Genomic DNA, 144,179 nt, shown 5'->3' on the forward strand with positions numbered 1-144,179 from the left:
AACGGGCTCCTGTGCTTTGTTCCGCAGCCTCGTTCCTTGGTGTTGTCTTTATCAGTACGGGAGCAAAGGCCACCCAGCTTTCTTGGTGCCGAGAAGGCGAGCCGTACAGCATGGCGGCTGGCAACTTCCTTCAAATACGGCTTCTGTACGGTTCGCCTTCTCGGCTCCCCTTCTGTACGGCTCGCAGCATCGTTCCGTAGGAATGAGGCTGCGGAACAAAGCACAGGAGCCAGTTCGTGAAATGTGCTGAAGGGGTTGTCTACGAAATCCCCCTGTCTTGCGGGCACTCCTACATAGGTCAGGCAGGCAGGTGCCTAATGAGTGAACGAGGGAACATGAGAGAAATGTAGAACAGAAAAAGGAAGGCACACATCTAACTAAACACATTAGTAAGTGCCCGTCCCGCAATTGTGAGCCATGCTTCACTGATGTGCGCATTCTGGGCAAAAGCAAAGAACGGGAAAGGCTAGGGAATTGATAGAAGCGTTTTTTATCAAAAAGAAAGGCGACATGTGCGTAAGCGACACATCAGTTGTATTGTTTAACTGTGAGAAGAAATTCTTGGAGCTCGCCTTATCAAGTCGTGCTTGATCTTTAGGCGACCGTCCTGCGTATGTGACGACAAGCTTTATAAGTACGTTTCAGGCATGCAATAAAATCAGTTGGAAGTTGGCGCTTCGTCCTGTTACCTACCTATGTGTCTGTCTGTTTTTTGCGCCTAAAACCTATTCAAATGTGAAGAGTAACACTTATTGGCGTTTTAGCGGTGAAAGCCACGGCGGTGACGGAGGATTTTAGGACGCCGACGTCGTGGTGCGGGACGTAAGTACGCATTTGAAATCACTCTGTTGTCTAAGTACTGCCTCCGTCTCGGTTTTATGCTCGGCGTCAACGGAAACTTTCCAATTGTTCAGTGTCTTCTTTCAACCAGCCATTTGTAGACTGCACAGCATAGAGGAACACAATACCGCAAAATTTTCTCTCAGTTACGTACTGAAATTACTTGTCCTTCATGGTAACATGACTAAAATTAATTTTGTAGTTTGTATTCTTTTTTTACAGAGGCATATGGCGTATACGTGCGAGAGCAATCAGCGATTATCGTCCTGATGGGGAGCGGCTCAAGGCCGTGAACAAACTTCGCGCATCGCATCGATGCTGCGGAATGTGCCGTAAATAAAGCGGGATGACCACACAAGCATTGGAACCGTCCGAGCAACCTCTCTACAAAACACCATTGTTACAAAACAGGAAAAACAGTAGTGCCGAAGAAAAACACACACACAGCTGAAGAACGACGTAGGCCAAGCGCAAGATTTACATATCTCGAGTACCATGAACCATCTAGCCCCAATATAAGTTCTTCTAAACGCTATGACACTGATTTGCAAAACGTTATTAGTGCAACTACGAAAGGGGTGAGGTGATTTCACTGTACTTAGCATTGCCAAGTGTCATGAGACGCCTGGCTTGTCCGTGCCTTCTCTTTGATCCTGTAGTCTTTTGTGCGCATTCTCACTTTTTAAGTAAAGTCGTGTACAACATCGGCTGCATGAGGTTTTCGGTAGTGTATTCTCCTCGTTTTCCTCTTTTTTTCCTTTTCTTATTTCTTAGCGATTGCCAATCCACCATCACATTACCGATCATTATCGTCGATTACAATCCCAATTACTGATTACCAATTATCAGTCTCTATCTAGCCTACAGTGCACAGCATACTGCGCCACTTCTACACATACACACCATTTGTTTCAGTACATAAATCCTCGTTTTCATTGCGTCATGCCAGGATGGTTCTGCTTTTCAGAAGAAATTTTCTGCGGGAGAAACTTAGCCTCCACCTTAAGTGTATGACGGGATGGGGCTAATGGGTTATTTTACTGCCTATATATTCGAAATTGGTCATTCTGTACTTGATATCTCTAATAGATTACTGGGGTCGTCATGCCATTCCTGCCACATTGATGCAGCGGGTAAACGATGCGCCACTGCCACGCGATGGCAGGTGCTACCACAGCTTGCTTTTCCCGAGAAATCTCTAGCAAAGAAAAGTTAGATTAACGGTCACTTGCAACTGTGGGTAGTTAGCTCACATGTGACCAAAGTGGCCTACCTGCCTCTATGTTGCGGCTCTGAGGATTTTTCGTGAATTTTTCGCTCGCGACCAACGACGCCAATGCCGGCTTTTCTGCGAAATGGTGGGCTTAACTTTATCGCTTTCAAACATTAACCCTTTATTTACTTCGTTAAACTGAAGTGAACGCTGGTGAGCTAACACAGTATATGAAGCCCTGCATAAAGGACTTATGAGGGGTTTACAGACAATGTATGCGGCAGGTACGGCGTCCCGGTTTGTGCGTTTGCAAATGGCGGCAGCTGCCGCTAAACCAGTTTTTTTCCTTCATCGCGACGCCTCCAGGCACAAGGAAACATTAGGCTTTTTCGGTAGTAGCCTACCTTGTGCTAGGGGACGAGAAGGAAAATGCAATTTCGCTCTTTCTGCTTTTTACACCATCCACCCATCGCCTGTCACCCTGTGTTCGTCTTCCCTTCCTTCCTACTTGCATTTCCCTGCCACCTGCCAATCGTGGCAGGGGGATGCTTCACCAGTACAGAAAACGGTTTTTTCTCAGTGACCCACCTTATGCTAGAGGCAGTTCCACTGCCAACTGTGGCAGCGGACAGCTGGCAGATTGAGGCTTCAACTGCAGAAAGGACAACTTTTCACTGTCGCAGCGTGTAGTGCTAGTGGACTAAAAAACGGAAATATTGCATTAGTCAGTACACTGGATTGAACGAATCTCCTACTACATGCAGCCAGATACACCTCAGCTACAGAATCCGTTGATTGTGTGCCGTTGAACGCCTCAGCTGTTTCACAGCACCCTGTCGTAATGTTTCCACCCCTAGAAGTTAATCTTGTCAGCATTACCGCATATTCCCATATCCAACTTTTTCGACCTACACACCCCGCCAATTCAGAGCGCTCGCTGCAGACAAAGATCGATGCAAACAGCTGGAGAGAAAGTTTTATGCAGAAAAATTTTGGGGCTGATTTGGCCGCAGATTTTTGGCAGCGTATGACATCGTAATATTGCGGGATTTTACATTCGAAATCTCGACGTCATCGATGACTTACTCCGTAATGAATTGCTTTTGGCACCCGAAGATTCACAAACTCCACCGACATCACACAGCGCGTGATGTCCATCAAAACGAAGTTGCAGCGACTGGAGATCTAACCTATAATCTTGGGCTTTTCACCCGAACGCAATAGCATCATGTCACCGTGTAGGGGTAACGCTGAATTTTTCCGCTAGAGTCACTGCAGTCGGTGCAGCTCTGCAGCGAGAAAGCAAAAAAAGATTCCTTGAATATATACAACAGCTTCAACAGAAAAAATGTCGTTGCAGGCATTTAGAGCTTGCATACCTCAAAAAGATGCAAATCTCTTCACCCAGTAATACACAGGAGTTGAAAGCACCAGAGGTGCGAATCTCGTCGATTAGCCCAGTCCAAGTAACGCTGCAGAAAATGCTTATGCTGACCTACGATGATCAGTTCACTCCCGAGTGCAGCTCTCGAACTATATAGGGAAACGCGCCACGTGGTCGCGGAAGTCAGAAAGCAAACTTTTTCTCGAAAAAACGAGGAAAACGATGTTATGCAGACCGCCTGTACCTTCTCGGACTCTTTCGAGTCATTAATCTTCTGACGCTGTTTTTTTATTAGTTCACGACACCAGGTTTACTTGAGCACATATCATCGCAAAGCTGCCGCCTGCTGCTTCACCAGGTGAACACACATGTTATTTATTCAAGTGTGGAAGGAACGACAATGCACGCGGAAAGCAGGTGCAGAGATCATACTTTTATTAACATCAGGGGCATATGAGCTCAGCCAAATGTGCATGTATGTGGAATAAAATCACCGTCACTACACCGGAACCTCTGATCCTACGTCTCCTGCTCACACTAAAGAAATGATATATTTGCGCGTCATGTGTGCTTCGATTATACTTTTTCTTTGGCTGTATTCGCTGTTCTGTGTTCTCTAATATGCGCGAAATAAGAGCAGATGCACCTCACATCGCATTTTCTCTTTTTGCCCATGTGACTCTGTAACCTCTGATGCTAATGCTACTTGTGTTTGTGGAAGTGCAATGAGTGCCTACTATTCTGCCTGTGTTGCCTCTACTGCAGGGAAACATTGGCTGCACGATCCTTCCGGAATTGCGCACACTATTGACATGTGGCTAGAAAAAAAAAACTTGGAGTCAGACTGCGGGTATTCCTTTCAATGTTTACTCTCCCTAAGAACGGCAGGGGCGCGATAGAGCCTTATTTGCCTCAAAAAGCGCCCACTACATCCTTCTACCCCTGTCTATCGCGTGGCTACAAAGGGTGCAAAGACAACACCAAGGAACTCTGGCTTCCTCCACTCTTGCATGCCACTGTTGTCCTTCCACGTCACCATCACTTCTCCACGCCGTCTCTTGCTCCAAAAGGTAAGTGTTCTGAAGAAATCGAGAGTCAGAAGGAATAACTGCTCCGGGAAGGGGAGAAGTTTAGCTGCATTCGAACGACCAGGCAAGGAGGGTTCTATAAGCAGAGTGCAGTGTTGTGACACGTGTCGGTGTCACAGGCTGGCACTTGGAAAGATGCTCATCATCATCATCATCATCAGCCTATGCCCACTGCAAGGCAAAGGCCTCGTCCATGTCTCTCCAATTAACCCTGTCCTTCGCCAGCTGCGGCCACCGTATTCCCGCAAATTTCTTAATCTCATCCGCCCACCTAACTTTCTGCCGCCTCCTCACTAACGTTCTCGCCGCCCAGCTTACCAATGCTGCGCAGGCCGGTTTGGCCTCTCTATCGACTGTAATTACCCCTCTTCTGGCCCGTTCTACACTATCTGAAACATCCCAGCCCCAGGAACAAACTACTGCCCCATCACTGCACTTGCTTCGGGTACTTCCAGTGACGCTGGAATTATCTATGATTCTGAGATGATTGGAGTCTGATGCGCAGGTTCTCAAGCGCAGCGGGTCCCTGGTGTCAAATTCATCTGCTTCTCCGCGTCCGCTTGCCAAATCAAAGAAGCACCAGCTTGGCACTTAGCCGAAGGACACCAGTTTAGAGCAGGCAGTTGCTACTGCTGTGCTTTCGAAACCATAGCGTCGTTGCGAGTTCTGCAGTGAAACTGTCGCTCTATTCTTACAGCTTCAACAGATTTACACTGTATTTCTTCTCAGCCTAATACGGATGTCATAATTCTTCAAGGAACATGGCTTTCAGCCGACAAACATTTTCATTTTAAAAGTTATCGTTCATTTCGTCTAGATCGCCAGTCACGAGGAGGGGGTTTGCTAACTTTAGTTTCTTCAAAACTTTGCCACAGGGCTAAGTTATCTTTTCAGGAAATGTCCTCGGACTGTGAGATTTTGGCATTAGACTTTGTTTTTCTGGGTGCTCTCCATTCTCCTTAGTAAATGTTTATTTCCCCTATGGAGCCCAGGATACTAGACCGCTACATTCGCTTCTCGCTAGCTGTAGAAACCCGGTTCTCATGGCTGGCAATTTCAATTGACACCATGTGTCGTGGGGCTATCGTACAAATCTATGTGGGAAGCGCCTATGGGACTGCGTTTCCGATAACAGCTTTATGTGTTCCAATTCTGGATCGGCCCCTTACCTTCGCTTCTTACTTTCAGTTTAAATCTGTTTTAGATCTTACATTCCCCAGTCCTGGAATTGGCGTAATGAATTGGTCGACTGTTGATTGCGGCTCCTTGAGTGACCATATACCTATTCGTTTTGATATCATATGTCGTGTAACACCTGCGTCTTGTCCGTTACGGTCGCATGCAAATTACGAAACATATATGACGATGTTTCGCTCTGCCTTTGCGTCAGTTTCTAACATCGCCGAGGACCACCAGTCAACAAGCATGTGTCTGGCTATAGAGCAATGCCGTAAAAAGTCGGAGTTCCGGGTGCGGTCCTCACAAGAGAATTCCTCTAATTATTGGTGGAACGCGGACTGTACGAGAGATTACAGGCGTAGGAAGACAGCATGGAAAAAGCTTCTTTACAACCAATGCCCAAATAACGGGAAAGATTATAAATTCTTAGCAGCCACCTTTGAACGCACAGTTTCTCGTGCGAAAGAGAAATATGACTCAGAACATTTCGATTATCTTTCAAAGTCGGGCAACCGACGTGCACTATTTGGTTTCTTACGGTCTAGAAAACAGGTCCTGCCATTTAGTAATTTACAATCATTAATTATGTCACCTAAGGAAGCCATCGAGGTGGTTGAAGTAATTACCGCGGGCTTGCATAAGTGGTTCTCGTCTGTGTTACCTTTACGTCCCATGATGTTTGCGCCAGTGACGCCAAATAATTATTGCGCTAAAGTTAATTTATCGGAACTTTCCCAACTTGTTCACAAGCTAACACCTTCTGCTCTCGGTCCTGATGGTGTCACTTCAAACATGCTCAAGATGCTATTTGAGGCGTCTTCCGACTGCTTGTTACACCTGGTCAACTATTCCATCAAACACGCTTGGATCCCTTCTGAGTGGAAGCTGGCCAAGGTGATTCCTTTACTTAAAAACCAGGGTGGTGGCGATGAATTCCAAAATATTGGTCCTGTTTCTTTAAAATCAAACGTGGTAAAATTAATAGAAAGGGTGTTACTAATTCGGGTTTCTCTCTTCGTGGACCACAGGACTATTCTCAGCCCGTGTCAACTAGGCTTCCGGCCACAATGTTCGATATGGAATGCACATGTAGATCATGAGAGTCGTATTCTGCTGTATGCTGCTTCGTACACGTCTGTATGCTGCTTTGGTTACGCTCGACGTCTCTAAAGCTTACGACATTGTAGAGCATTCCATCCTAATACATAGGTTACAGTCCTTCCAGTTTCCAGAATATTTCGTTGCTTCGATATCTGCATTTCTCTATAACAGGGAATTCTTCTGCCTCCATAATGGTGTACAATCTAAGAGGTACAAACAGACGAGAGGTGTTCCGCAAGGAGCTGTCCTTTCACATGTGCTGTTTAATATTCTGCTGAGCTCCATTCCTCTACACCTCCATGTTCGCACTTACGTCTATGCGGGCGACATGGCATTTTGGTGCTACTGCGCCGGATGTACATTTCCTCTGTGATCAATGCAATTATATTAGATTTCTATTGAGCTCTGGTTGAGCAGTTTACACATTAGGTTAAATGTAAACGAGTGCGCCGTCTTTGTTCTACCTCTGCAGGATCCTGTTATGGTCTCTCTTACATGTAAATTTCAACCGTTACCTCAGGTTCAATCCCTAAAATACCTAGGCGTTATTTATGACGACAAACTCACCTAGCGGCCTCACATTGACCATGTTGCTGTGAGAGGGGCTCGTGCCGCAGGCATGCTACGCAGGTTATGCAGTCACAGGTACGGTGTGCGCAGGGATACGCTCCTAATGATTTACATAATGTATGTCAGGCGAATTTTATCATTTGGCTCTGTGTGGTTTTCAGGCTCGGCTTCATACAAACTTTCGTCCTCTCATCCTTTTGGAGAAGGAGGTGCTTCGGTTGTGCCTTGGCGTCCCCATTTGTGGCTACCAATGTGCTGTACCTTGAAGCCCGCATTTCTCCTCTCTTATCCTGATTTAACTTTCTAACTATGCAGACTTTCCTTAAAATCTATGAATCTTATTTTGACCGTTCGCAAAGCATTTTCTGTTGCCATCCGACTCCCTTTTTTGGTGTCCACTAGCCTCGTTTTCACACCCCACAAGGTGTGTTCGTGCAAAGACTAATTGAGCCTTTAAACGTGCAAATTTACAACATCCTTCCAGCTCTAGGCAGTGGGTCCTTTGTCCACAATGTTTTTGACAACATGTTCCCTCAAAGCGCGAAACTTTTAAAATGCCGTATTCTAAATGGGGTATTAGAAGATCATTTAAGGTCCCTACCTACAAAAATTGCAATAGCAACTGACGCCTCTCAATGCAACGAAAAGGCAGGTGTGACAATTTTCTGTCCGAGTTTAGACTGGTCCTTTTCGCTGCGCCTTCCGGATTTCACCCCTATTTTTCAAGCAGAGTTTCTGGCAGTAGTACTTGCTCTACGCAAGCTTGAGCCTTCTATTACTGCAGTGGCAGTCATTACGGATTCTTTATCTTTGTGTTCGTCCCTCGCATCGCATTTTGACTGTCTCACTTTAAGCACTTTTTTATCGCTCTTCCCTTCCCATTTGAGCCTTCTTCATTCAACATGGGTACCCGGACACAGCAGCGTGACAGCAAATGAGATCGCGGATAACCTCGCAGAGGCTTCCCTAGGCGGCTCCGTGTTTCCCATCATCCCTGCTACAGCGTATATCACATCATCTATGTTCCGGCGACGAGCGTTATTAAGCGCGCAAGACAGTATGTTTAACATCGGCAGAATATCAGCATGTGCATTATTCCTGGAGCAGGAAAATTTGTCAAGCTTGGCAGCTAGAAGTATCTCTGACGAGGTTGCGCTGCCATATCCCCCTCTAAATTTCTATCTGCACAGGTCTGGTTTGGCGTTATCTCCCCTCTGTGCATTTTGCCGCCAGCCTGAATCCATCGATCATTTTTGGTTCCATTGTTGTCGTTTCACCTCTTTGAGAAGACGACTGCTGGAGTTGCCCTTACAGCATTTTGGCCTTAGTTTGAGCAGCCCACTCTTGCTATCATTTGGCGCCACCACGCTTGGGTTCAGCCACAGGTCTGTTTGTGACGCTATTCAAAATTTCTCGCTGGAATCTCATCGACTGCCTTGCTAAAGCTTACAGTATTTTCTTTTCTATGCTTTATTATATTTCGAATTACTCTTTTTCTCCCTCTTTCTCTTTCTCTCTCTCTCTCTCCAATCCAAACTCCTACATTTTTCCACTCCCTGCTCTCCTTGTGGTACACTGTAAAAAATTTCACACCTTTAAAGGGAACATACTGACTAACACACCCTCGCACACGACAAAATAGGAGTTTCTGTTACTCGTGCATCTGTCCTGCACCCGTCCTACAGCCTAGCATTTTAGGTGCGGGTGCATATGGTCAAAATGTCGCTCGTGTGTTTTACGGGACAAAATATGTCGGCGTGGTTCCTGTGACAACAACCCGTGCACGTGTGAAGCAGTAACATGCTTTTTCGGCATTTTATCCACGTTTCACTGATGCATCGACGCGATTGTTAAGGCAACATTCCACATGGCGATTCCAACTTAACTAATTTTGAAGGCAGTACAAACGCTCTGACGGGGGCGATAGTATCCGCTTTTGAGGATTGCACTTTGAGGCATGGTTCACATCTTTCGCACCCGAGAACATACATGCAGCGGCGAGAAAAATATTGGTTCACTGGCACCTGAAAAAAAAAGAGTTAATGATTTTATTACAAATGCCAATAAAAATTGCTGGAATAGTACCTATGCCACGAGTGTGGGTGCTCATTGCTTGTTTTGATAATAACGTGCTCCTATACTGAATCCATATCAACGTGAAGCAGTTACGACTGCATCGCAGTGAATAGAGAAATAATTACGTTAAAGTCTTGCGATAATACGGTGTGTTTCACGTAACTTGAACCAAGTATTTAGAAAACGCGGTCAACTGCAGCCCGCTGAAACCAACAATGCATTGTTCACCATCATGGGGCGCTCCTCAGAATGTTTTTTATTGCGCTTAATTAGTTAATTAACTAAGAATAATTATGCAAATTTTCAAATATTCATTTTAGTGCCATGATTCTTACGTTAGGTTGTAGAGCAGGTTTATAAACAACCAAACCAGTTTATCGTAGCATGGTATCTGATACGGGGTCCTTTTTTCCGGCGTCTAAAGAGAGCCCGCGAAATATGAAAAAATACCACGTGACTACGCTCGTGCGCTACCAGATTGTAGCTGTCTCAACGGCGCTTTGAGCAAAGGGAGCGTGCCCGCTGACCATGACGGTTGGCAATCGTTGCGTATGCTGTTTCGATGCTGCAAATCCATTCTAGGTGCCATATGCACTGCAAAAAGCCCAATAAACTGAATTCAAAACCGAAAGTGAAACTACATTTCCGCCGCTAGGCCGCCATCGGTACCGTCGGGCCTTTGTTGATTTTTTCCCGCCTGTTGTGTGTGGTGTGGCGTCGTGGTGTGCGGATTTCAGCGGTTGACGTGAACTGCGTGTTCGACCGCGTTTTTCGAGGTACCGCGTTGAACTGAAGTGTTTTTTGTGCATATATAACTGGAGTAGTGCGTAGGTTCGTTCACTGCTGTCCAAGTACTCGTATCTCACGTATCGGAACAGAAGCAGCCTTTGGAGGCTCTGCCGAATGCGTTTCTTTGTTGTAGATTGGCAGAAAGGCCGGCGCTCGCTCCCGTTTTAACGGTTTGATATCAGAAATCACGGGCGAAGTTATAATGTGCGCGTGTTTATGCACCAGAATGTATTTTGTAATGTAGAAACGTCCTTAAGTCGGCGTTATTGAAAAACGAGCGTTGCCGTGATTTGGAGACGTACTTCATCAGCTCGGCAGGACTACGCACCTGCCTCGAATGGTAAGCAATACCATGTCTTCATGCATGCTGGTTTGCATTATTCAAAGCATATTTTATGGAAGAGCGGCCTCAAAGCTTGCCGCTTCTAGTACCGAAGTGCCAACATCTGCAGACCGGCAGCTCTTTCAATGTATCCAGGAAGAGAAGCAGCACTGAACAGAGTTCGCCGAGAATGATTCTACTCAGAGCTGTTTTTGTTTTGACGAAACGAATGTTGCAGAGTACTGCCTCATGCTACTTAAGAGCTCTAGTATGTGTGTTCTGTCAAATTTAAAGCCGTTTAACGCTATTTCGTCAAATTCCTTGTCCTACGGTTTATCGGCACGTGGTAATTTTTCCTCCTGTGCGTAAGGTCTATTCCGTACCTCTGCGTAAAATGCGTTGCGTCAGCGTGACGTCTGAGATAAGATTTCAATTTTGTGTGCTGCAGGCGCTGACCGCTGGTCGTTTTTGCATCAGGCCAGGTTTTTGCATAAATTTGTTGACGCTGCTATCTATTTTGGTTTTTAATTGTTTTTAGAACGGCATCCAGATTAACAAATCCTGTGCTGTGCCAGCTAGGTATATTTAGCTTGCTTTTTCAAGTTTTTAAAAGCTTCATTGTTTGCCTATAGTGACCTAATTTCTGAATTTTGGCGGTCTGTAATCGTGATGGTATTAAATGGATGTTTGCACGGGAAACATCTGCATCCACATGGGAGTCCGCAGCTTGCCCCTTGTTGCCACTGGGAAATAATCACGAGCAGTATGGAAGCAAAGGTGTGTTTTAGTTCTTGCTGTAAGCTTCTTTTTATGTTGTATGCTAGGTTCTTTTTTGGGCCATTTTCCCTTCTTTCCTTCATCAGGCTGCTTCATGAAACAGGGTAAATAGCCTAACCATGCCCTCATTTATTTGTACATGCTTGCTAGTTCGTTGTCAGCATGGGGTTCTTGCAAACCAGTTTGAGTGTCGTTGCACGTAGTTTTCTCATCATCATCATCATCCTGATTACACCCACTGCAGGGCAAAGGCAGTCCTTTGGCAGCTGCGGCTACCATATCCCTGCGAACTTGGTACCAGCATTTGGCGATAAAAAGTGCGCCACCGCATAATGTCTTAATCTCCTCCTCTCAAAAAGGATGTGTTCACAAGCAGGAGAAGTACACAGTACTGTGTACTGTGTACTTCTGCTTGTGAACGAATCCTTTCCACGAGTGTCTCACAACTTGAAAAGAATAGGAGCTAGGGCTGGTGTGCGAGTAGTATTCTCTGCTCCAAGCAAATTGCAACGTCTCTGCCAGAGTGTCAACCGCCACCAAGGGTTGCCACCTGCAGAATGCGAAAAGAACCCTGAATTCTCTTATGTACAAGTGCCCCAAAAATGCGGCGCACAGAAGTGAGCTATCCCGCGGAACGTGCTCTATCAGTCAAACAGGACATGCCTAAACGACTGTCTGAGCGAACACAAGAGCCCCTTAAAACCACCTCCTGAAAGCAATATGGTCATATATTGGCTGTCGTGTGAAAACTGCACCTGTGCTTTCAGCCGTACAACCATACTGTACACACATAAGGACCAGCACACGCGGGAGATTGTTGTTGATGCGTTTTATCCGTCAGGAGCAAGACAAATGCATCACCAAACATTCTGTTGTGCTCACATGCAAAGAACTAGGCTACCTCGGCAGCTTAGACGGCAGGTTAACAGTTTTTTCTACATTTTTAAACATTTTTTTGTTTTATTCGCCAGCATTTTTGCCTTTCGCAGTCAATCTTTAATGCAGTGCCACATGTTTTGCAAGCGGGCAAACTGTCGCGAAAAAAAATGTTGGTTGTGCTCTTTCTTCACCTGTTTATTGTGTGGCAGCAATTAAGATCGTCAGTCTTGAGTAAGCGCCGAGTCTGTCTAGTTCTTTCATCCCATTACAGTCATGCTGTACCCTTCATGCTGACAAACATGTACCGACTAGCTCAAGAAAGTAACCTTTTACAGTGTGGAGCCATTTTACCCATTGCATTCGCATGGTTTGAATGAATGACCATTCAGGTTGCTATTGCATATTTTTGGAACCGAACAAGCTTAAATTTTGCAAGCTTACCAAACTCTTAGGATACTTATGTTTGTTATTACCAGCATTAAATCTCCTTTGCTGCTCACGTCTACAGAGGGCAAAATGCTCGACTCATTATGATATTGCGGTGACTATACTTGGTAGACTGGCAGGAACAATGCCACCATCCGAGTGCGCAGGGGAGTGGGAGTTCTCAGTGTCACGGTTATACATCTGTACATTGTAAAGATTCAGATTGGTGTCCTCTTTGTGACTTGTAATTGTAATTTTTCTAGTGTTACAGAAGCCTCTTACAGTCCAGCCAATATATTGACCTATAGGGAAGCTGCTATATGCCTGGTGATAAGTAGGCTGTGTATTTTGTTGCTGTGCAATACTGAATAAGTTGTATTCAGCCACGTTATCCAGACTTTTGCTCTCGACTGCACTTGATTTCCTACAGAAACAAAAAAAAATCATGGCTTATTTTATTACCATGACAAAGGTTTTTAAAGCATGTTCTTGGCAGAAAAAAGAAGTTTCGTGTCGTGGCCACAGTCTTATGTTTACAAGCAATAGCAAAGCTAAGTCTTACAAAAAACTTGTTAATATAAACGCTTTATGCATGACTGAAACTTTTTCATATAAATAAAGGACGTGCTTGTATATCCAATAAATTGGACTCATGTATAAAACATGAAAGAAGGTACAAAAATATTGGAAATTGATATTTTTTATTTAATTTATGTTCTCATAACAGTCAATTCAACTATTTTTCTGGGTTATCCAAAAGGCAAAGAATGTGGTAAAAGTGTTTCAGAGATGAAAAAACGCAAGGCATGTCAGTCAGCTAAAAAAAATATTTTTGAAACGTATTCAGCCACCAGTGGCACGGAGAGGTTGGCCTCATTTATTTTCTAATGGCTGTGACATTTCTAAAATTTTAATTGGAGCAATTTTCGTTTTAGGCGTGAAAATAATTTTGCAATTTGAGTCTCTACCTTCAACCCCAGCATTGCTCGCTGCTTGCTCGGCATTGCGGTGCACGCTAGAGCCGGCATCTAGGAGACACAAAGCTTCACTGCACGGTGCTCCATGTGGATGCTCCTCAAATTTTGGTTTTGACATGTCTGCTGGCATGTCCGCTCACATTTTGTCAGTTTAAACTCGAGCATGACTTAAGTCCAGCGTGCACCATTGAGAGAGATAAAAGAGGCTTGATGTGGTGAAAAATGCGCATTCCTTTTAATGGTAGCACTCTTGTAAACCGCCTAGTGAGTTCACATTTGTTTTCTTGAATCATTTGTTGGAGCACCCAGAGGGCTACGGCACTCTTAATGGTTTTCTTCGCCCGTGTAAGCAGCTTATAGAGGATCAGTATTTGACCTTTCTATGGCCTCAGAATGTATTCTGTCGCTGCAGGGGGCCTCACACTTCCACCAATGCCGTCACAAGCACTTCTCCCATGTGATGGGGTGAAAAAGTCTATTCCACTGAAAAGTTTAAGTAATTTTAATGGTAGTAGAGGTTTTAACTCTGATTGGTCAGACCACTAACAGTGCTTCCCTGTGTCGAGGAACGACAGCCGTTCTGCCATGTGGCCACTTCATTTTTACTTTTTGTAAATCTATCCTTCAGCAGATTTCTTTATTGCCGAAGCTGGTGGCATCGAAGACCAGCACACCATTTCATTCGTGCAGCGGAGTGCTGGTTTTGTGTAATTTACAGCTGGTGGCAAATTGTGCTGCAGTGAAAAGGAAGCACTGAGCACGTCGATGTTGAACGCAGGGACTCAACCTGTAAGATTGTTTTCTCGCTTAAAACAAAAAAAGAGCTCCAAATAAACTAGAAATAAATGCCATTAAATGGTACTGTTTAACTTTCTATCTTTCATAATTTAATTAAGATCACCTCATTATGTAGTAGACTACTGAATATGTGACAAAAAGCAAATTTTCTTGGCTTTAGAATCCTTTCGCTGACTTGCCTTACGTGTTTTGCTCTCTGAAACATTTTTATCGCCTTTGCCTTCTCGACAGCTTAGAAAATAGAATAACTACTGTGAGAACATAAAATTTGATAAACAATTCGAAATTTTTATATTTTGTACTTATTACATGTTTTATTTAAAACAAAATAAGTGAAGTTTACTGCATTGAATATGGAATACCTTTAATTTATATAACAGAAACTTCATAGTCCTGCGTAATTATGTTTCTTTTCACAAATTTTTTTGCAAGGTTAGGTTTGGCTATCACTTTCAAACATGAGATGGCGGCCACGACGGGAAAAGATTACTCCGCCTAAAACAAGCTGGGATAATGTTTCCTAAGTAATGCAGTAAGCCATGAATTTTTTTTTAAGAAATCGAAGATTCAGTGCTAAGCCTGGAACAGTTCGCATGGAATAACCCATTGGCATATAAATGCCAACTGTGCGCTGATTTGAAGAAGCCTTTATAATATTTTTGTAGCTCGATTAATATTGCAATGTAGGTTGAATGCAATTTTGTCTGCTTGCATAATTGGAATGGTTCCATATCACGCCGTTTATTTCGCATCTTGTATGCAAATTTGTATTGCATGCCAATATTTTTTGCTGGTAGCATTCACCCCATATGGATATTGCTGCTCCTGAGCAGCATACTCTACTGATCCACTGGAATGGTATCACTGTGTGTACCTTTGGTAAATTTCTGGGAAAAATTTACTGATTCACCTGGCTGCTTGATAGTTTCATGTTTCATGTGTAATGACAGATGAAATGCAAATCTGTCCTAAGGATGAATGTGGCCATTTGTTAACACCATTTTACAGTAGTGATATTTGCAAGATGATCAATTCTATTTATCTACTTTGTACTTTTGTTCACTACATGGTGCATGTATGCCTCTAAGAAAGGGAACGCGAACCAGAAAGGAAACAGCTTGGAACCCCTTGTGGTCTTTTTCGAGATGTAGACTTCATCTCTTAATGTGTGATAGTATATTAGTCTAGGCAAAGCAGCGTGCAGGGTAACAGCGCACTGACAGGAAGACACAGGTACTGCGCTGACTAACAATTGAGGAATTTATTGCTTTGCTCACTATAAATACAGGAAATATCACCCAAAACACAAAAGAAGGAAACTCATGGAATCATCAGTTGGTCACATCTGTAGGGATTATTTATCCAGATAGTAAATTTCTTTTTCGTTGGCGTTAGTGATGATGTGCTTCCATAGGTTGAACAATTCTTATGTGTCATGCACGTCTCATATATCTCGGCATGAGCTGTTAATTATATTTCCTAAGAATTTCACATCATAGAAAGCGTGAGGTGCACTCACAGTTCGACACATGTCTTGCTAGTTTGCTACTATATCCTGTCCCAGTATTGCCGACTTGTTCTATTATACAAATGTTGACACGCTGACCTTATTTCCCAACATACGACGCTCCGCATGAGAGAGGGATCTCGTAAACTAAGCCACAGCCATATGATGTGAATTTGTTTCGGTGCTTCATCTTGTGTTGTTGCTGCTTTTGAAGCACCTTTGCTGGGCGCGTTGCGTACTGCGGTCAGCTACTTTCTGCAAAAAGCAAATGAATCCATCGCAAAGAACTTCCGCAAGGTGCAAAAGAAGGTCAAGCGACAAACAGTGAAGAACGAAACCTAAAAACTTGTGTCAAGCCAACAACTTGTCCAAATTAGTGCTGGCTATGAAGAAAATTGATGGCCTATGTCTGAATGCCTTCGCTATTGCAAACACACGCCACAATAACTGACCTTTCAGAGTAATTGTCGCTGAACAAGGATCAAGGCAGCAACCCTTAGGGCAGTATCTGCAAGAATTGCTCTCCTTGTTCACCGTGGGAGACCTCTTCCTGGAAAAGAAGCCAGAAGTGTCCGCATTCCTCTCGAACAGCTGTACAGAAGAATTCTCATCTCATTCTGATCAAGGACTTAATTGCACGCTGCTAAATGCAGCCTTGTTTGAGGCGATAAGAGAAGGCATTTATTCAATAGGAGCAGTACAATTCCAGAAACTGTGCAGAAATAATACGGATAGATTCCTCGAGTTGCTAACCATCTACTTCCGTTCTACCTATGTAAAGTTTAATGATGTGTGCATACAGTGGCAGGGAGTATGCACCAGTTCCATTGTTGCCCTAATTCTCATTGTGCTGCTAGCCTGTCAAAATAGCTAATTATTAAAAAGGTGTGCATGACACCAGTTTGATAACGACCTTCTGATTTGTGGACGACTTCTTAGTAATCCACAAGCTTCATTACCAAGGGTAACACAAAGTCATTGTTGTCATCTTCAAGACCTTCTCCGAAGTTCTTGCTAACTTTGAGCTGACCAAAGAAATGCCACTGGAGCTACAGCTTCCCGATCTACGGCTGTATTTTGTAGTGACCCATATATGCTGGCGTTACTTCCCAAGGTCGAAAAAAAGGCTGTTGCGACTGGCCCACTGAAAAATATTCTAAATAGCTCGTGTATTGACCGTCAACAAGAATGTCTTGAGGCCCACCTGACATGGCTACCTGAAGGTGATTTCCCAGATGATTTCATCTTCAGCCTTGGCTTCAGGATAAAGAAATTTGCCTATCTACCTCTAAAAGGCTTCAGAAAGAACGGAACGTAGCTGTCATAGCATATTATTATGGGGTCTAGCTCACCAGCAGGCGCGACAGGTTGCACTCAGAAGGCACCCCAAACCAAGTCACCCCGAGCGCTAGCTGCAGCGTCCCTGTTGTCGTCAACTGCCCAGTGTCAAAACAACGTCCTCTTCGCCTTGCAACTTGCACTGTAGCACTACCCCCCCCCCCCCCGCCTCGCGGAAGGAAGCACAGCCCCTGGGCGCCCTAAGGTGGTGTGAATGGTAGGCCTTAAGACAGGTGACGTGCACGAGCTTTGTGGAGGGTGCCGGGGGAAGAGTGCGGGAGTGCAGGGAGGTGATTTCATAGGTCACATTGCTAAGTTGCCTGAAGAGAAGACGCGGTAAGGACCCACGCAACGAGGCAGCAGCTTCTCACCCAGGCCCACATGGTGCACAGGGAGCCAGAGGAGTACGTAGAAGCCGGGAGCGTAGCGGGCAACACGGTGATTAGGGTCATAGATGCATGGTATCAGCCACGCACTAAAGAAAGTGGTCAGGCAGGCTGGTGGGAACTTAGTATGCAACACGCCCAGCTAGGGTGCTTCAAAGACAGCCTGGTATAAAAGAAGGCTGTCAAATCCACAGCATGCGACAGTGACTTAGGCACCTTGTTTACTAAGTGCACACCAGCTCGCCTGACCACTTTCTCTTGCGCGTGGCTGATACCATGCACATATGCCGTCAGAGCTAACTTCCATTCTTCTTTCTGAAGCCTCGTTGGGGTGGATCAGCAAATTTCTTTCATTATCTTCAAGCCAAGGCTGCAGACGAGGTCGTCCAGGAAACCAGCTTCAGGTAACTATGTTAGTGTGGCCTCAACGCTTTCCTGCTGACAGTCAATACACATTCTGTTTGAGACATTTTTTAGTGTGCCAGTAGCAACAGTCTCTTTTTCGACTGTGGGACATAACACCAGCACATATGGGCCTCTCTGATCGGCAGCCATAGATCGAGAAGCTGTACCTCCAGCAAGGACTTCGGAGAAGGTCTTGAAAATGCGAACAATGCCGTTGTGTTGCCCTTGTTTATGAAGCTTATGGATTACTAGGAAGGCGTCCAAAAATCGGGAGGTCATTATCAAATTGGTGGCATGCAAAGCTTTTAATAGTTCCCTATATTGACAGGCTAGCAGGACAAGGAGAATTAGTGCAACGCAGGAACTGGTGCCTACTACTTGCCACTATATGTGCAGATCATTAAACTAAAATAATAGATGGTTAGCAACTCGAGGAATCTATCAGCATTAATTCTGCATTGGTTCTGGAATCATGCTGCTCCCATTGAATCAATGCCTTCTCTTACCGTCTCAAACAAGGTGGTATATGGCAGCGTGTAATGTTAGTCCTTGATGACAATGAGAAGACACTCCTTCTGAACAGCTGTTCAAGAGGAATGCGGACACTTCTGGCTTCTTTACCAGGAAAAGGTCTTCCATGGTAAGCTAGGAGAGCAATACTTGCATATACTGCCCTAAGGGATGCTGCCACGATCCTTGTTCAGAGACAATTACTCTGAAAGGCCAGTTATCGTTCCGTGTTTTTGCCATAAAGAAGGCATTCAAGCATTGGCCCTCACTCTTCTTCGCAACCAGCCCTAGTTTGGTCAAGTTGTTGGCTTGACCTTGTTTTGCAGCTTGTGGAATTTCTTTGCAGTGGCTTCATTTTGCTTTTTCACAGAAAGTAGCTGAATGTAGTATGCAATGCTCCTGGCAAAGGTGCTTCAAAAACAGCCCAGAGTAAGACGAAGCGCAGAGACAAATTCACGGCATGCGACAGTGGCTTAGTTTACAAGATCCCTCCGCCACGCGGAGCGTCCTGTGTTGGGAAATAAGGTCAGCGTGTTAACATTTATCTAATGCAACATGTCGCCAATACTGAAAAAGGATATGGTAGCAAGCTACCAAGACACATATCGGACTGTGAGTGTATATCACACTTTCGACAATGTAAAATTCTGAGGAAATGTAAGAGATGTGTATGGTAAATAAGAATTGTTCAACCTGTTTAATCACATCATCACTAATTCTAACGAAAAAGAAATTGACTACCTGGATAAATAATCACGACAGATTTGACAAAATGACGATTCCATGACTTTACTTCTTTGTAATTTGGATGATGCTTTCTGTATTCATTGCAAACTAAACAATAAATTCCTCAGTTATCACTGCACCTGTCTTGTCTCTGTCCTGTTATCCTGCGTGGTTTTGCAAAGATTCATGCACCAACTGGCCCAGCTCCTTTTCTTGTAGTAGTTTAGTGGCCTTGTGCAAATTTTTCTTGATGGATTTCTGAGTTTACCGGCTGCAGACATGGAAGATAGGTTAACTTAGCACTGTTGCCTGCCTTTCAAGATGCCACTTGCTTGACATAATAATGAATGCATGCTTTCCATTAGTTGCAGCCGACCACTCTCATGGAAAGGGTTGTGTTGCTGACTTTGATCAGATACTGTGCTTTCTTTTGTTGCAGTGAATTTTGCACATTACTTGTAGTTCGGTTTATTATAAAGAATTTTGAAGTGCGCTATTTTCGTCTTTCTTGTCATGGTGTTTTGTGCCTTTTATAGTCAGTTTACCCGCCAGACAGACCAGTGGTTTACACTAGCTTGTAGCAGTTCGTGCAGAATTAATTGCATGACCTGAGCACCTTCGTTCCATTTCATAACATCTAGCTTTTTAGCTAAAACATTGCTTGTATGATGCCATTTAGAGCTATTTTTTCTAAACCACAGTGGCCTCTTTGGAATGTTTAAAAAACTAATAGCTGGCGCTTGCTCGCCACATGGGCATTTTCTTCTTTCTTTTAGGGTTAGCATGCATAATAAAACACTTTGTTAATGAGCAATATGTTGGAATTTATAAGCAACATTGAACAGTAATAAGGGAGTAATTACTCATTGACGTCCACCTGAGCGCAGCCATACGGCCACAAAACTTCGTAGTTAAAAAAAAAATCGTCCTGGTCCGGGGTTCGAACCCGGGACCACCGCTACACCGGAGCAGTCGCTCTACCAATTGAGCTAACCGGGACGGCAAGCTTATGGTAGGGCGAGAGCGAATTGATCTATAACTCGAAGTGGGAACAGTAGCTTTCCTAGAATAGAAGTAGAATAGCTTTCCTTTGTGGCCGTATGGCTGCGCTCAGGTGGGCGTCAATGAGTAATTACTCCCTTCTGACAAATCTACTCCACCTTGGGGGATTCCCCTAAATATTTGGTCAACATTGAACAGTGTAAACTGGTATGAAATATTTTACTGTTTTTGTCTAAAATGCAGACTCGCACCATGTATGCTGTTCACCGAAGACAATCCTGAGGTGGCTGAGAACCTGTTCGTCGAGGGAGGATGGCTATTTACCACTGCGGCTCACTCCACAACTGCCATAATGTCAGGAATATGGGTGTTCAGCATCAGTTGCCTTAAGTTTGCTTTTTGCTTATTCCTGGGAGTTAGCGTCACAATCTAAGCCTTCTTCAGGCTGGTATATAAGGCTGCGCAAGCATGAATTTTTCATTCTGTTTGCTCTGAAAAAAATTGGGAGGTAGAATAAGTGCTTTGGAACCTTATTCTTGCAGCACCATAAACCCAATAAAAGCAGGTATGGAGATGTTGTACCTTAAAATTTTTAGTTCTTTGGATGGCAGTAAGGAATTCATTGGAGAAGCTTCTTGTGCCTTGTTTTATGGATGTGTTTTGTTCTAATAAAAATTTTCCACATTTCTGCAGTTTTGTGATTTGTTTGTCAATAAATGTTTTTCTTAGGTCCACACAGCCTGTTTACTGCTATGAAGAGCTCCAGTAATACAGGTATATTGCATTACTTGGGCATTTTAATGGTAAATTTAAAGAACTCTTAAGAAAAGTAGTAAAAGTGGGAACAAATTATGAACCCATTGCATGCTTTTTTCCTGAAGGCTGTAGGGGTGTAAGAAGCGCAAAACGCCCGTGGCTCGGTGGTAAAGTGTGTGATACACCTCAACACCTTTAGGTCAAGTTTTATCATTTTCGGGTTGGTTGTTTCCTGAAACACCCCACGTTAAAGATGTATTGAAGTCACAAAACTCCTTTCTGGGCCGGGTGCAAGGGTGCGACTTATAGACACCTGGAAACTCCTTTAAAAGTGTTTTATTTTTTACAGTGTAGACTCCCTCGGTGTTGCTCTCGCGTGTGCTTTTCTTCTGCCTTTAGTGTGTACAGGTGAATAGCAACGTTTACCTCCCGATCCTTGGGCGATCCTCTAGTGTGGGTATGTGCCATCTTATTAAAAGCTAACAACAACAACAAAACAAAATGTCACTTTTAAGGAAGCACAACAGCACGCGACGAACACTTTCAACTTAGCAAAAAGAAGCTTCGCTGAGGTGGCAAGCAGGGGCGGTCAACCTCAGAGAACTTGGGACCTGTCCAGACCAACTTCGCCGAGCCTAAGGTAGGGCCATCGACACCCCTGGCAGCCTGGTGAGGCCTTGAACCTACGCAGCCGCTGCTTCTGCGTGGTTCTTCAGCGCCTCTAGTGAGGTGACGGATGTGAATCCCAGTCCGCCCGTTTTCCAGAGGCGGAACAGCTCTCTTGTGCAGAAAAAAGACAGAGCCCTAATAACGGGCCCAGAAAAAAAGTAATGCCTTCCAATCACACCAAAAAACATACAAATATGATTTTTTTCTTCAATAGAACTGTACAAGGCTGGTGAGGAATTGCAGCGATTTAACACATATTCTAGGGTCAAAGTTTCCTATACTTTTATGTTTCAGGGAACCTATCTTGGTGCAGAACATGTGAACATTCTGAGACATTTCAAACCTATTCGACGCGAGAGATGTATCACAAAATGATTCGAAAGTGTGAATTTTCTTACCCCAATCCCGGCGACTTTTAGACATACATCAATGTTGATTTTGAAAAACATGTTAAGCTAATTATCACTTCGTTTTCCTAGAAAGCACCATACCGAAGGCAGTCATCCGATGGCAGCATTCTATCGGGGTTTGCTTCGACCTGGAGAAGTCCTATGATACCATGTGCAGATTCGGCGTCCTCCTTCATCTACTAAACCAGATATCTGCGGCAGGATGCTGAACTGCTTCAGTGACTTCCTAGCTAACCACACATTCCGCGGCCGCCTTGCGTACCCCGGGAATGTATTCTAAGCACAATACTCTTTATAGTAAAAATGAATGCATTAACTGAAATATTCCCCAAGTCGATAAGGTATTTGATTTATATTGATGATCTGCAAATAGCATGCACGCCTCCAGGATATCTGTCTTTCAGAGAAAGATACAAATGACACTAAATAAACTGGCTACGTTAGCGGCCAGAAAGCGACTTTAGTTTTCCCCTCAAAAACCAGCAGCTGTCATTTTCTGATTGAGACGGCACTACAAGTCCACCCTAATCTATACCTGAACGAGAACATAAATTTTTAGACGTCACTTTTGAAAAGAAACTCGCAATTCTACCGCAGAACAAACAACCTGAAAAAGAAAGGTTCTCAAGCCCGTAATGTCGTAAAAGTGCTTTCAAGAAAACGGTGGCGCCTGATAGAGCCTTCCTTTTGCAAACCTATCACTCTCTGGTGCGCTCTAAGCTATATTACAGGCGCCTAGTTTTTGAATCAGCAAACTCAACCCATTTGAAACGATTAGACCCTGTTTATGATATTCGCCCGCGCCTATCATTTGGAGCGTACAGAACACCTCCGGTTACCAGCCTTTACGTTCAAGCTAATGAACCTGCCGTAAGAATCAGAACTGCACTTACATTCACATGCGTTCTAAAAATTCGTTCCATTCTGTGCACATCTCTGTCATGCCATTTCATCAGGCGCTTAGTGCTGCACTTTGAAGACAAATGCGATGTTAGCTGTACTAGATGTTCTACCCAACATGCACAAATACATGAATATTTGCCGCCGTAGTACAGCCTCCTTGCAGTATTTCACTTCCCATTCACACGTTTACACAAAAAGCAAACTCCAAAGGAGCAGCTACTGCAAGAATTCTGCGCACTGCAAGAAAAATATGCCACCTATACTGAATTTTACACTCATGGCTCCAAAACAGAAATGCATTGGAAGAACGGTTATTGAAGGCAAAAGTGAAAAAAATGACGCTATCTTTGTGGCTGCACCTCATCTAGTCAAATAGAACTAGACAACAGTATCATTTCTGCGGTTCCCTGTAACCCTTAATAGGAAACATCATACACATATAATTTAAGCCCCACACAAAAATATAACATTAAATTGTGCTCGGTCTCTAGCTATGTCGGAACTGTCGGAAGGAAAAGGCAGATACTTGCGCTGCACAAGCACTATTTGGTCAAATACAACACGTGAACACATCGCAAAGGGATTTCTTGTAGCCGATGTATAGTAAACTCAGAAATAAGTGGAAGGCTGCATCGGATGACAAGGTACACAGCAAACGGCATTCTTTAAGGCCCATTTTAGAGGAGCTGAAGTCATGTAGACATCAAGAACGTTTTACTGAAGTTGTTTATGTCGTCTACGCAGTGGACACACACACCTTTCAAAGAAATGTTTTACTAATACAACAAGAGAAACCTCTCTGTGGAATTAGTGGCGGTGGACTAATTTTAAACCACAATGTAATTTCGTGGATTAAACAAAAATCACGAACAAAAGACATTTTACATAGAATCCATCCTATTACACCTCACGTTGCTTCAAGGTGATGAATCAATTGTTCACTTGTCATGTATTTCCATGTTTCTTCCTTAGACCCGTGTTTAGACAAACTGCAAGCATCATAAGCTTAACCTTTAACACGAAACACTGTAACCCTGTCTGGCGCATCATAGTCTTAGTTGCTTTTCCTCCCTTAAACGCAATACAAAAAACTAGGAAACTTGAGCACTTAATCTTAGCTAATTAACTAAATAAGTAGAACTGAAATTTCTCTGAGGTGCATCGCAGGACAGAAAAAAATACCGTTGGTGGCACCAAGCTCTGGTGCGCCATGATTTTTTTTAAATCCTTCGTTCAAAAAAAGAGACGATGGCAAAAAAGCGAGATTTACGTTTGATTGGAAACCAACAAGTGAAGACGTGATCACTTGCTGTACATTTGGTGCATTAAAAGGCAGGTAACGAGAAACAAAGGAGGAATATAGCTCACATTAAAAAAAAATAAACGGAAAAACATCTGCCTTTTTGAGCAGCGAAGGCAAGGTTGCTAGCTTTTCTTATTGCTCTAAATTGTTCTGCATTTTACTGTGTTTGTGAGTATATATAAGCAAAGCTCTTCCACATGTTTTCGCATATAAACACAACCTTTATTTAATAAACGCCTCGAAAGTGGCGTTGAATAGCAATTCTACTTGTTTCTTTTTGCTTTTGCTTTTTTTGCGCGAAGCTGTATTTATAACCATCCGGGATTGATGCTTTGCTTAGAAGCGCATCGCATCATGTCGAGCTAGTCCAGACATGCACTCGCGGGGCACATGACCGCGGCTCAGGCCTACCTCTATACCTTGTTGTGAACACAAAGTGCCGGATTCGTCGCTTACCAAGTAATCTTTGTTGATGATTGGTGTTGGTTGCGCGTGCGTTACTATGCTTTCGTTGCCACATGTACGATATATAAAACACTTGAAGAGCACGCGTTGTGCATGCTGATTTTAGATATAGTTTCTTATATTTACTAGTTTCATAGTACCGTTGCTATCCCAGCTCGAACCAAAGAAATTACAGTACACGACCGCAAAGAATACTCAAGTGTTTGGCGCCGTTTTATTGAAATCGATGACAATGGTCACGTTTGGCGCTTCAAAGGTTTCTGGCGACGGACACGAGGCTCGCTTTTCGATCTTGATTTTCCTCTTGCACCGAGACAATAGTTGGACGCCTTCAAGTCTTCGTTTCCTTGCCTTATATAGCGTTCAGAACTGCCTATGACGCATTCTACTAGCATTCCGGAATCCTGTGACTCGTTTCACCCCTCCTGCTGTCTCTTGTATTCCTGTAGCAGCGTTATTTTCTGGCCGAGCCCTTTTCTGGAAAGCGCGCTGACGCCCACCGCACTAGGCGTTGTTTTTTATTTGTTATTTTACGTACTCACCTTCTCCAATCTCTTTTCCCCACGTACCCATTTCGGCGCAGCACCCCTTACCCGTCTCGCTGAATTTCTTCCTGTCCATTTTTCAGCTTCTCCTCCTCTCGTTACAACAACAGATACAAAATTATAATAAACCTATCCCGTCGGCCTCTACTCGTTTCTCCGACACTCGCTTAGGCTTAGTGCGGTGTACATGGTGCAGCCTCAAGGCGCTACGTGGGGCCTGTTAGCGAACTGAGCAAAGATGAACGCTCAAGCTGGCGCCATTTTGTACTCTGGCGCATTTTGTACTCTGAGAGCTCCGATGTAAGTCAGTAGCCTGACCGGCAAGATCCTATCACTATGTACCACCGTTCTTTAATCTTGAAATGCATTCGGAAATTAATGGGGTTCCGTATGTGATTGCTGCCGTGACTGTGCGCAACCTTATTTTTCTCTGGCAGGAAAAGAGAAAACGACAAAGCACTGGGACAACTTCTGTATGGCAAGTGTGATAGCGAGATATGTAGCTTGACATCGTGCGCAAAGGAACGCAGCCAGAGTGGTCAGATCATTCTTCATCTTTTGTTAAATGGATTCGTCGAATGTTGACCATCTTTTTAAAGCGGGGTGGACGGTCGTGTAGCCCGACATATGTTGTGTTCATGAAGACATTGGTTGTTTGTCATTCGTGGAAGACAGAAATCAGAAACGCCTACTGTGCAACTGCAGTAGGCTAGTCAGATCATGTGCAACATTGCCATGCCGTTTCTCTTTGCCTTGCATATTTCAGGCGTACCAGAACATACTGAATTCCTGGTTTCAGCGGACATCGCACAACTTTGAATTAAAAAGCCATGGGCTGTCAGAGGACTGTTTTCTTGTGGTTTTCGATTAAGAATTCTGTCTTCCTTGTGTTGTGCGTGCAAATCGACGTAGATAAGCGATTTACTGTTTCTTTTTCCCTCCTTCTCCTGCATCCAGCGCATTTCGCTAAACTGTGCAAGCCTTCTTTGCATGGAATACCTTATTCCACCCAAAATAAACTTTTGTTCAAGCTCTTGTTTTGACATGCATAGGAAAGAGACGCTACCACCTGCGCCATAGCCTTGCCGATATCAAAAGAAAAAGAAAGCTCGTAATATAGAGATACGTCATTATGAGTAAAGTTGACAATATGTTCATTTGTGTAAAATACTTCAAGGATCTCCTTTTTTATTCTAATATGTGTACTTCTAGGTGTGACACTGTGACGTTGAAAATTTAATAGATTGGATTCCTCATTTTGCAATTAATGTGGTGAGACTTGTAAGCGTCGTTTGCAAATTATTCTGAAAAAAATGTTTGCGAGATTCATAAGAGTTAAAACAATTTTCACGTTGTGCAAAAAAGGTCCCGCGGCATTAAAAAAAGCAGTCGGTAACTCCAATTGCACGCGATGATTCTCCAGTGGTGTTTTAAAATTGAGTGGTTTGACAGGTTGGAAATCCCTGTAATCAGCCAGGCTATTCAAAAGCATTTATTAGCACAAATAGTGCCGTTATTTCGAAGTAACCTTGAAGCCATTGTTGGCAGCCAGACTGAACGAACATGGACCCATTCCTGGCGTGAACAAGCTGACGTTCCCGCCGTTCACTCTTGTCTCAAGGTGGAATTAAGTGCAAAACTCGTTGCGTGGACGGATTTCAAAGCGCTTGGCGACAACGATCGCACGGGCTTTTCGTCTATTGCGGCACTCCTCGCCACCGTTGGGAGACAGCCGCTCATCATTGAGGGCCATTCACGCTATTCATTTACCAGTGATTCGGTGCGGCGTGCGGTAATGAGTGGTCGTCGCCGTATTGTGCAGTCGTTTTGCGCCTTGTGCGTGCAGTGATAGTGTAGGTGTTTGTGGGTGTGAGCGCGGCAATAGCGCTCTCGTGCCCATAGGCAGGAAAATCTCGTTGCTACTTATGCGTGTTGTTGCATGTACTTGCTTCAGAGATCGTAACTGCCGTTTATTATGCTATAACTGCCATTTACGCTTTTCGGCGATCGCGGCTGTGTGAACCACGGGGGACAGGACAGTGGCGGAGACAGGTATTGTAAAGCAAGCAGCTGCGCTAGCTTTAAGTATGTATAAGACTGCTTTAAAGCTCCATGCCCGTTTGACGCGTACAACGTTTGAAGCGTACAGAAAGCTATTTGCCTCTGGGGCGCGCCAGTCCCCCCATCCCCAAATCAAACTTGGATGAGTGGGAGGCGACCCTGCTCGCCTGCCACGACATATAGGCCGACAAGCCTTAGTCGGGCGCGCCCGGGCGGCGGCCCCAGCCACTGGGGTCCCAAATTAGGGACCTCCTCCTAGTGCTTCTAAGGATTGGTCCCTTACGGGCTGATCCAAACCTACCTCCTGCCCCTTCCAAATAAATCTTTTCAACACCACCACCACCACCTCAAGTGTATTCAACAAGGGGAAGCTTTGGGCCAGTTGGTCTGACATGTTGGAGAGGAGGAATAACCGCGAACTTGACAGGACTGAAGAGCTAGAAGAGGACAGGACGAGCGGTAACTAGCAACTCAAGTTTATTGAAAAAAGACATGTTGCAGCAAAGGTCGCATCTGCACATAGCGTACGAGAACTGAGATAGTGACACGTGGAACACACGAGATAGTTAATGAAATACATCGAAACGAACAAAAATCAAATAAAAAACAATGAAATGCCCGTCACAGGTTTAACAGAAACCGTGTCACTTTATCTAAAAGCGCCACGGAAGGCTTACTCACACACATATCAAGCCCAAGTTTGCGCATGTGTGCCGCTTCTAAAATCTCCCTTTCAAGCCTCGAGCGGCCCCTTCCGTTGATGGTGGCTTTGTTGAACTGTGGGTAGCAGGCATCGCATTCCCTGCAGTGTCTCGGCAGATTAGCGCCATTATCAGGTTTCAAGGACCGGAAGTGCTGTCGCAGCCTATCGTTTAGACATTGACCCGTCTGGCCAACGTATACTCTGCCGCATCGCAACGGGAACTGGTATACCACTGTGCCACTGATGTGGTATACCAGTTTCCGTTGCGATGCGGCAGAGTATACGTTGGCCAGACGGGTCAATGTCTAAACGATAGGCTGCGACAGCACTTCCGGTCCTTGAAACCTGATAATGGCGCTAATCTGCCGAGACACTGCAGGGAATGCGATGGCTGCTACCCACAGTACAACAAAGCAACCATCATCGGAAGGGGCAGGTCGAGGCTTGAAAGGGAGATTTTAGAAGCGGCACACATGCGCAAACGTGGGCTTGTTATGTGTGTGAGTGAGCCTTCCGTGGCGCTTTTAAATAGACCCGGTTTCTGTTAGACCTGTGACGGGCATTTCATTGTATTTTTTTGTTCGCTTTTTGCCCGTTTTGATGTATTTCATTAACTATCTCGTGTGTACCACGTGTCACTATCTCAGTTCTCGTACGCTATGTGCAGATGCGACCTTTGCTGCAACATGTCCTTTTTCAATAAACTTCAGTTGCTAGTTACCGCTCGTCCTGTCCTCTTCTCGTTCTTCAGTCCTGTCAAGTTCGCGGTTATTCCTCCTCTCCAACATCAAGCGCATTCGTTCTGAGCTCAAGTCAGCATTTTTGGTCGCTTCCTAGCTTTAGATCCATTTCTGACAGCTGAGCATTTATAATTGCTTTTCTGGCTGTGGTCATGGTGAAGAAGCAGCAACAAGGCGAAACGTTTTCGCACTTTACGACAGTGAAGATTCCATAACTCTCCAAACTGGTTCTGGATTTCGTTTGCTACCCTTCGTATAGTGTATAACGTTATCGCTCTGAGCTTTCACGCTGGAATAAAGGTCGAGTCGAACTTGGAGGCTTTTTCTTATACCTGTTTGTTGTGCCCATGTCCTTTGATTTTGAAGCTAGATTTTGTTGTTGTTGTGTTGGGTTTATTGGCGCATAAGCAGCTAAGGCTATCATGCGCCAAGAACAAGGTATGGAAAAATTGGCTTGAGCAGAGTTTGAAAACAAAGTGGATAAAAACGGTGGTGTAAAGGGCCTAAAAGTATTTTTACTAACTAGCTGATGAAAGACAAGTATTTTAAAAATGTCTTATAGCAGAAACTTTTAAAGGTTGGGTTACCTCCGCAGACATCCTTGGCTCGGCAAGGATTTCGAGGCTCCCAACAACTCAGATAAAGACCTCAGCCTCCTTCTCATGATTGAGAAAGTGGGTGAGGTGTATAATTGTATGTAGTGAAGCACAGGGTGAGTAGATTGGAGTTGATGAAGAATACTGGCTTCCCTTAAAAAGCTAAAAACACAGGGTATACTGACAAGTGCATCTTCGCCTAAAAGTAATGCGGGATGAAAAGAAATGTGTTCTTTGTAAAAGGTAGTAAAATGGTAGTGATTCAAGTTCCGTACATGAGAATAGTATGTGGTTTACTGTTAGTTCATATCCGCACTTTTCACAAACAGGTTTGTCTTCTTTTGTAAGTAGGAAGTTGTGTGTGAGATGTGTGTGTCCAATACGGAGACGGCATAAAATAACTTCGATGAAACGTTCTTGGTGGGAGCATGACTTCCATTATTCTATAAATGGTTTTACTAAGTGGAGTTTATTATTACCTTCAATATTTCATTCAGACTGCCATTTATCTCTGAGCTTATACTGTACTAACTTCATGCCATCTTTGTATGGGATGTTAACTTTCTTTATTTGTTTGTTCCAAGCTTTCGCAGCACATTCATCCGCTTTTTCATTGCCAGTGATTCCAATGTGGCTGGGAACCCAGCAAAATTTTATGTCTTGTCCCATTATTGTGGCGCTTGTTATGTTGTGTATGATATTACCAATTAGTGGTGTCACTGCATTTCTATGGTGTAGTGAGGTTAGTATGCTCAGAGAATCAGTGTAAATGATACTGTTCTGAATGTTCTCATTTATTATTTTGTCTACAGCCACCAACACTGCGTAACACTCGGTGGTGAAAATGGATGTACACTCAGGTAGCCGTACTATTTTTTCCCAATTATTCTGAACTACAGCACTTCCCACGTAGTGCGCCGATTTTTATCCATCGGTATAAACTGCTTTGTGTTCTCCGGATTTTTCGTTGAGTGCTAAATATTCTTGTAATATCTGTTCATGTGGTGTATGTTTTTTCCGAAATTGTGTTAATGTGAAGTCGCACATAGATGGTAGGCAGTACCAAGGCGGGGGTGGATCAGGTTTGCGGGCAATATTAGGCAATATGTTCATTATGTCTAGTTCTTGGCATTTCTCTTCAAAGCGGAGAAGAAGTGGTCTGATTGCTAGAGGTTTGTTGGTAAATAGTGTTCGAGATGGACACTTTGTAACGAGTGGGTAACAGATGTGTTTAGGCTGCGAACGTATCTTTAAAATGTATAAGCATGTGAGCATTGTTCGTCTGTCTGCAAGTGGTGGTTCATTGGTTTCTACGTAAAGGCTTTTTTATGGGTGATGTCCTGTAAGCACCAGTTGAAAGCGGAAACCCATATTGTGCACAGGGTCCAGTCACTTCAAATACGACGGCCTTGCTGATCCATACACTATGCAGCCATAATCTAAAACGGAACGTACTACAGAGCGATAAATCTGTAGAAGGCATACCCGATCAGAACCCAGTGTTTGCGTGAAAGGACTTTCAGTATGTTCAGTGATAGCGACGCTTTCTTTTTCAGTGCATTTATGTGAGGCAGGAAAGTAAGCTTTTTATTGAAGGTGATGCCTAGAAATTTGTGTTCCTTTTTTAGAGGTAGTTCGGTTTGGTTTAGGTGTAATGTGGGATCTGTGTGCAAGCCTCGTTTGAGTGAAAAAAGTAAGGCCACTGTTTTCTGTGGTGAGAACTGGAAACCATTTTTGTCTGCCCATGTTGCCAGTTTGTTGATTGTAAGCTGTACTTGCCTTTCGTATGTAGATATATTGGAAGATATCCATGCTATCTGAAGATCGTCAACATAGACTGAATACATAATGGACCTTGGAATTATTTTCTTAATAGAATTCATTTTCACAGCGAACAGAGTTGTGCTTAAAATACACCCTTGAGGCACTCCATTTTCCTGAATAAAATTCCTCGAGAGGGTTGAGCCTAGGCGGACATTAAATGAACGGTTAGACAAAAAGTCTTTAATGGAGTTCAGAACTCTGCCACGGATGCCGAGCCCAGCTAAGTCTTGAAGAATCCCGAACCTCCAGGTAGTATCGTATGCTTTCTCTAAATCAAAAAAGACGCTAAGAGAGTGTTGCTTGTGTATAAAAGCTTCTCTGACAGTATTTTCAAGGCGGACTAGGTGATCTGAAGTGGAACATCCCTTTTTAAATCCACACTGATGAATATCAAGAAGTTCAAAGGATTGAAGGACAAAAGTTAATCTCATATTAAGGACACTTTCAAAGGATTTGGTGAGACAACTGGTTAAGGCTATGGGTCTATAACTGCTAGGAGAGGTTGGGGGTTTACTAGGTTTAAGAAACGGTACAATAATAGCTTTCTTCCAGGCTTCCGGTATTTTCCCAGATATCCAAACTGTGTTAAAGAGTCTTAAAAGTGCGTCCACGGCTGGTTCGGAAAGATGGGCAAGCATTTCATAATGTATTTCGTCGGGTCCTGGAGCAGTTTTTTTGCGGCAGATAGTACTCTGTTGATTTCTTGGAGGGTCATTAGAATATTGAATCTTTCATTTGTACATCCACTTGGCTGGAGCCTCTGTCTTTCAGCTGGGTTTTTGTAGTTTAAAAACGACTGCGTATAGTGTGATGAACTTGAAATTGCAGTGAAATGTTCCCCCAATATGTCTGCCTGTTTCTCTATGCTTGTTTGTGTGCCAGGTGTTGTTATAAATGGAATTGTGAATGGTGAAAAGTTGCCATTTAATTTTCGAACCTGCTCCCACATTTTTTTAGATGGGATCCGACTGTTGATAGATGAAACATAATTTTGCCATGAAGCTTTCTCGGCACTGCGACGGACGTACCGAGCTTTAGCTTTTCCCTTTTTAAAATTTAAGAGATTTTCATGTGTCGGATACCTGCGGAATTTACCTCAAGCTCTATTTTGCTGTTTTTTTGCTTCTTTACAGTCCTTTGTCCACCATACTTTATGATTTTGTCGCGCCACTCCTGGCGACTGAGGAATAGCTGTGAGTGCGGCAGTTATGATACAATTAGTGAACATTTCATTTATTTGGTCGATGGTGAGATTTTCTAAAAGTATATTTTCTAAGGTTGCCTTTGCTCTAAAAAGTGACCAGTCGGCGAGGTGAAGCTTCCAGCGCCGTGGCCTTGTGGGGATTATTTCCGGTGGGGATGTTAAAGAGATTAGTATAGGGAGGTGATCGCTGCCATATGGGTTGTCAATGACTTCCCAGTTAAAATCGTTAAAAACAGAAGGTGAACTAAAAGACAAATCTAAACAGGTCATTCTCCCTGAGGCAGGGGAGCAGTATGCGGCTTTTTCTGTATTTAAAAGGCATACACTATTTGTGAGGATAAAATCTTCGATTATTTGACCCCTAGAGTCACAGCGCTCGCTTCCCCAAAAAGGGGAGTGAGCATTAAAAACCCCGACTACTAGATATGGTTCTGGAAGTTCATCAATGCGGCCTTGTAGATCGTGGACTGTTAGTGTGAGATGTGGAGGAATATATAAAGAGCAGATTGTAATTGTTTTGTAGCTGATAATGCTGACTGCAACTGCCTCAAGTTTCGTTTTGAGTCTGATCTCTTGAGCAGGGACGCCGCTTTGTACGACAATCGCGACGCCTCCCGAGAGTCTATTTGCCTGCTCACGATCGCGTCTAAAAGTTTCTTAATGCTTCAGGATGTTCATATGTTGTGGACCTAGATTGGTTTCCTGGAGACATCAGGCTACGGGTGAGATTGACCATAAAATATTTTTTATGTCATCGTAATTTCTCAATATTCCTCTACAGTTCCACTGAACTAGAAAAGCCATGTTTATGTTTTGGGGTACGAGAAACGAGAGGTTTACTTATGTTCTGAGGCCGTTATGGTGGGTCTGCCTTTTTTCCGCTCAAGAGAGCTGTTCCTCCGCTGTAGAGCAGGCGGGCTGGGAGTTTGGTCCATCACCTCGGAAGAGGTGCTGGACGACCGCGAAGAAGCCGTGGGTGTTTGGGTGTCAGGCCTCCCCCCAACGGGGGGAAGTCCTGCGGGATGCTGACCGATGGGCCGGCGCTCCCTGGCTTGGAGTTGGCAGAGCAGCTTTCGCTGTCCCTGCCTGGGGCGTGGGTGGCCCTGCTACAGGCGCAGTGGAACTGGCCTCGGCAGGTGCCAGAACGCTGTGTGGTGCTACGCCCCAGCGCACCACATCAGCGAAGTTGGGTTTTGCTGTGAAAGAGAATGAATTGGTAAGCGCAGAACGCCTCCTCGCTTCTTTGAATGAAATGTTTTCTTTGGTCTTGATTGTAATAATTTCTTTCTCTTTTTTCCAGGACGGACACGCCCTTGAGTATGCAGCGTGGGCTCCTTCACAGTTAGCTCAACGTAGTGCTGCGTCGCATTCCTCAGACTGGTGATCCTTTGAAGCGCATTTCGCGCAGGTTTTGCGGCCGGGGCAGCTCTGTGAGCCATGGCCAAACCTCTGAAAGTTAAAACAGCGGCGGGGATTGGGTATGTAGTGCCTGACGTTGACTTTCAAATATCCGACATCGATTGTTTCGGTCAAGCTACTGGTGTTAAATGTGAGCACCATGTGTTTGGTGTCTATATCCTTGTTATCTTTGCGGATTTTGATCCTGTGGACATCAATTACATTTTGTTCGGATAGTCCTTGAAGCATTTCAGTTTCTGTTAGGTGGATAAAGTCAGCCTCTGAGATCACGCCTTTGACTGTGTTGAGGGATCGGTGGGGAGTTACGGAGACAGAGATGTCCCCTATGGAATCGATGTTTGAGAGTTTTGAGCACTGGATGCTCTCGCGTAGTTCAAGAAGTAGGTCGCCGCTGGCCATTTTTGATACCTTATAGCCAGGCCCTAAGGTATCTGTTAAACATTTGGTTACAAGACATGGGGATATTATTCGAGCTTGCTTTTTGTCACTGTGGCTATGTATCACATGAAACTTTGTGAATGTAGGTTTCTTTTTCGCCAAGAAGTCTGTTGCCTCGTTCCGCCCTCTTTTGAGAGAGCGATCAGGTTTTCAAAGGGGGGGAGCTATAAAAAATGTAGTTTCTTCGGTGATGGTGCCAGCCACCCACCATTGAGTCCAACAAAGGGACGCGACCGGAACTTGAAAGCAAGTCCCGCCTACGCCAGCTGTACACCTTAACTATAACCAAATATGACGCAAATCAGGTTAGTTGGCCACACAAGGTTAACCCTCGCCGCCAGGAAAAAAAGGAAAGCCTAGAAGGGAGGAGGATACAGGAAAGTTGTAGGAAAGGAGATAGGACAGTGAAAGATGGAGAGGAAAACAGGAAAAGGCGACTGCCGACTTCCCCCGGTCGGGTCAGGCCAGAGGTGCCGTCTACAGGAAGCTGGGGCCAAAGTGGTGTGTTGCCTCCGCCGAGGGGCCTTAAGGGTCCAAACGCTCGGCATCGGCTCAACCAACAGGATCCCCTTTTCCCCGGACACGGCGATGCCACGCACGGCTAAGCGCGGATTCTCGGGTCCGTGGTGACGCATTGTTCCCCATCATCCCCCTGCGGGGATGTCCCTGCGGATGCTTGGGATACCCCGTGGTGTCGCCACTCACCAACGTCTGCATGCTGCAGACGCCCCTCTGCGGGGAGAAGTTGGATTTTGAAGAAAATGTAATCCACGACAAAACATGCCAACGACACCGCCACCGCTGCTTCCACGCACAGGGTTGTTTGCAGCCCGAATGATTTTCCGCCGTCTCGCAGTAAAACGGGTAAAACGTGAAACAGAAACCCATTTCACGGTCGTATTTTTATCGCTCGCGCTCTTGCCGTGTGCAGCTTGATCTGATATCTAAGACCCGAGAAGGCAATTGGTTTATAAGCTTAAATTCTTCGCTTACCCTCTAAAAACCTCATTGTTTTCGTGAAAACAGAAACGAAATATAACTGCTTGTCCGTATACGCGCAGCATCTCCTACCGAACAGTATGTGGTACAATTCTCAAATAATAATTATAATGTTGCATAGCATAAGGTCTTTTTTGCGTGTATTCGTGTTTAGAAAACTGATATGCGCGCCATCAGCATGTCATCCGATCCGAAGCAACAGGTGCAAGTTTAGGAACGAAAAAATACTGGCTTTGTGATTGTTGCGTCGTAGCACTTATTTACATGAATACAAACTGCAAAGGTATAAATGGCAGATGTTAATCGCACAGAGGACTAGGGTCTTTGAGAATATTCTAAGGTGTTTCTAAGGCGTGGGAGCTTCCTTGAATTCTCATACCCGTCTATCCCCCTTTATTTTCAGGACGTTTTAAAGAGAAATGTAGAACCGTTGATGGAATGTTTCTGATTTCACCTCGTTGGACAGTAACGATCGAACGTTGGAACGGAATTGTCTCGAGCGATTCCTTTAAGGGACAGCGTATTCGTTCGATGTAGTACAGTTTGCGGGCGCCCTTACTTCAAGAACGGCTGCCTTTCCTCGGCTTACTTGTTAGCATTAAATATTTAATTGTATTGACAATAAAAGTCACGGCATAACGAAAAGGAGCTTATCAAGGCTCCTGAAAACAATATACAGGAGGGTGTTGTAATGTTCTTATACAATACTTCTTAATTTCCTTAATAGCTAAGGAGGTCAGATGCAGGTCCCGTTACATGCAGTGAGAAAAGAAATTGACATTGTACTGGACTTAGTCGAAAGTCAGTGTATAGAACATGGTTAGATAAAGTTAGGATTGCTATAAACTGGTCTATATACAGTAGACTATCTGTAGTGTACAGTCTGTAGACGAAAGGAAATTAAGGTCGTTGTAGAGTGTAGTCTACAGAGAGTCTATAGACCATCTATAGACGAAAGCAAATTGAGGCAGCTATAGACCTTAGTCAATAAACAGTCTATAGAACATCTATAGACGAAAGAGAATTGAGCCAGCTATAGACTTTAGTCTATGGAACATCTCTAGACGAAAAGAAATTGAGGCAGCTAAAGACCTTGGTCTATCCAGAGTCTATAGACCGTCTATAGACGAAAGGAAATTGTGCCATCTATAGACCTTAGTCTATAAACAGTCTATAGACCGTCTATGAACGAAAGGAAATTGAGGCAGTTATAGACTTAAGTCTATAGAGAGTCTATAGACAAAACGAAATTTAGGCAGCTATAGACCTAAGTCAATAAAGAGTCGATAGACCATCTATAGACGAAAGGAAATTGTAGCAGCTATAGACCTTACTCCATCCAGAGCCTATAGACCGTCTATAGACGAAAGGAAATTGAGAAAGCTATAGACTTTAGTCCATAGGGTATATCTAGACCGTCTATAGACAAAAGGAAATTGAGGAAGCTATAGACTTTGGTCTATAGAGAGTCTATAGAATGTCTATAGACGAAATGAAATTGAAGCAGCTATAGACTTTAGTCTGTATAGAGTCTATAGACCGTCTATAGACAAAAGGAAATTGAAGCAGCTATATTTAGTCTATAGATTTTCTATAGATTGTCTATAGACAAAAGGAAAAGTCCAAAAGAATGGCTATAGAGTCTATAAAAAAGTCTATAGAAAGTCTATAGACCATTTTTATAAGACTTGGAGTCAGACCCGCGGCTGCGCGAACAGATCTCCTTTAAGTACCGCTCAGCGAGATCACTATGCCATCGCCGCAGCCAAGACGCCTCGGATTAAACTGCACACTCTCGCGCTGTGCACAGGAGAGCGTCGTCTCCATCAGCTACCATCTGCTCTGTTCCTCGGCACTGCTTGCTCACCGCCGTCTTCCACGTAGCACATATCCGTGCTTTCACTCCGATTCGATTGTAGTAAACATTCTCTGCAGTTTTTCCTCGAGGGTAGCCGCATCCTCGCGAAGTAATCGATAATCCTTGCGGAAAATTTCTGTGATCGTTCGCCTCGGCATGTACTGCTACTGTCCTGGCAACCATATGTGCTTCTATTGTGAATTCGACGTATGTGATATCGTTATTGCTGCTGCTCTCCAATGTCCTGGAAACCGCTTATATGTGTTTGCACTTGTTTCTATTATGTCTCATATATGTGATCGCTATTGTTGCAGCTGTATGATATCGTTATTGTTGCATCTCACTGTTACTTTTTAATTTCTTGAACTTGTTACTTTTATGCCGTTTACTATGTTCAATACATACTCTGGCTTATAGCATATCCTCATTTTATCTCACTATGTGATGTCATTATTGATAGTTTTTTTTAAATTTCTATTAGCATTTCTGGCGTGTCCATTGTATTATTTGTCTTGTGGATTGTGTGTTGTTGCATTGTTTTTTTATTGTTATGTCGCCTGTTCCAGTATTTTTCTTTGTTATGTTGAAAGGAGTAGCCGGCGCTATAATTACGCACCAAGATCTCCTTTCATCTCCGTGTCAATTAATAAAAAGTGTTTGCCCTTTCAACTCAACAAACACAGGGCACCGAATCACACCTATGTTTTATGAAGAGAGGCAACGTTAGGAATTTGCCACTGAGGGTGCTTCTCTTTGTTTAGATATGCAACGCATGCCGGGATGTTCCACGCGCGGCAGACCGACTGGAGCTGGGGAGCCTGGATGAATAGGAAGGAGCTGTCTCCCTACGAAGGTGTAGCGGGTTGGTGGATGATTGGGAGGGGTTCCTGCTCTCCCACTTTCTTCACGCATTGTAAAACCTTTTTAGAGCATGTTGCACACCGTGTACTTATGGTGCACCTATAGGTCGAGAATAACTGCTGCTCCAGTGCTTGGGGCAGATTCACACGCTTAAATGAGCAAGTTTGGGCAGGAGTGCAGGACGGGTGTGTCAACTAATTTCTTCCCTTAGGCAGGCTGCGAACAAGAAAAGAAACCAAACTCACTCATGCTGGAGAAGGTGTTGGTGATTAAATTTCTAGTGCTGGTATTGCATTCAAGAAGTAACAGATCTTCTTTCAGATATATGCTGGGTTGCAAAGAAAAAACTGACGGCAAGTCCAACGGCATTAATACCCTTAGTTTGGGGACCTGCCTTCTTTGAAATTCATTCTATCCAGACGTCTGAAATTCAGAAATTCATTTAAATTAAGCCTGCACAACTTACTCTCATCCAAAGAAATGCGTGACTTTTCCCATGCCTTTCTAGAGTTTCAGAAGCGCTGAATAAAAGCGCGGACATGACATGCCGAAGCGCTTCTCATGGAGTGTCATAATTAGTCAGCTTGGGCTTTGTTTCGTTGATTGTCGGTGCATTTTCTTGGTAAACTAAAATTTACGAGAAAAATAACGCAATAGTAATTGATTTCTTCAGTTCTTTTTAGGCTGTAATTTACCGCTAAAGTCAGCAGAAATTTGAGATCCAGTTTTTTTTTATCCGAGAAGTCTGTTATGAAGCATAAGTTGAGAAAGGGGGAGGGGAATCTAGGATATATAAAGTTAAAAGAAGGAGTGGAGACTTGTTTCGGCGAGGTAGTCGCGTAGGCTGCTGGTGAACTGATTGCTCATAGTAGCCTGCACGAATGCCTCCTTCGTGGCTCTTCGTGGTTCCTGCGGCTACGCCCTGTGTCATCCACACCTCCCTGCTCCTGAAACCCACACCAGCGGGCCGTACCTACACCCTCCACATGCATTGTCCCTCAAGGTTCTCGCCATTGCTCATGCCCTCCAGTCATCTGCCCTCCTTCCCTCTCTCAAAGAATACACAGTCTATTCCGACTCACAAGTCTCTATACACCACATACAGAAACACACTCTAACCCCTTCTCTCCAACAGGAGTCGAACGAGTGGTCTCCGCACTGCAGCCTACCATAGTTTTCCTCTGCTGGGTCCCTGGGCATTCAGGAATTAACGGCAATGAGCTGGCCCATCAGCTCGCCCGCGACACGCTTTTCCGAGCACCGTTGATACCCTGGCCCAAGCCCTCGGAGGACGGTGGAAGACTCACCCTTCACCGCACCACAAAAGAGGTCTACCTCGAGCTCCGCCTCGACAAACACCTTACCCCTCCCCCTCATCCATTACTCACGGTGCCGGAGGCTCGCCTTCTTCGGCACATCCAAATGAATGCAGTCATCAGCCCATCCCGCCTATTTCTCTATCGCTATCGATCGGACCCTTCATGTCCCAACTGTCCCGGTAGCTATGCGGACCTGGCCCATTGCCTCTTCTATTGCCCTGCTGCTCAGCAGTCGGGTTCCTAACCCCCGCCTTCTCTGTCCATCACCACCTGCCTCGACTGGCTTGGCGCTCAAGGGGAGGAAGAGCAGCGACTTCTGGTCGCACAGGCGGTCGACATGCTCGGCCTGTAAATTATGGTCGAATAAAGGTCCTTTGCTACTACTACTCACGGTCCACTTCACATAGTCTCCAGAGAGTAAATTGCTGGGCTAGTTGGTTCATAATGTTCTTTTACCTTAATGCAGGCGATCCCATCGTATAGAGTGTGCGCTTGCGCAGGGCAGCATTTAAATGTGGCGGTTTTCTTGGCAATAAATCAGTTTGCAAGTCCAGCGGTGTGCTATGTGTTACTCCTTTTTTCTTGTCCTGCGTCTGTGTTCTGCTGGTTTCACCCTGACAACATCACATAGTCTCCTTCGCGGTTCTACCTCAGGCCCACCTCCCTGAGGGGCCGTTTTCTAATGGGGGCCGGCGCTGGGCAAGTCTACAACAGGTGATGCACATCACAAGTTTCCGGTGCATTACCGTTGTGAGGGGACCTGTCAGTTGCTGGCAGATCTTTACCACGCCACCGATGACGGACAGATGAGGTCAGAGTCATCCCTGCCCGAATTCGGCGCACTGATGCCTCCTCCTGCCGAGTAAGACTTAAGGGGAAAAGATGCGAACACGTAGGAATTAGAGCGTGGGTTCGCTGGTGCAGAGCTTGTGAATTGAAGACATAGAACAGGAAAGGATCTGGGGGAAGAGGGGTAGGTGGTGGGTCGTCTGATGTGTCCGTGTGAGTCATAGCATCTGCTTGAATGTTTTGTGGATCGTGTGGACGGCCGCGAATCCAGTGCATGCGTACAAGACATGGGTATTTTGCGCAGAGTAGGTGAATTGATTGTGTAATCTGGAATGTGCGTCGAACAGCCCTAAGCTGTTTAAGGGCGGCGAAGGAGTCGGTGTAAAGATCAACTGCATTGAATGTAGGAACGACTGGAAGGGAAGCAATGACACTGTAAATGGCTTGAAGTTCCAGTGCCAGGTGCATGTACCCACGGTGTATGTCGCACGAGATGCGGATGGGATCGACTATATGCAGCAGTAACACCCCGCTCTGCAGTATGTGATGCAATTGTGTACAATATGCACCCTTCACGCAGATACGCCGCTGATAACGACGGCGAAAGAGTGAGGCGATTGTCTGTGAGCTGACAGTAGGACCACGGAGGGAGAGGTTTTAAACGATGAAGTTGTCGAGAACTCCTGAAGGATGAGTATGGGTGATAAACGGGGCAAGCATATTATGGCGCGCATAGCCTCACGATTGATAGCTTCAAGGGAGTCCCACTGTCTGCGGGTTAGACGCTGAAACTGTGCCTGATATATTATCCTTGGCTGAAGGCCTCACGAGCGCACAAGCTGGCTGGAGGTATGAGTACGCGCACCGCCAGATCGCATAGCTATGCGACGAATCAGACCTATAGCAGCGTGAGCCGATTTACGGGTGGCTGTCAGCCATGGGGTGCCAGTCCCAGAGGTATGAAGGAGGAGGCCATGAATGCGAACAGTTTCTACCTGAGTAATCGGAAAAAACTATCTATTGTAAAATTTAAAAGGGGAGCTTTCCGTAAGATGGATTTGTTTCCATTGCGAATGAAACATTATTTAGTAGGCGAGAGGGTTATACCCAGAGGTGGGAGACGAGATGTCCAGACATCCAGCGCGTGCTAGAGGACCGACTTATGGACAGACGCATCTCGGTAACAGCCTCACAAGGTTATGTCATCAGTGTACGCAACCATACGGACAGAAGGGATCGTATCTAGGACTCGAACAAGTGGAATAAATGCCACATTAAATAATATGGGAGCGAGAATAGAGCCTTCAGGCACTCCTCTTTTCGAAGTGAAGATACCAATGGGCTTTCAGTGGACACGTACACTGAAGGTTCGATTTGTTAACAAGGTGTGAATGGAGAGGAACAACCGGTCAGGGAGATCAGGAGTTTGAAGGCAGACAAAAATGGCAGAGTGAAGGACGTTATCATATGCCTTTGTTAAGTCTGAAGCGATGACGGTTCGAACAAGGTGACTCTGCAGGTAGTGGTGAAACACGCCAGCAGCAAGAGTAGCAAGACCATCCTCCGTTCCAATTTGTGGACGGAAACCGATTTGGGAACTTGGGTAACAATCGTGGGCTTCCAGCCACCACGACAAGCATGCGGCGAGAATGCTTTCGTAAAGCTTGCAGATGGTAGGCGTGAGAGAAATTGGACGAAGGGCCGAGAGATATACTGGGGGCTGACCTGACTTGGGTATTGGGCCCACAATAGAATTCTTTCACTCTCCAGGCATGACGCCAGAATGCCACACTTGGTTGAAAGTATCAAGTAGGGTTTGCAGAGCAAACTCTTCCAAGTTACGGAATAAAGAGTTAGGTATGCCGTCGTGCCCGGGAGAAGTGGTAGTTTTGAGGCGTTGAATGAAGCTAAAGAATATAGCACAGGGTAGGACAGGACACAAGAAGACACGAACAACACGCGCGCTCGTGTAGTTCGTGTAGCGCTCGTGTTGTGCGTGTCTTCTTGTGTCGTGTCCTACTCTGCGCTATATTCTTTCGCTATGATCATGCACCAACAAGCCCAAAAAGCTACGCTGTTGAGTGAAGGCTAGTAATTCTGCCATGCTTAGGTCAGAAGTAATCTCATCGGAGGGCTTTGTAATCATTAAGTCAGGAGGATATCTAGAGCTGGAGTAATGATGTGGAAAAAAACTTGCGGGCCGTTTGTTGTGCAAATGTATCCTCATCCACATTCAGCGCGAGGCGAATGCTTTCAGTGTAATCAGCAACGTGAGAAGGGCGCTCCATCGCGTGAAATACTCTCCAAAGATGTCGATTGCCCTGCGTAGAGGACAGGCGGGCACACCATGCAGCCCAGCGTTGCCTACCTAGTCGCTTTGCATAACGCCGCGCACGTGCAGTAGCTCGGTGAAGAGAGGGAAGACCCTAGGGGTCCTCGGGGTGGCGAGAAGCATAATGATCGGCCTGGCGATGAAGAGCCCACGGATTCAGGACGTGCATGTCTGGGTCTCGGTCGCCTTCATTTATAGTAGTGGTAATAGTATGAGTTGCGAGAACAGCAGACAGAGTAGACAGTGCTGAGGAGCCCACCGATTCAGGAGGTGCAAGACCGGGTCTGGGTTGCCTTCATTTAGAGCAGTGGTAGTAGTATGAGTTGCGAGAAGAGCAGAGAGAGTGGACAGTGGTGAAGAGCCCACAGATTCTGGAGGTGCATGTCCGGGTTTGGGTCGCCTTAATTTACAGTAGTGGTAATAGTATGAGTAGCGAGAACAGCAGACAGAGTAGACAGTGCTGAGGAGCCCACTGATTTAGGAGGTGCATGTCCGGGTCTGGGTTGCCTTCATTTACAGCAGTGGTAGTAGTATGAGTTGCGAGAAGAGCAGAGAGAGTAGACAGTGGTGAAGAGCCCACAGATTCATTAGGTGCATATCCGGGTTTGGGTCGCCTTAGTTTACAGTAGTGGTAATAGTATGAGTTGCGAGAGCAGCAGAGGGAGTAGACACTGCTGAAGACGGGCTGAATGTAGATAAACGATTGTCAGCGCGTACAGAGCCCCATCATGTTATGCGTACGCTACGGCGTACTTTCCGTAGACGCGAAGGAGGGAGGGAGATAAAAATAGGGTAGTGATCACTAACCCAAGTATCTGATTCAACATCCCAACGAGGCTTACCGGGGCCTAACCACCAAGTCAAGTTAGGTGAATATCGGCCACCTCGTGGACGGGTAGAGGTATTCGAGTGGTTTAAAAGTTGAAACAAATTCTCTTAAAAGCTGCCTTGGATGTGTGCACCCCTTGAGAAATCTGATGGGTAACCCCATGAAGTGTGTGCGCCGTTGAAGACTCCACCAAGTAGAATAGGTATACCCGGGTTGGTAGAACGGAGAAAGCGTACCCATCGAAGATAGGGAGCTGCGGAGACGACGGCCATAAAATAAACTAGAATAAGCGGAGTGAGTGCTTGTTTAATGAGAAACGCGACGACCTATTGACGTGTATTGCACCACCGTGAAATGTCTAGCGGAGTATGGGGAATTGAGCTTTGTTTATAAATTCCATATTTACCTTGGCTGACGGAGGAGCCGATAGAACGGCGATCAGAGATAGAGGACAAATAGCATGCGCGGAATCCAGAAAGGCGTGGAAATGGATTATGCTCTTGCAAACAGAAACGCCAATGCATTCAGCTTTCCGTCGCGAAGGCGGATGTTCACCTCAGAGGCCTTATTAGCAAAACCGCGATTGTTCCAAGGCACCACCATAGATGATGCGCTATCCATGGTGAGGCCGAAGAGCTTCTATGATGAGGGAGGTCAACTTCTTCATGAGCGCCAATATTTTATCCACTGTCGGGGTAGTTACGGTTAACGGGTGGTCGGCACCTGATTGTGGCCCAGTGCTTATTAGAGGTGATTCCTGTGAACATTGCTCTCGAGTGATTGGTGTTCTTGTAGAGGAGTGAGAACGACGCAGTTCCCGGCGCTGGGTGAGTTCGTCTAGTCGACGGCGAGCCTCTGCGATGGCATTTTCTAAAGCTGTGTCTTCATCTGTTGAATCCACTTGTGAGGTTTGCACTAGCCGTGTTGGTGTACCATTTGATCTACGAAGGTGAGCCGCTATTGCGTATGAACGCTGCCGAGAAGACGGGGGCTGAGAAGACGGGTGGTGAGCAGCGGGCTCAGTTAAAGTAAGTTTAGGGAAGTCGTCGTGACATGCGAGAGCAGAAAAGCGATTACTTGTAGGAATATCCTTTTTTACAGATGGCTTGTGCAACTTCTTCGCTCACTTCTTCTTTAGACAAGAGGGAGAGCAAATGTCATGGTCCGACGATTTGCGTACGGCACAAGCAACTGTTGGTTCATTCATGTCGACCACAGCAGCAGTATAAGGAAAGGTATTTTGCATATGGCCTTCTTTGTGGAAATGATAGCAAAAAATACAACTACGATTAAAAATACGATTTCAACTGCTCAACTTCATCTCAAGAGAGGAAGATGATCTAGTGGGTGGATACGCGTCCGATTTAACCGATTTGATAACCAGTTTAAGATTAAGTTGAGCAGTTTAAATTGGTTATTTATTTTCTGTAACGCGTTCGCCGCTACTTGCTGCCGGTTCCATTGCCAACGTCACCACCCCGCGAGATGTGCTGGAGGAAGGGTAGTGAAAGAAAAAGAAGCGTTGCCACCGTGCCATGCTTACTGTGGAGAAGAAGAAGAAGTCTCACAGCTTCTGTGCTTAGCCCGCGAAGACTACCCAGACAACGCTTACTCTTCAGCTCATCATGGGTAAGCACTCTGGTTCAGTTTTGGCATAGCGCTCGAAGGCGTGAGAACCAGCGCTTATTTTCCATGAATTTGACGCGATGACTGTGGTAATAGCCTCTGTGGTATAAATGTGGCAGACCACTGGTGCGAACCCCTAATAAACGTCTTATTCTCAGCGCATGTAGCCATATCTCATCATATGCATGCGTGTGCTCTGCTCAGAAATTTAGACTTTTGCGAGTTGGTGGACTGCCCATTAAGATCGGTTGGGGTGTTTCGCCTTTAAAAAGGTGGTGGTACAGCTCTGTGCAATTACGTAAGGTAAGAAACTGAGAATGGTGGTGCCCCACAATGTAAAATTCTCTTCCGCTTTCAGATGCTCGCCCGCTATTAGAGATTACGCTACAACGTCACGCCACTTCTTATATCTCTCTATGGCTCCTTAGTCGCACTATCAGTGGTGAGGCAAAATGACTGAACAAGACGTAGGCTGCGATACAAGGTCTGCAGTGAAGTGCCATTCGACCACACAGTCTGTATCCACCTTTCCTAGTGCCTCCGATGATGTTTAGCCCATTACTGTTTGTTTAATACATAGGCAACGTCTTGCTCGGCTGGCATAGTGCGTATTATTACGTCCTCTTTATCAAAAATTCACTCTTTTGTCACGCAAATACAACACACAAACCAATTAACTAGGATGCCTTTCGCGCTGTACGCACCGCCCTCCCAGACACTCCCATCGCGGACATCGACGCATGGGTGCAATCACTCAGGCATGACGTTCACCACAACACGCGACACATTGAAACTACAACCGAAACCCCTACACTCGACACACGCCTAGCCCACCTCTGGGAAGCTTATCACAGCCTCCTGGAACGCTGGAAAGGCAACAAACTTAACAGGACACTTAAAAAGCGGTTGGCCGCGCTGCAGACACAAATCCAACAACACTCTGAGGAGCTCTGCCGGTCCAACTGGGGACAGATATGTGACGGCATCGCAGGAAACCTGTCCACCAAACGCGCATGGCAACTCCTCCGACACCTCATTGACCCCACACGCACCAAATCAGCAACACAGCACCACGTTACACGCCTCACACACGAACACATTGACGATCCCGACACCCTCCTAGACACACTTCAAACCATGTACACCTCTCTAGGTGCACCCACACCTCTACCCCACTACACAGGACAAGCAAATCCCACACTCGACACCGATATCACGGAGACGGAAGTCAGAGCGGCCCTCCTGATTCTCCGCGCCAATTCCGCACCTGGTGCAGACCAAATCACAAACTCCATGCTCCGTAATCTGGACGACCGATCGATCACCCAGATTACGAAATACTTCAACCAGTGCTGGAGGGAGGGTAGCCTCCCGCAGTCGTGGCGCCACGCAAAGGTAATATTCATACCCAAACCCAACAAACTACTTACCATTCAAAACCTTCGCCCGATTTCGCTAACCTCATGCCTCGGGAAGCTCCTCGAGCATGTTGTGTTAGCGAGACTCACAAGTCACATGGCGGACAACAATCTTTACCCGCATAGCATGGTGGGATTCCGCCCCATCTATCCGCACAGGACGCCATGTTGCAACTCACACACGACCTTTTTGACCCGCTTCTTCCAGGTCACACCAAGGCAGTCTTAGCTTTGGATCTTTCTAAAGCTTTTGATCGCATTGAACATCAGGTGATCATGACTGCCCTATCCCCATTGAATGTGAGTGGGCGCACGTATGCCTACATTCAAGCATTTCTCACTGACCGCACGGCTGAGATACACTTCGGACCTTTGTCTTCCCCCTCCTACACGCGTCAGAGTATCGGCACCCCTGAAGGGTCCGTCCTTTCCCCCTTTCTCTTTAACATTACCCTCATCCCCCTCGCCCGAAAATTGGCAGCTATTCCCCATCTGAAGCACACTCTTTGTGCCGACGATATCACCCTGTGGACCACCCACGGCAGTGACGGCGACATAGAGAACACCTTACAGGAAGCAGCCACCCTCACCCAAAATTACGCACGGACCATCGGACTGTCTTGCTCCCCAGAGAAGTCCGAACTGCTCCTCATCCGTCCTAAGAACCACCGCTGTCCCCGCTCCCCCATTGCCATTGAACTGAATGATGACCCGGTGCCTGAGGTTGGCACCCTCCGTGTATTGGGCCTGCACATCCAGAACGATGACAAAAACACCACCACTCTGAAGAAACTCGAGCAGGTTGTAGGCGCGATATCGCACCTCATCCGCAGGGTTTCGGGACATCATAGAGGCATGAAGGAGCGTGACCTATGTCGCCTCATTCATGGCTTTGTCCTCAGCCGTGTGCTGTACACTACCCCATACTTACAACTATCCAAACATGACATAAACGCTTTGGATGCTTTGATTCGCAAGGCATTCAAAGTAGCACTTCATCTTCCACTCAACACACCCACTGACAGATTACTAGGCTTGGGCCTCCACAAGAGGATCGGGGAACTGGTGGAGGCCCACCGACAGGCCCAATACATCAGGCTCACAAAAACCTCCACAGGTCGGTATATCCTGGACTCCCTCGGAATCAGAATACCTGCCACCAACCCAACCCTCCTCGCCATCCCAAGATCCCTTCACCGGGAGCTCCTCATCAGGCCGCTCCCGAGGAACATGCACCCGTCCCACCATGAGCAGCGCCGCAGAGCCCGTGAGAAGGCACTCCATCGAGCGTACGGCTCCGAGCCGAACGCCGTATGGGTGGACGCTGCCTGCACGGGTGATGAAGCGACAGCAGCTGTGGTGGACTCCTCTTTATCTGCCCTCATCACACTACCTCTCCCTCCCAACACCTCCCCAGAGGCTGCAGAGGAAGCCGCCATTGCACTCGCAATCACCCGCACGAAAGCCCGGTACATTTTCAGTGATTCAAAAACTGCGATTCTAAATTTTGATCGAGGCCGGATCCATGTCCCTGCTTTTGGCATACTGGACTCGCCCGATGCACCCCCGCCCCGCCATGTGGAGCTGATATGGGTGCCTGCGCACTCCGGGAATCCCGGAAACGAGGCCGCGAACCTTTTAGCCCGAGGTTCTTTAAATCGGGCTCAGGTGGCCTCGGATGCGGGATTCACGAAGGAGCGCATGCACTCATTCAGTGAGCTGACCCAGGTATACAGAGCCTCACGCCAGCTCTACCCTCCGCCCCACCCCTCCCTAGATAACAGACACGCAACACTCTGGCGCAGATTACAGACACAAACTCTCCGCGCGCCCCTTATCCTAGCCCACTATCACCCCTCCTTCCCTACTCCGGCATGCGCCCTATGCCCAGAACCCTTCGCTTCTTCCCTCCACATCCTTTCCCTCTGCCCGGCGGACCCTCCACCGCGGGACCTAGAGAACCTGAAGACCTGGGAGGACTGGGAGACCCTGCTGCGCTCGGAGGACCCGGCCGTGCAGACCATGGCCACCGGCAGGGCTGCCAGTGTTATTGACCTCAGGAACATAAACACTTGAGTGGAGTGGGGTCGTGCGGGGACCCTGGGGCGTGCCCCGAATTCCTGTTGTAATAAATTTTTCTCTCTCTCTCTCTCTACACGCGCATACGGGCACAATAGCATCACATATATGTAATTAGTACACTCAGAACTAATCTCCTATCCTCCGAATAATTCTCTGCATTCATAAATGAGCTAATTGATTGGTGTCAGTCGCACGTCCTTTCCTTTGCATCTCTATCCAGCAACGTACACGTGCTCTTTTAGGCAACACTGTCAGTCTTTTTCTCTTTCTCTTCTTTTAGCGGAAATCAGCGCCTTTGGCACGCAACTTCGTAAGTATTTCTCGCGTGCCGGAATTACCGCTCCTCGTTCATTATTTAGCATAAGGCATAGACGAAGCTCATCCAGAGTGTTGGCCACATTGTCATCGAAGCGCATGTAGGCGGCGACAGCCAAGTGAATCGTGTAAGAGGGGCCCCAATTTTTCAAAAGGAGGCCAATCAGTCTAGAGCCATTGACGGTCACAGTTTGCCACACTACACAGGCCCGAAGGAGGAGGAAATTTGCGGGTGCTATACGTGGTAAGGCAAAACGCGAATTAGTAGCGCTAGCGCTCCGATTTACTTTCGAGGCTCGGTTTTCAAGGTCAGGTAGGCATCAGACAAATATCGATGAAGTCGGTCCTAAACTCCGCCTTAACGGCCTAATTAAATGAAGATTTGCAAACAGTAAAAAGGTTGTTTTTTCATAGTGCGCCTCCGTATTAGGTTAACCACATAGCATAACGTTCCAATTTCAAGAAGTTAACCAGTTTCATTACCGAAACTCGAAAACGGGCGCCATTACCACCCGCCAGTAGTGACGCATGTTTAAGACCGGAGTCCGGACAAGTTCAGAGCGTTTGCTCGATGCGTGTACAACACTTTCCTCAATAAATACGGTTTATATGAGAAAAAAAGATATTAAATCACATAACATGCATCTTAACTGGGATGAAACGCCCAAGAAAAAGCTCCAAACGTGTTTTACTTCTAGAAAAAACAAAGATCACTGCGGCGACCCGCATTGGGAGAACGCGAAAGCACTGGCACTACCTCGGAACTAGTCGCCTCTCTTTAGGATATTCTTTTTATTTGCTAATTGAAGCACGGAATTTCTGTGACTTTCTTAAACTTTAATTAAAGATTGATTTATTTACTCTGCTTATACCTTCTTTTATCGGAATCAACCATTTTATTTTTTCAAACTTGGCGCCGTGGTTGCTTTCCCGTCCACTTATTATACATCCCCGTCCAGCCTATTCAACCGTCCAATGGTTTTTTTCTGGCAATTAACTGATTATTTATGTCAATGAAACTTTTTGTTCGATTAAATATTACTCATCAAATACATTTCATTTAAAACCTTACTTTCACTGTTTTGCCTATTTTTCGCTATTTTGCCGTACACTGCTGTTTTCCCGTCCGCTCACTTCATCGACGACCGAGCTATCTTTTCGACATTTTTTGCTCTAACTAATTATTTAATCATCCTACACAATCCCACCAACATAGCCTAGCAGTGCTTTCCCATTAAAACTACTAGTGTAACCTCAGGGAAGATGATCGCGCCGCGATGCTAGTGAGCGTTGTTTGCCTGGCAGTATTCGGTTGCACCTTGTGCAAAGTTCCGACAACGCGAAAGAAGGGAGGCATATTCAAATGTACGCCGAGGAAAAAAAACTGCTTGTATTATCGGTGTATCGGTAGCGTGCAATATTGTTGTTGTCTTGATAAAAAAATGTGACCCGCCTTCTCATTTATTTATTTATTTATTTATTTATTTATTTATTTATTTATTTATTTATTTATTTATTTATTTATTTATTTATTTATTTATTTATTTATTTAATTAATTATTTATTTATTTATTTATTTATTTATTTCAATACCCTCAGGGGCAGAGGGCATTGCAGAGGGGAGTGGGTTACACACGAAAGTGAATCAAAAATACAGCTGCAAATACACTTAAAAATTACACATAAATGAAGCTCACAGAAAAACCGAATGAACAGATTACGTCAAAACATTTAACAAATTAACAGTGCATATCGCAGAATAGAAACAACAAAAAAAGCAACAGCACACAAGAAAAACAAAAACGACAAGAGAAATCACGTTCAAAAGGTAGTAACTTGCGCGCATATAGAACAAGTGGACCAACCGTAAAAAAAAGAAAAAGATGACAGTGTTAAGGATTCTCGAGTTTATGACAGCAGCAGGTTGATTAAAGGAGATTTAAACGTAGAATTATCAGAAATGTCGACGATAGATCTGGGAAGGTGATTCCAGCTTACTGACGTACTTGGGCTGAGTGAATTGTGATAATGGTTGGTTAGGCATGAAGGAATACCAACCTTATGACGATGGTCAATGCGATGTGAAATGTAAAAGGGTGGTAATATCATTTTATTTTTAAGAATGGGATTCTCGTAATAAATTTTATGGAACAGAGAAAGACGGTATATTTTCCTACGTTGTGACAGCACGGGTAGTGACAAGCTTGTTTTCATAGTTGTGACGCTGGAGTTGCGATGATAACTTGAAAGAATGAAACGAGCCGCCCGGTTCTGTAACTTCATATTTCTGCCTTGTGGAAACGTGTTCCTACCTTTGAATAAGAACCTGGAGCAAGTGCAGTGAACGTGAGGTAAATCAAGTAAAAACAGCTGGATGTCAAAAAAGAGCTCTAGAAAATTAAGCACAGTGTGAAGCGAAAGAACATACCAGAAGCAAAATTTTTGCTACAAAATAAATATATATTTTTTCTTCGAGGATAACGGCATCAATGCGGTGCCGATGGTTAGCTGGTTCATCTTGCGCGCCTCGGCCGGGAAAGCCACTTCGTGTTGCAAAATACGTAGGAGTTAAAAATGAACAAAGGCTTATGCGCTGCGTTCATTGCTGTATTTACCTCGAACCACTTAAAGGCTTTGTACTGCAGGGACGGAAAAGTTTTTCTAATCTCTTCAACCTTACACTTGGGCAGAACGACGTGGTTACCGGATCCCATTCGACCATACGCCCACCACGCAAATCGCTGGTAGGCAGTGTATCTGTATAGGCTGAGTAATAATGCAGAGCGTATAGTCGAAATTACGAGTTGTCTGTCCTTCAAAATATTATAATTCACAAAACTTATGCGTTCAGGTCTCTGAGGTCATGGAAACGCGTAGGATGGTAACGCTGAAGCTTCCTGTAGTCGGCCTCAAGTATTAACTGCGTAAGGTAGCAAGAAATTCGGCGTTTTCAGCAACGTGCGCGCGCGTGGCCTTCCAGGATTCTCCGCACGGCCTGCAGGTCTCGCGGCCGCAGGTACACTCGATACACGATGGCATTATTGCGCATCGGGTCTAGCTGCACCTGCAGTAAAAGCGTGCATCTTTATTCCTTTTCAGACAAAGCAGACCCCTCCGCAGACCTCTGCCGGCTGCAAACAACGTGACGTGGAAAGGGTGTTGCTCGATGAGCGAAGCCGTGCACTTTAGCTTGTGAACCGGCTAAGCTATCTTGTGACCAGCGCTCCGCCGTCGACTTTCTTCGCCCGATTAGAGACGCCTTTCTTCTCAGAATAATTGCCCCGTTCTATGGGGCATTTTTTGCTGATCGGACCACACAAACGTAGGTGCGCTAATGATGTAGACCAGGAAAGGTCTATTGATGAAGCCCCGCCCACAAAACGGATTCGCCTGGGGTAGAGGCGCCAGCCGCCCACCATTGTTGTCGTCTTTGAAAAATAGAGAGGAATTCATGTTGAAGTCTGTCCTCCAGACACTTGGCACCACCTTTTCGGATCGGATGTAAAGGGCACTAGCCGAAAGGGTACAATGGGGCTTTCCGCATTCTTTACGCAGCTACGCACTGCATCGACATGATGCCACCAATTAATTTCTCTCGGAGACCATCGAGCTTCGCGGCGAAAGCAGCCAGAAACGCGCCAGAAAAAGGGCTTACAAGGGGAACTGTCTAGTCTCACTTAAGAATGCCTGAAACTGGCGAGCCGGCGATGCCGGCGTCTGAATGGTTCGTCATTTCCGGCCTGGCTTCTTAGATTTATTTCATTTCAAAAATGTGCACATTCTTTAGAATGAGCCACAGGCCAAAAGCTAAAGAAAATAGCTTGAAAATGCCGACACACCGCTAGGGGACTGCGTCGTCTGCTACAGTTTTTGAATGCTTTTAAATAAAGTACTAGATGCTTCACAACGATGACAATAGAAATAAACATTACTTATACCTGGCCCACTATATCGAGCGCTGAATTAGCCGAAGTAAACTTTCGGTCAAGTAGGCCTTTAATGCTATGACGCGAAAGGGTTCGTGGGCTAAAGCCCATATATGTGGAATTGGTTCTTCTGTGCTTGACAATTATATATTGCTGGTTGTCCTCATACAACTATTGGCGCAATGGTTCAACAATTAAGCGATCCGCCACTGCATTGCGGTGGCAGGGGTCGCCACAAGCGGGGCTTGTGAGACCCAGTTTGCCCTTCCTGAGCATCCTCTCGCGACCAATGGAGATAAATGAACGATCAGATCAACCAACTCGCTGTCCCCATGCCCGCCCTAACTCCCATAACCCATTTCCTGACAACCATTCACCCTATCCATTTCGCCCATCCTTTCCGCTACTTCCCAGGGGAGGTCAGGGGAATCTCCCCTGGCCCGCTCGGCCGGCTGTGGGTCCCTACAGTAACTTTCCTGCCCCCCGCCTTCCTTCATTTTTTTCCTTTTTCCCACTACGTGTGGTAAAATTATCATTGCTCTCGGTCCTTTTATTTTATCGTAAAGTTAGATTAAACCTGTTGTACGTATGTGGCGCAGGCAGACGCTTATTATCTTTCATTCTTTTTATGTCGCCTCATCCTAATGTATGTCGACTGCCACGGTCAGACCAGACACTCATACATACCGACATGCCTTGTGCTTGTACTGTCTTCAGTGAAAACATTTTCTCTTGCACTGAGCGCGTCTGTTTTCTGCCGGTTATTCAAGATAATCTACTTTTATCCGGCATGAATGTAATGCAACACACTGAAACATTTCCGCACAAGTGTATTTTATCCGCAGAATTGTATTCAGTCCAAAGCGTCGCTTTCCGAAGGAGAATAGTTTGAACGGAATGAAGGGCTAGGGGCTGCCAGGTGATTATCGAGAGAGTAAAGACTTCATGAATATTTATTTTTTCGAAAAGATCTAGGGCAGTGATAAGCTGCAGTGATAAATTTCTCTTCAAACTAACAAAGGATAGCTAATAGGAGCTAGACCATACCTAATACGCCTTGTTGGAAGTCAAGCCGTGTAAACGTAATACGCAGGTTCATGGCTCTATTCAGCGAGATACTGTCGTAGTTAACCGGCTTTGTAAAGTTGCCAAGGTGTTTAACAAGCCCAATATCTTCATTGGAGACGTCCTAGTACACTTTAAAGTGCTCTTTTTGGTTGCCGGTTGTGTCTTTTGCTGATGAGTGGGCTTTAAAATATGCGTTGCAGGACGAAGAACACATACAAAATGTGGTCTGCGCACTTGACATATGTGTTCCTCGTTAGCCTTTGTCTTTATCGCACAAGTACGTATTTAAAGAAATAAAACAACTTGTCACAGAGAAAGGATAGCGCAGTAAACACACAGTATGAGGCAAAGAGAGGACAAGTGCTGTCCTGTCCTCGATTCGTCCTCTGTGGTTACTGCTCTATGCTTTCTGTGTGACGATGAAACAACGCGCCCAAACATTTTACCTCCGCCGCCGCGGTGGCTCAGCGGTTTTTTTTTTTTTTCTTTATTGCCTGGCTTTGACACAAAACACTGGACAACACAAACAATCAACAAAAGACAATAACTATGTACACACGACTTGTGGTCAGCCAGCATAAATCTGGCTGTTATGGTGCTCGGTTGCTGACCCGAAAGACGCGGGTTCGATCCCGGCCGCGGTGGCTAGAATTTCTTTGGAGGAGAAATTCTAGAGGCCCGTGTACTGTGCGATGTCAGTGCACGTTAAAGAACCCCAGGTGGTCGAAATTTCCGGAGCCCTTCACTACGGCGTCTCTCATAGCCTTAGTCGCTTTGGGACGTTAAACCCCATAAACCAAACTAAACCATTTTCCCTCCTGAAATGATCTTGTACATACCAAACAACTGTGTGAATATGAGCCTTTCTATGATAAAAATATTTAGTTACTCAAATTACGTAGCTGATGAATATTGCATGAGTTGGTACAGCCACATAATCACGAGTATCCGAGCTCAGCAATCGTAGCAGACCGGGCGGAAATAAACACCAACGTACAGTCATTGCCAAATATATACAGCCCAAGGGGTTTGCTAACAAGCTGTGCAGCGGTGCCCTTTAGCACATTTGACGGTCTCAAGCTTGGTAGGGTTCAGGATTTCAGTTCCTCGCGCCTTCGTCAGATAAAGGTCCCTGAGCATGCAAGAGGAGTACGCTGCAGGGCTCAGAAGCAGACGCCTCATGCTGTATGCTTTTGACAAAGACTGTACCATAAAGGTAAACTCAACGTGGGTCAGGCAACGCTGGTCACTGTGGTGCGATGATTAAAAGTAGAAAGGTGAGCCAATCTCCTCGCAACAGCACGCTCCGTGAGCACAGCGCATACGTTGTATTTCATCATATTGGGGGTACTTTTAGACTTCGCGACGAACAACGAACGTTAACTGGAGGCTTCCTGTTCATGTAGTCTTTGTTAAAACTAACAAATAAGCATTAGTCCTCTAAATATACTTGCCGCACATTTCCAGCTGCCGTGGGAGAGTCTAGTACTAGAAATTTCGTTTAGGAGAACAGTCGAAACTCTTCCTTTTCAGTCGTCCTTTCGTTTGTCGTAGAGAGAGAGAGAAAACTTTTATTTGAATTGAGGAAGGTTGCTCGAGCAACTTGGGTGGCACCCCTAGTCCAAGGCGCCACTAGCTTTAGCTGACTGACGGACTTGCTGAACCAACTTAAGTTGCTGATCCAGGGTCTCGCTGGTCAGGGCCACCTCCCACTGCTTATATGTCGGGTTGGATACAGTTAAGTGTTTTGGTTTCGTTGTGCATTGCCACGATATGTGGTAGAGCGTAGGGCAAGCTCCACACCAAGGGCATGTATTCTGATATTGAGTGGGGCTAATCTTGTGTAGGATGAACAAGTTAGGGAAAGTGTTGGTCTGAATTTTCCTCCAGTCAATGGCTGCGGAGGAGTCTAGTTTTATGTGAGGGGTGGGTAGTTTCTGCGTTCCAGCCGAATATGTTCTAATCTGTCACCATAGGTGCTAGGCATGGGCGTGGGGTAGGGATGAGGATCCGCCCGATTGGTTAAATCTCGGGCTAGATCTTTGGCTACCTCATTTCCAGCTAGTCCTTCGTGACCAGGTGTCCATGTTAGTCTGTGTGTTTGGCTGAGATTGCCAAGTAGCTGTACTTTTAGCAGGAAGGCAACCACCACTTAGTTGCATTACGTGCGGATAACATGGTAACATTAGACCAGCAAGTGCATCTTGGGCACCTCCGGGCCGGACATGCTCTTTGGCTCGCAAGGCCTACCGGCTACCATAGACGGCCATGTATTTGTTGATTGAGAGTTCGACTCCTGACCGTTGCCTTACGCAAGTTATGACTAGCAATTAGGTTCTAGATCAACCCCCGATTCAAACGCCACCAGTCCCGCAGTTGTGCAGCAATTTGGAGGCCCACAGTCTTTGAGCTAAAAATGTCTGATCGGGCTGGATAATGTGTCGTCTCTCGGGAGGGGGAAGGGGGGGGTTATACAGGGGAAGCCGAGCATTGCCCTTGCCATAACATTTCCAGTTTGGTGACACTCCTTTCTGTTGACATTTCCAGTGTGGAGAGATCTTTCTTGTGGGAGTAACATCACGTGATTTTTCAATGTGGTTGACCTCTTTATTGGTTGCAACACCGCGTTTTGTCAGTGATGGCGCTCATTTTGCTTGCGCATTAAAGGGATGATCCACCAAACAGTTCTGTTGGTTGGTCAAAGATTGTGGTGGTGGGTCAGTCGAGGGGGCGATGATAAATTTCATCACTCTCGTCCAATACAGCCGAATAGTAGCAGCTTTTTTAGGCCTAACTTAGTACACAGGATATTTCACCTGAGTCTTTAGGCAGGTTTTAAAAATAGGCTTTTTGATTTAGAGTAGCACGTTTTTCTTTATAGCATTGTCAGTGGTGCAGTACATCAAAGTACAGCTACGATGTGCTAACTAGCAGGCTGGTGTACTGTTCCGCTGCTTAATTATTGAGAGGCGTGTAGCCCACCATGATTAATTTCTCTATCAGTTTTGCATACTTTCGAAAACACGGTTACCCTCAGTGCTGTGGCCCAGCAAATATTGGCTATTTCGGCGAGTTACTTGCACTAGAGAGGTTGCATAGCCTGCAAGCTTCTCGAAAGCTCGTTTTTCTTGGCGCGATGTTGGCAATATTTGTTGGGCCACAGCGCCGAGGGTAGATGCGTTTTCGAAATTCTAAAAACTGCTATGGATATTACTTGAGGTGGGCTACATGCCTCTCAATATTTGATGAGCGTAACAGTAATAGTTCAAAAGTTAGCTGTTCAATATTCGTTAAACAATCTGCTGCTGGCACGTCTTAGCTGTATTCCGACGTACTACAGAGCTGACAACGCTAAGCCAAAAAAGGTGCTATACTAACTCTAAAAGGCTATGAGAGACGCCGTAGTGGAGGGCTGCGGAAATTTCGACCACCTGGGGTTCTTTAACGTGCACTGACATCGCGCAGTACACGGGCCTCTAGAATTTCTCCTCTAAAGTAATTCAACCGCCTCGGCCGGGATCGAACCTGGGTCTTTCGGGTCAGCAGCCGAGCACCATAACCACTGAGCCACCGCGGCGGCTGAAGTCTAAGGTGAAACTGCCTGTATTTTTAGTGCATGTTTTATGTAACGTAATGAATTTAATGGACAATTTATCGTATTTTAAATGTACAATAAATATACTAAGCGGGAAAAAGTATATTTTGAAATATTTGTAAAAATATTCAAAATACTAATCCAAGCACACTGAGAAAACATTACTTTTGGTACGTAAGTATGTGAACAAAAAGGCAAAATTACGAAATAAGTAAAATATATTCGAAATGAATTTTTCCCAAAGCTTTTTTTCGCTGAGGGTGAGTGCGTTGGACTAATTTAGACCACATGGGTACTGGAGTGGATTCCAAGAGACGGCAAGCGTAACAGAGGGCGGCAGAAAGTTAGGTCGGCGGATGACCTTATGAACATTGCGGGGGCGACATGGGAGAGGCCTTTGACCTGAAGTGGGCGTAGTCAGCTGATGATGATGATGATGAGACCACCTGGGGTTCCTTAACGTTCGCTGACATCGTGTAGCACTTGGGAGCTTTTATTTTTTATTCCGTCTCCATCAAAATACAGCCTCCGTGACCTTCATCACACCCGCATCATCGGGATCAGTAATGCAACCCTAGTGCCACTAGGCAACCACGGCGGGCATGTTATCGGCGTCACTTTCATAGGTTGCTCCTTTCTCTGTTATAAATTATCCCGGTTACCAGATCATGGTTCACTTTCCTGCTCGAGGCACTGTTGTAGTTGATGCCACCTTCATTTCGTCCAGCCCAAATGCCTGTGGTCCGGATGCTTTCAGCCGGAGCCCATCCTGTAGGGGTTGTGTTCACAATGTGCTCTCCGTGGCCTTGTGAGCAGGCGGCAGCACTGGATGCCCGTTACCGGATGCTGGAGAGTAAGTTTGGAGAGGTCCAGACTGGGAAGTCGAATCCAGCTTCAAAAAGTCGGCGAGATTTCAATATCCCTCAAAATTCTCAAGCCGCATGAAATCGGTTCCGGTAGACAGGACGTACAGGGTCTGTCAAAAGTTACCAGGCCACAGGGCCGGCTTTTCAGCTGTATACTCAGGCAGTTACGACACCACGGAATGCGCACAGAATGCATTAGCTGCACTGCCTGCTACCTCGCGCAACCTTCACGTACTAGCAGCACAAAAGGTTAAGGCGACTGGGCTGGCGTAGCATAACACGTGATTACCGTTGCCAGCAAGGCATTGAAACTGTTGAAATCATTGCACTTAGTTATTCCATGACCATGGACGGTAGCTTCTCTTTCGACGCTGCCACTGTTTCCGTCACGCTGCGCTTCTGCTTGCACGTAGCCATCCGACGCACAAGCAGGCCCTGCAGGCCATCGGCGCGCGCTTGACCGGTGGTTGCTTAAAGTTTCAACGTCGTAAAGTTTGTTGCTTTTTTGTGGCCACAAGATATATTGGGCGCAGTGTCGCGGGAGCAGTCAGACGCTCTTAGTTCTCCGTGCTCGCTGGAAGCAGGAGTTTTCCAATTTTGAGGTCCAGTATTCGGCGACTCCTCGTTCACTGTAACCTAGTGGTGCAGTCGCAGTTCGTTTTAGCTGCTACGAATTTCCATTGCCCGAACGTATATTCTGACAGTAGCGTAATATACGAGCGCTAGTTATATCTGCGGCCGTTATAAGTAGGCTCGATTAAGGTGCTGAACTGGGCTAGTTAGAGCATACTCATGAAAAGGCACCGCGAAAGCAACAGGACATTAGATGCCCTGACGACCTTTATGCGAATTTCTTCACGCGTCGCAGGGGCGGCGTAGGCTTTTGTACAAGCGCTTCGCTTGCGGCAGATGTAAGTTTCGATCCCCAGTGTTGCCGGGTGCCCACTGGAGATACATGGGTACAAGCTTTCACCTGACCTGTTACTCGACTCCTCTTGGGTAAACGCTGTGGAAATGGGTGTTTGACCCCACATTGAGTATACGGTAAAAAATTGTGCATGGCGCACTTTGGCCAGAGATGCGCTTGCGCCATAAAAATCATCACCATTATCTGAATTCGTTCCTGAGGAACTTTTCTCCAAGAATCACAGCTTTGACTGACAAGCAGCTTGTGGTTGGCTCAAGTAAAAACTATTCTTGTTCGGGGAAGGTACAAGGCCACAAAAAGCACACTTCCTTTTCCTTCGATAAACATTAATTTAAGATGGTTGTATAAATTCTACATCCCTGGTTGCTTCACTTATGCTAATAATTTATGCTGTTTCATGATCACACATATCATTGCAGGGCGTAGTTGCGATAACGAAATATTTTGGCACTGCATGAAATAAGCAAAGAACAGGTTTTCGCGTGGTTTTCTTTGAAGGCTACTGTCTTCATTAACGTTCCAAGAAACGTGTAATAAAAACAAAACTACTGCGGTGAAAGACAATTTTATTACGAACTATTATTTTGTGAGTCTACAGACTGGAAATTTCTCTAGACAAGATTTTTTTTTTGTTCTCTTGTAACCTTGTCATTCGTGGACTGTTTACATAGACATCTACAACACTGGTCCTTCTCGCAGTCTTCCGGCCACTTTAACCCGATTTTTTCTGCGTAAGTTTCGTGATTCTGTCTAGAGTATTGTTATTTCCTGTAACGTGTTTTTTCCAACGTATTTCTTCTAATATAGTTGAACCTGGCCAGTCGCAAGTTGGTAAGTAGATTAAATATTGTCGTTATCTCTTCTGGTGTTAAATGTTTCGGTTGTCTGTAACAGCATTACTGCATTTCCTCCCACTTCACAGAAAGCATGGACAGACTGTAAGTATTTTGCTGTGCGTTCTTTTATACGAATTAACTAATTGAATCGCCCGCGAAACAAGCTGGCGTAGCTGTGGCCTTCATCACCGGCACGCACATGGCCCTGAAAGTGCCAGTCGTCAGGAAATGGTTCACCAGAATGGCTTTTTCTTGGCAGGCTTTTGTGGCTCTTTTAAAACCATGCCACTGCGAAAATGACTTAGTGAATATTTTTGTAACTTCCTGGCATATTATGTAGACGCACACCGATGATTATGATGAAGTGTTTGCTAACTAGACAGCGTGGTCACAACCGTGAAAATACATATAGTGGTTTGCGGCTGCTATTGTGTGAGATGAACCTGACTGCGTTTCTTGTATCGAGCACATCACACCATGGACTGCTAATAGCACGCCAAAACGCATCGCGAGGGCATGCTTTTGTCATTTTATAATAGAGGTCCCTTTGGTGGGCAGGGTTAGGTCCGAAAACCTTTAGTGGAAGGTGTATTACTTAGGCCCTATTTCATGAAACCACCGCTGCACCTCATAGAACCCATTGTTCCAGGTAAGAAAAGCGCTCCACTATTGAGTAGAGCGTGCTGCTACTTGGGTCTGCATGGAATTTTACGAGAGACTACACTGTAGCTCTCCAAGCAGTTTGTGACAGGCAAATATCTTTTAGACGGAATGGAGTAATGTAACCGAACTAAAGAGACTTGAAACAGCGGATCACTAACAGATTTTGCGAAGTTATGAGGTCGCTAAATGGTGGGGTTGTACTGACTCTCAGACGGCATGCACTATGGTATTCCAGCTGGTGGCCATGCAACGTCCTCCTTCGGTTGGCATTTGGCAAAAGAAGCTTTTGCCTCGAAAACTCGATCGGAATGTGAGCAAACATCTGTGGGAAACTGTAGGGCGTCCACTCTTGAGCAACCATGGCTCCCCATGAGAACGAATATTTCTTGCATGAAAGTGGTGTCAGCACTTGTTTTTGAGTCGCGCCCTAGATCTCTGATCTTTTGCTGGCAGACCTTGCCAGGGAGACATAAAACGTCTTTCTGGCTTTCTGGGCGAACCGTATGTGCTAGCCGTGTGCCGGTATCTGAGCGAATTGTCTGAATAATTAAGTTACGGCACAGAGTGATACAATGCAAGCAGCTGTTCGGCCTGCTTTTCGCGTGAGCTGACCTGAATTGCCCCAGCAAAAAAAGCGCGTTCCTTGAACTCCTGGCGACTTTTGGAGATGACGACGGGTACTGGAAGTTCAACAGCACCTCGAATACCCAGTTTTCTCTCTCGGTGTATGGCCATTCAAAAAATGTAAAGCGTATACCCTCAGATTCCAGTATAATACCATATTAAGCTACTGTTGCCATAAGACGGGGAGCAGCATCGATGGGTGACAGGCAGGCTAAAAGATGGAGTCATTTAGTTCACTCGGCTGATCGTGAACTGCGATAGCTGCATTCAGGAAATAAAATGAAGCTTCGTTAATGCAGCAAGAGCCGTGAACCAAAATATTGGCAACACTTACAAACGCGAGGCTCTTACGCCGTACATGCATGGGCTATCCCACATCTTGATGTACATAGCGGCTAGACTAGGCGTGTAGAGTTTTTCTGCCCCGCATAACGGCTTGCTCCATATGTAAGCAAGTGAACAAGCGGATGCAAAGTCAACCGTGCACATAAAATACCGGACCCATTTCACGGCGGGCCAGAATCGGTCAGTGCACTATTACTTAAGCATGTAGTTGGATGCAGGTCATGCAGACAGAGGAGGTACGTCAAACAAGAAGGAAAGAATTACGAGTCATTTGAGAAACATTCAGGGGGGCACTTTGTTGACATAAAGTGCGGTGAAGCGAAAGCCTTAGGGCTATGTTGCTGCTTGTGTAACTGATGTGTAGTTAAGATGTTAATCTTCGAAATAAAAGTGGAACGCGACAGCGTCTTGCAACGCTGCCAGGGAGCCCACAGAACGCATATGTATCAGCAGCGCGAACACCACACAGGAAGAAGAAGGAGAAGAAGGTAAAGAGCGCTGAACTTCCAACTTTTATTTGAGCAAAAATTGAACCCGCACTTTTATACACATACCAGGTAAAATCCCACCAGGGGGTAATCAAGGCGTTCTATCGAATTGGGACCAACACGATGTCCAGGGCATCAAAATGATAACTACTATCACACTATTCAAAGACTTCCATGAAAAGCACGAATGACATGCGGAAAAAACAAGACAATGTAAAAACAGGGCTGAGTGTGCGCGAATGGAAAAATGGAAAAATGGAAAAACAGGGTTGAGGGCGCGAATTTTTCTAAAACCATGAGAAGGCAAGAACACGGTAAAAAGGTAAAAAACAGGGTTGAGTGTGCGCAAATGGAAAAAATGGAAAAACAGGGTTGAGGGCGCGAATTTTGCTAAAAGAAACAAAGAAAAAAACATGAGAAGGCGAGACACGGTAACAACGTAAGCGATGCGAAGGGATGAGCGCCAACAATTAACACGGCTAGAACTAAAATGCAGGGTGCCCCTAAAAACCAGGTAAAATCAGGTAAAACCAGAGAGAAAGGTGATTTCTTTTTCAGATAATGAGATGGAAGGGGTGCTTACGCAACCTTCTTTGAGCCCTGAGATGTAGGTAGCTTCAATGATTTCGCGTGTTAATTGGTTTTTATGTTTCTTTAAGACGGTTGCTTTCTTAAAATGAGGAATGCACTTCTTTTGGCTGTCACATACGCTGCAATGGGCGGGCAGGTTCCTCAACGGCGCCCCAGTTAGATCGTTCCTATGTTCCATTAACCTTTCGTTTAAGCATCTTCCTGTTTGGCCTATGTACGCCTTACCGCAAGCTAAAGGTATAGAGTATACAACACCCTCCGCACAAGGTACAAAAGGATCTCGGTGCCTGGTTGTACAGCCACTATTCTTTTTCTTTTTATTAACTTTGTTGCACAGGCTTGACAGGCGCAGAGGGGCTGAAAAGACTACGTCTACGCCTGCTTTTCTGCCAATTTTGTTCAGATTATGCGAGATTTGGTGCAGGTATGGCAGAACGGCGACCCTTTTGTTCCGCTGTCGCGTATCATCCGGGGCTTCACATTCATGCTTCATACTTATCAGGACTTTTTTTGCAACAGACGAAAGGAGAGATTGCGGGTATCCTGATTGCTTCAGCCTCAGCACTTGGCTCGAAAAACTGTCCTGTAACCTGTGGTGACACGATTTTGTGAGTGCGTTCTTAAAAGTTGACTTCACTATGTTCCTTTTTACAAGTTTTGAATGGGCTGAATCGTAGGGTAGGATGGGCTTATTGGCTCTTGGTTCAAATAACCAGCACACATGGTTCTCTCCGAAAAACAACCTTAACTCTAGAAACCGCATCGCGTTTTGTTCTGGGAATTCGTGTTGGTCCCAATTCGATAGAACGCCTTGATTACCCCCTGGTGGGATTTTACCTGGTATGTGTATAAAAGTGCGGGTTCAATTTTTGCTCAAATAAAAGTTGGAAGTTCAGCGCTCTTTACCTTCTTCTCCTTCTTCTTCCTGTGTGGTGTTCGCGCTGCTGATACATATGGATCGCAACCAACTAGCCCGACAGATGGTGTTATCCACAGAACGCCATCGACCATTCGGCTGTACGTCTTGTTCGTCGGTAAATTGGTTTTTGACGAAAGGAAATATATCTGTGTCGCATATCTCGTTGGACACCTGAACCTCGCCGTAACGGGAAAGGTGAAAGATAGGAGTGAACGAAGACACCGTATTCACTAGACGCGCCTTTGTTCATTCCAAACCATCGAGCTGGCATGGCGGAGTGGTTAGCGTGCTCGTATCGCACTCCGGAGGCCGTGGGCCGATTCCCCAACTCAACCACTTTCCTACACGGTTTTATTTATTTATCTGGGGTGACTGGAAAGCTTAATTAGGCTGAGTAGCTAATTAAGCAATTAACTAAACACATTCCCACTAATATGGAGCATCACTATACGGTCCCTTTAATTGGTAGCATGGTTACTGGCCAAAGTGCACTTGGCCCCGTTTGAAATTCGTGTACTCTGACGTCACGACCATATCGACCAATTGAAACGAGGTCAGCGTTGTTGCGGCCACCTGAGGTCTCGCTTTGGCTATTGGAGTGTTGCTTTCGCAACAAAAGAACTTTTTGTCCCAAGTTATGTAGCCTTGCCGAAAGACGGGCATGCTGGAAGCAGAACGACCTTTCACAACACCATGATTCTAGCCAGAATCAAGGACCAACTTGCGTGCGAAATCTCGAAAGCGCATGCCATACTAGACATCGGAAATCAGTGCATCTAGGACCCTTTTATCAGACTCATTGATGTGGAGAAGGGATCTTGGTGTAAGAACTAGCTATGCGCATTATTACCACCACGTGGCGTCGTTGTTCAGTTTATTTTTTGCCTTCTGATTTTTCGATGTGTCGGTTATACGTGTATATTTATATTCGCCTTCCGTAAACTTCCCAGCCATTTAGCTTCGCGTTTCTTTTCTCGGTTGCCTGCCCTTGCAAAGTCGGTTGCGAAACCTATAACTCTGAAATAATTAGCGCGGTCTCAGATATTTTGATCATAAAGCCTATGTGGTCGGAGAAGTGTGAGCTGTTAGGATGCGCTCTGTGTTGAGAAGCCATCCAGGAACGACAGTTAGTCGACGCTCCCGGTAGAGCGTTCTGGTGCAAGAACAACCATCAGTGGCCCTTCCTCAATGGGCTGGTGACGAAGACGAAGCTGGCAGTGGCGCGGGACGGAGCGCCCGCGCTAGGCCAGCGGCCATTAAATCATCTCATAGCCATGGTTCACCACGTCTCATTTTTAGGCTGGCCGCCGCGTAACATTTGGTGTGAGGTGCTGGGGTCCCTTCAGCTTTGGAGGGCGTGACAACCTACTGACAAAGTTGTTGTATGATTTCGCACGCTGATGCGCGTTAAACTATCAGGGAGCAGTTCCACCGGTTTCGTACGCATTTTCTCTGTCGAACTTTCTTCTGATAGCAGTGGCACCGGGTTGACGGCAAATGCTAATAAAGATTTTATGTCCCGTCAAATTATCCGTAAATAAATATTTTTCTAGCTTGGGTGTCCGCTTACACGTTCACGACGTCAATTTTACTTCGGATTTCTTTTACAATGAAACGCTCGCTGTTCAACAAACACTCTAGAATACATTATTGTTAAGCAGTACTTCCAAGGGACTCAGAGCATGCTCAGAATTACCCTTCTCGTAACCATGCAGTGTTAGATACTCGCCAAAAAACGAAACGTTCCCCAGGTTGAATATTCAGCTTTTGAACTTTACTACGATGTTTAATGTTGATACGTTTTTGTTATACTTCAATGCTTCCTGCGTTGAAAATGAATATTGCCCGTGACTTCTGCGTTGACCTCTGGCCCTCAAAGTGTAGGCCCTATATCATGCAAAGTGTAAGAAGAAGCTTATTCATTGATCTCAACGTAGTTTTCACCGCTTCAGAAGCTGACACGTTTTTGTTTAGTGTTCGTGATATATCTGCTTTTTGCCATCCCTTCGGGACCACCTAGAATCAATTCAGCTTTGCCTTCTCATTTAACCTGCGTTCTTGATTAAACGCAGCGTGGTATTTTTGCTGTCGCATATCAAGCGCTCTTTTAACTGCTCTGAAGCCGAATGTGTGGCTCAATAACAATGACGTCCGGCTGCGCAGCTGAATGTGACAGGCCGCGTTTCGATGGCGTCAAAGTAAAAAACTGCCGTCAAGCGGAGTGATTCTATTGTGAGTTAGAGAACGCCATGTGGTCGATATTCGAGCCCTTCGCTACACCGTATCTCAAAGCTCGCAAGTAACTTAGGAGGAGCGAATCCGACTCGTGTTATCGGGCCATTGCACTACGTTCACTTAATGGGCCTTGGTTACCTCGTCTTCTGCAGGGTAACGAAAGGCCGCATAGAAGAGAAGTTCGCCACCCTCATCCTCTGCGCCTTCTGCATCCTGCTGTGTCTCGTCGCCATCTCGCTGGCCATGCTGTACCTGCATGCAGGTGAGGTTTGCATTGCTAGAAGGCATGCGAAAGCCGGACTAGAACTCAAGACAGAAGCAGATTGGTTGACCCTTCGCTCTTGTAAACTTGCCTATGTTTTTGTTTTATGGTTTTCTGGGGTTTAACACCCCAAAGGGACTCAGGCTATTAGGGATGCTTTAGCTGCGGGCTCTCGAAAATATCGACCACCTGGGGTTATTCAATCCCTAAAGTGCACTGATATCGCACAGTAAGTGGGTCTCTAGCATTTCGTCTCTATCGAAACGCGTCCGCAACGGCCGGAATTGAACCCGCGTGTTTCGGGTCATCAACCAGCCACCATAACAACTGAGCCACTGCGGCGGCTATTGACAGTGTGGATCATAATACCTGACCTGATCGATAATACTGTTAATGAGACAGTAGTGCATAGCAATAGGACATCTCGCTAGTAGCGAAGCAGGAAGAAAGCCTTGGGAGCAATGCAAAGGGGCCAAGCAGCTGGACAGGATCAAGTAACAGAAGGTGAGATTGCGCTAGAAAAAGTAGCCACCCTGTATACGCAATGCCTTGAGACCTCGAGTGTACCTGTAGCATGGAGGAACGCTACACTGTTAGCAAACCTCTCAAGTACACGTTATTCGATCAAAACAGCAAACTTTTTTGAACCACCACGCAAACTGTTAAGGTTGTTACTTGCGGTGGGCTACACGCTTCAAAGAAATTAAGGAGCTTAACAGTTATAGTTAAAAATTTCACTATTAAATATTAGTTAACCGTTCGGCTGGTTAGCCACGTCTTGGCGGTGTTCTGATGTATTGCACCGCTTACAATGCTATGCAGCAAAAAGCGCCCCTCTAACTCAAAAAGCCTAATTTAAAAATTTACTTAAAATGTAAGGTGCAAAACCCTGAATATAACGTTTATCGATTACGAGAAGAATGCGACTGAGTGGAAACCCCAGCAGTCATGCACACAATGCGCAATCAGGGTGCAGAAGAGTCTTATGTGAAAATACTGGAAGATATTTATAGCGACTGCACAGCTACCGTAGTATCCCATAAAGTCAGCAATAAAATTCCAATAAGGAAGGGTAGCTATGCTTGGAATCTTCTCTCCAAAAATCGTGCCCACATCAGATGTTCCAGAGCTTTAATTATCAGATAAGCCGGCTTGTGGCTGCAGGGTTTTCCTGGTCGGTTCTGACAGCAGTCTCTGAGGCCATCCTTCAGAAGTTCAAACGTGGAACGAGACAAAAAACGGCTGATGCTCTTCAAAAGGCCCCTAGGCCAGAAGTTGTGCCCTACCTCCACAAAATCTCGCACAACCTCAAAAACGTTGCTGGCAGGCATGGAGTACCAGTCTTGTTCTCGGCTCCCAACAAGTTGGGAAAGCTCTGTCCGCGCATTTGCAGTGCAAAAAAGCGCGAGTGCCTGAAAAAGCATCAGAAGCCGTTTGTAAGATGTTCCACTGGAGTGGTTTATTCCATTCCCCTGTCTTGTCGAAAGTTTTATGTAGGCCAAACTGGACGTTGTGTCAACGACCGTCTAGGGGAACACGCCCTAAATTTAGAAAATGAAAGCGATAAATACAAACATCTTGTTGCACATGTAAGTAAGTGTGGAGCATGCGTGGCCCGGTTTGAGGAGACAAAGGTTCTTGGTAAAAGTAAAGACAGGACAGCACGGATAATCCTAGAAGCGTACCACATACAGAAACTTTGCAGCGAGTGCATCAGCGAACCTTCTTTATCTCTGTTCCAGGCTGAGATTGACTATTTTAATGCAGCTACTTGTTGATTAGATGGAAGATAAACGGAAGTGTGATGCCCTTGTCTTCCCGCGCATGCGCTCGCGATTTGATGGCTCTGACTCAACCCTTGTTTTGTTTTTTTGTCATCTTTTCTCTCACGATCCTTCGGCCTATAAATGGTGTGGCTTCCGCCGAATAAAATCAGTTGACAGTTAGCGCTTGTGTGCGTGCTTCCTCTCTTTTTTGTCCGTGTCTTTGTTTGCGCTATAATATTTCTAATTCAAGATGAACTACCAACTCGCCCAACAGGAAGTTTTAATGAAGGAAGGGTACCAGGCAGGGAGACACGATCTCGACAATGTTCACCACTTGTTTGCAGGCGGTATTCCGAGGCCTCAAGCGGGAACAGTTGCGGATAGGAGTTAATGGAGAATACCGAAGTAATCTGTCATTCGCTAATAGCATTGCCTTGCTAAGTCGCTCAAGACAATGTCTGTAAAGCATCATCATTGAGTTAGGCAGCCAGAGCAGAACGGTCGGTCTAAAAATTAACATGCAGAAAACGAAAGCCAAAGTAATGTGGAAAAGTCTAGCAAAGCAACTGCAGTTCGCAATTGGTAGCGAGGTGTGGAAGTAGTCAGGGAATATGTCTCATGGGGCAGGTAGTGACCGCTGATCCGGATCATGAGAGGGAAATAACTAGAAGAATAAGAATGGGTTCGAGCACATATGACAGGTTCTCTCAGATCATGAATGGCAGTTAATCAATATCCCCCAGGAGAAAAGTATGCAACACCTGTATCTTATCGGTACTCACCTATGGGGCAGAAATGTGGAGGCTAACAAAGAGGGTTCAGCTTAAGTTACGGACAACGCAGTCAGCCATTGAAATAAAAATAATAGGTGTAACGTAAAGAGATCCCAAGCGGGCGGAGTGGTTGAGGGAACAAAGGCGGGTTAATGACATCTCAGTCGAAATCAACAGAAGAAATGGGTTTGGGCGGGGCGTGTAATGAGAAGGCAAGATAGCCGCTGGTCCTTAAGGTAACAGGGTGGATTCTGGGAGAAGGCAAAAAGTTGGAGGTGGCAGCAGAAGCTTAGGTGGGAGGATGAAAATAAGAACTTTAGCGGGGATACGGTGGCGGCAAATGGGAAAGGAAAAGGTTAATTGGAGAGTCATATGAGAGGCCTTTGCCCTGCAGTGGGTATAGTCAGGCTGATGATGATTACGATAAATACTTCAGGAAGAGAACTGCTGTCCCACTTCTTGGACTTGTGTGCGGCCCTAGTGAGACAATCTTCCTGCTCTAGGAGGTAAAAAATTTCGTATTACCACTTAAATGTAACACTGTATGCAGTTACATCGTCGCATGCATTAGTCGTTTCAGCCTACTCAGAACACAGAATGAAGGCTTGAAGAATTGTGCCATGAAGAATATGTGAAAGCGAATAAGAAAGAAAAAATTCCCCGGAATTGCCAGAGCACGTAGAGAAATATTTGAGGTCTTACGAAGCCAGTAAGGCCTTACGAAGCCAGTTTGACTTCGCCCGGCATCCAAATTGCGTATAAATCTCTTTCATGTAGGTGATGTTGCAGAGTGCTTCGTGCTTTCTTCAGTGGCGTCGTTAAATGCGCTTCTGTACTGCCTGTACGGGAAACTTCTTTCGTGCTGTATGCCCTCGGCAGTTAATTCTCTTTGAACGTTTTCTTCTGTGCATTTTTTGTGAGTTTTTCGCTCCTTCAGATCTCATAACCAGCCGGTGATCCAATTCATCAGCACCACTTGTATCATCGCTGGCGTCATCATTTTTCGTGTAAGGTACCTACGCGGGTTGAACTGCTTAGCTATGTCGGCATCTTATCTATACTAGCATTGTAATTGCCCCCCTCGCCTCTATCTCTATGTGCGTTCATCAGATTTTTTTACCTGCATACTATACAGACTTAGCGCGCCTTCCTGGCCTTTTTGGTGCATTACTCTCGAAAAAACAAGCGCAACCGAAGACGAGCGACAACGTAGGAGATAAGAAAGGCATGATGCTCGTGCGCTCGTGTTTTTTCGAGGTAATCTAACCTTGCCAGCTTTTTGCCTACCTGGTTCCCTAGAGCATGCTCGACTGCTACGGTGTTGCACATGCTTTTGTTTCGACACACGTGTCGATAAACTTTTAAGAGTTCTGCCAGGTCTTTTCTGTCTAAGTATTTCGGGGATTTTATGCTTCGAGATTTCTTATTGAGATACTTCATCTCTCACGAGGAATTGCCAGCAGAGCTGCACAGACCTCTACTGCTATTGCACGCTCCGGAATTCCACTAGCAGTGTTGTCACCCCCCCCCCTCCCCCCAGAACGTTAGTTTCTCCTCTCGGTTAGAGAAAAATGCCTATTGTGCAGCAAGATCGCAACGTTTACTTTGGAACTCAGCGCTTACTGATTTATGCACTCCTTCATCACAGGCTCTTCCTTTTCCCACTTGAAACAAGGCTAAGCTTTGAAGTAATCATTCTGTGTTTTCTATATCTCACCTAGCCTAGCTCCTCCATACCCTAGACCATTCAGAAAATGGCGCTTGTTATCCAATACAATGTAGTTTTTTTTTCTTTAAAGCTCCGTACCAAAATAAGCTTGCTAAAGCTTACAATGAATTCTTTATAAAAGTCATATTTTTTTTCACGCAAGCAATTCTTGCTAAGCTGATAATTCCGTGCGACTTATTAGTTAGCCTTTCGTCATTACAACTCTAGGTACTGCATGCACATACCTAGAAAACCTTCGACTTGAAGCTCATCTTAAGAATAATTACGCTAACTGGCACACTCCTGCAGCTGCTGAATAATTTGTCACTGTCTTTTTTAGCATCAATCATACACATAAAAAGGAACACTTCACTAGTTCTGACGCAAACTTTGAGCTTGGAGGCATGTATCTTGCCATTTGCCTCTTTGCTTGCTCATGAACGCACTCTCTTCTGATGGCAGTGACCAACGACGAGCTGGCGACCAGCCCACTGTTTGACTTCAGTGGCCCGAGCTCCGTTGATGACAGCGACGTCGGACAGGTGTTCCCACCTGAGAGAAAGGATCCTTCCGGAGGCGATATGACGACCACAGAAACGCCGACCACTACAAGTAAGTTGAGGCTGCACCCAAGATGTTAATTTTAGTAAAGCGAACGGGTGTGTCGAGCAGTTTGTCATGAATTCAAAATCGATTGGGCTTGTGGACAATAAACGCGATTTTTTCCGTGCTGAAGCTAAGTTAAAATTAACGCTTAAAATTTCTCTTTTATTCAGAGTGGTGAAACAATAGCTCGGGAAAAAAATATGTTTGTCGTTACGCCATACTAGCCCAATAACTGCTGCTGTCCTCAATGCCAAATTAACGAAACCCATCTGCCCGTTTTGGCGACTCCCCTTCGGAGGTTTGTTATGGTTGTCAGCGTGCTGTCTATTAACGAAACTTCTTCCTGTCCTTTGCTTCCCCGTTTAATGCCCGGATCATGCATTTTGGGAATCAACTGCGCCAACTCTGCGCGAATAGCCATTTCCACCACCAGCCTAACCACTCCGACTCTAGGAAAAAGGCCTCTGTAGTTAACGTTCAGTTAAGCCTGTCCACCGCCAGTTAGAGCCGGCATAAAATTCCTAATTTCCACCGCCTACTTGACTTGCTGCCTGCCCCTTCTACATTTGCTTTGTCTTGTAGTTCACTCATTCGCATTACGAGACAGTCAGTTATCGTTCGTTTACTTTGCATGCCGCCCCCCTTCTAATTTCTTCTTCTTGATTTCGGCAAGCGTGTTCCTGATCCATTCTGTTCTCTTCCTGTCATTTCACATTGCTCCTATCAGTCGGCATTCTGTAGGTCCCAGGCCGGTCCTCAGTTGAAATTTAACGCATTTCCACCCCGCCGCGGTGGCTCAGTTGTTACGGCGCTCGGCTGCTGACCCGAAGGATGCGGGTTCGATCCCGGCCGCGGTGGCCGAATTTCCATGAAGGCGAAATTCTAGAGGCCCATGTACTGTGCGATGTCAGTGCACGTGAATGAACCCCAGGTGGTCGAAATTCCCGGAGCCCTTGACTAAGGAGTCTCTCATAGCCTGAGTTGCTTTGGGACTTTCAACCTCAATAAACCAACCGAACCAACCAAGCATTTCCTTGGTTTCTAAGCTTCAAACCCATAGGCGAGAAAAGGTATGGTACAGCTGTTGTACACATTCTTCTTGAGGAATCCTGGTAGACTTCTGCTCAACGCCTGAGAAGACCTGCCAAATGCATTCCATCCCATTCTCATTCGCTTAGGTGATTCATTTTCTTAGTCCGCATCTGCGGTCACTACCTCGCCTCAGTATGAGACCTGTACATCCGCAAGGCATTGCTAAGTACTTTCAGACTCTAGCAGGACGGCGCCCTGTGCCTGGAGCATGTCCTTGGACCCTTGAGTGATGCGGCTTCGGCTGCGCGTGGAACAAAACCCTTATTAGCTTTCCTTAGGGACGCGGTTTGGTTCACGCCCTTCTATGACCCTTTTTGTTTGTAAGTGAAAATGGCCTTGATTTCAGCTTAAACCTCTGTATTTCTTCTATTCCCCAATGTTTCGCCCTCCGCCTTCAACCTCCACTGAAGTAACGTGTCAGGGCACATTTCCTGTATTCATTACATTCTCTCTCTCTCTTCTCTGTACCTGGTACAACGCTTCACTGCCTACAGCAATATGTTTTTCCTCTCGCAGCGTGTTCAACAATACTGTAGCTGCGTTAATATTAACTGTAAGGAGCTAGCTGAAAGCAGCCTATATCACCCCTTTAGCGCCGTCATCATCGACGTCCCGTCGTATGCCCCTGCCGCAGTGAACGGGCAACAGCAGGTGTCTGCATTTTCGTCGGAAAAAAGCTGGGACTACGTCACTTCACCGCCCTGCTCGAATAGTGCGCGATATCTTCTAGCGCTGCAGTCGTGGCGTTCCGTGCCTGCAACTTCCTTCACGATCGATTTTTGTCGTCTTAAGAAATATGAAGGTGAAAAATTTTAAGAATTCATTTATTGATTACTCCATAATTACGTCTGGCAAGCGCTGTCCTTTCTGTTTCCTGGCTGGCTTCCCGCCTGGCGAATAATAACCAACAGTATTTCTCAAATTTACTAGAGAAATTTCAGAAAGTGGCAATTTTCCTCAAAAAAAATTTTTCCTCACATATTGGTCACGACTTGAAAGGTTCGTTACGTTTAAACTGGCTTTTACCAGAATGATAATGCTTGCCTCTTTGCGATGTCATGGTCACCCACTCTACTGGATTATACGAAGAATTTTCTCGTGGCTGTCTTGTACCTTTGGCACTTTTTCGTTCTTGTCAGTGATGTGGAAAAGCCTATGGCTAAAGCGCAACAAGATCACCTTGAAACTGTTGCTTGTGCCATTCAGCCTCCCTTCGGCAATAACACAAGTCCTCATGAATCAGAAAATAAGGCCTTGCACATCAGCATAACCGTCAAAACGACTTTGAAGAGCAGGCTAGAAATTCTCATAAATTGCAATCTCAAATCGAAGCACTACCTTGAAATGCACCCTTGATAAGGGGCGAGAATGGCTTCCGCAAATTAAGGGCAGCATTGCCGACTCAGAAATAGGGTGTACAGGGTTAAGTGCAAAATTGACGACTTGGAAAAGCGAGAGCTTTTGAAGCGATAGCACCACTACTAGAGGTCTCGTGCTGAGATGACCTTAAAGGTTCAGCCAAGGTCAAACCATCAGTTTATAAATTTAGAGAACAGGTGGACGGTGAACGGTCACACCAATGGCCGAACAATCCAACAGGTCCAGGTCGTTTCGAGGTCAGGTCAAGGCCAAGCCGGCGAAGTCAAGGTCACGTCAAGGTCAACCAAACTTTTAGTCACTTGACCGACTTTGGGCTCGCCGAGGAGCCTAATCGCGGCGTTTACGTAATAGGGCGTGAAGTCATGTCATCTTTAATCGACTACATAATGGCAGGAGCGTCGGCGCGCCTAGGAATCAAATTAACGGTGCTTTACCTTTGGTTAAACCGAGCTAGAAGCGACAGCTTCATGTTAGCCTGGAAATTACTTAAGAAAGACTGAACGAACAGCACAACAAGAATTTGCCAGGCTAAACAATTGTGATGCTACCGCTTCTCACGCGGTTTAAGCAAAGCTAAACCACTGTTAATTTTCAATTAAACTTCATGCGCCCAACATCTACCCATTGGTCTGTCGGTAATGCCAGTTATGCTGCACATGTGTCCAGTGTACCGAATGACACCCTTCGAGTTCTTATTTTGCTCACGCTGGTGCAGCGTCGTTGTGTAGACAAAAGCGTTTTGATAAATTTTTTCGTATACGTTAACACGACAAGCGTTACTGCGAAATGTTTCACTTTTCTAACCGATTGACTCATCTATCAACGAATCTGTCTCGGACGATATTGTTCGCGCATGTGTATTCTGTTACAAATTGTTTCTTGAAAGAACGAGCAGCAGGAGTGGCATTCTAACTGCAATAAAGAACGCACTGATTGAGGTAGGAATCCTTATTTTCTGCTTTTTTGACTGTGTATGCATTTCACTGAAACGCAATTAAACAGATATAGTCAACTTTGCGGTCTATCGTCCCCGTTACATGTTTAATGGGTTTACAGTTGAATCTTATGGCATGCTTACAGATATGCGAGCTCGTTTTCCTAACTTGGCCTTAATTTGTACTGCCTCTGGTGATTTTAGCTTTCCCCTTATCAAATAAGACGCTCTCTCTCTGTCAGCAGGTGAAAAAGATGCGCACGTCTTCCTACAGGCTTGTCTACATTTCCCCTTATTCAGCTCGTTACAACCATATAATCCTAGGCTAATGCTGCTGACATTCTGGGTAAGGTGTTAATGAATGTCCCTGATTCTTCCTCTGAAATCAGTGACATAGTCTTTGTGCACCTGACATCAATACTAAACACCCGAATCAATTTTTAAACAACAGAAAAACTGCCTCTACAGTGCATGATGCAACCTATATTCACCGAAAGCAAGAATTTTTTTTTGAATTTGTGGTGTCGATCAGTGGGAGAGTAGTTGCGGAATTATTTTATCTCTTAACGGTAATTGATTAGAAAGCAGGAGAAAAAACAACCACATGCCTCAAGTGCGATAGGTCGTGGGTTCGGATCTCATCGGTGGCATGTGGTTATTTTTTCTGCTTTCTAATCAGTTATATTTAAGCAATAAAATAATATAAAAATTATATCCCATCGATCAACACCACAAATTGTAAAAAACTTCCCTGTGCTCCTTGGTCTCGGTAACCTTCCGCTTCCTTCAAGTCTGTCACGACGACCCCCTCTATTCTCTTCTCTTGTCTGCTGAATGGTTCTAAATAGATAATTGTCGTGACAGCGCTAATTTAGTCCAAATTAACCACTTGCTGTGAGAATTCTTTAGTTGATTGTTTCTTCGCACCGTTGAACAGATTTGAAAAGCATTTGTACCTTTTCTAAACCCCCTTACATCTAGATTCACACCTGCAGTCACAATAAAGTGCAGTAAAAGCTTACTTTGGCTCAACGACCTCCGTGAAGAACTAAAGACAAGCAAAAACGTTTGTATTGGTAGGAAGTTGCTATCAACCGTCCAACTCCATGGCAAGAGTGCATAACAGTCATAAAAATGCCAACGAATGCTTCCAATAACTCGTTGTTCATATCATACCGACGTCTTCCGTACGATGCAAACAATAACCCACGCTGATTCCGGCGCTTAATTTATTCGCATTAAGCTGTGATACAACCCTAACAGCTGGTATTGATGCCAAGCTTCATGCTTCCCACCAAATGAGCTAAATTACGGTATTTTGTCGCCATTCTATTCATGATTTTTCGATGCCGCGAGTATTCTTTTGTGGAGCTGTGATTTTTCTTCGCTAACCTCTTTGTTACTACCAGCTTGGATCACATTTGCTTTTGTAACAAGGTACTGAAAAAAAAACGCTCAGAATATTTCTGAAGTATTATCCACGCTTTATTTCACAATGCTTACGATCTGGTTTAATTCCTCATAACGGCCTGTAGCCAGAGTAATGCTCAAAGTCAAATCTGGCGAAAGATGCGATCCCCTCAACTACTGATCTATTTCGATCATCGCACTATCTCTAGGCTCTATGAGCACGCAATAGAAACTGGTGCTCCTACCTCTAAGATCAGGCAATATTTTTCCGTATCACCATAGTTTCTGCAAAAGATTCTTATGTGACAACCACAACTTTGTGTTTACTAACGATATACGAACTTCTATAGACGATGCACTGCACGCTCACGTTTTGTTTCTTTAATTTTTCAAAAGTTTTCAACAGTTTCCTCACCACAGGCTTTTCCCTAACTTAACGCACCTCAGTATCTACCTCCACATTCTAGCATCAATAAGCCCATTTAAGGATAGCGATACTCACGTTGTCCCAGCTGCTTAAGCTGCCAGATGGACAACGGTGCACAACATTCTAAATGTTTTTTGCTGAATGCTGCCGATCAAAAATCAGGGGGTACTTTGATGACCTAAAGTGCGGTGAGGCGAAAGCCTTACGCGTGGCGTTGCTGCTTGTGTCACTGATGTGTGGTTAAGGTGTTAAGCTTCGCCTCTAAGAGCTAAACGCTACAGCGTCTTGCAACGCTGCCAGGGAGTCCATTGAACGCCATCACCCGTTCGGCTCTATGCCTTGCTCGTCGGTAAATTGGTTTTTGAGGAAAGTAAATGTATCTGTCTCTCATATCTTGGTGGACACCTAAACCTCGTCGTAACGGGAAGGGAGGAAGATGGGAATGAATGAAGACACTGTATTCACTAGACGAGCCTTTGTTCATTCCAAACCATTGAGCTGGCATGGCGGAGTGGTAGCGTGCTCGTCTCGCATTCCCGAGACCGGGGTTCGATTCCCGAGCTCGGCCGATTTCCTACTCGGTTTTATTTATTTATCGGGTCTGACTAGAAAGGTTAATTAGGCTAATTGGCTAAGTAAGCAATTAATTCAGTCCCACTTACTTGGAGCATCACTATACGATCCCTTTAATTGGTTGGATGGTTACTAGCCAAAGTACAATTGGCCCCATTAGAAATTCGCGCGCTGTGACGACACGACCGTTTTGACCAATTGAAAAGCGTGACATTTTTGTCGACAACGCCTGCTTACAACGATGAGGGATTAAAGGCTTCCGCCTTAATAATTAGCGAGTTTTCGTATTTCGCTCATACGCCTTCTTGCTGTTTCAGTGTGTTACAAGCGCGGGTTAAAGTGATGGGACCAATTTTTGCGGAAAATTTTGGTTTTAAAAATTCCTTCGCTTTTATCCTTTTCCTTGTGTGAACTACTACACAGTACTGCGGAAAGTAATTTTTAATTTTATGGGAAGTTTTCTTATATGTCGATAAGACTGAGGTACTAATACGCATTTGATCTGAGGTCTTCACGAAGTCACTGGTACAAAATAGCACCTCTTTTTCAGTAAAACCACTAACCGAAACGGATGAAAAGTGCCGTAACTCAGTTTCTACAGTCAATCTGAGAGTAACTTTGCCAATTCGATGCATGCGAGCCACGCATACAGGGTGCGCCTTGTAAAGGGCATAAGACATCCTGTCATTCAGCATTCAGTTCTCTGTCAATGATACTAACTCTTCCATCGCACACGTAAGCCACAAAGCACTGCACTTGGTTCCGTGCTGTTTCTAATATTTATTGATGTACTCAATTACATTTCGTCCCAGATTGAGCTATGTGCAATATTAATGCGACTCCGGTCGTCATACTTTAAAAATGGTTTCGATTCAATCAACACTTTGTGTTCATCTTGACTAAGGCGTTAATCAACTCTAAAAGAAAGCTGCCGCACCCGAGCCAACTACTTCCTTATACACAAAAAAGCAGAGACAAGTACTACTTACAAGTACTTGGGTGTTTATGTTCAGTGGTACTTCACCTGGAACATCTTATAACCCCACTCTAGGCATCCTAAACCAAATCTTGCAATGGCGCTACGCAGCTTCCGAAAGTGTCTTACATCAAGCTAATGTCTCCCAAGATTAACGACATTTCAGCCATTTGGCACCCGTGTCAACCTTACATTATGGAAGCCATCATACTCCTGATGCCCAAACCACGATGTTCGCTTCATTTTTTAAGATTAATTGCGTTCAACAAGCGCCATGGCGTTAGATGTTCATGCTGAATGAGATAACATTTCCCATCGTCACAAAACATGCTCGATTTACAAATCTCATAATATTTAAACATCTATTCCCTTCAAGACGATACTTTCCATCACCCACTGCAATATTCTCCGTAGGGATCACCGTTTTTAAGTGAAACCCGCTGCCTTCCCCACTTCTCTTTTCACCGTATAATTCATACCTAGAACGACTGTTGGCTAAAACCGGAGGCACTTTGGTATTGCGATTGAAGTGATCATAATGATATTTCCCGAATTTTTAAATCTTTTTAGTGACATGTTTTTCTGCCAACATTTTAACCATACATCTTCTGTTTGTCGGTTTTATTTGTCGGTTCTGTTAATTATTTCAACTGCTTGTCACGGCGTTTCAATGTTTATTCTGTATGCTTATGCTTTTACATGTTTTCACCTCTTGCATTCTGCTAACTTTTGAGCTTTCTGGGTTTCGTCAACGTTCTGTTAAATCCCAGAGCTTCTTTCGGTACTGATACGTATCTTTGGCGCTCTTGTTTTTTGTTACGTGCCTTTTTCGTTACCTGCAGAAGACAAAAATCCTACGCACCACTGCATTTATCTCTATATCGAAAATATTTCACATACAGTACTAACCTGCGCTTTTCTACAGAATGTAGGCAGGTTATTTTGGTGCTAGGCAGAGATTACGATTAGAAAATATTTTGTAAGCACTAGATTAAAATAGGCGAAAGAGCGGCCCGTTTTATGTAGCCTCTTCTTTCGTCTGCTGAACAAGCTGTTTTCTTATCCTGTGATCACTTGTGGCGATCATAAATGTACATTTTCAGGGCGCTTGTAAACAGCACAGTTTCTGTTGCAGCAGTGCGGCTTAGTTTGTGTCGAATGCTCAGCCAATATTTGCCCGCCAATGTTTGCAAACATAAGGTGATATTTCCTTCAACGCTGCTAGGTTCTTTTAGAGTCGACATATGCCACATAGAAACGATTACTCGGCCTGGAATCGTCAGCAACTGTTTCCATATCACCTGCGGCACGTGGATAGACAACCCTGTACAAGATACCCTCGTATTGCACGCAGCATATACAATATTGTGCATGTGCCTGCACTAGACAGTAAAAATGAAGGCATCGGAAAGGTAGAACGAAGAAAAACGTGGCTGGCTGCTGCGAAGCCAAGTAAACAAGGCCATGGATTTTTTCCTGTGAACAGTTAAGTCAGTGACAAATGTTGCACAACGAAAGGTCAGAGAAATAATGCAAAAGAAATTGTGAACATATTGTCCTTATCGGTAGTGCGGGTCCCTGAGCTTAATGCGTGTTTGACACTGTGCAATCGGAAATTGCTCGTACATATAGGATAGAATGAATTGGCTCGTAAAGCTAAATTCCTGCGCCACTAAGGTGTCGTTGTAGGGAAGCAACACTTGGCCCGTTCACCTGAGGAGGGGAAAATAGTCTTCCGCGATGGAATACAACTACTGAGCATTTATTGTTGCTCCCACTGTCGTGCTTCCTTTGCCCATCAGTCACGTCTCAGTTCAGCCTGTCGATAATCTAAACTGTTTGATGCCAGCTAGGTGCATCTCTATCTTTCATTAGGTAACAGAACGTCGAGAGGAGCGGCGAGTAGAGCCTGAGAGGTTATACATATTGTTGAGTAAGCTCTAAGTTCTTGTTGCACTGAACGCCACATTTTTTTTTTTTTTCACAGCGGAGCATCCTTTACCGGTGCACCCACTGGTGTGCACTGTCGGATTGTCGCTCGATTTCAACACTCGGCTGCCCACCGACGGTGTGTGCACGATTGTTTTCTTCGACTCACTCTACGCGGAAGGCAGCAACCGGCTCACATGGGGGGCCGGCAGCTTGGAGGTCAACGCCAGAGCCTTCCTGAACTGGGCGAGCGCTGGCGGTATCACCGAGTTCGGCGTGTCCTTTGCCATCGAGTGAGCGTCTCGTGATGGGGAATGACAGTTTCGCTTTCCTATATACGTAGTATGGACTAACTGTATAAAACAGCAGAGGGTAGTCAGTTTGCAAAGAGTAAATCATAACAAGGCGCTTTGAACAGCGCGTCTTTTGGAAGCTTGTCTGGCCCAATATTTAGCAATGGTTGCCTTTAAGCCCAGCCTTCGTGTCTTACGCCATTTCGTTTAACATTTTCGGCCAAAAAATATTCGTTTTTTTGGAAAGCCGATTTCCGATCATTCATTTCGCGCTAAGAAAGTAATGATCCGAACGTGCTTAGTTTTAAGAGAGGGTAATGGCATTCTTTTATCTCTAGGCTGTCGCTGCATTTTATACCACAAAAGGTGACGCATCCCATCGAAAACTGATTAACTCTGTTTTCGTTTTCGCGTACAGTGTGAAGCTAGGAAAACCCCATAAGCAATCAAGAGTGACAGAATTATGATCAAGGAAAGGGATACCTAGTAGTGGATAGATAAAGAAGCTGGCTTTGTACGACAAGGCTTCATTTCTTTCTAGGTAGATTTGCTAAAATATTTTCGAATACGTCATTGTTCACGGAGCTTAGTTTCGGTAGCGGCCTGAGAACAAAAAGATTGGATGAATATATTTACCTGCAACTATTTCCTTCCGGTTTGAACACCTATTTCATCACCCTAAGCTGATTTGTGTTACGATATTGCAAACATCACTTTTTTTTCTGATAATGAATGATAAAGTCAAAGTTAATAAACATCACTATGTTGCACCTCCCCTGAAGCGTTGCCCTCGGAAAAATCACAGTAAGGTATTACAACCTATTATTACACGTACTGATGTCTATCGCTACTCCTTTTTTCCCGATGCTGTAGAAATTTGGAATCAACTACCAAGTGACGTTGTGGACCAAACAGATGTAGACAAATTTGTGATAGGTGTGAACGCGTTCCTGGAAGATTGCTGTGCAAATCTGTAATTCTGTGCATTTGAGTGTTTCTTTTTTTAGCGAAGAGAATTGCATTTGTGTCTGTATGGTTGGTTGGTTTATGGGGTTTAACGTCCCAAAGCGACTAAGGCTATGAGAGACGCCGTAGTGGAGGGCTCCGGAAATTTCGACCACCTGGGGTTCTTTAACGTGCACTGACATCGCACAGTACACGGGCCTCTAGAATTTCTCCTCCAAAGAAATTCCAGCCGCCGCGGCCGGGATCGAACCCGCGTCTTTTGGGTCAGCAGCCGAGCACCATAGCCACTGAGCCACCGCGGCGGCATTTGTGTCTGTATATATTTCCCTCCCTGTAATGACCCTCATGCAGAGGGTTAACAGTATGAATAAATAAATAAATAAAATCTCAAAATATCTGAAGCGCAATAGAGATTCGCGCTCGTGGATGGCAGCGTGGGATGATCCGTTGTGCTTGGGTGATGCGACTCCTTGTGCTTAGTTAAAGCGAAATCCATAACAAACGCTACCACGCTTAACATCCTTGCTTGCTGTTGCATACTATCGGCATGCAATGAAATGCGAACAGCGGTGCGGATGGCGAAAAGTACCTCTGAGTAAAGTTTTGCGTTCTAGCTGTCGCCATAAGAGATCCGCGCCCGGATTCGGTTTGCGAAAGTTTCGCTTCTATTTTATTTGACGTTCCTTTTCTTGCTTTGCCATTGGAGCGTCACATGCATTCATTACACCGACCGCAACTGGCGCTTCCCGCTATCGCTGAAGGTAGCGGCAGTGGCCACCGTGCACGAAGCGTGCGCTCTTAGCTACCTGCCCTGTAGAGCTTTTATTTTGATTCCAAAATCGGCGTGTTACCAGCGTCTGGTTTGCGATATCAACGAAGAAAGGCGGACCTGATTGCATAAATTAAGAAAAGTCTTTCTATAACGCAACGGCGTACCCGTCTGCATTACTATTCCTGAAACCAAATGTGCGCCGAACCAGTTACTTTCTCCGTACGTAGAATTTAAAAAAATTATTTTGTTCTTGATGACGACAGTGATCTGCGAAACCTCCGCACCACACTTCTGGTTGACGCTCAGGGAGGCCTTTTCTAGGTGGCAGTGAAGTCGAAATGCGCATGTGCTCGGCGAACCATCAGTGCTCTTGCTGGTCGTAAAATTAAAGGGTAATCCTGACGCCCTCCAGATGTACAACTCGCCATCTTGCTTCAGCACTTGATGAAATCGCCGTCAGACGCCACAACAGCTGCCACTGGCCGAGGAATGTAGTCGTAAAGTGGGGCAGCAAAGTCCGAAGCACGTAGGTGCTCCCACCTAGCTTGTATAGCGGCCCATAGAGCATCTTGGGAGCCGCAAGAAACGATAATTTCGTAGCGTAGAATATAATTTTGCGAGCACCAAGGACGGTTAAATGGTTAATGGGGAAGACAGTAAACAAAAACAGAGTTATGGGCCGAGTGCTTATAAAAATCATACCGAACTGAAAGGAGGGCTTTATTTCACGTCGCAATACTAAATATGACGGCCATTGAATAAAATTAACATTTCCTTCAATATTGCAGTCTCGACATTTGCACATAGCAGGAAAAACACACCTGGCATTTTGGGATGTTCAAATTCGCTGACGCTGCTCCCAACGTGTCGAAGACGTTGACTCGTTGGCGAACATCACACAGCGCCAGACCTCCGCAGACTATCATGCGCAGTCTCATGCAAACATAGGTCTTTCTTTCCTATTTGCTTCTGCGACCGCCTGCTCCAGCGACGGTGGCCGACTTCGCAGAGTAGCTTCGTGTAGGCAGCGTCAAATAGTAGATGTTCTGCCGCACGACTGAAAAGTGTACTTTATCTTACGAGCCGTATAATGTTGGCTGTGTCTGCTGCAGCTGCCGCTTGATCCACGCCTGTCGCCCGCTGTATGTGCGCGCGGTAAGATTCCGGGCCTTCCCTCATCACGTAATGCATGGAAGATTAGGTTATATGAAGAATGTGGGTGACCTGTAACCTTTGCAGCGACACGCTGATACACATCGTGAGGGTAATGAACAATGACTCGCGCTCTGTCTTCGGGCCGTGCGCCCGCCACTGCCACTGCCAGAAACACGCGTTTCACGATAGGCCACATTAGAAACGACAGCAGCCGGATCACTTCTTTCTTTCTTCACATAACAACCAGGCGCTGATAACACGGCGATTCTCAGGGCAAAATCAAAGTGCTGCAGAGCAGGGAGTTATGAGCACTAGCCACACTCACACAGGCCACAGCTGCAGTCGCCAGCGCTAACTCCCTGCGGAATTTGCGATGGGTGCAAAGAAGGCATGTGGCACTCTAGAGGCAAAGCGAAAAAACGAACGTTCATTAAAACAGAATCTATAGACCATAGCAAACAGGAAGAGCGCGCCTCTCTCTGATGACGCTTGATATCCACACTGGTGAACAGCGCAAAAAGGCGGGACAACGACAAGACAAGCGCTGAAGACAGCGCTTGTCTTGTCGTTGTCCCGTCTTTTTGCGCTGTTCGCCAGTATGAATGCATACCAACTCGCCCAGATCTCAGCTTTACTAGACGCTTGATATACACCGCAAACTGTACCTTTGGCCACGTGCACCACTATACGCATTTCATTTGACGCCAATAGCATCTTCCTATACTCCGTTCCACACTTAGCTGGCAACGCAATGGAAGTTGCGCAATTAGGGCGCCCGTAAAATGGTAAAATGACAATGCTCCGCTGCTAATCACTCGTACGCCCCGAAGCCTTGGTAAAGGTCCTCTCGAAAACACGGAGCGGTGCAAACAGCATGCTAGACATTTAATATGATGGTGAGGGCAATTAAGTGTTAAACTATTGGGCCACTTGGTTTTAATTGTCTGTGATGAACCACTTTTGTGGTGTAGATATAGGAAGAGCGAGTACGCGTGTGAGTCATTTATCACTCCGCCGCATATCAGTCATACTTCTCGAGGTACCGGTTAGGTGCAGGATGAAAACGTGATAAGTTACAAACCGAAGCGCAGGACGTTGCCACTCTTGGTACTTGAGCTTTACTGGAAAATGGTAGTCTGCATTTTGGACGTCGGCCTAAATTCCAGGCGCAGAAGCCCGCATGAAGAGGTGTTCTCGCTTCGGCACCGTTACAGCCTAAACTCGAAACGGAGTGTGCGTCTTTCGAAGATGGCAGTGCTTACTAGAACACTTACACGGCGTAACGTGTTAGCACTCTTTTCGTACAAGTAAGTGGTCGGAGCGTTCGTCTCCAAGAGCTGAGGAGTGTTTTCGTGAACGCCGGCCAACAATCTGAGCTAATAAAACTAGTGTTAAAAATATCTTCACATGATGAAAGACTTATTCACCTTAACCTAAAATGCTGCGCTATAAGAATTCCCTCTTTCAAGGCGGCCTGATTAGCTGGAACTATGCACATCGATTGCAACACATCAGTGGAAATTTACTAGTATTGTACGATTGACCAACTGCGGCTTTAGTAGCAGACTGTGCGCGCCGTATGGGTTTCCAGTCTGCAGCTTTAAAGGCACTTCCGATCGCGATCTTGGACAGGCGAACCGAGCGCTAAAAAAAACAGACGAAAATTTCAAACCTCGCTTACCCCATGGTCAAGAAAGGAGGACATTAAGAGTTCAAGACGCTTCACCTCCTCCTGCCTTCCCTTCACCAAGAAAAGAAACATAGCGCTTTGTCCTTCCAGTCAGCGTCGATGTCATCCTCAAGAGCCAATTCTCAAACGCTGAAACTTCCTTTCGAAACATGTACTTTTCCGGCACCATTTACAGCAGAATGCGATCGGAAATAGCTTTCGCGAAGAGATTTTCAAAATAAGGCTGAAATAACTTTTGAAATAGAGTCCCAAAATGTCATGGCCGCAACTTTCAACCTTTCCTCTTCACATCTACCTCTTTATTTATTTTTATTTATTGATGCTGTTAGTCATAAGGCAGCTTCAGGCTGTGTTGGAAACACAGTACATGAAGGCATCTTGGCGAGTGTTGATAACCGCAAGCAAAAAAATGGTCTGGTCTATAACGAACGATTCAGAAATGAAGGGAACTTAAACAGTGCAACTGTAAGTGTTCTTGAAATACCATCCCCTTGGCCCCCTAGGTGACTCAGTGGTTAAGGTGCCCGGCTGCTCATCCGAAAGCCGCTGGTTTTACCCCGACCATTACGGTTGCCTTTTGGATGAAGGCAAAATGCTACCGAGCCGTCTACTGTTCGATGTCAGTGCACGTTAAAGAATCCCGGGGGTCAGAATTATCAGGAGCCCTCCTTTGCAGCGTCTCTCATAGCCTAAGTCGCGTTTGTGCTTCAAACCCAATAAACCTTAAACCAACCATCATCTTCTGCGAATGCTAAAATACAAGCACATTCGTGAGCATTTTACTCGGAAGAGAAATTCGGTATTCGAAATTATAGAAAAAAAATTAAAAAAAATGGAGGACACCTAAGCTCCGCCTTAAGAGTATAACGCGATATCTTTAATGCCTCCCTTCAGTGGCTTAGGGACCCCTTCGCGTATCACTTCGCAGACATGGGCACTATCGAAGAAAACACACAATTAATCCCTTTCTCCAAGTCGAATGAACGTGCCTTTGTGGCCTAGCGGTAGTGGGTCTGACTAGGTATCCAAGCAGGCTGGGTTCGACTCCCATCCCATCCCAATGTTCTCTTCAGTGTAGTTAATTCGCTTTACTTTTATTAATTCCAAGAGAAGGCAGTTGTAGCTGGGGTGGCAGAAAGTAAGGCGAGCGGGCGTACGGTGACTACAGCTGGGAAGGGACAGGGCTAATTGGAGAGATATAGGAGAAACCTTTACCCAGAAGAGGGCGCACGCAGGCTGATAAAGATAATGACGACATTACTTCATGTCATAATGACGTTTGAGTCATGAGCCGACCTATTCACAATATTATCCGCCGCTTCACGTGTGACGTCACTACCTTTTACAGCACCCCGCATTTACTCGCCGTTCCTCCACTGAGCAGAATCCTTAAAGCCATCGCGTTAAAGAGCACAAAGCCTAAAGACAGGAATAAAATTTGGTTTCATGATTATAGCGACCGCCGTGAAAGTATAATGCGAAAACAAGGGACTTAAGATGTGTAATGAGTGAAAAGTAGTTCAGTGTCAATCTCATTCGTTCGCCTTTGAGGTCGTTAGTTGTACCACATAACTAGCAACTGCATCTGTTGAGAGGCGGCACATGCAACTGCTGGAATAATAGTGCAGTGTAAGGCAAGGCAATTGCAAAACACATCCCCGTGTGTTTTCGCTTATGAACATGCACTTCCAGTTTGATGAAATTATTTCTACTTGTTTTTTTTCTAGGCCATCGAGTAGGCATTATCACGCGCCTCGAATTTCTTCGTTTCCTCGGTCTACGCTGTGCAGTTCAACGATAAGGGGAGCAAACATAGACTACAGAAAGCGAGAACCCTCAAACGATTCGGTCTTCAATATGCTGCACTGCAGTATGGAAAAGGAAGACAATGTAAACATGTGCCTACGCCCATCTCTCGGATTCTAAAAGAGAACGTCTTTGCAATAATATTATCTTAGGTTTTTTTGTATATAACGCATAGGACCTAAATATAACCATAAAATTCGTAAAATACGCGGAGAGTCTGGGGAATTTCAAGAAAAATATAACAAGGCAAATCAGTCCCCCTAATTTTCCTACTTCACGGAAATGTAAGGCGGCCAGAAAAATGCCTTTAGTTTGAGCGGCTGCAACCACGTGACGTGTGGCGCTAAACGCCTCTCCTCTAAAAAAAGTAATTTTTAGCGGACAGAGGCCCGACGATGGGTACTGAACAAGCGTTTATTCGCCATCGTATAAAGCGAAGTCCGCCCTAATGATGTCCTGCTTCAAAGCTCTTGCCCGCTTAAAATCGTACTAATGCTTAATGACGGTTTTCGCAGTGTACAAGAGAGGCCGGTCTTGCATGCATGCGAAGTACTTTGTAGTAGTTGGAGTCATCTCCATGCTGTTTGTGAAATATCCCGGAAAAAATTGCGGCATTTTGTGTCCCCCGCAAAAACGAGCATAGTAAACAGTCTTGAGCTGCAAAAAAAAAAAGAACGACTTCAAAACATCCGGAAGGTTGAAATCTTGTCACAATAACCCGATTTATACCGAAATCTGAAATGAAAAATATCACGCAGTTTTTCTCTCCTAATTCTGGAAAAAATAAAGCCACTAAGCGAAGAGCAATATGTAGAACTTGAAGTGATACCTTTAATGAAGAAAAAGATTTGTTTGCATGCGTTATAGATCAAAGCCAAATTTTCATTACTGTTTTTGGGGAATTTTGTTTATCTCTCTGATTACAACATCCTCTCACCCGAAATAAACTAGTCATGAAATAAAAGTTGGAGTCATACATATCAGAATCGCATGAAACACTGGGTTCGACACGACGAATGGCCGCACTTACAGCAGAATATACCGCACGAGAACTAAGAACGTATTTTCTAACACAGCAATTCGTTTAAAGCGGAGCAACGAAATCGAACTTGAATGAAGATCACTGCCTTTCGTCAGCGCCAATCACAAAAAACCAGAGGCATGGATACTGAGCTTGGAAACGGCCAGTTTTCAAGTAGCTCTTATTCCAAAGCGGATGGTTGTCATTAAAGTGATGCATATAAATTCCTTGTTCTTTCCAGGGACAACACCATCGAGCGGGAGTGCTCGACGGCGCCTTTCGCCACGGGTCTGGACTCCCTCTGGGCGCAGGGAATAACGCACTTCGGGTTCCTCAACGCGTACCTCCAGTACGCCACGACCCCGCACGTCAGGAAGGCGCTCAGTGTGATGAAGGTACACGCAAAATGCTTGAGTGCCAGCGGAATGCATCTGCTGTTTTCGGAGCCAAGCAGGCGGCTCTGTGCAATGATTGCAGAAAAACTTACGTGTGCACTTCACTTGACGATCTCTTGTCCTTTTTCGATCTTCAGATAATCGATAGCAATTTTTGGTCGAAGCAGAGCCGCACACGTCACACCTACATGGCCCTGGGCGTGGCTCCACTCAATCCCATGCAATACAACTCCTTCGTCGACCTCATGGAGTGAGCATTCCGATTCTTTTGTGTTTTGGCGGTAAAACCAAAGTTTTTGGTCATCTTCTAATATCTCGATTTATCTCTTTCAGTCCATTCACCTCTTTCCCCAAATAGCGTAGTTTTCTAGCCCTGGCCTACCAAACCTTCCCTTTCGTTTTTTTCTTAACTCTAACAATGCTGTTGATATCTTCTGCTCAGGTATTTGGTGCGATTCCTTTTCCTAAAGCTGAGTTACTAACCGCCCCATTCGTTAGTATTGACACCGTCAGCATACCGCGTGGGAGACACATGCTTGCATCCTTAAGAGTAGACAGTTGGTCGAGTTGTTAGTTTGAACCACTGTGACTGATATCACCAGCGCATATAGAAGACACGGACAGAGGGAGAGTGCATACAACGGAAGCTGGGCTTTTTAAAGATTTTATTGGACAAAAAATGGCATTTATACGCAATACGAGGCGCTAGTAACGCCTAGCGCGTCAGTGCTTTCCAGGAAAAAAAGGTTGATAATCAAAGACAAAACACAAAAGGTCGAGTTTCCGACAACACACGTTCGTTCTTTTACGTCTGCGAATTTTTCTTTCTTTTTACGTGGCTGACGCGATGGACAAGTTTCCTTCATATAACCTGTTCCTTTATTCCCAAGAGCAGGAGAAGGATCACTGATACATTTATCTTTATGATTGTGAAAGCAGAAGGCTTCAAAACTTCCGTGACGTTTAAGTGCTGAACTTGCACAGCATCCCTGCTCGTTTCAACAACACGTGGCATGCTGGTTTGTGCGAGCAACGGCGAATGTGGCTAAATGACCTCCACCAAATAGGGAATCAACTACCAGAGATACTTTTGTAGACGGTCAACGTTCAATGATATATGACCCGCTCTGGACTATATAACGTTTGCCACAGGTGGAATGCTGTGCACAAAGAGGAAATACGAAGTCGACAGGTGGTCTGTGTATCAGTGGCCCTTCTGCTGCATACGGGAAAAAAAGAAATAGTTTATCTCAAGGGAAACTTGTCCGTCTCGTCAGCCACGGAAAATAATCAAAAATACGCACATGTAAAAGAATGACCGTGAGTAGTCGTTATTTTTGCTCCTTGTTTCTCGTCCTTTTTCTGCAATCTAATAGTGCACGAGGGCAGACTAGCTCCGAATATTGTAAGCAAATGCCTATTTTTGTGGAAGAAAACTTCGTTAGAGTCCAGCCACCTCTGTTTGTGTCTTTTACATGCGCTGGAGAGATGAGCCGTAGTGCTGCCAAAGCTGCTGGCGAGAAGATTCTTAGCTCGTAGCTGCAGCGTTACGGACTAATAGCAGTCGACTTCCCAATTCCTTCATAGTCGGCGCGTCACAGTTCAATCCTGCTTGACAGATTCTACAGTGAAATTTGAAGCGTCTTTTTAAAAGTGGGTTATTCTGTGCCATATTAGCAAGCAGGTGTACATTTAGATATGCAGGTCTGTTTTTTAGTGTTATCAGCCATGAAATTCTAAGAGACAGTTTTAAAATCAGCTTTTCCTGTAAATATACACAAACCAATATAAACTATAGGAGAAAAACAATGGTTGGATCGGCAGCTCGACACTCTGTCAGGTGCAAGATTTAGTATGAGCAGGACGCCAATTGGTCCGAAGACAAGCTATTCAGTTTTTATGGCTGAATCATTTTAGTTACAGCACTCTATCAATTCTCGTGTCAGAAAGTCAGAACATTATACAAAATGGCTGTCAATGGGGCTATTATATGCGACAAGCGCGAACTGCAGGCACTGAGTGCAGGGCAGGGGCGCATTATGTAAATAAACTGCCCCAAACAAGCATTCTTTTAGAAACGGAGCAAACAAAGTTAGCGAAACGATAGACGTAGAATAAGCCAACAGTGATTCATGTCAAGTAAAGGGTAAGAGAATGTTTTGTTTTTGTCTTGATCGTCGGGAATTAATTGTGCGGCCATTTTTAACCCAAACACAACTGCGGATTGCCGCTTCTGTGGTCCAAAACCACGACAGCTGCATATTGGGGTCGGTGCTCCGCCAGCTAATCTACGGCGGCGCCTATCCTTTCTTCTATTCCGGATTTGGTTTATGCTCCGTGTAACCTAGCTTTGAGTGTCTTCACCAGCGCAACCTGGGGCCATAGCGGCTGACATGCCACCTTCTGATACCGCAAGTGCCACGTGAAGCCTCTTTACACAGGTAGTGATGCAGCTGTGCGAGAAGCCTCTTATGCTACCTATGCAATCTAGAGTGCCAAAACCGCGGTGCTCGTTAAATTGCGTGCAGTGCTCCTCTACTGACAGAGCTAAGGCGGCTGATTCCAGCCTTTCATGTCCATTGAGAGGTGAAAGGATTGAAAGGGTAATTCAACAAACTAGAAGAATAGGAAACGACAAAAAATAATTGAAATTACACCGCTGGTAATGCGATACTGACACGCACATGGAGACGCTGTGTATAAGCACAAAAGCGAGACGAAACTGCGCTCCCAAAAGCCACGTAACTGCCGTTACGTATTCTTAAATCAACTACGCAGTTTATCTCACTTTTTCACTGTTCACTCTGCTTGAATTTCAGACAAGTATTCTCACCGCAGATCTTCGTTGCAATCGGGCATATCTCCTACTCTGATGACCTCAGGCCAGACTGCGTCATCACCCCCCCGAATGTGTTCTCATTTCCTAGCAGGTTTAATGTCACATATGGCCACACCATGGTAAGTTTCTCATATATTAATACCCTGCGGTTCGCAGTACTTTTAAGAGCGGATTGTGTTCACGTGGCTTTATGCTGAGGCGCTTAGGGCAGCCGCACTAGCCACAAAATGAATTGCACCTGTTGTCACGCCAAGCCGCTTGTACTACACAGCTCTCCAAGTATTAAGTGTCGAGGAGAGGTGAGAAGGGCATCGCGAGACCTTAAACGACGGCGCCTTATTACTTTGACTCCTGTAATCACAGCAGCGTCCTCAGTTTGCTCTTAACGCATTCCGTATTCTAGTAGTTCACAATCGTTTGTAAAACTGCTGTTGGTTGTCGAACGACTGTAGTCTGTATAAATTGTTGGTGCTGTATCAACATTAAATATAAGAGGCAGGGCGTCAAAAGGAATGCGTCGAGTATTTTAAGTGCCAGTTTAAAGCAGTGAGTAAATTTCGCTCTTCAAAGACGCTTGCTGGAGATCATAGAGTCAAGTTTTTGTTTCTTGAAATCAACAGGTAGGAATGTGGCGTACTCAGTGAGACTGGCAGAATTACGAAACTTAGTGCACATATCATCTTTGAAGGCAAAGTCTTTGATTGTGATGCGCTAGGGAAGCAGCTATACTGCTATGTATGTGCGAGTATTCGAATCTTAGGTATAGGAAATCGAATATCTGCCTGTGATATTCGCTGAAAAAATTAAATTTATATTTTCTAAATTATTCAAACCCAATAGAGCATGCATTAAAGTTCTAGGCGATTTTTAAATAAATTGACTAAGTTTGTATAATGTTCAAATAATATTCTTTTGCGACTGTGTAAGATGCACGGACTGCTCCGACGCCGTTAAGCATGCGACCGGTATCAGACTGGGCGGCAAGCAGGATTGGTGGCATGCCCGATTAATTAATGTGGCAGGGTTCATATCTTCTTTACGTGGCCAGCAAGATTGGGTGATGCGAAAATAGGTGAGAGGCAGACTGGAGACCAGGCGGTAGGTGACTTTGGCTTACACTCAAGGAATAGCAGGGGCGACTTGATAGTGCAGTTCGCAGAGAGAAATATTTAACTGACCATGAGTACCTTTTCCCGGAAACAAAAGAACAGAAAGCGTACCTGAAAAAGCCCCAGTGGTGGGACTAAAACTGAAATATACTTCATACTATGTGGCCAACCTAGCATCGTGCACATATGAAGGGCCGCGGGAAGGTGCGCTGTAGCGACCACAGATTGGTAAGGTCTCGAATTAGCTTATACTTCAAGAGGGAACGGAATAAACTATTGAAGAAGAAGCCCGTTAAGTAGTTAGCGATGAGAGGGAAAGTATAGGAATTGAGATATCACTGCAGAACAGATTCGCCTTTAAATCAGGAAGGTGATCTTAATGTTGCAACAATGAACGATAATCTCAGAGCTAGCATTACGGTGTGAGGAGTAGTAGCGCGGCACGATGGTTCGACAGGATACCGTTAATATATCTCGGGAGACAAAAGATCTGATTAAGAAACGGCAAAGCATGACAATGTGTAACCATTCAAACAGATTAGAACTAGTAGAGCTATCACAGTTAATAAATAGGCGCAAGGTAGCCGACATAAGGAAGCTATTGGGGTGAGAATCGGGCATGCTCTAAAGAACAAAGGTAGCCTAAAAGCTGGAAAGAGGAAACTAGGCGTATCTACAAAACGGATGTCTACGTTATGAGACGAAGAGGTTGCAAATATTTTTGGCATTATGAATGAGATAGTTAAAGTAGCCGAACAGTTCTACACAAATCTATATAGTAGCCACTGCAATCAGAACGTTAACGGCAGAGAAGAAGTAGCGCAGAGCAATTGTTCATCCGCTCAGTAACGAAAGAGAACGAAAAAGCCTTAGGAGCGACCCAAGAGGAAAGCAGCTGGTGAGGATCAGGTAACAGGAGATCTGTTGAACGACGGGGTCGGGGGGGGGGGGGGGGGGGTGAATTGTGCTAGAAAAACTAGCCACCCTATATACGCACTGCCTTATGTCCCCCAGCTTACCAGAGGCTCGGAAGAACGCCAACATTATCTAGGTTCATAAGACAGGAGACGCCAACGTCGGCAAACATCACAGAGGCATCAGGTTACTGTCCGTTGCCAAAAATGCATTTAATAAAGTAATCGTAGTAGTATTAGGAGACCCTTAAAAATCACTCAATGAAATGATTAGACAGGCTTTCGTATGGGATGCTCGATAGTGAACCGTACCCTTATTGACGATCAGGAGACAAAGGAATGCGCAGAATATAACAACCCCCAATATATAGCCGTCATCTGTTACGAAAAAGCATTTGACTCCGTGGAATCCTCAGCAGTCATACAGGCATTGCGGAATGAGGGTGTCGAAGAGTTTTATGCGAATGTATTCGAAGACATCTATAACCAGTCGACAGCTACTATAGTCCTCCATAAAGTCAGGAATATAATTAGAGTAAGAAAGAGGGTCAGGCAGGGATACACGATCTGGCCAATCCTATTCACCGCCTGTTTACAGGCGGTTTTCGCAGGCCTAGATTGGGAAGAGTTGGGACCAGTGTTCAAGGAGAATACCTTAGGAGTTTGCGATTCGCTGATGAAATTTCCTTGCTAAGTCAGTCATGCGATGAGCTCCGAAGCATGATGAATGAGTTATACCCCTGTCACACGGTACATGTAATGTCATTCGCAGCGAATGACATTACGTGTTAATGGCGTTTTTGTTGCTGCGACACGGTCACAGTCAATGACATTCACAGCTAACGACATTCGCCCAGTGTGAGTTTACCGAACTCATGCAAGCGCGACCTGTGTAATCTCGACGACAGCGGCTTAGTCAAATTTTACAAATTTTTCTAGTAAAAACAAAATGTAATCAAAGTAAACGCTTTTATTAATTGTTGTAATGAACTTTTGAATCGTTTTTCGATGTAAAACAGGGTATTTGAAGCGATTTTGCGCAACAATACTCTTCTTCCCAGTCGCCGACGGCTACCATACAGACGGCCATGTTTATTTACAAACCGTCCTCGCCGTTTATCACCGTCCTCCATCCTTCGTTGAGCAGCGTGGTCATTGATTACCATATCATGGAAGACAACCCCGCAGATTCGCCAGCCCAGCAGAAGACGCACTGGACCGACGACGAAACGCGGGCGCTGATTAAAGTGTGGGAAGACCACCTCAGCGATTTGCGCCGCGCGAAGCGCAACATGAGCTTATACGTTGCAATCTGTGAGTGCCTGCGTGCGCAAGCGGTTGATAAGACCGTAAAGGAGATCAAATCGAAGATTGAAAACCTTGGAAACAGATACCGGTAAGTGGCACCTTTCCTTTTCATTTTGCCTTACAGTGCGCTGCTCATTCACCGTGCTGTTTTCAGATGCGAGATCGCACTCCTGCATCGTCGCACGCTGTTTAGCGCAGAGATAGACGCAAGTGGCGGTTGATTTTTTTCGCGTGCTGAATCTCTGTGGGCATTGAGCAGCTTGTGCTATCACGCCACGTTTTAAAACAGTACGGAAAACAGTCGTCGTTTTGTGTTTCGCCGTTGACTCGGAGGTAATTATAAGTAATGTGTCATTCTATATTCATGCCTTTAGTCGTGATTCAACATACACCGCAACGTAGTAGTGATATCTGCCAGGTTTGTAAATGTTTCATGTATTTGTGCGTAATTTTTATCGCACGACTTCCACTTTATTTTAATTTTCTGATTCTTTTTGCAAGGCATCTTGGTTTTACCTTTTGTCTCGGATGCCAAACTTTTTCTAAACCGTTCCCCGCGGCGACTACTTGGTGCATAATACATGTGCACATGTATTAGTTTTGCGCAGAAGCATTGCGGTGCCGAAATATTTACTTGGAATTCACTCCCCTTGACTGGTCCTAGTGTAAGCACTGAAAGTACATACATGCAACACATTGCTGGGCAGATCAGCAGTGACTGCATGTTGAGAAGAGGCGACGGTTTTCCTAGCAGCAGTCATGTAGAGTCCTCTGCAGCTTATAAACACCACTGCTACAAAGTCATACGTTTCATGCAGGTTGCTGAGCCGAAAAACGACAGGGCAAGGCGCCATCACATGGCGTTTCTATAAAGAAATTGCCAGGTTTCTTGGCCGCCTGCCTGTCAATGACAGCAGCCTTGTGGAGGCGACCATGAGTGGCGATGGTGCCACTGTTGAAATGGTAAGTACGCTTCTATAGCCCAATGCAGGGCTCCTAGCTGTGAGCCCAGCGTGAGAAAGACCTCTTTCTTTTTGTGCAACTTATCAGGAACCAGACACATTGATCCTCTATGGCATGACACATGGAAACTTGGCATATTTATTGATTCAATACCCACAGCGCCTCTTGCGGGTGAGTAAAAATGTACACATGAACTTCAGTAGAGTTTGTTCTTGGGCTAGTTGGTATACTTGATTTGAACTCATAGTTTTTGAGCGCAACAGCACATGGCCAAAGAAAAGAAGCAGGAAGAGAAGAAGGACGAACAGCGCTGTGTTCGTCCTTCTTCTTTTCCTGCTTCTTTTCTTTGGACATGTGCCGCTGCGCTGAAAAACTATGAGTTCAAATCATGTACACATGAAAGTTGCTCATGAGAAATGTCACATTCACCACAAATTGCTAAAGTAGTGCAGAATATTCAATATAGGAATGGGTTTAATGCGCCTGTTCAGATTGTGAAGGCTGCATGCAAGAGGTAATTATTTCTCAAGTACCTACAAAAATAGTGTTGCTTGAGCTGCATGTGTATTCTTGGAAGGACAAATATGTTTACATGCGGTATATTTTTGCTTTCTCAGATAATTGATAGCATGCAAAATATAGAAGCAGCTGATGAAGACTGTGCAATGGATGGCAGTGCTGGTCTGACGCCTCTGGCACCAGCACATGAAGTGCTGTTGGAGTCTGCTGCAGTGCCCTCAACCTCTTCACCAGTAGTGGACACAGAGGACAGCAGCAGGGCTCCACCAGTGGAAGCAGGCCGCCAAGCAGCAAAACAAAGCCGGCATGCCACGCAAAATAGTCTGCTGGCCGAGCTAGTCAGCACGAACAGGCAGTTATGCTCCGACATCAAAGAGAGCCGAAAAGAAGAAATGGAACTGAGAAGAATGGAGTTAGAGGTTCTCCGTGAATCAGCCGCAAAAGAGAAACGTCTCACTGAGGCGCTAGTTAAGTATCTCGAAAAATAAAGCATTTCCCTGAGCTACATGTGTTATGTCCTTTATTGCTGGTGGCAAATTGTGCGCAATTGTGCGCAATTGGCGACGAGGTAAAAATGGCAACTGCGCTGGGCACAATTGGGGAATTCGTTCCGACGGAGGCGACGTCTTGGCCCTTGTATTTGGAGCGCCTCGAATTTTTCTTTCAAGCAAACGACATCGACGGTAACGAGAAGAAGCGAGCAACGCTCTGCAGCGTTTGCGGCCCAGCAACGTATGCCATCGTTCGCTCCCTTTGTTCTCCGGATGCGCCGTCGGCCGTGGCCTACGATGAGATCGTCAGGCGTCTCTCAAACCACTTCTCGCCGCGACCGTCGGTGACAGTACAGTGTTTCAAGTTTGGCACACGTCAACAGCAGCCCGGTGAGTCAATTGCCAACTACATCGCAGAATTGCGACATCTCTCGGAACATTGCGATTTCGGTGCGTCGCTCGATGACATGTTGCGCGACCGGCTAGTGTGCGGGGTGCGAAGCGAGACTCTTCAGCGTCGGTTGCTGGCGGAGCCGGAGCTTACGTTTGCGACAGCTCGGGAGAAAGCCATTGCAATGGAATCTGCGCAGCGACAGACCGAGCAAATTCGCAGCAGTGCCGCATCGTGTGAAGTTGGCAGCGTGAGCGGGAAGCGTTTCGACCCGTGTGTTGCGAAGGTCTCTGCGCCAGTGACAGCCAAGGAGGGTACCCAGAAGCAGGCTGGTTCGCCTGGGAGCACAAGCGGATGTTTCCGCTGCAAGGGTGCGCATTCGCTAAGCAGTTGCCCATTCATTAATATGCAGTGACACTTCTGCAAGCAACGAGGGCACATAGTGAGAGCATGCAGGAGGAAGGCTGCAGCTAGCGCTTCGGCTGAACCCAACTCTCAGAACAAAGAACGGGCCAGTGGAGGCCGTCACAAGAATGCTGCGTCGGACGTTTACGACGTGTTCGTGCTGTCTGGTGAAGAGCCAGCCGTGAGAGTGGAAGTGCGCATCAACGGAAGTCCCCTAGAGATGGAGGTGGACTCTGGTGCAGTGTGTTCAGTCATCGACGACCGGACTATGCACAAGCTGCGAATATCGAAAAGGGCGTTGTGTCCAAGTAATCTTCATCTCCGAGCTTACAATAACAAGGAACTACGAGTGTTGGGTGAACTGACCGTGAAGGTGGAATTCAAGGGGCAGGAACATCGCCTGCGATTGGTGGTGGTTAAGGGTGCTAGTATCGGACTTCTAGGTCGGGACTGGTTCAAGTCCTTGGGAATAAGTCTGAGTGGTGTTCACAGTGTGTACGAGCCGAGTCGAACTGGCAGTAGGGGAACAACAGCCTTGCTCAAGAAGTATTCTTCAGTCTTTGAGCCTGGACTTGGGACAAGTAAAGGGCCTCCTGTACGCATAGAGGTGAACCCGGCAGCTCCGCCGCGATTTCTGAAGCCACGACAAGTACCGTTTACATTGAGACCGAAGGTCGACGAAGCACTGGACAAGCTGTTGAGCCAAGGTATTTTCCAGCCTGTGCGGCACTCGAAGTGGGCAGCACCTGTCGTTCCAGTTGTCAAAAAAGATGGATTAATAAGGATCTGCGGGGACTACAAGAGCACAGTCAATCGTGTAGTGCAGTGGGAAACGTATCCCCTGCCGACACGAGACCAGCTGTATGCCAGGCTGCCAGGTTGCTCGAAGTTTTCAAGGCTAGACCTCGGACAGGCGTTTCAACAGAAGACTGTTGATGAAGAAACAGCTGACTTGTTGACGGTTACAACACATTGGGGACTGTTCCGCGTAACCCGTCTTCAATTTGGCGTGGCAGTGGCTTTTTCAGAGGTACATGGAAGAACTGTTGCATGGAATTGATGGTGTTCTTGGATGACATCTTGATCGGTGGAAAGGATGAGGCGCAGCACAATGCTCATTTACAAGAAGTGCTCAAAAGAATTCATGAAGACTGTCTGCGACTAAAGTTTGACAAATGTCAATTTTGTGTTGAGGAAGTGTGTTACTTGGGATTCCGTGTGAACTCTGCAGGTGTGCAGCCGACAGAAGACAAGGTGCGTGCTATTCACAAGGCCCCAGAGCCGACATGCAAAAAGGAACTTCAAGCCTTTTTAGGAGCTCTGAACTTTTACAACAAGTTTCTTAAAGGAGCAGCTCATGCCTTGGAGCCACTGTACCGGCTGTTGGACAAGGGTCGCGAGTGGCGTTGGATGGAAGCTGAGGCAGAAGCATTTTGCCGGGCGAAAGATCTGCTGCAGTCATCACATGTTCTGGTGCACGATGATGTCAACAAGCCCCTAGTGCTGGCCTGTGACACATCCCCGTACGTACTGGGTGCTGTGTTGAGTCATGTGTGCGAAGATGGCAGCGAGAGACCGGTTGCTTATGCGTCGAGAACTATGAATGCGGCAGAACGGAATTATGCCCAGACAGACCGAGAAGCGCTCGCCATCGGCTTTGGCATAAAGAAGTATCATCAGTTTCTATATGGGAGACATTTCAAAATTGTGACGGACCACAAACCTCTCTTAGGACTGTTGCAGCATACCAAGCCCATTCCCCAGGTGCTATCACCACGGATGCTGCGTTGGACTCTCATGTTATCGGCTTATGACTATAAAATTGAGTATCGACCAGCGGAGAAGCTTTCCATTGCTGATGCATTCAGTCGTTTACCACTGAGAGCCAGTAGGGCAGAGGAAGAGGAGCAGCGTCTTTGGGAAGTAGGGATGCTGGAAATGGCGCCGGAAGTAGCATGGAACTCTAGGAAGGTGGAAAGATTCACGTCAAGAGATAAGCTGTTTGCTAGAGTCTGCAATGGGGTGCAGCATGGGTGGCCAGAGGGCAAGCTGCCAGAAGAGTTTGCAGCGTTTGTGAGCCGCAAGCATGAACTGTCGGTGTACCAAGGTTGTTTGCTGTGGGGCAGTCGTGTGGTCATTCCAGAGCCAGCTCGACCGTATGTCATGGACATTCTTCACACAGCTCATCCAGGGATTGTCAAGATGAAGGGGCTTGCCAGAGGAGCCGTGTGGTGGCCAGGAATCGACAGAGATGTTGAGCAGAAGGTGAGAGACTGTGCACGTTGTCAGGAATCCAGGTCTGCGCCAGCAGCTGCAAAGATTCACCCTTGGGAATTCATCAAGCGTCCTTGGACAAGACTACACATCGATTTTGCTGGGCCCTTCCAAGGCAAAGTCTTCCTCATTGTGGTGGACTGGCACTGAACTGGCACTGGCCTGCGTTTCTGCCGAACGCGATGCACAACACAGTGTTTCATCCTCTTTGACTTCGCTAGAACTGGCACTGGCCTGCGTTTCTGCCGAACCCGATGCACAACACAGTGTTTCATCCTCTTTGACTTCGCTAGAACTGGCACTGGCCTGCGTTTCTGCCGAACGCGATGCACAACACAGTGTTTCATCCTCTTTGACTTCGCTAGAACTGGCACTGGCCTGCGTTTCTGCCGAACGCAATGCACAACACAGTGTTTCATCCTCTTTGACTTCGCTAGAAATGGCACTGGCCTGCGTTTCTGCCGAACGCGATGCACAACACAGTGTTTCATCCTCTTTGACTTCGCTAGAACTGGCACTGGCCTGCGTTTCTGCCGAACGCGATGCACAACACAGTGTTTCATCCTCTTTGACTTCGCTAGAACTGACACTGGCCTGCGTTTCTGCCGAACGCAATGCACAACACAGTGTTTCATCCTCTTTGACTTCGCTAGAACTGGCACTGGCCTTTTCATTAATGTCCAGCCGAACATTATCTCTGCCATTCCCTACAACTCCTGCTTTTGACACGCTAGGAGATCCAATTTCCTCCAACTCTGCTCCACTCTCAATGGGCAAGACGTCTGTAACTGAGTCGTCCGGTTGCGTCATCCGGTTTCAGCATTTCCCTGAGCTACATGTGTAGCACCGAAATTACTGGGCCAGTTTCCAGAAGTATTCGGCAAGTGCAGCCCTGACATCTTGGCCTTCACCAATGCAAGTATCAGTGTTGTGCGAAGGCTGCTCGTACAAAGCATTGTAGTTGTGCACGTCCTGCACCCACTGCTCCTCCACATTATCTCTAAAGGCTTCACATATGTTGTGCAGAATGCAGGACGCCCTAATAGCCTGCTTTGCGTTGAGCAGTTTACATTCCATCCGCTTCATGATGAATCTGAAGCGGGCCTTCACACGACCGAACCCATTCTCCACAATTCGCCTTGACCTTGACAGGTTATAGTTGAATATTGCCTGCTTGGTACCGCTCGGGGCATTAGGATACGGCTTGAGCAAATGCGGCGTCAGTGGGAATGCCTGGTCGCAGAGTATGAGTCGTGCCACTGGAGTGCCTTCAATCACTGACACAGGTGACTTGAAGCGGTCATTCTCCACAAAATTCTTCAGCCGTGACCGGCCGTAGACATGGGCGTCGTGGCACCTGCCCGGGCTCCCCACGTTCAGGTAGAGGAAACGGTAGCGGTGGTCGACGATTGCCAGCAGTATGATGCTGTACCTGCATGTAAGAAGAGGTTACCATCACGATGAAGACACTGTCTGAAGTGAAATAAAAAATTGAAGCATTCTGTGAACATTGAGCTTAAAAATACGAACGGATTATATACAGAAATATTTCCACTTATACAGGATTCATAGGTCATGTTGTTGCCTAAAAAAAAAAAACACTGGTTAATGACGCTTTTTAAGTTGACTCTTTTGTGAGCATCATTTTAAACTGACACTTAAAATTGGGCAGATAAGAAAATACCTACTGCACTAGTGTGCAGGAAGAAATATTAGTCACGGATGCTAGAACTTGCATGCTGTTCACTGTGCAAGAAAAGTTCTCGTGTGCCACTTAGCATGCACAGAGAAAACTAAACACCCGCACCTGCCAATGAAAGTGCCGATACAACACCGTGCATTTTAGTGGCCAAGCTACATATGCCTCAATATCCCAAATCGCCACTTTTTTTGGATAAAGATTAATTCTGTTGCACCTGCTTTCATTAAGTCCTAGTTAATGATTTGTGCATAAAAGAATAACGCAGTTTTCGGTCATCTGCTAGCTGTTTTGTCATTGCCCTGCACTGCTACTCACAAATTTAAAAGCAACCTAAAAGACCTACCATCCCTTGTAGTTGTAGTAGTCAGCTGCGTCTTTCTTGGGCGGTGAGATCGCGAAGTGGCAGCCGTCCAGTGCGCCGATGGCCTGCGGGAAACCAGTGACGGCGTAGAACGCGCGCATGCGCTCAGCCATCTCCGCCTCCCTCGGCATGTGTACCCAGGCGCCTTCGAGAACGTCGACGATCGCTCGGCAAAACTCCCGGTACACAATGTTCACAGTCGAGCGGCCGATGCCAAAAAGGTGCGCTATTGTCCGGTCCTCGGCGCTGGAACACAGGCGATATAATCCAACGGCTACACGTTTCTCCTGGGAAATCGGCTTCCTCATGTTGGTCACCTGACGCTGCAAAACGCACTGCAGCGATTCTACAAGGTACCTGAACGTGGCAGGACTCACGCGGAACGCCTGCTTGAAATGGGATTCCCCGAGGTTAGGCAACGTGTCTTCGAACCAATTCTCATTTCTTGGGAAGGCCCACCGCTCGCGGATAATACCTGACGAAGTGGACGCCCAAACAGCGGCCGACGTGAACGTATTCGCCAGCAGACGCAGCTCTAAATCTCTCGTCGTCTTGGCGCGTTCTTGAATTGCAAGCTTCAGCCGCTGCAGCCGCTTCCGGCGCTTCATCCTTAATAGCTCCAGAAGGAGTAATGCTCGCTTACATTGTTGCTCATTAGCGACTGTAAAAAATTCGGCACTGATGTCGCAGCCCTCCATAATGCCGACTATGAAGGAATGCCGGGCGGGAGGGACGATCGTGAGCGGCTTTGAGCCTGTCTTGCTTTGGATATTTCAGTGGATTGCTTGTTGACTATTGCTGTCGCATGGCGTTGCAACGAATTTTTAAACAGTCTATTCATGTTTAACAGTGTGCTACTAACAATAAACAGAACATATATATATGAAAACCATGACTTATAACGTTTTGTTGTCATAGCAGTTCTCCTATGGACATCGCCATCAATAGCAAATGCCATTTTGTGTACCCGTGTAGAACGGGAACGCCAGTTCTCAATGACATTCGGTGTGAATGTCATTTCCTGCGAATGACATGCAACGTCCCGTGTGACAGGGGTATTAGACAGGCAGCGCAGAACGGTATGTCTCAAAATTAACACGCAGAAAACCAAACTAACGTTCAACAGTCTCGCAAAGGAAAAGTAGTTTACAATCGGTAGCGAGGTGCTGTAAGTGGTAAGGGAACACGTCGACTTAGGGCAAGTAGTGGCTGCTGGTGCGGATCATGGGAGAGAATTAATTTGAATAATGAGATTGGGGGAGCGCATATGGCAGGTTGTCTAAGATCATCAATGGCAGTTTGCCAATATCACCAAGGGGGAAAGTATACGACAGCTGTATGTTACCTGCACTCACCTATGGATCAGAAACGTGGAGTATAATGAAAAAGGTCCAGCTTGAGTTAAGACAGCGTAGCGAACTATGGAGCGAAAACTGATAAGTGTAACGTTAAGAGACCGGAAGCGGGCAGAGTGGGTGAGGGAACAAACGCGGATTTATGATATCCTAGTCGAAATCAAGACAACGAAATGGGCTTGACAAGTGCATGTAATGCGAAGGCAAGATAAGCGCTGGTCCTTAGGGGTAACGGAGCGGATTCCAAGAGGAGGAAAGCGTAGCCGGGGGCGGAAGAAAATTAGGTAGGCGGATGAGAGTAAGAAGTTTGCGCGGGTACTGAGGCCGCAGCTGGCAAAGGACAGGGTTAACTGGGGAGACATTATTGTGGTATTTGCCCTGCACTGCGCGTAGTCACGCTGATGATGATGCTAATGATGGCTGACAGCAAATATTTTCCAGCTCTGACTTTCCGGTCTCCGTTATGAAGTGTACGTGCGCTGAGCATTGTCGGCTTTAAGCACCACAGAAAAGGCCGTGGCGGCATAGACGAGGCGCTAATAGAGCAGTGGAATACGAAACGGTGAAGCGGTTCATGCAGGCTTTATACTTGCGACAAGTGATTCGTATAGTACATGCTCACAGCAGCTGTTTGGTGCTACCTGGTTTAGAAACACTTATGCGTTTCGAAGCTGACACTGATTTCGCGTCATCGAGTCTTAGCTTGCTTGGTTGCACTTAAAAGTGGCTGAAATGCACAATCGCCGCTGAGCGATATCATTCTGTATAATAAACCAGAGATTGAGGACATAAACCTGTAGCAGTGCATTGTTTTCAATTTATTGTCAACCCTTCTTATTGGCCTCCAAGTCTATGCAACATCCCACCACTAACAACGGACTCCGAAGTTGTGTTACCTTTCAGCTGTCTCAATCCAGTGCACGATCAAAGTAGTGTGCCATGGAAAGGCCGGCCAGCAACTTCGTCGCCAGTGATTCGGACGTTAGTAGGAAATGAAAGCTTAATACTACAGTCTTCGAGATTAGGTGGTAATTCAATGCAGACCTTATCAAGCCTGTGTACGAAATGTTAAATGTGCCTTAGCGGGAGATAAATGTTTACTCTAATCCATCCTCACTACCCCAAATAGTAGACAGCGGTTACAAAGGCAGCGACTGTAACATGGGGTGTGCACCTGCTCTGCGCCGCTGTCCTGCAGGGATCCGCCATCGAACTGCTGTTTTATATGAGCCGCCTGCCGCGCCACCCGGCACTCGTGCTCTCGGTGAGCCTACACGGGCGCGAATACGTGGTGAGACGCCCGGACGACGGAAACCCACACATCGGCACATTCGGATTTTTCAGCCAGTGCAACATAACAAGGATAGTGACTCTCCAACATGTAAGAAAAACCTGGCCGAACGTTTGGCTTTCTAGACGTTAAGTGTGCGAATTATCAAGTTGCGTTATTTCTTAGTATACCCTTCCAAGGTTGTTAAAGTCTCTAATTTGTACATTTTTGAAAATTACTGAAGTTAAATGCGTCCTTACTATGAATTCTTCGATAAATGGCTGCATTACACAAGGTGTTAAAAAGAATGTTGGAAACGCAGGCAGTCTGCATTTTCACGTCGGTTTTAGCGCATGTTTCATGGAACTTCTCCCTCCATCGAGAACAACGAAGTAGATATTCATGTGGAAGATGCCAGATGTCCCTTGCACAGCTAAAAAAGCTCACAATTAAAGGAAACTCTACTGTATCCGCAACACATAGAGCTGATAACCAGGACGCATGCCAGCGCAGGCCTTTTCAGCATAGTCCGCTTGGATGTGGAGAAGCTTGGGTGAGTTGCTGACTGTACATACATAAAACAGTGTAAACTAGAAACGTGCAGAAGAACAGCATCCACGTGTGCATCTGTTCATGCGTCCTTGTGTCTTTTCGTATTGTTTTAAGCATGAACAACCACCAACTCGGCTGAGCTCCTATACGGCGCGCGTGTGCGCGCCTATTTCCGCGTCATTGTCTCGATCCACTCCTTTATGTATCTACTTGGAGACTACAGATCCAGATCCTCCGTAAATCTCTATCACACAACGGGCTTCGTAAACGAGCAGCTATTACTTCCAATATCAGTGTTGAATAGACTGTTAGGGCTCTTTTGCATAACAAGCCTTGCTTTTTTTCACGAGCAGTTGGAGCAGCTTTACATGTTTATGAGTTGGATTGTTGGGACAACCTGAACTTCCATCACGCACTTTTTCTCAACGACTCCATAAGTATCCGGATTGCGCATTGACAAGACGGCATCACTGTCCGAGTTTCAAACTTTCAAAACTGTTTTTCAACATTAAGTGGTCGCTTTAATCAAATGGGCTTGTGACGACACGGTAAGAGAGCGATTGTACAAATAACAGAATCGTTTCATTAAGAACCCAAGACCTATCCTGTTTTTTATTTGACACAAGTTATATATGTATCCGTTCCTTATTGCTACATGAGGCTGCAAGTTCGATGGCATGAAGACAATGCTTTAGGCTTTTTTTCACAAAATATTGCACAATGCTCGCTACTGATTCCGAAGAGCAGATTATTTCCACCGATGAGTAAGGATATACGCTGTGGCCTAACCTTGAATCACCTCTCCGCGCCCCTGTCCGCTTCGTCACGTACTTGCCCGTGATATGATGTGGGGCAACCGAGTGATCGTATCGATCGCGAACTGGAAGGGCGTTGAGGATGTTAAGCATGACAGGACAATGGGCGTGAAGGAATATTTCACAGCAGAAAGCAAGAAAGTGAGGGGCTTGCCGCCACGGTGGATGAAAGGATGGTTGGAGGAGCGCAGACTCACTAAGCTTCTGGCCACACGTCCCCTGGATCCGAAGGCCGAGGCACATGAACGCACCGAACAGCATCTAGATGTCTTCTCGGGTCGGTGAGGTCATAGGGCCTGGTCGCTGCGGTGTCGTCAGTTCGTACTCCTGTCTTCTGGTCGGGGCAAGGGACGGGGCTGGGGTTAACAGTGAGGTCGGTTCTGGTCTGGCGGGCTGGGCACAGCCGTGCGGTGCGCACCATTACCGGTATAGCAGACTGCGTAGAAAGTGCAACCTCAAGAAGTTGCCCAATAAGAGACAAAAAAGAGCTGCGTGGTACAACTACCACATGCCCGACGGCCACAGCAGACGCAGGACATCGAAGCTTCACAACCAGAATCAAAATGATACCCGCACCTCACACCAAATGCAGCGTAATGGCGTGAGACCTAAATGGATGAGATATGATATGTGTCGTATAAAGAGGGCGGAGTGTCAAAAGAACGCAGTCAAGAGTATCTACTGTAAATGTTGATTTAGCATGTGTTGTTGTCATCCTGCTGAGCAATGTAATGGGTGACAGGGCCTCCTCACGCAAAAGTGTATTGCCTTTTGTCACATCACTTGAGACCAAGATTGTGTGAACAAATGGCTTCTATCATCAAAAAGAGCAATGGGTTTGATTACAGGTTCTTAAAAGAGCCACTGCGTATGTCAGGGCACACGAGCCGAAGACCATTGGGCCATCGGCTGTCATTTTTGACTAACTGTTCTAGTTCAGTGAAGCTAGAATATTTAAAGAATATCAGTAGTGTCGCATGACCACTTAACGCACCATGGGCAAAGTACGGGGTCTGTAGGCCGTTGAAATATTTTTACCAAATCGGGTAGACCACATGCCCCTGTCATCACTTCCTGCAGCTCTGTGGCGGATTCTCCCCGTATGGTCTGGGGGCGAAGCTCGTCTATGACAGCGGCCTCCTCTCTGTCCAATCGTACGATAAGAACGCAAGGAAAACGGCCACTTTTGACAACGATGACACTTTGGCAGACAAGGTTTGTTTCCAGATTTATTGCACTTGATTTCTTAATTCTAGGTACCGTAAGGGTACTGCCGCTAAACTTAATTTCTTGGGCTTTGAAGCAGTGAGTACGCTGTTCATCCTGACAGTTCTTCCCGCCACGGTGGCTCAGTGGTTAAGGCGCTCATCTACTAAGCAGGTGTACCCGCGTTTGACCCCGGCCGCAGCGGTGGAATTTTGATGGAGGCGAAATTCTAGAGGCCTGTGTACTTTGCAGTGTCAGCGCTTGTTAAAGAACCCCAGGTGGGCGCAATTTCCATAGCCCTTCACTACGGCGTCCCTCATAGCCTTTGTCGCTTTAGGACGTGAAACCCCACTGAGCCAAACCAATTCTCTATGCGCTTCGTGTGGAAGAAATACGAATGCATAGGAAATTATTAAATCATTGCTGCGTTTCTGATGCACTGCAATATGAAACGTCATACGTGAGCAGTGTGGACGAAGGGCTAAGGAACTGGCAATATTGTGTTTATTTCATCACCTCGTTGCCGCCTAAGAAACACTTTACGTAAGGCGCCAAGTGGCGGCGCCCTTTCTGGCACCAGAAAGACAAGCTAGCTTGCTGCTTTTCACTAATTGTTTCATCAACTAGGCTTCCACTATTAAATTCTGTAATATAATATTCACTAACAGCATGCTTCTGAGCAGGTGCTACACCATTGCGCTGCATTTTAAATCCTCGGACGTGTGCGGCTCTACTTACTATATCAGCGTAGAGAAACTCTAGCAATGTGTCCGGTTCCAGTACAGGGGTAGGCATAAGGCCTGTCCTTCCCTTGTGAAGCAGGACAAATTTAACGTGTGACAAGTGCGCAAAAGGAATTACTGTGCAGAATTTTTCACTAACTGCATCCGCTCACACTAGCCCAAGGCACGCCACATGCGTGCGACCAGACAGATAGTGTCCTGTGTCTGAAATGGAACACACTCATGAAAATATAGTATGTCGTTGTGCCAGTGCTTCTCAAATCTTCTGCTTACCATACCTTAAAATAGAACTATTTGAAATTTGCTCCTACAGCAAATTTTTTACTGGCGCAGGAAAAGCAACGTCGTTTACTGAAGTGCAGCTGCGTAACAGCCTGCTTGTCTGCGACTGGTATATTCATGTACTGGGCTATAATTTCACAGAATTACGACTCATGTAAAAGGGTATCCTGTATCCTGCATGTAGCGAGAGGCATGCTAAAATAGAGGTAGTGTCATCCCCCGGTGAAAAATCCCGTCTTTGTAAACTATGCCAGAGGAACACTTGATATTATTGGCATGCTTTTATTTGAGCGAAGAAATGTAGGTGACATGAAAGTTTCGGCACACAACCAGACGAGTGCGATGGAGGAGGACAGATACACACGAGCGATAACTTCCAACAATTTATTACGGAGCGCAGAGCAGATTATGTAGGCAAGTCGTGGCCTTACATCGCGCATGCGCATGAAAAAAAATAATCAGTTACAACGCAAGTATTGCAATTCCTTCGAACACTGCGCGAGAGACGGCTGGGACACAGAGATATCCCTCAAATGGAGAATCAGCTCTGCACCGATGATTTATCTTGTCAGTAGGAAATTGTTTTTTGTTATGACCTGTGACACTGACAGATTGGGGAACAGTTCGACGTCGTACTGGGGTATTCTCTTGGGTCAGAACTGGTTTGTTTTCTGGTGGTCCCAAAGCGACTCAGGTATGCGCGACGTCGTATTGAAGGACTCCTAAAATTTCTACCACCTGGGTTTCTTCATGCACTGACATCGCACAGCACAGGGTCATCTAAAATTTCCCCTTCATCGTGATTTGACCATCACGGCCAAGCTCGAACCCACGTCTTTCATGTCAGCCAGCAGCCGAGCGCAATAACCACTCAGCCACCACGGCGGCTTTCTAGGGCAAGAACTGAGTACTGCGCTTGGAACTTGATCTGATTCACAATTCCTGCAGTGCGCATCTACGAACCCCCGAAACTGTACCCCACAGTTCTGCGGTGTTCATGCCGGCAATCATTTACGTATTTCTCACTCCGACCTGTATAGATCATACCACAGCAAATCGATACATTATAGAAGAATAATTCGCACATTTGACGAACTTCTCCCTCTGGTCTATCTTCCATGCAAGCTTCTGAGCGGCACAGGGATTATTCAATCTGTAGAGTTTTAGGAGTTTGTCTGCAGCGGAAAAAGGAACTTTAGTATTCGCTATTTGCCCAGTCTTTTTTAGCCGATGTCAAAAGCTGAGAATGTATGGAATCGCCATGATTTTATTCTATCTACCAGAAGCCGGGAAGCGTCAAGCTGTTCTGATTACTTCCGTCTTGGAATGCCTTTACAGACACAAATCAAGACATGAGTGGGGCACCCACAATAAGTGAGCCGGAAGATCTATTCATTAAAGCTTGTAGCCATTAGTTCCGGGCAATACTTGTGTAAGGCATTAGAAAACAACTTTGCAGTGTCCTCTTTAACAAGTCTGGAATGAACAGAGTGAGCTAAAGCACACGGAAGCAGTGGCTTCTTAGCCCGTGGATCGTACTTCCAGTAAAACTTTGCGTCCTGAAATGAAAGTCTAGTATCAATAAATCTAATGCTGTCTTCTGAGGGCATCTCGTAAGTTATTTCTAGCGGCGATATGCTTGTGCATACTAAGGTTAGTGTTTCATTGGCTAGAGACCAAAAAGAGTGTGAGCTATAGTCGAGAAATATTAGGGAGTAATCTATATGCACTCGTGAGCGATTTGACAGCGAAGAAAGATTCTGCACAAAACTGCGATTTTTGTGGCTGTTTCCTCATTAAATTTGAGTGTGAATTTCAGATATTGTACGCCAAGAGGAACTCTAGTCGTAAAACAGAGTAAACTGCTTGTGACCCGTATTATGTAGTCGTCAGTCAACGAATGCTGAAACTTTCTTCTCTCGAAGTATTCATATTCTTAGAGGTAAGAAACAGACACAAGAACTACCAACTAGTCCAACCTAATGTTTTAACGAAGTTTCTTCTCTCGCATACCTAAAAATCTTGGTTGCATTAAATTCACCAAAGCAGCAGCTAATGCTCCTGTCCAGTTGAGCTTAAAACAGATCGGTGAGAATAGGGGCGGTAAATGACCCTGTACCAATTACCTTTCCACAGCTGTCGCTAGAGTTTTGAACACAGAAATCACGTTCGATTGTGATAACGGATACGGGCTCCTTAGTACCTGCCTGAAAGAGTTTGAGGAGAACTCCGGTTGACGTCTTGACGTAATATAAAACAGCGTCAGGGTTCTTAAGCTGGAACGCGTCATCAATTTGTAAAAGGCTGAACATTTCCTGAAGAAATAGGGTAACTCATTTTTGTCAGGTGCTGGTTTCCGAGACAATTGCTTCGAAGGTGGCGTCAACTTTGTGGATCATGACGCTAAAAGTACCTCAAGGCAATTCAGCTCGTTTGCTTGTCTGCCCTTAATAATCCCTGCTAGCTCCAACCTACTGCACAGTTGTTTTTTTGTTGAGATTTCGCTCTTGTTACGGGCGCGTTGTTTCGCGGGGTAAAAACATTGAACACCGTATGTAAGCCTCGCTTGTTGAACACGCCGTGAGACATAACAGCGATGCCCCCCTCCCCCTTGACTCCTGACGAAACACAAGGCTAGTTGCCTTTGAAAAATGTCACAATGCGTTTCACCGGTACCTTCGGTACTGAAGCCTTGCAATGGTTTAAAACGTCCACGTTCTTCGACACATATCGGGCAGTGTCCTCACCAATTACACGACGAGAAAGTTGCCAGATGAGAGCCAGCACTTCAGTAGGAGTCCCCCTCTTCTCGACTGCGAACTTTGGTCCTCGAGAGAGCACGTGTGGCACATCTTGCGGTAGGCTGATTTGTTCGAGGAGTTGGGTGGAGTTTCTGGACCTTTGATACTTCTCAGGCAGGCAACGACAAAGCTGCTTCAAATGAAGCTACCACAAAACCTCGGCTGCTAGGTCAACGAAAATTGAAAACTCACGAAGGTGCCTTCTCGCTGTAGACGGGACCATAGTGGCAACTAGCTGTAGTGCTAGAGGTTTCCTGTGAAGTCAACCCGAATGGAGCCATTCCGACTTCTGAATCTTGCATTGCGGATGGCAAGGATTTACTGAACAGATCCTCCAGCTGACTGCTTTGGGTGCCCCACTCATGTCTGAGCAAGTGTAAAGTCATCTTAAGAATTAAGTCATCAAAAAATCGCGTGACGTCTTCCACTCTTTTGCTAGACAGCAGAAAATCGCGATCATTCCGTACATTCACAGCTTGTCGCATCGACAGAAAAGGATTGGGCAAAGAGCGAATGTTAAACTTGTTTTGTCCGCTCCAGACAAGCTCTGCAAAATCTGAAGACTGACAAATCCCGGCCATTACCACAAGCTTGGGTGGAAGGAGAACGACAGGGAGGAGTTTGTAAAACTTGAGGAATCAGTAGTCTATAATGTACCAATTGACTGTGGTAAGACGTATGTATGTATTTATTTATTTATTATTTATTTCGTTACTGTCAGGGCCGTTGAGGCGTAACAGATAGGAGTGGTAAGTATACTTATACAAATAAAATACAATAAGGAGAGTAGTTAACATAGGTGATGAAGAAGAGCAGATCTAAAAACTTCTGGTTCAGAGATGGAGACGATGCTGGCGGGCAGGCGGTTCCAGTCTGAGCTGGTCTTGGGCAGGAAAGAATAAAAATACTGGTTAGTTCTGCAACTTGAAACACTCACTTTGAGTCGGTGATCAATGCGAGATGATACATAACTTGGAACAGCGAAAAGACATTGTTTTAGCGATTGATTTGTGTAATATATTTTTTGGAAAGTAAAAAGTCTAGAATGATGACGCCGGAGTGAAAGATCTGGAAGGTCTAGAGTTCTCTTCATGAGTGTGACGCTAGAGAAACGCGAGTAGTTAGACAAAATAAAACGGGATGAACGATTCTGAATTGATTCTAAAGTGTTAATCAGTGACTTAATGTTAGGGTCCCATATAGAAGACGCATATTCTATTTTAGATCGGACGACCGTTTTGTACAGTAGTAGTTTTAAACTAACCGGAGCAAGTGAAAAGTTACGCCGAAGGAAACCAAGCATGCGATTAGCATTGTTAGTTATGTGTTCGATATGCGTTTTCCATAAGAGGTCATTGGTAATGTATACGCCAAGATACTTATATGCAGAAACAAAAGCTAAGGGGGAGTCATTTAGAATATATGGATGCGGGTTAGCTTTGTAAGGCATTCGTGTTACTTTCATTGCTTTAGATTTAGATACATTAAGCTTCATTAGTCAAGTGTCGCACCAAGCAGAAATGTTATTAATGTCAGACTGAAGAACCAAGGTATCGGATGGGCTGGAAATTTCTCTGATCGATGATCTTATGAGACCAGGAAGGTCATTAATATAGATTAGGAAAAGCAGAGGTCCTAGAACATATCCTTGAGGAACGCCCGATGTTACTGAAGAAAGATTAGAATCATGGTCATTAACTGTAACATACTGAGTACGAGCGGCCAAAAAACATTCCATCCATTTTAATACATACAATCTATGTTTAGTATACTGAGTTTGAGAAGTAGAAGAGGGTGAGACACGGTATCGAAGGCTTTAGCAAAGTCAATGAATATGCAATCAACAATCGAAGAACGATCCAAAGCTGCAAAAAGGTCGTTAGTAAATGCGATTAACTGTGTTTCACATGAATGATTTCTTCGAAAATCATGTTGATGGGGTGTAAAAAAAATTGGACTCAAGGTGACTCATGAGGGCAGAATAAATGACATGTTCAAGTAATTTGCATGGAATATGGAATAGAAGTTAATGATATTGGTCTGTAGTTAAAAGGGCTGTGAACATCACCAGACTTGTGTACTGGAACCACCTTACCCACCTTCCAGTCGTCAGGGAGCATGCCGGCCTGCAATGACTGAGGAAAAATTTCGGACAACATGAGTGAAGAAATAGTAATAGTGCTTTTCAACATCTTGTTGCTGATACCATCAGCACCTGCAGAGGATGACATTTTAGCACTATCAATAAGTTTATGAATTCCCCCCAGTCAATAGTGATGGCATCCATCAACTGGCAGTCAAAGGTAGGCATGTCGGGAAGAGTAACAGGCGTGGTTGTTACGAAAGACAGAAAAAGTACGATTTAATAATGTGCAACCTTCGTTTAGTGGGATCAGGGCACCTTGGTTATCTTTCAGTATCATATCTTTTTTTGGTTTCACGTTAAGGATATTCCAGAATTTGCGTGGGTTAGTAATCAGTAGACTAGGCAAGGTATTTTGAAAAAACTTGCGTTTCGCCTTGAAAAGAGCCTTTTTGTATTGTGATGCCACAGTACGATAAGCATTCCATCGCTCTGTACACTTAGATGCTGTGCAGCGCCGAAAGATGCGTTTTTTTTTGTTTAGCAGTCGCCTCAAGGAAACACTGAACCATGGTGAACGTTTAGTGCACGTTATTCTACGAAGTGGGATGTACTTATCAGTGAGGGCTTCCAGTTTGTCTTTGAAAAGGGACCAGTTATCGTGCAGTGAACGTTTCCAAAATCTGGGGAAAAACATGTCAGCAAATTTTTATAGTTCGGTGTTAATCGCAGAATAATTTCCATTTTTGTAATCCCGAATTGCCTTATAATGTTTGACTGGGTGGGGTGCACGTGACGGTAGAGTGAAGTTGATAACTAAATGGTCGCTTAGTCCAGGCAGAAGTGTAAGAGATGAAACGGAGTCAGGGCAGGTTGTTAGGACAAGTTCCAGTTGGCAGTGGATGCCGTAATGCGAGTTGGCTCTTTCACAAGTTGACAGAGGTTAAATGTTGAACATAAGTCAAGGAAGGTTAGCTATTCTGAAGAAGAACAAACAACAGGGTCGTCTCCGTCCATGGTATAGCAGGGAAATTAAAATCGCCTAAAAGAAAAATTGGTGCTTTTGGAAACCTAAGTACAATTTTGTTAAGGCAGTCATGGAGGTTATCACAAAAACTGCTCGCTGATGGGGGGGGGGGGGGGGGAGTCGGCAACTGGTACAAAATATGGTTTCCTTATGGTTTATCTTAATACATGTGCCAAGAAATTCAAGCTCCGAGGATATAAGAACATCACAAGAAAGCAAGTCATCCGCAACAGCAATCAAAATCCCGCCACCCGAACGCCCAGAGCGATCTTGTCTATAAACAGTGTAATGTCGTTCACAATCAAACAGTTCAGAGTTATCAATTTTGCCAGACAACCATGTTTCAGTGTTGATAATCACATCGGCACCGCACGTGTCTATCAGGGAGGATAGGGCGTCGCGTTTATTCATGAGGCTTCGAATATTTGTGAAAAGGAATCTGACATCACGAATACATTCTGTGTCAACGGCCGCTGATCCCTAATCACCGAGAACGGACGAGTTTGAAGAGCCTCCTGCTTCAGTGACATGTGCAGATGTCAGGGCAGGCTCAATTTCGCACACAGGGTCAGGTTGTGGACAATAAAGTAGCATTTCTTGTTCACATGTAGCTCGTTGTAGCGCAGATTATAGAACGCTCCAGTGCTTTTAGCAAATTCAACCAGCTTTCTCCGCGATTGTCTGGTCGCCTGACAGAAATCTTTTTGAACACTAACACGGGTCTTTTTTAACTTATCCTTTTGCGATAAGATGCAGTCTTTGGTCTTCGGAGAAAGGAATTTAACAATTAGAGCTTTGTAAATGATCTCTTCCTTGAACAGCGCAGAACTGTGGGGGACATAAAAAAGAACAATAAATTGCCTGGCCTGATGCAGGCCTCAGACACAGAGATTAGTTTGCGAAGAATAAAAACAAATAAAAACAATGCGCCCGGGCCGCACCGCTTGGGCCTGAGATACAGAGATAAGTGTGGACAGAAAAATAAATAAAAGTAAAGTGCAGAGGGCTTCGTTATGCAATGCTTTCTGACCTTGTAATCTCGCTGCTTTCCTGTTCTACTTCCAGACTTGTGTCGTCAAAAACAACGCCATCTCCCTGGAGTTCAGCATCGGAGCCTATGACATCGACCGCGACTCGGGCGGGGGAGTCTGCAGAGAAATAGGCGTGGGATCATCCTATGAAAGACTGTATTTGCTCCAGATTATCAACGCATTCTTCAAAAGCAGCTATTCAAAAACAGGCGACAACGTAAACTGTGTTGCAGCTGCCAAAGCCTCAAGGGGATAAACTGAACCGACTGTTCACATTGCGCGTAGACACCTTGTTAGCAATGCCTATTTTCTACGCAGAAATGCACGCAGAGGCTTTGAAAGAAGCGACCCAATTAATCATAAAAATGCATTGCATTACCGTTGAACAAAGCTAAAAAGCGACAAATAAAAGAGTGACATCTTTTTTTGAAATGAAGACTACGTATGTATCATGCAACCTCGCGACGTGAACAGCGGGCTGTAATAGAAAATAGGCCAGAAGAAATGCGTTCTCTTGAGCAAAACAAAATATTTGGCCTAGCATTCTTGCACGACTTGTATGCTATACTTGTATTGTAAAGTACTTAGGATGAGAGAGACGCTTTCCTTCTTTAGAACCGTGAGACCGAACTCAAGCACAACTTGTATCATTCCGACAAACTCGTCCTCATCCAAAATACAAAAGCCGTCGTAGTAGATTTTCATTTAGAATAACATAAACATACACAAAACAGCTATGATCACCCGATTGCCCTGTCGATTTAGGCATTATATCTCGTTCCTGCGCATGAATGAAATGCAGATGAGATCAGCGTGCTTGCAGTGAAATTTTTTTGTTAGACTTGGTTTCGTAACATAGCACAGCTGTGCAGGTCACGCCAGCATTTGTGCTTCAGTTTTACGGCTGTTTGCGTAACAAAGTATTTGGGGTGACAGATGGCGATGAAAAGATGCCACGCATTCTTCTTGACATCCTCAGCGGAGTTTATGGTAAATAAATTTTTAAAAACTAATAGATGTGAGCAATTTACGGAGGATTTTGGTTTAAGAGTATAAAGAGCGATCAGGAATTAAAGCTTTAAATATTTTTTTTTCAAAATTACGTTGCGAGAGGTAGGTGAAATCCGCGTCTGCACATAAGTTACGCGCACAGGAGAACACAGTGTGTAACAAATTTTCTGACAGTTGCGTCATCCGAAAATATAATTTTTCAGAGCGATAGCTGTACTACTAGCAAAGCTTGACTTTCGATCCCTCTGCTTGTTTGGCGCTGAAGTGACTTTCTGACTTAGCAATTTCATTGAAACCTTCTGAGGTCAGATGCCGCAGCACACATTGACAATGTCCAAAGTGATAGTGTCTCCGAATTAGAACGAGGTTGTATCCAAAATCTGGCCTATACCGCGTATCATATTAAACGAACCGTTGTGAAAAAGTGGTGGTGGTGTAGCAATGATCGTCTTGAACTTAGCTGATTCTGAACTGCTCTCACTATTTTGCTGTTATACTCCTTTTTATAAAACGCTTGGCATTGCGGTATTGTCAGTATGCTACCTCCCCCTTCAACCAATGTCCAGTTTTTTTCTTTTCTCGATTATTTTTAGAGTTTGTGAATGCAAGAGATGTCATTGAATTGTTGGTGGTGACTTTAAGATAAACATACTAGTTGATAGGAGAGTAAAGTTTGAGATAGAATTGTTGTCAAACAGTCATTGCTCTCAAATTATCATAACTTCAGCGATACGAATCACTCCACAATCTACAACACTTTTAGATCTCTTTGTAACCAAATTTGATCTATCCATAGTTAGAGCTGGTATTTTACTTCATAGTGATAGTGACCACCTGCCAATACCTACGATGTTGAATCAGCCCATTAACCGAGTAAAACAAATACAATTCAAATTTTCTTACCGAAATATCAATTTTATAACACTTTACAAATTTAGAAGTCGTCCAGCCGCACTCTATTGGAACAATGCGTTCACAACAAGTGACCCGGATGTAGCCTACGACGGATTTCTACGAACGTTTTCTGACATATACCACGCGTGCTTAGCTGTCAAGACATTTAGAACATCAAACAGGAAGTCGAAAACCACAGATAAGAGTTGTTAAAGCCTATGAAAAACTAGGTCAATTATACAAAACATACATACGCAGTAAGGCTTCAGAAGCCCTCAAAACATCCAAGACGTACAGAAACTTTGTCACCAAACGACTTCGTGCTTAAAAAAACAGTACTATAGTAACCTGTACGGCTCAACAAGAAGGCGCACAGGGAATGTTTGGAAAGCATTCATCACTTTAACTGGAACTTGGTCAGAAACACTAAATAAATTAAGCAAGACGGAGCACAGTTATGAGCCTGAACTTAACCTTCAAGAGTTTCTTTTCTGTCGCTTGGGGGCGTTATAGACGACGCTCCGTATTTAACTTTACTGAATGTCTGAAATGAGAAAACAATATCTTTAGAACTAGTTTCGGAATGTGAAGTCGTTGCAACGTTTTTGGCGACTAACAGGAAAGCATCCGATGCCGTAGACATCCAGTACAATACGTTATTAATGTTACAGCACTTTTCATTGCCCGTATTTTCAATTTATCTTTGTCAGCTGGAATTTTCTCGTGTATTGTCCAGACGGCAAAGGTGGCGATTATATTCAAGGAAGGCGATAGAAATATGTTAATTTATTGTCCTATATCAGTTCTACCCTCTTTTTTTCTAAAGGCCTAGACAAAATAGTTCTAAAACGTCTTTCCTCGTTTCCTGACCGACATAACCTGTTTTGCTCAGCCCAGTATGGCTTTCGCGAGAACAGGTCGACAGAGCACGATCTCTTAGCTCAAGAAGGACTCATTATTAGGATTTTGGAACGGTACAGCAGGATGCTTGGGCTTATTTGGACTTCTCAAACGGCGTTGATATTATTAACCACAAGGTCAACATTAAAAATCTTGATTATTGCGGCATTAGACAGACAGCAGAGAAATTAATCTCATCCTATTGGCAGCATCGATCTCAGTCTGTATCGATTGAACGACAAAATTATATAGTAATACCAGTAAATGCAGGTGTCCCGCAAGCATTTGAGGTCCTTGTTTTACTCATGGTAAATATAAACGAGGTAGTCCGCCTTTATGACACTGCTTAATAGGTAATCTATGCAAATTACACTGGTGTATTTTTCTCAAACAACTCATTTGAGGATTTAGCTAATCAAGCCATTAACGCATTGCAGAAAATAAACGCATGTGCTCAAAGTCATTGTTAAAAACCTAACCCTCACTAAACAATAGCCTCCCTATTTAACCTCCGAACAGATTTATTCAGTTGCCGCAAATTGTATGAAATAACGCCAATATTGAAATAGCGCAGATCATTCGGTGTATATTTCGCTGAAATTATAAAACAGGATCAACATGAGGACCCACAGCGCACAAAATTGAAGGAACGCAACACAAGCGCTAACTTCGAATGAACGATCTTTATTTGGCGCGGACAACTTAATAAAGATCACGTAAGGTACAGGTATATGACTAACAACGACTATCTTGTCAAGTTCATGACGTGTCAGGAATGACAAAAACACAATGCAAGCCACCAATCAGTGAGAACGTTTCACACTATCGCCCGCTGCCTTGAATATAAGAAAGCTAAGTCCTTTTTTGATAATGACACGGAAGGACCACTAACGCAATTTTTCAATCCCTCATTTTCTATTGCCGCAGATTCAATTATCTCCCTCGTTTTTTGATCACTATTTTTTTCCTACCACTAAACACTCCCCGAAATTAGGCGCGCACTTGTGACCAGGGCAGTGACGAGCCAAATTACCTGGCCCCTCATCTCTAACGTTTCTGTAGTAATCACTGAGTCGCTTATTCAGGCACAGGCCTGTCTGTCCAATACACAACTTGCCACATAAAAGTGGAAATCCTGTAAACAACGTTATCGGTGCAATTTACAAAGTGGTTCTGGTGCCGTACAGAGCAGACGTTTCTCTCCTGCTCATCGCGACATGTGTCCTTACACATGCGGTATAACTTTTCTGGGGCTGACATGCAAACTCTAACTCGAATTTTCTCTCCAATCTTTTTGAGGCCGTGGGATAGCCTGTGAATATACGGCATTACTTCAATTTTGTTGGGACCTTCCTTTCTATCTGTTAATCTTGTGCTTTTTGTTTGTCTGTGCATGCTTTCTGTTACTGTTACTACGAGGTACATCGGGTAACCCGCTTCCTGAAGGCGATCAATCTGATTACTGAAACTTGTTCGTATTACGTATGTGCATGACTTATTTACCGCATTAGACAGGCATGTTTTTACTACTCCTCTTCTAAATAACTTCGTATGTTGTATCAGTGCACGTTAGCGCTTGTGTTGTGTCCCTTCAATTTTGTGTGCTACGGAGCCTCATCTTGACTACCCACTAGCCCGAATCCTGACCCTTCTAAGCGATCAACATGTGTAATTCATGGTTAGAAAGTGGACTAGGGCTACAGACATCACACGTCGCCTCTGTTATCGCCCCGCCTGAGTTACCTTACAAGAATTGGTTTGGTTTAAGGGAGTTTAACGTCTCAAAGTGACTCACGCTATTAGGGACGCCGTAGTGAAGGGTTCCGGAAATTTCGACTACCTGGAGTTCTTTAACGTGCACTGACATCGCACAGTACACGTTCCTCTAGCATTTCGCCTGCATCGAAATGCGACTGCCGCGGCCGAGATCGAACCCCCGTGCTTCGGGTCAGCAGCCGAGCGCCATAACCACTGAGCCACCGTGGCGGCGTTCATACAGAAAACAACTCATAATTAGCTATTTTCCTCATTAAACTACGCGTCTGTAGTGCGGTCTGCCCCAACAGCAGCAAGCATAACCATGCTTTCAGTACTGCAGAAGCGTGTCTTGCGCCTGGACTCTTAATGTCCTGTATCATTCGCACAATGGCCGCCGCCTTGGCTCAGTGGTTATGGTGCTCGCTTGCTGACCCCAAAGACGCGGGTTCGATCCCGGCCGAGACGGCTCAATTTCTATGGAGGCGAAATTCTAGAGGCCTGCGTACTGTGCGATGTCAGTGCACGCGAAAGAACCTCAGGTGGTCGAAATCTCGGGAGCCCTTCACTGCGGCTTTTCTGATGCCCTGTGTCTCTTTGGCCGCCCCAGTCGCAAAATTTGAGCCTCGTCGATTGGGAACAAAATTTATTTCAAGCCTAGTTTGAATATTCTTGATACGATCGTAGTCTTCAGATTTGACCCGGGCCACTCCCGATTTTGGCCCACCCTCGAAATGAGATCTTCGACTTAGACCAAAATCTATCTTCAGCCTATCTCAAATGTCCTTAATGCGATGATAGTCTACAGATTTGACCCGGGTCAGTCCCAAAATTTGGCCTCAAAATTTGACCTCCTCAGTTTGGACCAAAATCTAAGCTGAGGCTAATTTGACTATGGGCATCACGATGGTAATCTAAAAATTAGACCCGGGTCATCAGCCGCTAGCTACAAGTCAAACCAGAGGTAAGAAACAGCCAAAAAATGATAGAAGAACCGCTCCTAATTTTTTAAAGAAATATTTCGGCCAAAAAAAGAGAATCTGTGGTAGCCTGATTTGAACAAAAACATCAAAAAATAAAAGGGAAATATGACGAAATGGAGAGTCAGCCAGAAAATTACTCTCGCGAAACATTTTTGTGTGTATTATAGGCCTTATGATAAATGCGCTGTCATCTAGCGGCCACCGCACGCAATCCGCCATGTTTTAAGATAGCCTCAGAAACTGTAACACGTATATTTGTACGCACGTCGGGCGCGCTCGAGTTTCTTCGTCCTCAGGATGCCCACATATTGTTCCGTGCCGTGCTGTACACAGGAGGGGTACAAGCACGCTGACGGAAAAAAAAGGTAAGGGCACTGAATTCAGCGCATTACTGTTTTTCTCTGCGATTACCGTCAGAGCATCGCGCCAGACATTTCGTTATCGCTACGTCGCAAAAGAGATTAGTAAGTAAAAATTTTGTAGCCCTAAAAAATATCATACAAAAGCCGCTTTTTTTTACTACAGTTTAATGTAAAGTACTTGCAACACCGGTGGCGCCGGGGGCAATCATGGCCTCCTGTTTGGTGCGGGCCGCGGCTTGTGTGGATTGCCCCTGCTGCCGCTATCCGGCGATGCCTTTTCATGCGTGGTTAGTGTTTTGCTCCGAACGTTTGTTTTCGCTTTAACATGACTGCGACGTAAATACAGGTGAGTGCAAGTGGTTAGCCTCAGTGCCCGTCGGACGAAAAGTTTAGCGCTACGCGATGTCACTCAAGCATTTCTATTTTCCAACCATGTCTAACCGTTCAAACTTTCGAGCACCTTGTTCCGGAAAAAAATCATGGAAAGGTAATTATCTGTGCAGCGAGGACTTGCGTGCGAGTAGCGGCTTTTTCCTGCGGCGCGTCACAAGCCGACTCTGCTACACGGCCGGTTGGCCACTTAAACTTGTCGCTCTGCTAAAGCACCTGTCAACACTGTCCACAATTGTGAGCAGTAGCTCAACGATCAGGCCACCATTACACAACGAAAAGATAATGCGGGGTTTAATTTATGTTACAATGCGTGGCCACGTCCTTTCCGTAGTGAAGGGTAAAAGTAGATGAAGATATGTTTTTCTGGGATAAATAAAAAAATAAATGCGTAAAAACAGTCTACCTGGACAAGAGAGTAGATCAGCAGGACAAGGCATGAGGCGATATGCAAGATGAGGGCAAACATTTGCGCATATTAAACATTAACGCGCGTAGTTTAGTTAATAAGACAGACTTGCTCGAAATAGCGCTATTACTCCATGATCCGCACATTACAGTTATCACTGAGACAAGACTTCACAATGATGTGAACGGTTTAGGTTTATTGGGGTTTAACGTCCCAAAGCAACTTAGGCTATGGGAGACGCCGTAGGGAAGGGCTCCGGAAATTTCGACCACCTGGGCTTCTTTAATGTGCACTGACATCGCACAGCACACGGGCCTCTAGAATTTCGCCTTCATCGAAATTCGGCCGTCACGGCCGGGATCGAACCCGTGTATTTCGGTTCAGCAGCCGAGTGCCATAACCACTGAGCCACCGCGGCGGGGCGCAGTGATGTGAATGATGAGCACGTTTTCCCTCCTTCTTACACTGCATTTCGAAAAGACAGGGAATCTAAGGGTGGTGGAGTGGCTTTCCTAATTGAGAAACAAATTGAAGCCGTTTTGAAAAATGACGTATATGATATTGAATGCCTATGTGTGAAAATCTCCTGTTGGGGACAAAACTTTGTTTATACGCTCTTTATAGGCCCTCCTAGTTCTGGAGCCAACTACTTAACTAGAAAATCATGTCACATTACCAAAACAGTAAAATTTTATTGATGGGCGACATCAACTTGCCAGGCGTGGATTGGGAACTTCTTGATTGTCACGGTGCTTGCACAAAGCAAGCCAATGTGTTGTTTAAAATAATGCTTACCCACAACCTGGCGCAAATAGTTCATGAACCAACCTGTAATGTCGGTTCCACGAATTCGTTTTTAGATTTGCTGTTCGTCCCTCGCGACATTGTGAATTTTGCTGTTGTTGTGGAACATGGCCTGTCTGACCACCACTTGGTTAATGCTTCATTTCCTCTAGTACGGCAAACAAAAAGAAACACTCATCGCCACGTTACTTTAAAAATTATTCGCGTGCCAATCACGCATTTCTCATTGAACATCTGGAAACCTGCTGTGTTGATTTCGGTGATGCCGATGTCTGCGCACACTGTGACAGTTTCAAAAAAATCTGTTCGTATTGTATCAATACCTTTGTGTCGAACAGGCACAAAAACGAAAGGAAGAAAGCCCCATGGATGACGCGCAATATAATTCAAATGAGGCGGAAGGTAAAACGGCACACGAAAAACCTCGCCGATCCTGATGGGCTCAACGAATTGCTGGACAATCCAGCACGTGCCTTACGTGATTCAGAAGATTATTTCTTCAACACATCTCTTCGAAACTTTATAAAAACCGAGCCAAGTAAGTTTTGGAATTATACTAGTGAAAAAAAGAAAGCAGTCACACAAATTTTAGTGAACAACACTACGGTATGTGATCCAAAGGCTATTGCTCAGCATTTTAATATTTATTTTCAAAGTGTATTTTCTGTCTGAGCACACGTACCGACAACAGCCGAGTGTATTAACCCGTAGAAGTGAATTTTATTACTTACCCTGGCGTCTTTTCTATGTTACTGAACATGAAAACCAAAATGTCAAGTTGCCCTGACAACATTCCAAAAGCATTTCGGCGACGCTATGCCGAAACTGCGGCTCAATTTCTTGTGATAATTTATCGCGCTTCAATGTCAACAGGTCAAATACCTGATGACTTGAGGACAGCCCGAATAGTTCCCGCTTGTAAAAAAGGAGGCCGTCTTCTTTTGCAGAACTACCGTCCCATATCATTGACGTCTCTGTGCTGTAAGCTATTAGTTGGACACTGTTTGAACGAAATTTCAGAAAAAAATCTCGTGCTAACTTCCTTCCAGCGCGTGTTCAGAAAAAAGATTCTCGACGGTAACACATCTAATTACAGCAGCAAATTCATCTTCTTCCTGTATAGACAATAATGGCATAATCGGTGCAATATTTTTGGATTTTAGCAGATGATATGGCAAAGTTCCTCATGGTAAACTAAATTCTTAAATGAAAGGAATTGGAATTCCTGATATTATAGTAACATGGATTACTGCATACTTAAACGACCGCAAACAGTTTGTTGAAGTGGGTGGACAACGTTCGGGCTCTCTTCCAGTTTCATCCGGTGTTCCTCAAGGAAGTGTTTCGGGCCTTCTGCTTTAACTTTCGTATTTCAACAATATTGTTCAAGTTGTTAATCCACCCGTACATATTAGATTGTTCGCTGACGATTGCATTCTGTACCGAAAAGTTACAAATAATAAAGATGAAAGGCACCTGGACACTGCTTTGAACAACATGTTCGAATGGTGCGACCTATGGGGCATGATTCTGAATGCTGATAAAAGTGTTTATATGCCGATAACCCAAAAACCATACGTCATAGCTACACATATAAATGAGGCTCTCTCCCAGCCGCGGTGCCTCAGGGGTTACGGCGCTCGGCTGCTGACCGGAAACACGAGGGTTCGATCCCGGCCGCGGCGGCCGAATTTCGATGAAGACGAAATTCTAGAGGCCCGTGTACTGTGCGATGTCAGTGCACGTTAAAGAACCCCAGGTGGTCGAAATTTCCGGAGCCCTTCACTACGGCGTCCCTCATAGCCTGAGCTGCTTTGGGACGTTAAACCCCAATAAAAGAATAAACAAAACCAAATTAGGCTCTCTCCCTCATGAACAAGTATTCAGCTACAAATACCTAGGTGGGTTTTTTCCCAAGTTTCAAGATGAAAAACCAACTAGCCCGTCAACATGCCTTACTGAAATACCTAGGAGTAGCCATAAGTAGCAATCTATCATGGAACTTGCACATAAACAACATCTGCTGTGCTGCATTTCGAAAATTGTGTTGCTTAAGACATATACCCTAAAATGTCCCTTCTAACATCAAGCTACTCTATTATTCTTCAGTAAATAGACCTAAACTCGAATATGCATGCATAGTGTGGGACCTGTATACTAAATCTGACGTATAAAATCTGCAAAGAATACAGAGAAGGGCTGTCAGGTTTACATTTAACAAATATTCTCCGAATGACACCCCAACCACTTTAATGGAGATTAATAAAATTGAACTACTTGAACATCGCAGAAGAAGCTTTGATAAGAATTTATTTCTCTCGTATTACATACCAACCTTGGTTTGGACCCCTCATCACACTTAACGCCGGCACCAACCAGACAAACTCGTCGACATCATCCCAGTTCACTAACCCCTATACTCGATAGAACAGACGCTTAGAAATTTTCGTTCTTTCCACGCGCAGTAACAGATTGGAATCGGCTAATTAAACCATTGTCCCATGAGTTTTGACCAATTATTGCTCTATTGTGTTGTTTGTTAGAAGTGCTGCATTTTGTATTGTTTGACTAACTTGCTCGCCCACTCTGCTTGAACTCAGTGCCCGCAGTATTTTGTAAATAAAATAATATTAAATAAAACAGTTCATGGTGGAGTCAGCATGGGTGTACAAATAAGCATGCTGGAGTAATTACATGTATGTGCAAAAGAAAACACATTCATGCAAACAAAAGAAATACCGGAAAACGAAATTTACGCTAGATTTATTCCTCCCTTTGCAATGTCCTCTTATAGGTGCCTCTCCACTATATCGATGCGTAGGTAGGCAAGAAGGAGACCGGAGACCATGCGGTAGGCGACTATGGCGTAGGTCCAGGAAGAGCGGGGGGCAGTTATTAGTAGAGCTCGCATAGAGAAATAATTTACGGACCATGAATACCTTTTGCCGGAAATGGAAAACGAGGAAGTGGACATGGCAGAGCCCAAAGGTGAGATTAAAAATTAAATAGACTTCATACTACGCCCTCACCCTGGTGTCGTGCAGGATGTGGAGGGCCTCGGAAAGGCCCGTTGCAGCGCCCACAGAATGGTAAGGTCTCGAATTAGCTTTGATCTAAAGAAGAAAGGGAAGAAATGATTGAAACGGAAGCCTGCGTTAAGAGTCTGCGTTAAGAGGAAAAGTAGAGAAATTAAGGATATTCCTATAGAACCGTTATTAGGCTCTAAATGAGAAAGACGATCTTAGTGTTCAAAAAATGAATGATAATCTTACAGGCATCATTACGGAATTCGCAATAGAAGTGGGCGGTAGGATGGCTCCACAGGAAACCGGCAAGCAATCTGAAGATACGACAAATGTCATGAAAAAATTCCAATGCATGAAATCATCTGACCCTACAGACAGAACAGAACTGGCAGCTATAAAGTTTAATAAATAAGCGCCAGGCAGCTGACATAAAGTTTAATCTCTAGAAAATCGAGTATACTCTAAACAACAGTGATGCCAAAAAGCAGTGAAGAGGAAAGTAGGCATTGGTAAAAACCACATGGTTTATGGGATTTTTAACGTCCCAAAGGAACTCAAGCTATGATGCACGCTGTAGTGAAGGACGACGCAAATTTCTACCCCTGGCGTTCTTTATCGTGCACTCACAACGCCCAGTACACGGGCCTCTAGAATTTCGCCTCCGTTGAAATTCGACTGCCGCGGCTGGGATCGAACCCGTGTCTTTCGGGTCAGCAGCCGAGCCACTAAGCCGCCGCGGTGGCCTAAAACTTAGATATATCCGCTTAAAGACATAGAGGGCAATCTCATTAGCTACATGGATAAAGCAGTTAAAGTAGCCGAAGAGTTCTACATATATCTGTACACTAGTCAATTTAATCAGAATGTTAACGAGACAGGAAGTAGACCGCAGCAATGGGACAGCCCTCCAATAACAAGAAAGTAAAGAAAACCTTACGAGCAATGCAAAGGGGGAAAGCAGGTGGCGAGAATCAGGCAACAGCAGATCTCTTGAAGGACGGAGGGGAGACTGCGCTAGAAAAACTAACCACCCTGTTTATGCAATCCCTTACGACCTCGAGCGTACCAGATGCTTAGAACGACGGGGACATTTTCTGACTTCATAACAAAGGAGACGTCAAGAAATTGAAAAATTCCAGACCAATCAGCTTACTGTCCATTGCCATCAAGCTATTTACTAAGGTAATTGCAAATAGAATGAGGACACCTTAAACTTCAATCAGCCAAATGATCAGGCAGGCTTTCGTAGAGTATACTTGAAAATATTTCAAATGCACACTGTCAATCAAGTTATCGAGAAAGACGCAGAATATAACCAATCCCTGTAAAAAGCTTTGATTGATTACGAGGAAGCATTTGACTGCACGGAAACTTAGCAGTCATGTAGGCATTGCAGAATCATGGGGTAGAAGTGTGTCATGTGAAAATACTGTAAGATATCTGTAACGACCGCGCAGCTACCATAGTCCTTCATAATGTCAGCAATAAAGTTCCAATAATGAAGGGTGTCAGGCAAGCAGACAGGGTCTTGCCAATACTGTTCACAGCCTGTTCACAGCAGGTGTTTCGAGGCCTGGACTGGTAAGAGTTGAGGATAAGAGTTAATGAAGAATACCTAAGTAATGTTTGATCCGCTGATGACATTGCCTTACTTAGTCACTCAGGAGATGAGCTGCAAAATGTGATCAATGAGTTAGACACGCAGAGCAGAACGGTATGTGCTAAAATTAGTATGCAGAAATACAAAGTAATGTTCAACATTCTCGCAAGGGACCAGCAGTTCACAATTGTTAGCGAGGTGCAGGAAGTGGTAAGGAAATACGTCTACTTAGGGCATACAGTGGCCGCTGATACGGATGATGTGAGGGAAATAACTGGAAGAATGAGAATAGGGTGGAGCGCATATAGCAGGTTCTCTCGGATCATGAGTGGCAGTTTATCAATATCCCTTCAGGGTAAAGTTTACAACAGCTTTATCTTACAGTTACTGAAATATGGACAGAAACGTGGAAGCTAACGAAAAGGGTTCAGCTTAAGTTAAGGACAGCGCAGCGAGCTATGGAAAGAAAAATGATCGGTGCAACGTTAAGAGATCGGAAGCGGACAGAGTGGGTGAGGGAGCAAACGCATGTTAATGGAATCCTAGATGAATAAATGGACTTTGACAGGGAATTTAATGCAAAGGCGAGATAACTGCTGGTCCTTAAAGGTAATGGAGTGGATTCTGAGCGAAGGCAAGCGTAGCAGAGGGCGGCAGAAAGTTAGGTGGACGGAGGAGCTTAGGAAGTTTGCGGGGATATGGAGGCCACAGCTTGCAAAGGACAGGGTTAATTGGAGCGACGGGAGAGGGGCCCTTGCCCAGCCGCGTGCATAGTCAGGCTGGTGGTGATAATGTATTCATGCTGGACAAGGGGTTCACTATCACGGACCTCTTGCAGCCTATCAGCGTGCGTCTGAACGTGCCACCATCAGCGAAAAACGGGCACCTTTCAAAGCAAAAAAATTCACAGACAATCTATCGCAAGCCTCCGCATTCATGTGGAGCGTTGGGATGCAGTAAGCGAAAGCTTTTCACATATTTGGTAGGAGTGTCCCCATTTTGATTGCACCTCTTGACAATCAAATATGGACTCTCTGTACTATCCTGAAAAACATTCAGGCCCTACTGATGAGCCGGTGTTAACGACGACATTGCTAGGGAGAAAATGTCATTATTGTAGTGATGTACTGGTCATTAGAATGCCTTTATTATTGTTTATATTTTTTGCTCTGGTACCACAATATTCAATACAGCTAAGGAGCCACCAGTGTCACCCAAAAGTTGTGAATTTTATAGTAAATTGCTCTCCGTTTAATCTTTTTCCAAGAGATGTCTCTGTATCTATGCTAACGAGCATGTCAGTTCTGAGCACCAGCGGCCTGCGCTGGCAAAATATGTGCACTGCTACTCTACAATAAAATACCAGTTTTTCTCGATTCTCAATAACTCATTCTCAGTAAATGTGCACATACACAAATAGAAACGACACTACATAATACTTATGGACAGCAAATGAAACAAAGCAGCAGTCAATGAAACAAAACAACGTGCTGAGATGGAAGCTTAAGTTGACATTGCACGGAAGCAAACGCATCGCAACAATAACACACATAGGAAATAAGTGCACAAGTCGTAACACTCATGCACTGTTAACTATGCTTTTCTTTGAATTTTGCGTCGTTATTGGAGGAGCATTTACTCAAACTCTCCTATGGGGTCTTACAGATAGCAACAGCCGTGTGACCTGTGAGCTGTGCGGTTAAGTCACGAATGGTGCAATGTGATTAAAATAGATGCAGTCATGCATGGCTCTCATAGCTTCCCACCTGGACTCTCAATACATTCCTTGCACAAAAATATCCGTTTTGTTGTAGAAGCACTACTTGGAGGGGTAAAACCAGCTCACCAAATTTTATAGCTTCTCCTTCAGAGTGACTTTGGCGAAATCCCCGAATAAATAAACAAAATCATAAATATTGTTACGAATGACATTCCAACCTGCGGCGGTGCGAACAGAGCAGCTTCGCTGTCGACTGCATGAGAACACTGTGCTATCACCGTAGCTGATCACGCCTCGTTCTAAACTACAACACACTCTAGCACTGTGCATTGCGCATCATGTCTTTGTAAATAATACTACAGACATAGTATACACATTCCCTCGCTTTGCATTGCACATCCTCGTCTTCATCAACTGATACCACTATCGGACTAATATCATCGTCCCAACGACCCAGCAAAGCAAAACCATGAACCCACCAGGATAAACTCACGCTTCGCACATCTGCTTGGTTTAACTACGTTAAAACCGTAGCACATTTTTCGGCACATACAGCAAAATGCGCCCAGTTTAGACCAGCACAGGACATTTGGGACATTACGTGCGCATAGTGCTGACTGCACACTCTCAACTCTGATATGTCATCAGAAAGTTCAACAAAAAGTCCAGTGGAACAAATGCTTCTCCCAGTGACGCTGACTGTTTGCTCCATGCACACTTCGATAAGACCAAAGAGTGGATCTTCTTGATCATCATACACCACACGGTCAGGCATTGTACGCAGCCAAGTGCAACTCGGGCGCACCTTAAGGCCACAGGTACGGAATACCACAGGACGGCCAAGATGTTCCGTTACTTAGATGTTCCGTCGAACAACCCGTGGTTCATTCTTGCTAAGACACCTGCATATTGTCACATACTGGTGACTGCAGTGTGGCAAACAGAAAAACAGCGAGGATGCCTTCGAAACGAAACTCTTTATTTGGGCTGACTTGCGCTCGCAAAGAACTGAATCACTCGGCGGCGGCGTAGCAACAAGCGTGCTCGGCGGTCGTCGAACAGAATGCCCGCCGCTGTCGGCCGTGCTCTTTTTAAAGGTGATAGCGAACTTTCGAGATAAAGCTTAGAAAGTTACTCTAACATTCTGGCGCAAAGTAGAATCGGCTCCGCCTGGAAGCGATCAATCCAGATAAATCTAGGCGTGTCTTGCGTCACAAACGAAGCGATAAAGCGGCATGCCGGCAGCCTTGAAGCATGAAAAAATAAACAGAACAAACAAACGCTGCAAAGATTTGCGGCAATATATTTAAAGGGCAGGAAATTGGACGAATGCAACGAGCGCTAGCAAGTAAATAAAGCAAAATAATTGAGGTATGAAAATTTGTGTGTGCTCGGTTATTTTACTGCTTATGCATTTACTAAGGAGTGAACCTGTAATGCTGATTCATAATAACTGAAGATTGTGCATGTTTACGGTGCAATGACACCTGGGACCAAACAGCCCCATCGCACAAGGTGTTGTCTTCTGAAGGTAGGATCAAAGACCCATGCCTCCTATTAAGTCGCAAGCCTTTATAGGCTCATGACTCGCCAGCGTGTCCGTCCGTCCGCGTGATTTTCAGAAGCAAACATGTGAGGTCAATAGTCGACGTCATGCGAGGTCACGCTGTCAATCAAACCTAGTTAAACAATGCCCCGCCCCGCATATGGTCGTACGCCTTCGTTGCCATAAGTGTACTCCAGTGTGTGAGGAGTTGAAATGGGACCAGCAAGAGGTGCCCTTCGTACCCAGATTGTGGGCCACATAATTGGCGTAGAACGTTCTGAGGGTATCAAATGAGTGGGCGCGTTACGGACCATAAGATTACTAGCCGAATCAAAGGTTAGCTTATTGTAGCAATTCGCATCGACGACCTTTGGTTCCCCAAACCGTGACTTCTTGAGACTTCTAACTTCTATTCCGGCAAGACTAATTGACGCAAGACATTCGAGGTGGCGTCAAACGATCGGGCTTCTTGCGCTGTACACGTTTGCAACAAAGGTGTAGTATGCCGTAACTCGAAATCGGTTATAACGAGCAGAGCACAAATGAAGAGCACACAATGAAGAATCAGAAACGTTCCAGAGAGCTCTACAAAATGGCACAAAGCCTTTCGCCTGCTGCACGTATGGTGGCTTAAGTGTTCCCTCCAAATTTTTTGCATTTCAGTCAAAATCACTGCCACTGCTTTCCTGCTTACCGATACGTGAGCACAGTTCAGCGTCCTACAGGCCTCTTGTTCAGCTTCTCGCTGCAAAGAACACATCTTCCCGCTCCAAGCGATGAACAGCTCACCATCTGCACCTACGGCCAACGGTTTCATGCGCGTAACCTTGGATTGCGCAGCACGTTTCGCTGGATTTTTATGATCGCTCACACATCGGAAGCTGTTCACGGCAACGACTTCGTCTGTTTCTTCAAACTTGCAGTGGACGCGGTCGCTCATCGCCTCATCGATCTCAGCACGCATCTCTTCGTCAACGGTGTACTCTCCACCGCCTCGGCGACGTGGCTTCGAGCACTCATCTTCGCTTCGCCATACGCGAAAATCCCCGCTAATTTTCCCAATATTACGAAGCTCCACACCAGCGAGTAACAGCGGAAGCACTCGATCACCCACCAGACAGTGACCACTGGGCGCCACGTGCTTGCTCGCCCCGCTACCTTTCTGGAGAATACCTCGCTAACGCCCGCCGAGTTTGCTGTCAAGTTATTGTAGGGTGCGTCGACCTCTGTCAAGCCTTCCTTCTGGCTTGTTGTCGGCGCACCCAACATCCCCAAGATGTTGAATAAAATTGAATTGAATTGAATTGAGTTTCAGCACACACTTTAACTCGGCATTCTGAGCCCTTCCTCCAGCAACACTGCATCACCACTCCACACTGTGCCAAAGATTCCGAGCGCCTGGAGACCATGTCAACATCACCGCGTACAAAACGCCACGCCTTACCATACCGTGACCCACTTACTGAAACACAGGACATAGCACCAAATCTTGCTGGGTGCATGATCTTCTATAAGATTTACTTGGTGAAAGCTCGCTATCAAATTCCTGTGGAGGCCGGTCATATACTGAAGACGGCCAATAGCACACCATTCGGCATTTTTGAGTATGTGAGGACTCTTTTTGGATTCCGCAACTTTGCAGACTTTTCAGCGAACTATCAAAGAGGTCACGAAAGGTCTCGACTTCGTGTTCGCGTACTTTGGTGATCTGCTAATCGCAAGGCCCTCCGGTTCTGCCCATGAAGCTCACCCGCGGCTTTTTCCACCGGCTTGATTATTACGCCTTCGTAATCAATCCAAACACGTGTCTCTTCGGGGTCGCTAAAATTGATTTCCTAGCCCATCTTGTCACTACACAAGGTATCGGATTTTTCGACGACAAAGTCAAGGCAATTCAAGATTTTCCACCCACAACTTCATTTAAAAAGCTCACAGAATTAGGTTTTCAGAACCTTCATCGCCGCTTCCTTGCGAAGTGTGCCGACTTCCTGCAGTCTCTGACCGACCCTTTAGCTATCAAGAAATATCTGGCTGCCCCACTTCACTGGATTGACGACGCTGCACTGGAATTCGCTGCAGCCAAAAAGACGCCCGCAGACGCCACCATGCTCATACATCACGTTCCTGGCGCTCCACTTCGTTTCGTCACTGACGCATCAAACACTTCAGTATGCTCAATTGTCTAGAAGCATGTCTCTGAGTGGCAGCCTTTTTTTTTTATCGCATATGCTGCAGCCAACTGAGCCTAAACACAGAACTTTCGGTTGAGAATTCCACGCGCTGTATCTCATCGTAATCATTTGCTTCACTTCCTGGAGGGCCGGGCTTTCACGATGTCACAGACCACAAGCCTTTGACGTTCGCCTTCCAGTGGATTCACAGCCCCTCCACTTTCCACAAAATACTGCAACTGTGCTTTATCGCCAAGTTTATAGTGCATCTCCGTCACCTCCATAGGCTGGAAAATGCTGCTGCTGATGCACACTCCCGTGTCGGTACCCTGGCGTCGCAATCACCAATGGAAGCGGAGGAGCTAACAGCCGCCCAGCGTAAAAACCCAGAGCTACATCATCTTTGTTCCTCATCTAGGTCCCTACCCTTCGCTGAGTGTCCGCTACCGTTTTCCTCCACGTTGATTACGTGCGAGAGAGGCACTGATGCCCCACGGCCTTTCAAACGATTGTTTTTCTGTCACACCATTTTTGACCAACTGCTTCACATTCACCACCCCAGAATTCTCGCGACGCGGAAGCTGGTGACTTCTGGCTTCCTTTGGCCCAGCACCTACGCCGACACTCGTCAATGGGCACGAACCTGCCGTCAATACGAGCGCGTCAGTTCCCCGGCATACCATCGCACCTGCCTCTCTTTTTCGGAATCCGGGTGCGAGAGTTTCCCACGTGCATATACATCTTGTTGGTACCCTCCCGGCGTCACGTGGGGCCTGTTACCTGCTCTCATATGTGGATCGCTTCGCTTCCAGCTCTTTGGTAGGGCACTAGCTTAGCTCTTCTGGCAGATATCTTGAGGGTGGCGCAGGCTCCAGCTCCTGACTTGAAAGCGTTTGTGCCAGAGCACAAGACATTGCAGTATTGGAATCTATAGAGCTTTTGCGGCTCTTTAGTCGGAGACACACTGCGTCTGCACACAGCGTGCAGAAGCAGCTTCAGCTATGATAGCTGCCCTTCGTTCAGGCTCCCTCAAGGCCACAATACTGCCTCCCATTTTTGCTCCTCCATAGTGGCAGAAGGTACAAACTCTCTGGTTGTGCACTGTAGTGGTTCCAATGGGCGCCCTTCCCTCACTTGACGCCAGTTGACATTAATGATGCCTTCAGAGGCCATTGCTTGCTTTTGTCGCCTCCACTGCTGAGGCAGCTCACTGGGCGACAACTCTTCAGGTGCTGTCTTACAGCCAAGACGCTAAAATACAGGAAAGTACTGCCAGCAAATGGTTGCAGCAGCCGAATGCATCTGCTCGACAGCTGCAGCGGACCTGTTAGACATGGCAATCCATATTGAAGCCGATGTTCACAGTGTATGGGTCATTTGTCTTTCCGCTTCTGTAGAACAAACAGCGGTCAGCAACAATGAACTTGATCCAAGTAGAAAGAAGCAAGTCGTGTACATAATTCACTTCAGGATGATCTGTACGGCATTATCACTACTTCATTGACAATTTTTTCGTGCCGCAGTTATGCAAAATTATAAAAGGCTGCCAGACGTTTTAGGAAAACAACTACAAGCCAGTTTAACTGGTAGTACAAAATTTTAAAAAATATTTGAAAACTACAGTGTTCACTTAGAATCGACGCATGCTCTTTGGTTTTCCAGAAGTACGGGACCAGGCGATCGTAGAACATGATATATGCGGTTGACGAAAAACGGCGTACGTAACAGGTATGCGAAGCTGCCGCAATCTGGGCGGAGCACTTTGAAAACAAGTAGTTACCCTATAATTAACGCATCAAGTTTGCAATGTAACGCATGCCATATTAAAAATGCGGCAGGGTGGCAGTCCGTTCTTTTCGTCAGTGCGGCAAACATGAGCGTTAGATTTACTACCGCTAAATTACAGCGTTGCAAGCGCACAAAAATCTCTACCACAGCAGCAGCTACCTAATTGGCAGGCCCACTCGCAAAAATAATCCAACGGAATGAAAGCTGAGCCAAACTAGTTCGAAGTTCGCAAAAAAGTTTTAGCAGCAACCGAAAATTCTACTGGCCTCATGCACTCTTCGTCATTAGCGCCGGTAGGCTGACGTATGACTGCGTAAAAAACTTGTGGCTATGTTGCCAGTGGCGGTGCGAATGTGTTTCGGACGCGTAGCAAGTCTCCACAAAGTGTCTTGGAAACTCTGGCAGCACGTATAGCTTAACTGACCGCTCATCACTCATTTTTACAGCCTCAGTTGCCAGGAAATAGGATATTTTGACGGCAACACGCCATAACTTCGTTGTCATAAACTGCAAAAAAAGTCCGTAACATACTACATGAAAAAAGTGTACCCTTTCACGTACTAAAAAACGCAGAGATTAAGACCGCACTTCTGCCCATTAACAGAGGAAATATCCCTATTCGCCCGTAGACTTTGCAGGGGAGGAAACAAACATTGCATTATGCAGCAAAACTTAACAGGACGCAACGGTTCGCTCCTTCGGGATTGTGTTAACGCCAAACGCCTTAGTAACTTGCTTGAAGACAGCAAAAACAGAACGAAATTGCTCATGATGTGACGCCGCTGCTTACTTTAATGCGTGCATGATCAATAATTGTCATCGTGAAACGTGCAATATCTGTCTCACTGTTTTGGTGGACAGCTGAGCCGCACCAGGTAACACGGGAACGTCAGAAAATTGTTACGTTTTTGTTTTTACGTTAATAACATTGTTGCTAAATTCTGTTGGCCAGACGGTGCAAATGAGCGGAGAGGTCCGCGCGATTAACACACATTTAGATATTCGCGTCGGTTCAGGGCTGCCTGCAGAGCTGAAAAACTCAAGGCCATAGCACCTACTGAGATTTTTGAAAGTTGTTGTTAGGTTACTGTATATCACTGTCGGGTTTCAATTCTTCAAATGCAATATTAAGGCGGAAGCCATTAATGCCTCATCGTTGTAAGCAGAAGTTTCCGACAGAAATGTCACGCTTTTCAATGGGTCGAAATGTTCGTGACGTCACAGTGCGCGAATTTCAAACGGGGCCAATCAATTGCACTTTGGCTAGTAACCATGCCACCAAATAAATGGGTCGTATATTGATGCTCCAAGTTAGTGGAAATGAGTTTAGTTCATTGCTGAATTAACCAATTAACCAATTAGCCTAATTAAGCTTTCTAGTCAGACCAGATAAGTAAATAAAACCAAGAAGTAATTTGGTCGAGTTCGGGAATAGAACCAGGATCTCCGGAGTGCCAGACGAGCACGGTAACTACTCCGCCATGCCAGCTTTTTTTTTTGTCTTTATTGCCTCCGCCATGACAGCTCGATGGCTTGGAATGAACAAAGGCGCGTCTAGCGAATACGTCGTCTTCGTTCACTCCCATCTTCCTCCCTTCCCTTAAGGCGAGGTTCGGGTGTCCGCCGAGATATGCGAGACAGATACATTTCCTTTCCTCAAAAACTAACTTACCGACAAGCAAGACGTAGAGCCGAACGGGCGATGGCGTTCTGTGGACTCCCTGGCAGCGTTGCAAGACGCTGTCGTGTTCCACACTCAGAGGCAAAGCTTAACATCGTAACCACACATCAGTGACACAAGCAGCAACACCGCGCTTAAGGCTTTCGCCTCTGCACGCTTTAGGTCAACAAAGCGCCCCCCTGAATTTTTTGCCTCTGAAATCAATCAATAAAACTGAAGGCATGTCTTTCAATTGGCACTCATCTTGCACGAAGCCACATTTGTGGTGGGTGCCCAGCGTTACGGTCCGACAGCGAATATGAAAGTGGGCTTAGGCAGCTTTATTTGAAAATTTGGCGCAGAAAAAAAACTGCGCCTGCTACATTTGCAATCTCTTGAGAACGAAAGGTGGGAGACCAGAGGTATATGCGCAGCCAAGCAATTTCTACTGGTCCAGATACACCCTACATCCCTCTTCCCCCCCCCCCCCCCCCCCTTCATTCCCAGAAAGATTAGAGGTACTCTCTTTAAACTCCTACGCCACTGCGTGCTCCTCTCTGGTGCCGCCTCCACTTTCCTTTTGCTTTCAACGCCCTTTTGCCACCTTCGTCGACACGGAAGCACCACGCACGTTTTGACTTACGGAAGACCGATGTGTGAGAGGTAATTTCACTGCTTTGCATCAAGTTATTTGTCGTCATGGAGTCTTATTTGCTTTTCTGGGCGAAGAGCGGTGCTGTCTCAGACAAGCAGTGCTCGGTGCCCCAACGTAATCAATTTTTCCCTAGTATGCAGAAGTGTCGCCACTAGACCACAAGAATCTCGCTATATCTCGCGTTCATTTAGCGCTCATTACATAATGCTTTAATACATAGCCTAGATTGCCAAGCAGAGTGCTGCAGCTTCCAGTGAGCGTTCCGACGCTGTTCTTTACAGTAGAATGCTTTTCATAACGCAAAGATGCTTCGTTCGTTTTGGGTTAATTAAAAATCTGGCTAACCTTTAATAACTGATTTAAATAGCGTATTGCAAAATAAGAAAACAGCACATAGAAAATTGCTCACTACGACTGTTCCCTGGGCGGCTCATTCATGCATGGTACTGCTTCAGAGGGGCGCGTCCGGTACCTTTCTGCTTATCCTTGATATGAAGCTATGTTCGCAAGGATCGCGGCTGTAGAGAAGTGGGTAGGGGGGGGGGGGGGGGGTGAGAACTGGGGGGGAGCAGGGGGGATGGGGTTGCTCTCATTTGGAACAGAAACCTTTCTGGCCGGAGAGCAGGGGAACGTCCTTCGTGCCTTTCGGGAGAGGGCATCCTCTTCATACCCTCGGCTCGACGTGAATGTCCGCGTTTTTTTTTTTGGTTTACCTTAACTCATCTTCCCTGCATTCCAAGGTTCATTGTACCATGCTTATTTTTCTGTTGCCGACTGTCGCGTTCGTTCAACGAGCCAAGCTAAGCCGAGCCAGGCCAAGCACACGGTATGTGCGTTTCTGGCTGGTGGTGCCCGTTGGTTGTCCGCCGTACGCGAGCCATTGCGCCGCTTTCGTCCATCCAGTCTTCTTCCCAAGCGCAACGTGACTTACCCTGAGATCTTTTTGCGGGCGACTCCCTGGACAACGCTTCACCGCGGCTCCAGTAGTGGGCCTAGTTGCTCTTTTCCCTGCCGGGTGTCCTCATGCGGCTGCCTATTTCACGGCTGCTATGACGGTAGGTCTCTTGAAGCGCTCGCGTTCCTCCCCACGCCTCTGCAGTGGTTCCTAGCGTATTCTTCCGCGTCGTGGGATTTTGTCCACGGTGTGCTCCGCCCGTGCCCCTAAATGTGCCAGCTGGAACTTCAGCCATCCTCGCATGGATTATCGCCGTGCGGTATTGTTCCCAGGAGGAACGTTGGTGTGCCCACCTTTCGCGCTCCTTTCTGTTTCACGCTCACCTCAGTGCGCCCGTTCTCATAATCCGTTTCGCTTTGGTTGTTGCATCTGCTGGACTACATCTGCTTTGCACGCACTTCGATACAATACTCGCTCGCGTACTCTGTGCATCTTACCATGTACCGTGTTAAAGCTGTACTTGATCCAACTGTTCACGTGATTAGCGGCTCGGAAGAGAGCGTACATCAATTCGTTTACCTTAAAATGATGGCATGGTAACCTAACACTTCGCATCGTCCCATTTGAACCCTCCGTGTACCAGCTTCGTTCGGTTTGGTGGAAGGCGTACTCTTCATTAGCCAGCTACACAGGTTTACGTTTGCTTCGCAGTAAAACGCACCCACATGTCGCGCGCGAGAGCGTTTAGACTGCGGTTATATTGTTACTTTCTAGTATCTAGCCGCTGTAGCGTCACATGTTGGCTGTTCAGAATTTCTGATCACAGTCTTGCACTGTCCCCGAAGCCTGTCTTACGTCAGCCGCGCTATGTTGCTGCATTTCTGTTCACTGTAGAAAATATCTTCTGAGATTATGCTATCTGAGCGGCTTCTTTGGAGAGTGATTATTTTGTGCAACTACAATTGGATGATGGCGCAAAATGAACACATGTCACAAACGTGCTGCTAAAGACTTAGCTTACATAAACAGGTTTGAGGAGAATACTATTATCGCAGGGAGTCATGCATTCCAACTATTAAATGCTCTCTTCGTAAGAGGAACGGCGCGTGGCTGCATAAGTGGCCTCTCTATTAAATTGCTTGTTCAGAGAAAGCCTTTATTCTTAGTAAGCAATGGTAGCTATTTTTCATTCTTCAAGTAGCAGCATGAGCATGCCTCGCCACTGTGGTCTTCAGCGACTGAGGGAGCCTCCACTGCATTGCTTTCATTTTTTTTTCTCGGTCGCACGTATGCAGGGTTCTGCCTATAGATTCCACTGTGGGACATGTTGTGCATTCTCCCAGCACCTTAAGTGCTCACTATTAAAGTAGAAATATTTACTTGTCATGCTAAGGGCAAAATCTACATACTTCAAAGTGTGTTTTAGCATCATGTCTGCAAATAATCTTGCCTTCAAGGAGGGCTTGGAAGTGTCGCATATCTGCTTGGTGTTGGAGGTTACAGCATTCACGGATAAAATTACTGAATGCAAGCACGTCCTGTATCTTCAGTAAGGCCAGAATAAAATGCCAACACACATATGGCGTACTTTTCACTTTTGCAGTGAGGTATTCATTTATAAATGGTTAGTAAATGTATACTTCGACAGATGGTTTTTCCTGAAACATGAACCGAGCTATCTGCATGTTGTAGCAGAAAGCACACAGGTAAAATATTTTGTTTTGTTTATAGGCACTGTTCATATTTCATTTTGGCCTGATTGAACCACTGCCTCAGCAGGTACCCAAACTGAAGGAGGTACTGTCTTGTGGCAGATCATGGAGATAAGTTTTAGCCTGGTGCGTGAACAAATGTGCTGCTACAAACGTTGCTGAGTTCATTATTCCTACATATCTATTTCTGCCGATATTGAACAATTACTGTCTCAGACCTAATGTTCATCAATGATCAATCTCTCTCGTCTCCCATTAGGAAGGCACAAGCATCACGCTGAGGGCTAACTCACCACCTTAAATCCTGTTTTTGTTTCACTCGGTTAGTTATAATTATCAATTTTAGTACACATATATCTGAGAAACCATTTTGACTAAATGAGGCTAATAAGTTTTCCACTCGGCAAAGTAGTACGGTTGGACTTGAGTTGCAATTTTTTCGTTATGCGGGCACTGCCTGCATGCTCTGTCATCTGTTCTACAGCTATCTTTCTTCCTTGTGGCTCTCTCTCCAGTCGTTCCTCGTTTTCTTTACACCATGGTTATTCGTTCGGTGTCTGCTGTGAGAACAATCAGCACCAGGCACCCTTTTTTCTCATGAAATATGCACTGCTACTACTAATACTAAATATACTATATCAGTATTTTCATGATAATGCATTTATTGTGATAAGGTACTGAGCGGAGCTATAGGCAACAGTGCTGAATGTCAAAATATATCAGTATATTCACTAGTGCAGTACCCTCAAACGTAACCATTTCTTTCTGTTCAAACATTTGGCCAAAGATATTTTATGCTTGTTTCCTAGTTTAGTGCACTTAAACTAAAATTAAAAGTAAAACTGAATATGACCAGTATAACAAAACAAACATTTTTTATAGTGGGAAATTTTTCGATCCACAGGCTGCAATGGCATGGCATGGTGGAGACTTTGACAGTTGTGCACTGTAAACTACCCTTATTCGAGATGGCACAAGAACTGGCGGAGAGCACTTCAAACAATTGGTGAGTACCATGGTGCAGTGCTTCTGCTATTGCTTACGTGAGCAACTTTTGTTCTGAACACTGAGCAAAAATTGAGGAGCCTTTAGATATTCTTGCTGAATATACCACTGTGAGAATTAGAAAATCGTGATGTGTGGCCAAGAGCATCCGCGGAACGCAGGGCGATTGACGGCCGGGGACGGGGAAGGTGGTGGATAGCACCAAAAAGGCACTACTTGCGGCCTAAGTTAACACATGAAAGAAAAAACTAGAACCAACAAATTAGTTCTAGGCTTGGAGAACCTACATAGGATTTTTTTAATGAACGAAGAATTAAACAAGCAAAAAGCAAGAATTTCTGCTATTGCATATAAACATCCGAAGTTCCAGGGGGGGAATAGCTACAACCTCCTTGCCTCCCCCCTTCCGCACACCCATGTGTGTGTCTCGACCATCGTTCCTTGTTCGCTGAAATGTGCAGTGAATACTATGGCCAAAAATAAGCCATCTGCATCGAAATGTATTTGGCACCCATCCTGAAGTACCCTCCTTTCGCAATGACATTCATGCACACAATACCGTCCGGTTAAGCGCATTCGATATGCTGCTTCCTGGTCCTCTGGTGTTTACCGTGCTTCCTGTTATGAAAAAAAGAATTTTGGGCAAAGATCTTAATAGCATGATTCTCAGTAAATGGTTTTTTGCAAGGCTTTTGTTCAACAGCGGATGGTTGTATTGTGTTTGTGAAATTTATGACTAGCAATGTGTTATTACTAAATGTGGTGTTTATGCCTTCCAGATGAATCTGAAAGCTGTGTGCAGAGGCACAACGTATGCAGTTTGTCATGAAAATAAAACGTATTTACCTGTACCCACCCAAACACGGTTCGTTCATTCTAAGCTACATGCTTCGTATGTCTGCAACACACAACATGCATAAAGGAAGGACTTGTGCATAATACATCACTTGTTCGGCACCTGGACTGCTACTGTGCATGCTTGAACGTATGTCATGACACTCCACATTATTTTGGTCACACCGTGAATCAGCAGTGTCAGTATGACTGAACTGGACTCGTCAGTACGGTCGTCTATGGCCACGTACACTCCTCTAACATTTTGCCCCAGCCAATAGCGAGAGGCCGAATCACTTGAATACACGGAGAAGGGCCGAAGGGTGGTTAAGCAGAAGATTACTTAAGCCATTTTTTGCGGTTGGTACCTATACTAAACTGCATGTGAGTTCTACGATTAAGAAGAGTAGTCAGATTTAAGGACTCTCCGTATTTCTCAGTGTCCATTTTATGAATCACGGAAAACGGTTGGCAAAGCATTGACTCCATATTTCTGCGTAAACTGGAGCAATTTTTTTTACAGTGTAGGACGAACTTGAAGCCAGAGCAGAGGGGGAACTGGTCACAGTCTTCCTCGAACATATCGACGTTCCGCCGATTTAGCTTTTCTCCAATAGAGGGAAGCGGTTTTGCGTAAGGTGTATACCTTCAATGCAGCGAAACGCGCAAGGATGCGCTGCATCCACTGGATACTCCGCATTTGCGCAAATTAGGTTTTATATACTTTCTACAATTTCTTTTCTCTTGTCACTGGAACGACAGCGGTCAGTACGAAAAAATACAGGTCGCGTGGTGATCCAAAGGCTTTGCAGTACCGATGCTTGCCCCCATGTTTGTTATTTGACATCAGTTGAAAGAATTCGAACTCTTAGAGCATCCGTCCGAAATGTTTATTTGATGTTTTCAATCTTTTAAAGGTGCGCCGCCAATCAGCACTTGTCTATTTCTAGTTAAAGCTGTCCGCCGTTTCGTTTCTTTCGTCTTTTACAACGCTGAATGGTCTGGCGCCTTGATAAAACATATTCAGTGGTTCCGAGTCCTCTTCACCTGGAAAATGGTTCTTCCACACCTTGATCAAGGCGGCTGTTTGAAACAAGGGCGTGCTCTTCGAGGATGCTGTGCAATTTTCTGTCTTAATCGTCCAGGGAGCTCGACGTATCCGAGTCTTCATCGTCCATGGACCTCGGCGGTTCCACGTCGTCCTCATCCAGAATGTCGCTGATCTTGAGGAAAGAGCGTATGTGTGCCAACAGGTACACTCCCATTTCATCAAGCTGCCGAGCTCCATCACAAAAAGCAACCTCGCTTTCGCCTTCTGGTAACTCGTAGCAGACAAGTCTTTCCTTCACAACTCCAGCGAGCTGCCAGAACTGCGTCAATGCAACAAACAGTCGCAAAAGACATACATATGCAAAATGTCAAGAAAAAACTGCTAGTTTTTCTGCTAAACAGTGCTGAAAACTGATAGCAAGTGCTAGTTTTGTGGTAGTCAAAAGTAACTAAAAATGCCATTTTCTCACCTCCTGCTCAAAGTTTCTTTAAGAATAGTTAATAACACCTATCCTAGGACCATCGTCATGTACAGAACAAGCGAGAAAATAAAGCTTTGTGAGCTGTTGTCATCCTCTTGTATCATACCCAATCGTGTCTTGTCTTCTGGTTCCAAAAGCGGCCACTGTTGGGCAAACTCGTGCCCATGACCACAGACGATTTCTAGAAGGTCTTTATTATCTCCGGCGACCAAGGGCAATGCCTTCATTATGAATATATTGTAAACAAATTAAACCTCCTTGGCTGGTTTCTTGCGCGGAATGTTCAAAGCTGATAGCATGTGCCGAGCTTCCTGCTTCAGATTCAGAGGCTGGACAGGTTTTCAACCGCATCGTTTGCTACCCCCCGACAGCTATTTCAGGGTGTGTAATGAAGCAGTTTCCATCCTGCATCCCTTCCTGCTGTCATCAACAGTCTTGCACGCTTGACTATCGAGAGAACCTAATCTTCAATTTTCCAAATCCTGTTTGACTTCTTTTACAGCCCTTAAACTCAATGTGTTTCTCTAACAAGGTTAGTTTTCAGTGCTCTAGCAGAAAGGGGGGGTCAGTTGTTTGCTTTTCAATAACTTTGTTAAGTTTTTAATAATGACATGAACGAATAAACAGCCAACGTTTCTTTGGCGGCAGGCCAAGTAACACTTTGACAAGTTTGCCATATGTGCCTGGATATCCATCGTGTTTTTTGTATTGGGGAATGTCGTAAAGAAGGTGAATAAATTTTGCGACCGTCGATGGCAGCACGGTTCAGAGCGATCCGTAAACTCGAATTCCTTAAGGACATTGCGATGTGTAGCTGGGGTAACGTAAAAATTAATCTGAGAAACACCATTTGATAACTGAAGTAACGCACCATTCCGCTGCTCTAGAGGGCTGCTTATCCTATGATCGAAGTGAGGACGTGTGAAAAAAATGTCTGACGGTTTATCATTGCAAAGGAGGATATATTGTGCGATAGCAAGCTTTTCGTAGGTGGACTCTACCACCACGTAGCCTTTGTCAAAAGTAACCAGGCGGCATGGTTTGCTTCTAGCTCGTATAGTGGAGTCCTTACAGCTTCCCTGAAGCTGAAACGGTCAAAGGTCATTAAAGGTAAGGACTGGGGGTCTTCTTACCTTCCCACTTTTTTTTATCTTCAGGAAAGCCACAAGGGCACCACTATGCAAGCGAGAAGGAAACCATGCAGCCTCGTTACTTTTGACAACGACGGTACCTAAAATAGCGATTAAGTGTACGTTGACCGTCTTGAACTTCATCATCAATTCCAATTCCGACAAAATACGCCGGCGGCCTATGCTTCAGTGCAGCGTTTCTGCCGCAATGTTGTCAACGCCAACGCGTATGGCTCTAGTGCCGTGTTTCTGCCACAAAGTTGTCCACGCCAAGGCAAGCAGCGCACATCTGTCTCTCACTACCACCGCATAGCTTAAAGCGCGAATATTAGTTTCATATTAGTATTAGTTCATGCAGGAAACGATGCGTAATGCACAGGGCAAGAATGCGTTGCAGTTTGATATGACGCGTGTACGGCTCCGGCGATAGCGCAGGGCTCTCGAGCAGTGGCCAGCGAAGCTGGTCTGTTCAAGCCACCGCGAGTTCGAACGCATGTCGGGGGTATTTATTTCATTTATTTATTTATTTATTGCACTTTGCATAAACCCACAAACACCGCAAGCATAAACACATCGCGCGATGTTGCAGAATATTCAGCCATCGAATTAGTGCCTTCGCACTAATATTCTATAACTTCTATTCATGCCAAGAATGGGCCGCCGCGGTGGCTCAGTGGCTATGGTGCTCGGCTGCTGGCCCGAAAGACGCGGGTTCGATCCCGGCCGCGGCGGCTGAATTTCTTTGGAGGAGAAATTCGAGGCCCGTGTACTGTGCGATGTCAGTGCACGTTAAAGAACCCCAGGTGGCCGAAATTTCCGGAGCCCTCCACTACGGCGTCTCTCATAGCCTTAGTCGCTTTGGAACGTTAAACCCCATAAACCAAACCAATCATGCCACGAATGGCGGGCAGAATGAGCCAGCTTTCGGAAATGACATCGTTCCGCTTGATGCCACATTAGCCCTTATCCTTTTCTCATTCCAACATTAAAACTGTCGAACATTCTTTTCGAAACATAGGCTCGTACGAAGTGAACTCCACTGTGGGCTTAATGAGTTTCGTAAAAAGATTAGTCTTCATTAACCTGGCAGGTGACTGATGATCAGGCAGGTCATCATGGAATCCATGAGACTTCCGTTTAATTTTTTGCGCTTCTACCTTAAGCTTTAAGTATAGGTTTCA

The 144,179-nt window shown here is 45.4% G+C and overlaps 2 protein-coding genes and 1 pseudogene across 2 annotated transcripts; 2 read left to right on the forward strand and 1 right to left on the reverse strand.

Moving 5' to 3' along the window:
- Positions 1-65,964: 65,964 nt before the first annotated feature.
- On the forward strand, positions 65,965-114,472 carry LOC149369500 (uncharacterized). Its single transcript, XM_089575725.1, has 9 exons — positions 65,965-66,103; positions 70,813-70,962; positions 79,736-79,970; positions 87,622-87,775; positions 87,913-88,025; positions 90,595-90,733; positions 103,605-103,787; positions 106,124-106,258; positions 114,251-114,472. Exons 1-9 carry the CDS (start codon positions 65,965-65,967, stop codon positions 114,470-114,472), a joined length of 1,470 nt encoding a protein of 489 aa, XP_089431851.1.
- On the forward strand, positions 93,807-95,857 carry LOC149369501 (uncharacterized; annotated as a pseudogene).
- LOC149369502 (uncharacterized) lies at positions 99,841-101,359 on the reverse strand. The gene is made up of 2 exons (XM_089572929.1): positions 101,034-101,359; positions 99,841-100,420 (listed from the first exon to the last, which is right to left on the reverse strand). The coding sequence occupies exons 1-2, from the start codon at positions 101,357-101,359 to the stop codon at positions 99,841-99,843; spliced, it is 906 nt and encodes a 301-aa protein (XP_089429055.1).
- Positions 114,473-144,179: the final 29,707 nt, after the last annotated feature.

This window comes from Amblyomma mixtum, chromosome 1 (genome assembly GCF_055824585.1).
Source record: "Amblyomma mixtum isolate Tamu chromosome 1, ASM5582458v1, whole genome shotgun sequence".
NCBI classification, from domain to species: Eukaryota; Metazoa; Arthropoda; class Arachnida; order Ixodida; family Ixodidae; genus Amblyomma; species Amblyomma mixtum.

What these genes read in the sequence shown, in the direction of transcription:
- LOC149369500 (XM_089575725.1), top strand. Translation starts at nt 65,965, where the DNA reads ATGGGCCTTGGTTACCTCGTCTTCTGCAGGGTAACGAAAGGCCGCATA. An exon ending in GGCGTGTCCTTTGCCATCGA is followed by an intron (nt 79,971 to 87,621) that starts GTGAGCGTCTCG and finishes TGTTCTTTCCAG; the next exon opens with GGACAACACCATCGAGCGGG. An exon ending in ATGACACTTTGGCAGACAAG is followed by an intron (nt 106,259 to 114,250) that starts GTTTGTTTCCAG and finishes TTCTACTTCCAG; the next exon opens with ACTTGTGTCGTCAAAAACAA.
- LOC149369502 (XM_089572929.1), bottom strand. Translation starts at nt 101,359, where the DNA reads ATGAGGAAGCCGATTTCCCAGGAGAAACGTGTAGCCGTTGGATTATAT. An exon ending in TACTACAACTACAAGGGATG is followed by an intron (nt 100,421 to 101,033) that starts GTAGGTCTTTTA and finishes TCTTACATGCAG; the next exon opens with GTACAGCATCATACTGCTGG.